The sequence below is a fragment of the Aquarana catesbeiana genome, linkage group LG13, assembly GCF_042186555.1.
Source record: "Aquarana catesbeiana isolate 2022-GZ linkage group LG13, ASM4218655v1, whole genome shotgun sequence".
Classification (NCBI taxonomy): Eukaryota; Metazoa; Chordata; class Amphibia; order Anura; family Ranidae; genus Aquarana; species Aquarana catesbeiana.
The window spans coordinates 1,600,158-1,743,310 of NC_133336.1; the positions used below are offsets into that span (position 1 = coordinate 1,600,158).

Genomic DNA, 143,153 nt, shown 5'->3' on the forward strand with positions numbered 1-143,153 from the left:
ACCGCTGCCTGCATGGAGGAGGAGGAGAGGAGAGCACATCACCGCTGCCTGCATGGAGGAGGAGAGGAGAGCACATCACCGCTGCCTGCATGGAGGAGGAGAGGAGAGTACATCACCGCTACCTGCATGGAGGAGGAGAGGAGAGGAGAGCACATCACCGCTGCCTGCATGGAGGAGGAGGAGAGGAGAGCACATCACCGCTGCCTGCATGGAGGAGGAGGAGAGCACATCGCCGCTGCTTGCATGGAGGAGGAGAGGAGAGCACACCGCCGCTGCCTGCATGGAGGAGGAGGAGGGGAGAGCACATCACCGCTGCCTGCATGGAGGAGGGGAGAGCACATCACCGCTGCCTGCATGGAGGAGGGGAGGAGAGCACATCACCGCTGCCTGCATGGAAGAGGAGGAGAGGAGAGCACATCGCTGCTGTCTGCATGGAGGAGGAGGAGAGGAGAGCACATCACTGCTGCCTGCATGGAGGAGGAGGAAGAAGAGCACGCTGCCTGCATGGAGGAGGAGGAAGGAGAGCACACCGCCACTGCCTGCACTGAACCAGTAGGTGCCGGACCTCCGGGGGGTGTGCTAGCAGCTGTCAGTGCCACGAGCCCCCGGCCACCCCTGATGTGGGGGGAGCATTATTGCTGCGCCACACCACAGGGGGGTGTTAGCGCTGGTTGTTTGCCACCCCCCCAAGAGAAAAGTCCACCAGCCACCACTGAAACATCCAATAGTATATTAATGCGATTTTACTAAATAAGATGGCTGCATACATAAGCTATTTACAGTTACAGGAATAAAATACATACAGAGTGTTACAATATACATACATACACACATGCACACGCTACCTATTCTTTTTTATCAAATTCATTAGTCATTGTGTAATAGGGATTCACTAAATGCCACTTAGCTTCTGTTATAGCTGGCCTGTGATTTCTGTAGCAAACAGGACTCTAGGCACATCAATGGATTGCAGGAGAATGGGTTCTTGGTCTTAGCAATCTCTCTTTAGTAGTGAGGCTTCCAGTGTTGTTCCTTTGGCACAGTCCTCATTTCAGTTTGTGGTTCTGGCCTTGGAAAGTTTGTCAGCTATTCCCACACGGATGTAGTCATTTCAAGTTGGGTTCATACATCAGTTTCTATGAAGGCCACACACACACAACTCATCTGTGCTACAGCGCCCCTCAATGCACAGGCCATATATCCTGGAGCATTTCATCACCAAAAATGCCGTAGGTGTGTTCTTTTCATGTGTTGAGGCGTTCTTGAACCTTACAGACTGAACTCAGTTCTGCCGCAAGGGAAACGACGTAAAGCTCATCCACCTTGGCAGATGCAAATAACAGCTTTCAGACCTAATCACACCAGACAAGATAAAGTCCCGGCTTCTCATCTGCTGGATGGCAGGTTTATTAACAGCTCGAGAGTCGCTGCCAGTCATCAATATGAAGACCTCCAAACCTTCCACCGATGGTAAAGGGTAGATGTGATCACCTCAACACTACGGTTATCAAGAAACATGGGTAGATGGGACTTATAATACAGTCATGGCCGGTCATGTTGGCACCCCAGCATTTCTGGCAGGTTGTTCCAATTACAAATGTTTTGGCATTTCCATGTTCATTTCTTTTGTTTGTATTTGTAGGACACAAAAAGGGGAGAAAAAAAAGACAAATCTGACCTATTCCACACAGAACTCCAAAAATGGACACAATTATTGTCACCCTCAATGTAATATTTGGTTCATTCCTTGAAAAAAAAATAACTGAAATCAATCACTTCCTATAACCATCAATGAGTTTCTTCCACCCCTCTACTGGAGTTGTGGACCGCTCTACTTGTACCAAATGCTCCAAGTCTCTGATTGTTGGAAGGGTTTCTTTTCCCATCTCTCCACAGCTCTATGGGATTTAGATCTGAACTCATTGTTAGCCATGTTTGACCATTCTTCCAGAAGCCCATTTTTGAGGTCAGGCACTGATGTTGGATGAGAAGGCCTGGCTTGCTGTCTCCGCTCTAAGGTGTTCTATCATGTTGAGGTCAGGACTCTGTGCAGGCCAGTCAAGTTCCGCCACCCCAAACTTGCTTATCCATGTCTTTATGGACCTTGCTTTGTGCACTGGTGGGCAGTCATGTTGGAACAGGAAGGGGCCGTCCCCAAACTGTTCCCACAAAGTTGGGAGCATGAAATTGTCCAAAATGTCTTGGTATGCTGACGTCTTAAGAGTTCCCTTCACTGGAACTAAGGGGGCCAAACCCAACCCCTGAAAAACAACCCCACACCATAATCCCCCCTCCCCCCACACCATAATCCCCCCCACACCATAATCCCCCCTCCCCCACACCATAATCCCCCCTCCACCAAATGATTTGGACTGATGCACAAAACAAGGTCCATAAAGACATGGAGGAGCGAGTTTGGGGTGGAGGAACTTGACTGGCCTGCACAGAGTCCTGACCTCAACCCGATAGAACACCTTTGGGATGAATTAGAGCGGAGACTGCAAGCCAGACCTTCTCATCCAACATCAGTGCCTGACCTCACAAATGCTCTTCTGGAAGAAAGATCAAACATTCCCATAGACACCCTCCTAAACCTTGTGGACGGTCTGCAAAGGGCGGAGCCAACTCAATATTGAACCCTCCGGACTAAGACTGGGAGGTCATTAAAGGTCATGTGTGTGTAAAGGCAGGCGTCCCAATACTTCTGGTAATATAGTGTATATAACATATATAGTTATGTGTAATTAATACCTTACTGCATCCACAGTATAATAGTCTAATATGAGTGGAGACCTGCAGGGGGAAGGGTTGGGACATCACAGCAAGGCATTTTTCTGAGAGTAAAAGGATTAGCACTTTAAAAAGTCCCATCTACATGTTTCTTGCTAATATAGTGCCTTGATAAAGTATTCATACCCCTTGAAATGTTCCACATTTTGTCATGTTACAACTATAAAATGTAATGACTACATATCCCATGGTACCGTGCTGATTTCCACCTCATGAAGCACTAAAGGCGGGCTCTATGAAATGTGTGACACAGCAGTGCCTCCTCATAGGGCGTAGTGACTACAAGTCACAGAATTCCAGGAGGTCAATGTGTGGGGTCTTCACAAAGTACAGTGCCTTGAAAAAGTATTCATACCCCTTGACATTCCCCACATTTTGTCATGTTACACCTAAAAACATAAATGTATTTTATTGGGGTTTTATGTGATAGACCAACACAAAGTGTCACATAATTGTGAAGTGGAAGGAAAATGATAAATGATACAAATAAATATGTGAAAAGTGTGGGGGGGGGGACATTTGTATTCAGCCCCCTTTACTCTGATACCCCTAACTAAAATCTAGAGGAACCAATTGCCTTCAGAAGTCACCTAATTAGTAAATAGAGTCCACATGTGTGTCATTTAATCTCAGTATATATACAGCTGTTCTGTGAAGCCCTCAGAGGTTTGTTAGAGAACCTTAGTGAACAAACAGCATCATGAAGGCCAAGGAACACACCAGACAGGTCAGGGATAAAGTTGTGGAGAAGTATAAAGCAGGGTTAGGTTATAAAAAAATCTCCCAAGCTTTGACCATCTCACAGAGCTCTGTTCAATCCATCATCGGAAAATGGAAAGAGTATGGCACAACTGCAAACCTACCAAGACATGGCCGTCCACCTAAACTGACCGGCCGGGCAAGGAGAACATTCATCAGAGAAGAGCCAAGAGGTCCATGGTAACTCTGGAGGAGCTGCAGAGATCCACAGCTCAGGTGGGAGAATCTGTCCACAGGACAACTATTAGTCGTGTTCTCCACAAATCTGCCCTTTATGGAAGAGTGACAAGAAGAAAGACATTGGTGAAAGAAAGTCATAAGAAGTCCTGTTTGTAGTTTGTGAGAAGCCATGTGGAGGACACAGCAAACATGTAGAAGAAGGTGATCTGGTCAGAGGAGACCAAAATTCAACTTTATGGTCTAAAAGTAAAACGCTATGTGTGGGGAAAACTAACACTGCACATCACCCTGAACACACCATCCCCACCGTGAAACATGGTGGTGGCAGCATCATGTGGTGGGGATGCTTTTCTTCAGCAGGGACAGGGAAGCTGGTCAGAGTTGATGGGAAGATGGATGGAGACAAATACAGGACAATCTTAGAAGAAAACCTGTTAGAGTCTACAAAAGACTTGAGACTGGGGCGGAGGTTCACCTTCCAGCAGGACAACGACCCGAAACATCCAGCCAGAGCTACAATGGAATGGTTTAGATCAAAGCATATTCATGTGTTAGAATGGCCCAGTCACAGTCCAGACCTAAATCACATTGAGAATCTGTGACAAGACTTGAAAATTGCTGTTCACAGACGTTCTCCATCCAATCTGACAGAGCTTGAGATATTTTACAAAGAAGAATGGGCAGAAATGTCCTCTCTAGATGTGCAAAGCTGGTAGAGACATCCCCAAAAAGACTTGTAGAGAAAGGGGGTTCTACAAAGTATTGACTCCGGGGGGCGCCATACAAATGCCCCTCCCCCACACTTTTCTCATATTTATTTGTATCATTTATCATTTTCCTTCCACTTCACAATTATGTGACACTTTGTGTTGGTCCATCACATAAAATCCCAATAAAATACATTTATGTTTTTGGTTGTAACAAAATGTGGGGAATTTCAAGGGGTATGAATACTTTTTCCAGGCACTGTATTTGGAGTAGTTTAGTTTCCTTCCATTGATTCTACTTTTATAGGTCTTTACACTTCATTGCCATTGGCCTAACCCTAAAAATAAAACAAACATCGAAAAGATACATTTTCCACTTCTGACTGCTCAGCAACAGCAGCAAAAAAAATAAAATAAAATCCGGGTGTATCTGATGCCGCACTTGTGACGGAGCCGTATACCATAAAACGCGGCGTTCGCACAGCTATGGTGCTTTTAGCCCGAAAGCCGGTAATTACAGCTTTTAATTAAACGTTTAATTATTTGCTTGCAGCGAGATATTTCCGGCGTTCGGTTCGGCATCGCCGGGGAAATATATCAGCTGGTTATTAATCGGCGGCTCTACCAGCAGAAAAACGTCTATTTTCTATAAATGAGAGCTTTATATATATATATATATAGTGTGATTATTATTATTATACATTAAAAATCCACTTCATGTTTTCTAAGATGCTTCCTGAATGACTAACAGCATTGTCGGAGGCGTGCATGCAGGATCAGGAGTATAAAAAAAAAGATCGCTAGTTGAGTTGTTGGAACGATTCCTGGAGAATGGATGGTGGACAGAGGAAGGTGACATCATAGAGACGTCTCCCCAAAACCCGCATGTCTGGGTGCTGCCAACACCCCCCTCATCATCACAACAACAAACCTCCCGGGGGGGGGGGACCAGCCTGCAGGTTCCATTATCTGGGCGTCTCTTTGATCCGACACATCTGCTTCCCCCGTTACACATTGAGACCCAAATCTGGAAGATAAAAGCAGAACTTTGAAAGGAATAATGACCAGAAGCTTCACCCACCCCCGACCCGTCCGGAATTCATAGGAGGAGCAGCCAAGGTGAGTGTGACCGTCGCAGGCTTTGCTGTAGCAGCATGGTGGTTATTATTTATTATTATGATGATTTGTTGTTTTTTTATTGTTATTTTATTTTTATTTTTTTAAGTATTTTTAGTATTATTATATTTCTTGTTATTATATTTTGTTATTACTATTATTTTTATTTATTACTATAAATTTTTATCTTATTATTATTTGTTATGTATTGTTATTATTATTATTATTATAATCAATAATTTAATTTTATTTAATATTATTATTTGTTATTTTTAGTATTGATATATTTGTTATTATTTTGTATTGTTATTATTTATTATTATTATCATCTTCAATCATATTATTTTAATATCATTATTTGTTATTTTTTATTACTTGCACCGATACTGTTTTTTTTACAGGTGAGTACAAGTACCGATACTTTTGGTCAAGTACTTGCCGATACCGAGTACCGATACCTTTGCGCTGTGATTTGAGCCCATACAAAATGAATGGGATCATATTGTACTGCAAAGAATCGAATGTGATTTGAACAGGAATGCGGTGCGATTCCTGTCCGCATCGCATGCGGTTTCGCGCACCGCTCCTGAGTCACTGAAGTTCTGAAGTCACTATGACAAGCCTGGGTTCACACAGGAGCGGTGGGGGAACGCGCATGCGATTCGACAAGGAATCGCAACACATTCCTGTACAAATCGAATGCGATTCTTTGCAGTGCCCATTTATTTTTTATGGGGCTCAAACTGCACCACAAAAGTATCGGTTTCAGGCTTCAGTCTGAGTATTTTTGCAAATGCTTAATATTGGCACTGATACTGATATCGGTGCAACCCTAATTATTTGTTATACTTCATTTTTGTTTGTTATTATTATAATATTTGTTGTATTATTATCATCAATAATAGTCTGTTATTATTATTTTTTATTATTCATTTTTATTTGTTATTATTATTTTTGTTGTTGTTTTATTTTCTACTTTTTATTGTTCAGTTTTTATTTGTAGTTATTTTTATATTTGTTGTTATTCTTTTATATTTGTATTTGTTATTGTTCTTTTTTATTATTATTATTATTAATATTAAATCTCTTTTGGGCAGAATTATTACAAAGGTTTGTGGTTTTGTCTGTAATGTTGTTAGAACCCACCTATCTGCCTGCCTTGGCGCTGAAAATGACTCAATAAAATAAATTCCGTAGCTGATTGCTACAATGCAGATGAAAGTTCTAGAAACAAAGGCATAAAACTGCTCAGCCGATTATATAGAAAACAAAACTGCAGTATGCAGCGGTTGTGGCGGTGTTGGCGGCAGTGCTGGTGGTGGTGGTAGTGGCGGTGGTGGCGGCAGTAGCAGTGGCAGTGCTGGCGGTGGTGGTGGTAGTGGCGGCGGTGGTGGAGGTGATGGTGGCAGTGGCAGCAGTGGTGGTGGTGGCGGCAGTGGCGGCGGAAGTGGTGGCGGCAGGGTGAGCCTTGCCTGGGTGAGAAGAGAATTGAGAGGAGTCGGGATATGAGCAGGAAGGATGGAGCATGCGATTGATAAGGCGATGGATAAGGTGATGGATAAGGTGATGGATAAGACGATGGATAAGGTGATGGATAAGGTGATGGATAAGGCGATGGATAAGGCGATGGATAAGGTGATGGATAAGGTGATGGATAAGGCGATGGATAAGGTGATGGATAAGGTGATGGATAAGGCGATGGATAAGATGATGGATAAGGTGATGGATAAGACGATCGATAAGGCGATGGATAAGGCGATGGATAAGGTGATGGATAAGGTGATGGATAAGGTGATGGATAAGATGATGGATTAGGTGATGGATAAGACGATCGATAAGGCGATGGATAAGATAATGGATAAAGTGGTGGATAAAGTGATGGATAAGGCGATGGATAAGGCCATGGATAAGGCGATGGATAAGGTGATGGATAAGGTGATGGATAAGGTGATGGATAAGACGATCGATAAGGCGATGGATAAGGCGATGGATAAGGCGATGGATAAGGTGATGGATAAGGTGATGGATAAGGTGATGGATAAGATGATGGATAAGGTGATGGATAAGACGATCGATAAGGCGATGGATAAGATAATGGATAAAGTGGTGGATAAAGTGATGGATAAGGCGATGGATAAGGTGATGGATAAGGTGATGGATAAGGTGATGGATAAGGCGATGGATAAGGTGATGGATAAGACGATCGATAAGGCGATGGATAAGGCGATGGATAAGGCGATGGATAAGGTGATGGATAAGACGATGGATAAGGTGATGGATAAGGTGATGGATAAGATGATGGATAAGGCGATGGATAAGGTGATGGGGCGATGGATAAGACGAAGGATAAGGTGATGGATAAGGCGATGGATAAGGTGATGGATAAGGTGATGGATAAGGCGATGGATAAGGTGATGGATAAGGTGATGGATAAGGTGATGGATAAGACGATGGATAAGGTGATGGATAAGATGATGGATAAGGCGATGGATAAGACGATGGATAAGGTGATGGATAAGATGATGGATAAGACGATGGATAAGGTGATGGATAAGGCGATGGATAAGGCGATGGATAAGATGATGGATAAGGTGATGGATAAGGCGATGGATAAGACGATGGATAAGACGAAGGATAAGGTGATGGATAAGGCGATGGATAAGGTGATGGATAAGGTGATGGATAAGGTGATGGATAAGGTGATGGATAAGGTGATGGATAAGACGATGGATAAGGTGATGGATAAGGTGATGGATAAGATGATGGATAAGGCGATGGATAAGACGATGGATAAGACGATGGATAAGATGATGGATAAGGTGATGGATAAGGCGATGGATAAGATGATGGATAAGGTGATGGATAAGGCGATGGATAAGACGATGGATAAGACGATGGATAAGGTGATGGATAAGGCGATGGATAAGGTGATGGGGTGATGGATAAGACGATGGATAAGGCGATGGATAAGATAATGGATAAAGTGATGGATAAGGTGATGGATAAAGTGATGGATAAGGTGATGGATAAGGTGATGGGGCGATGGATAAGATGATGGATAAGACGATGGATAAGGCGATAGATAAGGTGATGGATAAGACAAAGAATAAGGCCATGGATAAGGCGATGGATAAGGCGATGAATAAGGCGATGGATAAGGTGATGGATAAGATGATGGATAAGATGATGGATAAAGTGGTGGATAAGGTGATGGATAAGGTGATGGATAAGGTGATGGGGCGATGGATAAGGTGATGGGGTGATGGATAAGGCGATGGATAAGGTGATGGATAAGGCGATGGGGTGATGGATAAGGCGATGGATAAGGCGATGGATAAGGCGATGGATAAGGCGATGGATAACGTGATGGATAAGGCGATGGATAAGGCGATGGATAAGGCGATGGGGTGATGGATAAGACGATGGATAAGACGATGGTTAAGGCGATGGATAAGGTGATGGGGTGATGGATAAGACGATGGATAAGGCGATGGATAAGGTGATGGATAAGGCGATGGATAAGGTGGTGGATAAAGCGATGGATAAGGCGATGGATAAGATGATGGATAAAGTGGTGGATAAGGTGATGGATAAGGTGATGGGGCGATGGATAAGGCGATGGATAAGGTGATGGGGCGATGGATAAGGCGATGGATAAGGTGATGGATAAGGTGATGGGGCGATGGATAAGGCGATGGGGTGATGGATAAGGCGATGGATAAGGCGATGGGGTGATGGATAAGGCGATGGATAAGGTGATGGATAAGGTGATGGGGCGATTGATAAGGCGATTGATAAGGCGATGGATAAGGCGATGGATAAGACGAAGGATAAGGTGATGGATAAGGCGATGGATAAGGTGATGGATAAGGCGATGGGGTGATGGATAAGACGATGGATAAGGCGATGGATAAGGTGATGGATAAGGCGATGGGGTGATGGATAAGACGATGGATAAGACGATGGATAAGGTGATGGGGTGATGGATAAGGTGATGGATAAGGTGATGGATAAGGTGATGGATAAGGCGATGGATAAGGCGATGGGGTGATGGATAAGACGATGGATAAGGCGATGGGGTGATGGATAAGGCGATGGATAAGACGATGGATAAGGCGATGGATAAGGCGATGGGGTGATGAATAAGGTGATGGATAAGACGATGGATAAGACGATGGATAAGGTGATGGATAAGGCGATGGATGGGGCGATGGATAAGGTGATGGATAAGACGATGGATAAGGCGATGGGGTGATGAATAAGGCGATGGATAAGGCGATTGATAAGGCGATGGATAAGGTGATGGGGTGATGAATAAGGTGATGGATAAGGCGATGGGGTGATGGATAAGGTGATGGATAAGACGATGGATAAGACGATGGATAAGGTGATGGGGCGATGGATAAGGCGAGGGATAAGGCGATGGATAAGGCGATGGATAAGGCGATGGATAAGGCGAGGGATAAGGGGATGGATAAGACGATGGATAAGGTGAGGGATAAGGCGATGATCGATGGATAAAGCGATCTATGGATAAGGTGATGGATAAGGGATACGGTGACCATGTGTGCAGATATAAGGGGGGGGGGGGAGCAGGAGGTGGATCCCATTGTATGCTGGCTGGAAGAGGTGAGTTAGAAGACAGTATTGGAAGGGTGAGTGGATGTTGAAGCTCCAGGGAAGGGGTGAGGGAGAGGAGAAGTCTTGAAGGTGACAGAGGAGATGTAGAATTGCTCCCAGCGGCATAATAACTGCCTTCCTTTTGTCAGTAAGCGGCATGCTATGCCGAGGATTAGAGCTGGGAGGATTACGGCACGTGCATTCTCTTTCAGGGACCCCATGGAAAGGCGAGTGATGGATTTTCCGATGGTCTGGGCTCTGTCATTCATCTTATCGCAGTTCATGGTGTCAGCGACTCAAGGTAAGGGCTGAATAATCTCACTGTGCCTCTATTCATCATCAGTCCATTTCTCACAGTCAGTTATGATTTATAATTGGCCCTTGCTGATGAACTATAAATCCCAGCAGGCATCTAGTGATAGCATTTGGGTCACCAGCATGCCTCAGTCCTCTGCCCTGCAGCTATACTGGGAATATATGGTTCTGGTTGCCTCGTCAGCATTTGGCTGGCTGCAAACTGCAAATTCCAGCATGCCTTGGCACCCTATGGCCCGAGTACTGGTGGGACTATTCTTATAGGATGCTACATCAGGTGTCACCCAGCTGCACTGGAACTACAAGTCTCTTCAAAGCCACCAACCATGGATGGAATTTCAGTTTCCAAGATGCGGTTCTAGATTTTTACTAACTGGTGGAACAACTGTCTTCATTGGCTCCACAAATCTGGACGAACTACGTGCTCCAACAGTTGTGAAGAACTTTTAGTTCTTCAATCCTGTATCAATATTTGGATTCTAGTTGTAATAGAACTACAAGTCCCAGGAGGACTCTGCAAAGGCTGAAGGCATGTAGTCTGTTGGGATGCCAATGGCTTGCAAGGCATGCTGGGACTAACAGTTTCATGCCAGATTTATGGAGCTTGCAGATCCTTTGCAGCCATGGTGATAGAAGATGGCCAAGCTTTTGGCCGGACTTTGGTACCTCTAGCTCAGGGGTCTTCAAAGTTTCTAAGCAAAGGACCAGCCAACTGTCCTTTAGGCTTTTAGGGGGGCTGGAGTGTGGTCAGTGGGTGTAGAAAATGCCCTGGCATCAGCGTCCCATGAATTAATAATGGGATAAGTGCCCCATTGTTGATATTAATAAGAAGAACAGTGCCCCAATGATGGTGTCAGTAAGGGGAAAGGTGCTCCATCATTGGTGTCCATTGGTGGAATAGATCCCCAAGGGCCAGATAAAGGCAAGCAAAGAACCACATCCGGCCCCTGGGCCACAGTTTGGGGACCACTGCTCTAGATCAAGAATTAAGACTTTCAGTGCTTGCTGGGAAATGTAGTTCCTCTGCAGATGGAAGGCGGCCATCTGTCCATTTTAAAATTACATTTCACATTTGTTGTGTATCGTGTTGCATCAAAGAATATTGTCTTTGTTCCTGGCGTTCCTTCAAAATGTCTTCATTCCTGGCTAGTTTTCAGGTCATTCCCAGAGGCATCCAACCCCCACACCGAGATCAGACCAATATTAATATATACTGTATATACTATATTTATATATGGTGATGTTACTATAACTCTTCTCAATGTAAATGGGTCCATAAGTCACATCGTGTGAAAAAATGTATAAAAGAAATGAGCTGATTGGTTGGCACCTGGGAGAAGCACCCTAAGGACTTATCAGCGGGAAGGTTAGTTGGGGAATTGATGGGGGTTACGGGGTTAAGTGATGGGGTCAAACTAAAGAGAAACTGTAAAGGTTTCGGGTTAATTATATTTTTAGTAAAGTCTTGAAATGATTGACTTTTATATCTACAGTCCAGGGAATATGTAAGTACACCCCCCTGGGAATTGTTGACTGTTTCAATAAGTGAACAGACACACGTTTAGATCTTTATCCAGATATGACTTACAGATAAAAGGTGATCTACTGGAACAAAGGACCATAAAACTGACGCTGGGTATTCATCCTTATATTCTAAATTAAGGAAAATGTAGATTTGTTACATAGAAAAAGTGAGTGCACCCCAACATTTCCGACTTCCTCAATCCATGGAATCCGGTGTTCCAGATTATATTATATATAATGTTCCGATATTCCGATGTTCCAGTGATTAGAACCCGTGTAAGGAGTGTGCAGGTGGAACCTGTCTTATTGAACCCTCAGACATCTCAGGTCTTCTCTTTACTATTGACGTATGTGGAGTCATCATGCCAAGATCAATAAAGCTCTCTAAGGCCCTCAGAAAGACATTTGTAGATGTCAACGAGTCTGGCAAAGGATTTAAAAAGATCACCAAAGTATTTGAAGGCAATCATTCCTTGGAATGGAAAATAATCTACAAATGGGGGAGATTTCAAACAACTAATGTGTCCAGGACTGGGCTGTCCAGCAAATTCGACCCAAGAGCTGACCATTGGATGCTAAAAGTCTCCATGAATCCCAGAATTTCATTGCAGGGTGTAAAAGTGGTTGTAAAGGCAGAAGGTGCATTCTATACATTAAGATAAAAAGCCTTCTGTGTGCCCCCCCCCCAATACTTACCTGAGGTCCCTCTCTGTCCACCGATGTTGCACGAAAGCCTCGGCTGGCCGAGACAGCAGCGGGCGCCATTGGCTTCTGCTGCTGCCAATCAAAGTCAGTGAGCCAATGAGGAGAGAGAGGGGTGAGGCCGAGCCATGGCTCCATGTCAGAATGGACATACAGAGCAGCGGCTCGGGTGCCCCCCATAGTAAGCTGCTTTCTGTGGGGACATTTGACAGGAGGGAGGGGCCAGGAGCACCGGCGGGGGACCTGAGAAGAGGAGGATCGGGGCGCTCTGTGCAAAAACCATTAGAGAACAAGTAAGTATAATATGTTTGTAATTTTGTAATTTTTTAAAGAAAAAAAAAAAAAAAGAGACTTTAGTATCACTTTAACCCCTTCAATGCTGGGCACCCCTCCCCCCCTTCCTGCCCAGGCCAATTCTCAGCTTTCAGCGCTGTCACACTTTGAATGACAATTACTCGGTCATACAACACTGTACCCAAACTACATTTTCATCATTTTTTTCACACAAATGGAACTTTCTTTTGGTGGGATTTAATCATCTCTGGGGTTTTATTTTTTGCTAAACAATTGAAAAAGGAACAAAAATTTAGGAAAAAACAAACAAACATTTTTCATAGTTTGTTATAAAATTTTGCAAACAGGACATTTTTCTCCTTCACTGATGGGCACTGATAGGCGGCACTGATAGGCGGCACTGATGACACAAACAAGATATTTGGGGGGCACACCCTCTCATTAAAGCTGGTGCAGCCATAAGACCGTACAGTAGAAGAAAAATATTACAGCGCACACATGCAAAAAAACATTCACCTCCAGCAAGGCTGGTTTAAAAACACCTGAAGATTCTCAAAAAGACATTTTCAAAAATATAGGGATTTGGTCACTCCAAAGTACCCCATGATTAATGGGTCCTACACTATCCATAGATTTGGGAGATCCTGCTTCTCTGAACCATGAGAGCTACACTCTTCTAAATGGGAGAATCTTGAGGTCTCCACCCATGACACAGGTGGACACTAATGAGAGGCACTGATGAGGGGGAGGGGTGCTCCTATCCCAAAAGGATTTGGTCAGAATCCATACAATGCACAAACAAGATATTTGGGGGGCACACCTCATTAAAGCTGGTGCAGCCATAAGACCATACATACTAAGGTGGCACTGATGGGCACTGATAGGTGGCACTGATGGACAGTGATTGGCAGCACCGATGAGAAGACACTGATGGCAGCACTGAAGGGCACTGATAGGCGTCACTGGTGGGAATGCACTGATAATCAGTGCCGATGTCCATTAAACATTAAGGCAGTTATCGTCTTTCTTCTTCTCCTCTCATGCAGTCAGCGTGAGGAAAGAAAAGCCAACAATCGGCTTGTGCTTACATCCTGCGATCAGCTGTCATTGGGTGACAACTGATCACGTGGTAAAGTTCCGCTGTGATTGGCCCTTTACCTCCATCTGTGATCAGCTGAGTCCAAAGGACTCTACTATCACAAAGCGCACCATCCGTGCACCGAAGGGGGTAGTGTGGGCAGCACAAACAGGTGAGGACAACCATGGATACCCTCCTGGCAAACTAAGTCTGCGCTGTAGCCGTCTTTCAGCTATAGCGCAGGTAAGAAGTAGTTTCTTTGCAACAGCTGGGGTCAAAGTGCATCTGCTATTAGAAGGAGACAATGTGCTGAAGACTGATCCACCAAAGACCAGAGCTTCTGGAACAAGGTGCTGAAGACTGATCCACCAAAGACCAGAGCTTCTGGAACAAGGTGCTGAAGACTGATCCACCAAAGACCAGAGCTTCTGGAACAAGGTGCTGAAGACTGATCCACCAAAGACCAGAGCTTCTGGAACAAGGTGCTGAAGACTGATCCACCAAAGACCAGAGCTTCTGGAACAAGGTGCTGAAGACTGATCCATCAAAGACCAGATCTTCTGGACTAAAGTGCTAGTCACTGATCCAAAGACCAGAGTTTCTGGGACAATGTGCTGACTGATCCATCAAGGACCAGATCTTCTGGAACAATGTACTGCAGACTGATCCGTCAAAGACCAGAGCTTCTGGAACAATGTGCTAGAAACTGATTCATCAAAAACCAGATATTCTGCAATAATATTCTGACTGATCCATCAACAATAGAGTTGTTTTGTCACAGTAACAATAGACATGTTTGCCGCAAAACAAAGACAGCATTTTATGAGAAGAATCAACCGTGAAGCATGGTGGTGGAAATGTTATGATATGGAGATGCTTTGCTGCTTTAGGTCTGGGCAGCCTGCAGTCATCAAGTACGCTGTGTATTTTGCATCAGTGGGCTTGATGATGAGAATGTCAGGACATCTGCCAGAGAGTTGAAGCTGAACCCAAAATGAATTTTTCAACATGATAATAACAGAAAAAGTCCCGCTCTAATGTTCCTAGTTCACTGGTATTAGCCAAGAGCTTCTGGAGCCATGTGCTGAAGACTGATCCAACAAAGACCAGAGCTTGTGGAACAATGTGCTGAAGACTGATCCATAAAAGACCAGACCTTCTGCAACAATGATCTGACTGATCCATCAAAGACCAGATCTTCTGGAACAATGTAGTTGAGACTGATCCATCAAAGACCAGATCTTCTGGAACAAAGAGCTAGAAACTGATTCAGCAAAGACCACATATTCTGGAACAATTTGCTGACTGATCCATCAAAGATATTGTTTGGTCCCAGTAACAATAGACATGTTTGCCGCAAAACAAAGACAGCATTTTAGGAGAAGAATCGACTGTGAAGTATGGTGGTGGAAATGTTATGATTTGGAGTTGCTTTGCTGCTTTAGGGTCTGGGCAGCCTGCAGTCATCAAGTAAGCTGTGTATTCTGCATCAGTGGGCTTTGACATCTGCCAGAGAGTTGAAGCTGAACCAGAAATGATTCTTTCAACATGATAAAAACAGAAAAAGTCCCGCTCTAATGTTCCTATCACTGGTATCAGCCAACATGACATGTAATGAACTGGTGCGGATCATATACAACAGCTTGTCAGGCTACAGTATGCTACAGAAAAATGGCAACCGATTGCACACAGTATGCCAACTCACTGTGACCAAAACTAAACCAGTAATGTTAGATGGCTTCAGCTCTGCTCTGCACCCACAGGAGGCCCCTCTAATGCGTTTCGCCCCCAAGTGGGCTTAGTCATTGCTAACCCTAGCCCCTCTTCAGTTAAGCCCACTGGAGGGTGAAACACGTCTGAGGGACCTTTGATGGTGGTGGAGAGCAGAGTTAAAGACATCTTACATTACTAGTTTAGTTTTGGTCACAGTGAGTCGGCGTCCTGTGTGCGATCGGTTAACGTTTTTCTGTAACATTTGGAAGATTCACCTGCTGTGAATGTCAGATCCACTGCTTTTTAAATATAATCCAAAAAGTGTACAAAGGAAAGTTTCGGATAGTTCGAATCCTTGTCAGATGTTCATTGTCACCTGTGCCCCTCCCCATCCAGGTAGACCATTTTCTCAGGAACATTTTTTGAGTTAACACCAGAAGAGGAGGGGAGGGAAAGTCTTCGGAGGGGACACCCAGGCGCCTTTATTTAAGAGGAGAAATCCCTTCACTTTGATTTCTTGTTGCTGCGTCTCCAGGACAGAAAGTGAAAGGAGATCCCAAAAAAGAGACACAGACCGCAAAAAGTAAGCTGGAAAATGTTGTTTATCCTTTAAAAAAGTTTTGCTATTCCTACACTTCAAATGTTTTCACAAGATCCATTTCTTTTTCTAATCAGGTTTAGCTGGAAATACGTGTGAATCTTGGGTAAAAGTTGTGTGAATTGCAAAGGCTTGATTTAATGTCTTTAGCAATGGATTGCTGGGGAAGGTTTTGGGAATTGCACTTCGGTTCCATTTTACATCTCTACCCCGGGGATTTGACAATGCACACCTTCAGCTGTGTAAATTGACGAATTCCCACCTATACAGACGTCCTGACACCAAAGATTGGGTGATGAAACTGGAATGGGGGGGGGGGGGAGAGGTTCCACAACTTTGACACCTCTATTCCTGTTCTTCAGTTCCAGCGAATGTTAGGAAGAGACTCCAACATATATATCCATACAGGGAGCACCAGCACCTTCATCCAATCACCACGGAATGTGTAGATGTTGATTGTCCAAGAAAAGAATGGTAGGTTTGAAAGTTCTGGAACCCAAAGTTCTAGTTCCATCATCCCATCCTTGGTGTCAGATAGCCTGCATACATCTGCGCTTTCCATAGAAATTGGATGAAGGTGTTGGTTTGGATTGGATTAAGGTGTGGGTATAAAAGCTGGGGTATCTTCCTGACACTTGTTAGAAGTAAAGAAGTGGCTTGGAGAAGCCAGTAAACATCTTCAGAATTACAGGTTAGGTCCAGGTGAATGTGACCGGCTACTACAAAGTACACCATGGCCTGGAAACAAGATGATCTACCACTAGATCTGGATACATAAGACTAACTACCACTAGATGGACCATGACCCAGATACATGAAATGATCTACTACTAGATAGTCTCATGTATCCAGATCATGGTGTAACTACCACTAGATACACCATGAGCTAGATACATGAGACCAACTACTACTAGATACACCATGACCCGGAAAAATAAGACTAACTACTACTAGAAACACCATGAGCTGGATACATAAGACTAACTACTACTAGATACACCATGATCTGGATACATGAAACTAACTATTACTAGATACACCATGATCTGGATAAATGAGACCAACTACTACTAGATACACCATGACCAGGAAAAATAAGACTAACTACTACTAGATACACCATGACCCGGAAAAATAAGACTAACTACTACTAGATACACCATGATCCGGATACACAAGACTAACTACTACTGTAGATATACCATTACCTGGAGAATGAGATCCTTCCCATATGATGGGACACTATGGGACGAGGGACATGTGGCAGCTTTGGGGCTTATTTAGGGTTGACCCACAGATCTCACCCTGGGGTACATTTGCCATTTCTATATAAAGCACATTTGCCGAACATTCGCCCGTTCTGAGATCCGACATTCCGATTCTTGCTGTCTGTAAATCTCACCTCTATTTAGAAGTGGAAATGATCTCCGACGTGTCCATCCACAATGGTCACCTGTGACTAGTTGGATCCGAGGATTATAAATGATCGGCATTGGAGATCCTCGTGTACGGCACATTGGATGATTCGCTGATCTTGTAAATGAGATCGGGGGAGGGGGCGTCTTTTATAAATAACCCCGGTGTTTTCAGTTAGCTCGCGGTTTAACCGTCTCTGTATTGCAAACATAATTGGCACTCGCTCAGCGACACCGAAATCAATTATTTACTCGGCACCCCCGCCTGCATACATCTCACTTCATACAAATCACATTTCATGTCGCTCTTATTTATGGGACCCCCGCCGGCTTCCACTAGAAAAATAGAAATTCATTTCAAATCAAACCAACATTAAAGGCCATTGAGGGAGTCCCGTTTACCAATCACTCTGGCGGCGTTCTTCTACGTTCGTTTTCTGATTTCTGTACACAAACAATGAAATCTCACAAATATAAAGGGCCGGGACTCGGAATTGTCACATATACAAAATGTTTTCCAAACCGGAATCAGAGGCTCAAGACTGCACATACACTATACTACCAAAAGTATTGGGACACGGAGGGTTCAATATTGGGTTGGCTCCGCCCTTTGCAGCTATAACAGCTTCACCTCTTCTGGGAAGGACGTACACAAGGTTTAGGAGGGTGTCTATGGGAATGTTTGACCATTCTTCCAGAAGAGCATTTGTGAGGTCAGGCACTGATGTTGGATGAGAAGGTCTGGCTCGCAGTCTCCGCTCTAATTCATCCCAAAGGTGTTCTATTGGGTTGAGGTCAGGACACTGTGCAGGACAGTCAAGTTCCGCCACCCCAAACTCGCTCATCCATGTCTTTATGGACCTTGCTTTGTACACTGGTGGGCAGTCATGTTGGAACAGGAAGTGGCCGTCCCCAAACTCCTCCCACAAAGTTGGGAGCATGAAATTGTCCAAAATGTCTTGGTATGCTGACACCTTAAGAGTTCCCTTCACTGGAACTAAGGGGCCAAACCCAACCCCTGAAAAACAACCCCCACACCATAATCCCCCCTCCACCAAATGATTTGGACCAGTACACGAAGTCTCCTTCCCCCGCAGAGTCTCCTTCCCCGCAGAGTCTCCTTCCCCCGCAGAGTCTCCTTCCCCCGCAGAGTCTCCTTCCCCCGCAGAGTCTCCTTCCCCCGCAGAGTCTCCTTCCCCCCGCAGAGTCTCCTTCCCCCGCAGAGTCTCCTTCCCCCGCAGAGTCTCCTTCCCCGCAGAGTCTCCTTCCCCGCAGAGTCTCCTTCCCCCGCAGAGTCTCCTTCCCCCGCAGAGTCTCCTTCCCCCGCAGAGTCTCCTTCCCCCACAGAGTCTCCTTCCCCGCAGAGTCTCCTTCCCCCGCAGAGTCTCCTTCCCCCGCAGAGTCTCCTTCCCCCGCAGAGTCTCCTTCCCCGCAGAGTCTCCTTCCCCCGCAGAGTCTCCTTCCCCCGCAGAGTCTCCTTCCCCGCAGAGTCTCCTTCCCCGCAGAGTCTCCTTCCCCCGCAGAGTCTCCTTCCCCCGCAGAGTCTCCTTCCCCCGCAGAGTCTCCTTCCCCGCAGAGTCTCCTTCCCCCGCAGAGTCTCCTTCCCCCGCAGAGTCTCCTTCCCCGCAGAGTCTCCTTCCCCGCAGAGTCTCCTCACCACCTCCATCTACACACAGCTGAAAGGCTCTTTTCCTAATTAATCTGCAACTTCTCTTCCCAGGAATCAATAATCTCACCATAGAGAGCTCTTTTCTTTTTTTTTTTGTATTCTTGACATTGTGCAGAAGAATATTTCATATCATTTTAATTTATTCCTCCTTTTTTCCTGTTATTTTCACCTGAGGATCCCGCCAGTAACACACTTCCTGTCCTAAGGTGACAACTATACTGTATCAATGGAGGGAGCCATGACCCCCCCTCCCCCCCAGGCTGGACTTCTAACATATCGATAAAGGAAATCCTCTATAGAAACGGGACTATTACAGCCTACAAACCAGCAAATACTTCTTTTATGTATAAAAATTACAATTTTATTAGTACAAAAGTAATTAATAGACCTTATATATGGAGATGCGGCTCTCTATACATACACTATATGACCAAAAGTATTGGGACGCCTGCCTTTACACACACATGACCTTTAATGACATCCCAGTCTTAGTCCGGAGGGTTCAATATTGAGTTGGCTCCGCCCTTTGCAGCTATAACAGCTTCAACTCTTCTGGGAAGGCCGTCCACAAGGTTTAGGAGGGTGTCTATGGGAATGTTTAACCATTCTGATGTTGGATGAGAAGGCCTGGCTCACAGTCTCCGCTCTAGTTCACCCCAAAGGTGTTCTGTGGGGTTGAGGTCAGGACTCTGTGCAGAACAGTCAAGTTACTGCTAGGTGGAATTATTTATCTTCATATATTTCTTGAGGGATATTGTTCATGAATATTATTGTCTCATTGTACATTTGTATTCACCAAAAAAGTGTCAGAAAGGAATAAAAACAAGAGACAAGTTTTTGACAATTCCTTTTTTTAAAAAAAAACAGTGTCAGTCGATGTAAAACCTTCATCAATCACTCCGCCCCGCCGACCCGAATAATAAAAAAATAAAAAACGCTCCACCTCCTGGGAGGCCGAAAGCCTGCTCTCCACTTTGACATTTCTTATAGAGGTAAGGGGCAGGGCCACCCGGCCATGTCACCCACTGGCACCGCCCCTTTCTGACATCACATGCACCAGTCCATGACGTCAGAAATCACTAAAGCACCCACCCCCACATGTTGAGGTCATGTGGCCTGGTATGGATCGGGGGGGGGGGGGGTGCTGCGCTCGCTCATCCCCTCCCTTTACTGATCTGCCAGGCTGCATGCTCGGATAAGGGTCTGCTATGGATTTTGGGGGGAACACAATGCCGTTTTTTTTCTATTTTGGCGTGGGGTTCCCCTCCAAATCCATACCAGACCCAAGGTCGCCGTTTTTTTATCTTTATTTTTTCACTAGCCGGGAGCCGGCAATTAAAACTGCGAGTTGTTTTAAATGGGATTCAACTCGTTTTTTGTTTTTTTCTTCTTTAGAAATGTCAGTTTTGCTGCAGCAGGTTCTATACATGGTACAGATGCGCCACTTTACAGACAGACGAAGGGGACCCCCCAGGCACGATATTTAAAGGAATTTTTCATTTTTATTGTTGCACTTTAAGCATTATTAAAATCAATGCTTCTGAAAAAAACGATTGTATTAAAAAAAATATTTTTTATTAATACGTCCCCCAGGGCAGTAACCAGACCCCCATACCCCTTTTATAGCCAATCACTTGCATAAAAGCTTTCAAAATGGGGACTTTTTTCCTGTTCGGTTCTCATAGACTTCGATGGGGTTCTCTGTTCGGGTTTGAACATTTCCCCTGTTCGGGAGTTCTGCTGTTCTGCCTATCCTTACATATGGTAAAGGGGTTCCAAAGTCTACCTTATATCCCTGCATTAAGGTAAATACCACCCAACTACATATTCTACCCCTCCCCCATCCCTAAAGACTTTCCCCGACTCCAGCGCTGTCCCAACTCCAGCACCCCCTCCTCCACTTCTGCTGTCAGTCAAATCCTGTGAGGAGGGTGTGGGGGGGGGGGGTCCCCCCGTATTATATAAGGACTGCAAAGGGTTCCCACACACTTTCCACCATTGCCCAGAGGAAGGAAATAAATGAGATCTCCTCTCCGGGACATTAGAAGGGATTTAGGGAGCTTTAAATCCTTCGATCCGCATACATTCCGGTCACTTCCCCGTCCGCTCAAATCACATGATCAGCCCCAATTCCGTACCAAACCATGACAGAATGTCCCAGGGTTGCCATGGTTACTTGGAAACAGTGCCAAGTACCAGATTTTTTTGGGGCAGACAGAAATAGGATGAGAATTATTTACATGAAATGATAAAACTGTTATAGGATATTATATTGTATTATAACAGGATATATATTATATTGTATTATAACAGGATATATTATATTGTATTATTACTGGATATATATTATATCATATTATTACTGGATATATCATATCATATTATTACTGGATATATATTATATCATATTATTACTGGATATATAATGTATCATATTATTACTGGATATAATGTATCATTTCACAAAATGTTGAGTTTCCTTTTAGCAGACAAATAACAAAACTTGCGATGGCCATTATTCCACGCCTGGACTGGTTGGACTGGTCCCCACACCGGTCACCCTGACTGGTCGGTAGGTTTTGCTTTGGATTAATGAAACCATCCGGTGATATCCGTGTAGCGCTACCCTTGTAGGAGCCGCAGGACAGGACGGGTCCTCTGGTCTTTGCTTGGACCTTCTCCAGAACCTCAGCCCCTCTGACACACCAGGCTCTGGTGGTACAAACATACAATATCACAGGAAAACACTGGAAGTTATACTCAGTAACCAATAGTAGCGATATATATCACAGAATACCGACACCAAACCAGGTAGTAAAGGCAAACTTCATATATTGTCACCTGATATGGTTGGTAACAAGGCCAACATAAAATGGATTAACAATGGTGATAGCACAATTCAGCATACAAAGTGATTAGCACTAAGGATTTGGCATAAGATGAAATTTGGCATCCAGATCACCATAAAGTGTATCTCCCCCAGTGCCAAGATGAAGAACTTACCCAGGCAGTTTAATAAAAATCATCTCTCCACTCCTCCTACTGCACAGTGCTTATTGGGATCTGTAGTGTAAGGAGTCCATTAGTCCCATTATATGGCTTCCATCTCAAACTACAACTCCCAGGATTCTCAGTGCTCTGCATAGAAGTCTTTGTCTTGCTTGTCTCTAGCTCCCCCTTGCTGGCCGGAGGAGGATGGTGCAGCATACCATCAGTATATCAGTAAAGGGAGAGAAGAATAAAGGGTAAAGTCTCCTTCTCCACATTGCTGTAGCCCACCACCTGACTACATCCGCTTTTTTTTTTCCAAAATCCTAACAGTCACCACACACTTAAAAATACACTTTTGTTTGATAACCTATTTGAAACAATCACATTTATTCAAAATGATGTGATGCCACCTCTGTGGACTACAGTACACCTCCCAGCTTGGTTATGGAGATCTGGAAGAGGGAAGGTGTTCTTTTGTTTTAACACTTCTTGTCCTAGAGTGACAATGCTGCTCCTCCATAAAGTGTTGTCCCCTAGGAGAGAGCAGAGCAATGGGAGGGGCCCATCAGACCACACCCACTACAGGAGGGGGAGGAGACAAGACCAGTCCCCCTGCACAAGGAGAGAGGGCAGAAGTGGGCGGTCTTTATTACAGGAAGTCTCACAATGGATGACTGCTCAGATCTGGGAGAAGATTCCAGAAGAAGTCACATGACCGATGGATTTATTATCTCGGAGTTCAGATTGAATTCCTCTATTGAAGGGACCTTCATTTCCGATGGAGGTGTTATTGGTGTTGCAGAGATTGAAGTGTTGGAGAATGATATAATTAAACATAAAAAGCTCTTCTCTTTCCTGAGGATTGAACAATAGAGACATTCATCGTATTTCATGTGGCAGGAAGACTCGGATGGTTCAGGAATAATTGAGAGCGGTAGTTGAAGATAATTGGGCGCTCGTTGTAATTTATGATGGGAATATGGGGTCAGATGAAGGAGGTGAAGATGTGGATTAAGTAGAAGAGAACATATATACAATGAACATTGTACGCACTGACAGCAAAGAGCTTTAATCAATACCTATACTCACCAAACGCCGGCTTCACTCTCCAAAATGATACAACTGGAAGAAAACTAAGTTCTGATACCACCGCCGTGATCCAGAAGAAAGCCAAGAAAATCCAGGCAGGCAGCAGACAATTCATCCTGATACTGAAGGAAGGGAATTATAGAATCCTTGCGTGATCCTGTTGTAGAGATTCTGATGAGTTCCGTGGATCAGTGCACAGATGAACCAATTACTGACCTGGATACCATTCCTTCTAAGAGCAACTCCAACCGGTTTTTATGTGATTTTATTCTGCTGACCATGGACACCTCATTTGGCTGGAAATTTCAGCCCGTCCATCAGCAAAGGGATTCCCTCTGAGGGTAGTGAGTAAAGGGATTCCTTCCATGGGTGATGGGTGAAGGGTTTCCTTTTAAGGGTATTGAACAAAGGGTTTTCTTCTAAGGTTAATGGGTGAAGGGTGTCCTTCTAATGCCCCAAACTTGACTTGCATACACACGGTCACACAAATCTTGTCGGAAATTCCGATCGTCAAGAACGACGTACAACACGTACGACGAGCCAAGAAAATTGAAGTTCAATAGCCAGTGTGGTTCTTCTGCTTGATTCCAAGCATGCGTGGAACTTTGTGCGTCGGAATTGTGTACACACTATCAGGATTTACAAAGGACTTTGTTGTCGGAAAATTTGAGATCCAGATCTCAAATTTTGTGTGACGGAAATTCCGATGTAAAATGTCCGATGGAGCCTGCACACGATCGGAATTTCCGACAACAAGCTCCCATCGAACATTTTCCGTCTTAAAATCCAACCGTGTGTACAGGTCATAAGGGTAATGAGCGAAGGGTTTCCTTCTAAGGGTAATGGGTGAAGAGTTACCTTCTAAGGGGAATGGGCAAAGGGTTTCCTTCTTAGGGTAATGAGTAAAGGGTTTCCTTCTAAGGGTAATGGGTGAAGGATTATCTTCTAAGGTTAATGGGCAAAGTGTTTCCTTATAATGTTGATTAGCGAGGAGTTTCCTTCTAAGGGTAATGAGCGAAGAGTTTCCTTCTAAGGGTAATGGGTGAAGAGTTACCTTCTAAGGGGAATGGGCAAAGGGTTTCCTTCTTAGGGTAATGAGTAAAGGGTTTCCTTCTAAGGGTAATGGGTGAAGGATTATCTTCTAAGGTTAATGGGCAAAGTGTTTCCTTATAATGTTGATTAGCGAGGAGTTTCCTTCTAAGGGTAATGGGCGAAGGGTTTCCTTCTAAGGGTATCAAGTAAAGGGGTTCCTTCTAAAGGGTAATGAGCGAAGGGATTCCTTCTAAGGGTAATGGGTCAAGGGTTTCCTTCTAAGGGTAATGGGCAAAGGGTTTCCTTCTTTGGGTAATGGGGAAGGGTATCCTTCTAAGGGTAAAGGGAGAAGGATTTTCCTCTAAGGGTAATGGGTGAAGGGTTTCCTTCAAAAGGTAATAGACAAAGGGTTTCCTTCTAAGGGTAATGGGAGAAGGGTTTCCTTTTAAGGTTGAAGGGTTTCCTTTTAAGGGTAATTGGCGAAGAGTTTCCTTCTAAGGGTAATAAATGAAGAGTTTCCTTCTTTAGGTAATGAGCAAAGGGTTTCCTTCTAAGGGTAATGAGCGAAGGGTTTCCTTCTTTGGTTAAGGGGCGAAGGGTTTCCTTCTAATAGTGATGAGCAAAGGGTTTCTTTCTAAGGGTAATGGGTGAAGGGTTTCCTTCTAAGGGTAATGAGCGAAGAGTTTCCTTCTAAGGGTAAAGAGCAAAGGATTTCCTTTTAAAGGTAAAGGGCGAAGGGTTTCCTTCTAAGGGTAATGAGCGAAGAGTTTCCTTCTAAGGGTAAAGAGCAAAGGATTTCTTTTTAAAGGTAATGAGCGAAGGGTTTCCTTCTAAGGGTAAAGAGCAAAGGATTTCTTTTTAAAGGTAATGGACAAAGGGTTTCCTTCTTAGAGTAATGGGCGAAGTCTTTCCTTGTAAGGGGAATGAGCAAAGAGTTTCCTTCTAAGGGGAATGGGTGAAGAGTTTCCTTCTAAGGGTAATGGGCAAAGAGTTTCCTTCTAAGGGTAATGGGCGAAGGGTTTCCTTCTAAGGGTAATGGGCGAAGAGTTTCCTTCTAAGCGTAATGGGCAAAGAGTTTCCTTCTAAGGGTAATGGGCAAAGAGTTTCCTTCTAAAGGTAATGGGCAAAGAGTTTCCTTCTAAGGGTAATGGGCAAAGAGTTTCCTTCTAAGGGTAATGGGCGAAGGGTTTCCTTCTAAGGGGAAAAATGTGAAGGGTTTCCTTCTAAAGGTAAAAAGTAAAGGGTTTCCTTCTAAGGCTAATGGGTGAAGAGTTTCCTTCTAAGGGTAATGGGCAAAGAGTTTCCTTCTAAGGGTAATGGGCAAAAAGTTTCCTTCTAAGGGTAGTGGGTGAAGGGTTTTCTTCTAAGAGTAATGGGCGAAGGGTTTCCTTCTAAGGCTAATGGGCGAAGGGTTTCCTTCTAAGGGTAATGGACCAAGAGTTTCCTTCTAAGGGTAATGGCAAAGAGTTTCCTTCTAAGGCTAATGGGTGAAGGGTTTCCTTCTAAGACTAATGGGTGAAGAGTTTCCTTCTAAGGGTAATAGGCGAAGGGTTTCCTTCTAAGGGGAAAAATGTGAAGGGTTTCCTTCTAAAGATAAAAAGCAAAGGGCTTCCTTCTAAGGCTAATGGGTGAAGAGTTTCCTTCTAAGGGTAATGGGCGAAGAGTTTCCTTCTAAGGCTAATGGGTGAAGAGTTTCCTTGTAAGGGTAATGGGCAAAGAGTTTCCTTCTAAGGGTAATGGGCGAATGGTTTCCTTCTAAGGCTAATGGATGAAGAGTTTCCTTCTAAGGGTAATGGGTAAAGGGTTTCCTTCTAAGGGTAATGGGTAAAGGGTTTCCTTCTAAAGGTAATGGGCGAAGAGTTTCCTTCTAAGGCTAATGGGTGAAAAGTTTCCTTCTAAGGGTAATGGGCGAAGAGTTTCCTTCTAAGGGTAAATGGTAAAGGGTCACCTTCTAAAGGTAAAGAGCAAAGGGTTTCCTTCTAAGGGTAATGGGCAAAGAGTTTCCTTCTAAGGGTAATGGACGAAGGGTTTCCTACTAAGGGTAATGGACGAAGGGTTTCCTTCTAAGGGCAATGGGTGAAGGGTTTCCTACTAAGGGTAATGGACGAAGGGTTTCCTACTAAGGGTAATGGACGAAGGGTTTCCTTCTGTAGCACTGATCCCCGAAGGAGCTGCTGAGTTATTTGGGCTGTACTCTGATTTATACCCCTTTGAATATCTCAGTCCCCCTGACACAGCTGTGGTGTGATAGTGTAATATACCTGTTTGTAGTTACCTTACCCTCCTCTTGGCTGGCGATGAAGAGTAAAACAACACTCACACAGTTGTTCTTAAATAATAACCGTATTTACTGTTGTTGTATTAGAAGGGTTAAACTACAATGGTTGTACTGTCAGACCAACATAGTCTGATAGACAACTAAACTTTACAAAGGTACAATACAGATGTATAATGTCTGAAGTATAACAAAGTAAATAGGATACCGTCAGAGTGAGTGTATCTCCCTCTAAGCACTGTCCTATTTCCTGCGCGCTTAAGGCTACACTAAATCAAATGTTGACTTGATCAAGTATAATACAACACTAGGGAGCTCCCTCCTTTAATATCACACCGCCCTGATATAGTAAAATAACCCAAGGCCTTATGTGTTACTGAACAGTCCTTCTTTATCTTCTTTTCTTCTGCTAGCAAAGTAATTTTGTAATCCAAGGGTTAATGATTCCTTATCAAAGTATGCTGAAAAGATGAAAGCCAGGCTCTGGTGCCGTGGCACTTTAACTAACTTTGATGCCAAGGACTCAGTACTAATTCCTCTTTAATCTGCTTGTGGGACTATGGGTCCCAGCAACTCTATCTTGTGTAAACTGATGTATGAAAGTGCGTCAAGAAACTTGTGGGCCTCAGCCCTCTCACCCAACCAGGACAATGCTGTCAGGAGACTCCGCTCTGGTGTGCCGGGTTCTTCCTACGCAGTATCTCAGTCCGTTCGCTGTGGCCACACCGCCACGCTATACTACTTCACAGACGACCGGGAGTCCTCGGTTACCTCCTTCAAGGGTCTCTGGATCGATCACTCTGCTGCTCCAGCAAGCTATGATGTAAGGCTGTTCTGCTCCGTACAGGGTGGGCCGCACTGGGCTGGGGACCTCACACAGATCCTCCCAGGCTGGCCATGCGTCTCCAAGAGACTTAAGATGGCCACTTCCAGCCTTTTTATAAGCTTCCCACAATGCAGTTCTGCTACCCAAGGATCATGGGAGTCACTGTGCATTGTGGGCAGGTCAAGTTAATGTCCAGATATAAACAAACAAAAACTTTCAGGTCAACTTGAAAAGCGAAAAGAAAATAAAGATTCAGTCCTTTTGCACTTTGGCCGCTAGATGGCGCCAGAGGATAAGATATAACACTAATGCCCCGTACACACGGTCGGACATTGATCGTACACACGGTCGGACATTGATCGTACACACGGTCGGACATTGATCGTACACACGGTCGGACATTGATCGTACACACGGTCGGACATTGATCAGACACACGATCGGACATTGATCGTACACACGGTCGGACATTGATCGTACACACGGTCGGACATTGATCGTACACACGGTCGGACATTGATCGTACACACGGTCGGACATTGATCGCACATTCCGACAACAAAATCCTAGGATTTTTTCCGACGGATGTTGGCTCAAACTTGTCTTGCATACACACGGTCACACAAAGTTGTCGGAAAATCCGATCATTCTAAACGCGGTGATATAAAACACGTACGCCGGGACTATAAATGGGGCAGTAGCCAATAGCTTTCATCTCTTTATTTATTCTGAGCATGCGTGGCACTTTGTCTGTCGGATTTGTGTACACACGATCGGAATTTCCGACAACGGATTTTGTTGTCGGAAAATTTTATATCCTGCTCTCAAACTTTGTGTGTCGGAAAATTCGATGGAAAATGTGTGATGGAGCCCACACACGGTCGGAATTTCCGACAACAAGGTCCTATCACACATTTTCCGTCGGAAAATCCGACCGTGTGTACGGGGGCATTACATTAGGTTACATCAAAAATGTGTCCCCGCTACACTTCTAAGGGTAATAGGTGAAGGGTTTCCTTCTAAGCCAACATTGTAGCCAATCAAGCTAATTTGCAACAACAAAATTTATTTAATGGAGGGACGGTTCATGCCTTTGTGCAAACTTATCTACGTATTCTTGGGCCCCAACGCCGGCCACCGACAGTTAGTTACCACTGGCCAATGGGAGGGCGATATTGAGGGACTGTGACTAATAGCCCCTGTGCATATAGAGTAGCTCCCATTTTCAGGGTACAGGCTTTGTCCCTTGAGCCCGGTTTTGGGTTTCCTTTATAAGTGGTTCTGATATTATCTTGTATGTGAACTGTGCTATTCATGTAACTGTTATTTTCCTGTGTTTGTCATCGATTGTTATTATTATTGCTGCTTTTTTGTTGTCCAAATAAGGATCTTTTCCTTCAGCCTTGGTGTGTGCAGTATTGCCTGAGGGGGGGGCGTTATCACCGGGAGCAGAGGAACCCAAAAATCAGCCACCCCTCCAAAAAATACCCATTAATCTTGTCCTAAATTCAGAGCTGTCCAGAGTATTTGATATAACATGGAAGAATGCAGAAGACAATCAGCCTTATTATCTTTGGACTACAGAAGAATTAGCCATTAGGTTGGTATTCTGTAGTTTAGCAAAAGACAACTGGGCAGGGCTGACACCATTTATTGCAATAGCAGTCCAGTTGTCAATGATGAGCTTTTCAGGGAGGTCATCCTGTATTTTTCTGTACTTACAGGATCTCTAAAAAGCAGAAAACACAGAGAAACATGGCGTTGCATTTCATTGTGCATCCTCCTCACACCTTATTTTGCCTTAGGCAGCCTATTCATAGAATGCAGATCAACCAATGAAGCATTGTCCTTACTGTTAAATGCGTTGAGACGGGACGAGTTCTGTAGAGAAGCAGATTTTCTGAGGCATATCTTACAAAATGTGGTAGTCAGTTGTAGTGCACAGTATGTATAGACAAGTTCATTTTATGGATGTGCATCCACTGAAGTTTTATTCACTTTATTAATAGTGTTGGACGAACGGTTCGGGCCGAGGAAAAGTTTAAGGCTGTCAACTTCCACATCCCATCGGTAGCATCTGCATCATATTGTGGAAGATTATCTAGGGGTGAAAACAGACATGGATAACTTCCCGGTTGATGATCCACTGGGTTACTGGGTCATGAGAATAGACCACTGGCCAAAACTTGCCCAGTATGCAATTGAACTGCTGGGCTGCCCTGCATCCAGCGTGCTTTCCGAATCGGCGTTCAGTGCTGCCAGAGGCTTTGTGACAGATAAGAAAACCCGTCTGTTCAGAGACTCCGTGGACCGGCTGACATTTGTCAAAATCATTGAGTTCTGGGTTAGCAGCAGCCATCAAGCCCCTGATACCGATGTCACTGATTAACTGCTTTCTGGATCTGGAATCTCTAAAAGAATGTCTTGGCTGCCTAGCTTTGTGGGTGTTGATTTCATCTGGAAGACATTTTTTGGTGTAGGTGTTGGGGTGCCCCCATTGGGGCTGCTAGTAATTGTGGTTTCGTCTCTTACCCTGCACCGCCAGGCACATGTATTCCCAGACATACAGCAGTCAAGAAATAGTCCTTGTACTTGGTTTTTTGTTGTTTTTATTGAGGGGATTCAACTTGGATGGGGATAGGGTACAAATAGTATCTCACAAAAGTAAGTACACCCCTCACATTTGTGTAAATCTTTTCTTCTATCTTTTCATGTGACAACACTGAAGAAATGACACTTGTCTACAATGTAAAGTAGTGAGTGTACAGCTTGTATAACAGTGTAAATTTGCTGTCCCCTCAAAATAACTCAACACACAGCCATTAATGTCTAAACCGCTGGCAACAAAAGTCAGTACACCCCTAAGTGATAATGTCCAAATTGGGCCCAAAGTGTCAATATTTTGTGTGGCCACCATTATTTTCCAGCACTACTTTAACCCTCTTGGGCATGGAGGTCACCAGAGCTTCACAGGTTGTCACTGGAGTCCTCTTCCCCTCCTCCATGATGACATCACGGAGCTGGTGGATGTTAGAGACATTGCGCTCCTCCACCTTCCGTTTGAGGATGTCCCACAGATGATCAATAGGGTTTAGGTCTGGAGACATGCTTGGCCAGTCCATCACCTTTACCCTCAGCTTCTTTAGCAAGGCAGTGGTGGTCTTGGAGGTGTGTTTGGGGTGGTTATCATGTTGGAATACTGCCCTGCGGTCCAGTCTCTGAAGGGAGGGGATCATGCTCTGCTTCAGTATGTCACAGTACATGTTGGCATTCATGGTTCCCTCAATGATCTGTAGCCCCCCAGTGCCGGAAGCACTCATGCAGCCCCAGACCATGACACTCCCACCACCATGCTTGACTGTAGACAAGACACACTTGTCTTTGTCCTCCTCACCTGGTTGCCCCCACACACGCTTGTCACCATCTGAACCAAATACGTTTATCTTGGTCTCATCAGACCACAGGACATGGTTCCAGTAATCCATGTCCTTAGTCTGCTTGTCTTCAGCAAACTGTTTGTGGACTTTCTTGTGCATCATCTTTAGAAGAGGCTTCCTTCTGGGATGACAGCCATGCAGACCAATTTGATGCAGTGTGCGGCGTATGGTCTGAGCACTGACAGGCTGACCCCCCCACCCCTACAACCTCTGCAGCAATGCTGGCAGCACTCATACGTCTATTTCCCAAAGACAACCTCTGGATATGACGCTGAGCACGTGACCTCAACTTCTTTGGTGGACCATGGCGAGGCCTGTTCTGAGGGGAACCTGTCCTGTTATACCGCTGTATGGTCTTGGCCACCGTGCTGCAGCTCAGTTTCAGGGTCTTGGCAATCTTCTTATAGCCTAGGCCATCTTTATGTAGAGCAACAATTCTTTTTTTCAGATCCTCAGAGAGTTCTTTGCCATGAGGTGCCATGTTGAACTTCCAGTGACCAGTATGAGAGAGTGAGAGCGATAACACCAAATTTAACACACCTGCTCCCCATTCACACCTGAGACCTTGTAATACTAACGAGTCACATGACACCGGGGAGGGAAAATGGCTAATTGGGCCCAATTTGGAGATTTTCACTTAGGGGTGTACTGACTTTTGTTGCCAGCGGTTTAGACATTAATGGCTGTGTGTTGAGTTATTTTGAGGGGACAGCAAATTTACACTGTTATACAAGCTGTACACTCACTACTTTACATAGTAGACAAGTGTCATTTCTTCAGTGTTGTCCCATGAAAAGAGAGAAGAAAAGATTTACATAAATGTCACTGAGGGGTGTACTTACTTTTGTCAGACTCTGTATAGTATGCCCATGTGATCAATAGGAATTCTTCAGGGACTTGACTATATACATCCAGTATATACACACCCTTCTCCTCTTCTACCTCCAGCAATTGCCCTTTGCAGGCAGGCCCCTATTGTGTAGCAAAATATGGTAGTCCTAGTGCTAGCTGTTCCACGTGGCCACTGATCCCATTACCACCTCTTCAGGCTCTGCCAGCCCTCCTGGCTGTAGCTGACTTTTTTTCCACTCCATGTGCCACCACAGTCCTCCTTACTGGCTCTGCACCCATCCCAGACTGCTTGCACCCAGTCCTCTCAGGTGTGCTCTCCAGTCCTCCTGACTGTGTGTCGATCACCAGCCTTCTTGGCTACTCCTTGTTGTTCCTCCTGGAGACTTGCCTGGCAGTGTTCTCCTGCTGCCCTCCGTGAAACATGGTGGTGGCAGCATCATGTGGTGGGGATGGTTTTCTTCAGCAGGGACAGGGAAGCTGGTCAGAGTTGATGGGAAGATGGATGGAGACAAATACAGGACAATCTTAGAAGAAAACCTGTTAGAGTCTACAAAAGACTTGAGACCGGGGGGAGGTTCACCTTCCAGCAGGACAACGACCCGAAACATCCAGCCAGAGCTACAATGGAATGGTTTAGATCAAAGCATATTCATGTGTTAGAATGGCCCAGTCACAGTCCAGACCTAAATCACATTGAGAATCTGTGACAAGACTTGAAAATTGCTGTTCACAGACGCTCTCCATCCGATCTGACAGAGCTTGAGATATTTTACAAAGAAGAATGGGCAGAAATGTCCTCTCTAGATGTGCAAAGCTGGTAGAGACACCCCCAAAAAGACTTGTAGAGAAAGGGGGTTCTACAAAGTATTGACTCCGGGGGGCGCCATACAAATGCCCCCCCCCCCACACTTTTCACATATTTATTTGTATCATTTATCATTTTCCTTCCACTTCACAATTATGTGACACTTTGTGTTGGTCTATCACATAAAATCCCAATAAAATACATTTACGTTTTTGGTTGTAACAAAATGTGTAACGTTTCAAGGGGTATGAATACTTTTTCACGGCATTGTATATGTCAGTTTTGCTGCAGCAGGTTCTATACATGGTACAGATGTGCCACTTTACAGGCAGACTAAGGGGACCCCCCCCCCCTCCCAGGCACGATATTTAAGGGAATTTAAAATTCTTATTGTTTCACTTCAATCATCTTTAATTTACTGCTCCTTTAAAAACTATCTTTTTTAAAGTTTGTTCTTGCATTGGTACATGTCCCCCGGGGCAGTACCCGGACCCCCGGACCCTTTCTATGGCCAATTACTTTCATATAAGCCTTCAAAATGGGGACTTTTGGTTTTTGTCATTCAGGTCCCATGGACTTCAATGGGGTTCACCGTTCGGGTCCAAACTTTTGCGATGTTTCGAGAGTTCTGGTGCGAACCGATCCGGGGAGTTTTCAGCCCAACTCTATTTGTTAATAAAACTTTATTCATATTTTATACAGATATTCTGTTTCCTCGGTGTTATATTCTGTTTATAAGAAAAACTCACTGGATGAATGTCACTAACATTCGCCAAACAGTAATACATTCTCCTTGTAATTTGTTTATTAGGTTTATTTCTTCATCAGCTCCATCTAGTGGCCATAATGCAGTATTTTCCTGAATGACCTCAATCAGGAATATACCACATTATGGCCACTAGATGGCGCTGATCATGATTGTAATAGAGGGGGGAAATTTGTTATGAATGGGTGAATGCTTGTGGCAATCGTCCGGCAAATGTCTTTTTGAAATGAACCCATTAAAGCCCCGTCATTCATTTTTTTTATTTATTGTTCTTGGGGATGATGGCGCTGTGGGAATTAAAAATCCGAGTTCAGTCATACTTAGCTGTCTATTAAATCATTGATTGTTGTTAGCTGTAGATTCCTATTCTGGGGATCTGTGAGGTGCTCACTGGTGGGTCAGAAATGATGCTGATTGGTGTATATTTTTCAGGTGTCTGCAGGCCGGGCTGTCATCCTGAAAACGGGTTTTGTGAGAGTCCCGGAGAATGCAGGTAAGTAATGTTCTGTGCACACCTACACTGCCAAAATATTCACAGGGAGGAGGATCAGTGCCCCATCATTGGTATCAGTGGGAGGAATAGTGCCCCATCATTGGTATCAGTGGGAGGAATAGTGTCCCATCATTGATTTCAGTGGGAGGAATAGTGTCCCATCATTGGTGTCAGTGGGAGGAATAGTGTCCCATTATTGGTGTCAGTAAGAGGAATAGTGTCCCATCATTGGTATCAGTGGGAGGAATAGTGTCCCATCATTGGTGTCAGTGGGAGGAATAGTGTCCCATCATTGGTGTCAGTGGGAGGAATAGTGTCCCATCATTGGTATCAGTGGGAGGAATAGTGTCCCGTCATTGGTGTCAGTGGGAGGAATAGTGTCCCGTCATTGGTGTCAGTGGGAGGAATAGTGTCCCATCATTGGTGTCAGTGGGAGGAATAGTGTCCCATCATTGGTGTCAGTAAGAGGAATAGTGTCCCATCATTGGTATCAGTGGGAGGAATAGTGCCCCATCATTGGTGTCAGTGGGAGGAATAGTGCCCCATCATTGGTGTCAGTGTGAGGAATAGTGCCCCATCATTGGTATCAGTGGGAGGAATAGTGCCCCATCATTGGTATCAGTGGGAGGAATAGTGCCCCATCATTGGTATCAGTGGGAGGAATAGTGCCCCATCATTGGTGTCAGTGGGAGGAATAGTGCCCCATCATTGGTGTCAGTGGGAGGAATAGTGTCCCGTCATTGGTATCAGTGGGAGGAATAGTGCCCCATCATTGGTGTCAGTAAGAGGAATAGTGTCCCATCATTGGTGTCAGTGGGAGGAATAGTGCCCCATCATTGGTATCAGTGGGAGGAATAGTGCCCCATCATTGGTATCAGTAGTAGGAATAGTGCCCCATCATTGGTATCAGTGGGAGGAATAGTGCCCCATCATTGGTGTCAGTAAGAGGAATAGTGTCCCATCATTGGTGTCAGTGGGAGGAATAGTGCCCCATCATTGGTATCAGTGGGAGGAATAGTGCCCCATCATTGGTGTCAGTAAGAGGAATAGTGTCCCATCATTGGTGTCAGTGGGAGGAATAGTGCCCCATCATTGGTATCAGTGGGAGGAATAGTGTCCCATCATTGGTGTCAGTAAGAGGAATAGTGTCCCATCATTGGTGTCAGTGGGAGGAATAGTGCCCCATCATTGGTGTCAGTGGGAGGAATAGTGTCCCATCATTGGTGTCAGTGGGAGGAATAGTGCCCCATCATTGGTGTCAGTGGGAGGAATAGTGCCCCATCATTGGTATCAGTGGGAGGAATAGTGCCCCATCATTGGTGTCAGTGGGAGGAATAGTGCCCCATCATTGGTATCAGTGGAAGGAATAGTGTCCCATCATTGGTGTCAGTGGGAGGAATAGTGTCCCATCATTGGTGTCAGTGGGAGGAATAGTGCCCCATCATTGGTGTCAGTGGGAGGAATAGTGTCCCATCATTGATATCAGTGGGAGGAATAGTGTCCCATCATTGGTGTCAGTGGGAGGAATAGTGTCCCATCATTGGTATCAGTGGGAGGAATAGTGTCCCATCATTGGTGTCAGTGGGAGGAATAGTGCCCCATCATTGGTGTCAGTGGGAGGAATAGTGTCCCATCATTGGTGTCAGTGGGAGGAATAGTGCCCCATCATTGGTGTCAGTGGGAGGAATAGTGTCCCATCATTGATATCAGTGGGAGGAATAGTGTCCCATCATTGGTGTCAGTGGGAGGAATAGTGTCCCATCATTGGTATCAGTGGGAGGAATAGTGTCCCATCATTGGTATCAGTGGGAGGAATAGTGTCCCATCATTGATATCAGTGGGAGGAATAGTGTCCCATCATTGGTGTCAGTGGGAGGAATATTGTCCCATCATTGGTATCAGTGGGAGGAATAGTGTCCCATCATTGGTATCAGTGGGAGGAATAGTGTCCCATCATTGGTGTCAGTGGGAGGAATAGTGTCCCATCATTGGTATCAGTAGGAGGAATAGTGTCCCATCATTGGTATCAGTGGGAGGAATAGTGCCCCATCATTGGTGTCAGTGGGAGGAATAGTGCCCCATCATTGGTGTCAGTGGGAGGAATAGTGTTCCATCATTGGTGTCAGTGGGAGGAATAGTGTCCCATCATTGGTATCAGTGGGAGGAATAGTGCCCCATCATTGGTGTCAGTGGGAGGAATAGTGTCCCATCATTGGTGTCAGTGGGAGGAATAGTGCCCCATCATTGGTATCAGTGGGAGGAATAGTGCCCCATCATTGGTATCAGTGGGAGGAATAGTGTCCCATCATTAATGAAATGGTGAATGGAGGGGGGGAGGGGAGAATGACCATCCTGGTTATGTCACTGCAGTAATTGGCTGTTATAATGAAAATATTTTACATCAGAATTTATAAAGAAATGACTAGAAAAGGAAAACGTTTGTCCTGTCATTCTGTCTCTCTGTAGGTGTCGCCCCGGGTGGAGGGGGCAGTTCTGCGATCGATGTGTCCCGTTCTCGGGGTGTCTTCATGGTGGTTGCACCAAACCCTGGCAATGTATCTGTGAGGACGGATGGGTGGGCAGCCGCTGCAACATCGGTACGTATCGGCGATCGCTGGCCCAGCTCCGCACATTAACCCTTCCACTGCCGGGGCAATTATTTCATTTTTTACACAGATGCCAAAAAAACACAAAATCTTCTCCATTGTCTGACAGCGAAGGATCGATAGAAAGAACGTTCTGCACAAAGTTATCATTGAATCTTTATTTTTATGTTAGAACTTTCATTTCTCATTCATTTTTGGGCCTCAGATAATAAAATCTCCAAATTTCCTGTAAGAGATAAAAGACACGGCCGATCGATACTAAATCTCTCCAGACTTACAAAGTGCAATACCCAGAACTTACCATGGATGGCGCTATAAACCCCTCTCCAGCGTGACTGAGATCCAAATCTTACCTTTCCTACGGATCCGAGCCGTACCCTCACTACCGATCCGAGCCGTACCCTCACTACCGATCCGAGCCGTACCCTCACCACCGATCCGAGCCGTACCCTCACCACCGATCCGAGCCGTACCCTCACTACCGATCCGAGCCGTACCCTCACCACCGATCCGAGCCGTACCCTCACCACCGATCCGAGCCGTACCCTCACCACCGATCCGAGCCGTACCCTCACCACCGATCCGAGCCATTCCCTCACCACCGATCCGAGCCGTACCCTCACTACCGATCCGAGCCGTACCCTCACTACCGATCCGAGCCGTACCCTCACTACCGATCCGAGCCGTACCTTCACTACCGATCCGAGCCATACCCTCACCACCGATCCGAGCCATACCCTCACCACCGATCCGAGCCGTACCCTCACCACCGATCCGAGCCGTACCCTCACTACCGATCCGAGCCGTACCCTCACCACCGATCCGAGCCGTACCCTCACCACCGATCCGAGCCGTACCCTCACCACCGATCCGAGCCGTACCCTCACCACCGATCCGAGCCGTACCCTCACCACCGATCCGAGCCGTACCCTCACTACCGATCCGAGCCGTACCCTCACTACCGATCCGAGCCGTACCCTCACTACCGATCCGAGCCGTACCTTCACTACCGATCCGAGCCATACCCTCACCACCGATCCGAGCCATACCCTCACCACCGATCCGAGCCGTACCCTCACCACCGATCCGAGCCATACCCTCACCACCGATCCGAGCCGTACCCTCACCACCAATCCGAGCCGTACCCTCACCACTGATCTGATCTGTAACCTCACCACCGATCCTAGCCGTGCCCTCACTAACGATCCGAGCCGTGCCCTCACTACCGATCCGAACCGTACCCTCACCACCGATCCGAGCTGTACCCTCACTAACGATCCGAGCCGTACCCACACCACCGATCCGAACCGTACCCTCACCACCGATCCGAGCCATACCCTCACCATCGATCCGAGCCGTGCCCTCACCACCGATCCGAGCCGTGCCCTCACCACCGGTCCGAGCCGTACCCTCACCACCGATCTGAGCCGTACCCTCACTACCGATCCGAACTGTACCCTCACTACCGATCCGAACCGTACCCTCACCACCGATTCGAACCGTACCCTCACCACCGATCCGAACCGAACCCTCACCACCGATCCGAGCCGTACCCTCACCACCATTCCGAGCCGTACCCTCACCACCGATCCGAGCCGTACCCTCACCACCGATCCGAGCCGTACCCTCACCACCGATCCGAGCCGTACCCTCACCACCGATCTGAGCCGTACCCTCACCACCGATCCGAGCCGTACCCTCACTACCGATCCGAGCCGTACCCTCACTACCGATCCGAACCCTCTCTACCTATCCGAGCCGTACCCTCACCACCGATCCGAGCCGTACCCTCACCACCCATCCGAGCCGTACCCTCACCACCGATCCAAACCGTACCCTCACCACCGATCCGAGCCGTACCCTCACCACCGATCCGAGCCGTACCCTCACCACCGATCCGAGCCGTACCCTCACCACCGATCCGAGCCGTACCCTCACTACCGATCCGAGCCGTACCCTCACTACCGATCCGAACCCTCTCTACCTATCCGAGCCGTACCCTCACCACCGATCCGAGCTGTACCCTCACCACCGATCCGAGCCGTACCCTCACTACCGATCCGAGCCGTACCCTCACCACCGATCCAAGCCGTACCCTCACCACCGATCCGAGCCGTACCCTCACCACCGATCCGAGCCGTGCCCTCACCACCGATCCGAGCCATATCCTCACCACCGATCCTAGCCGTGCCCTCACCACCGATCCGAGCCGTGCCCTCACCACCAATCCGAGCCATGCCCTCACCACCGGTCCGAGCCGTACCCTCACCACCGATCCGAGCCGTACCCTCACTACCGATCCGAACCGTACCCTCACTACCGATCCGAACCGTACCCTCACCACCGATCCGAACCGTACCCTCACCACCGATCCGAACCGAACCCTCACCACCGATCCGAGCCGTACCCTCACCACCGATCCGAGCCGTACCCTCACTACCGATCCGAGCCGTACCCTCACTACCGATCCGAACCCTCTCTACCTATCCGAGCCGTACCCTCACCACCGATCCGAGCCGTACCCTCACCACCGATCCGAGCCGTACCCTCACCACCGATCCGAGCCGTACCCTCACCACCGATCCGAGCCGTACCCTCACTACCGATCCGAGCCGTACCCTCACTACCGATCCGAACCCTCTCTACCTATCCGAGCCGTACCCTCACCACCGATCCGAGCCGTACCCTCACCACCGATCCGAGCCGTACCCTCACTACCGATCCGAGCCGTACCCTCACCACCGATCCGAGCCGTACCCTCACCACCGATCCGAGCCGTACCCTTACCACCGATCCGAGCCGTGCCCTCACCACCGATCCGAGCCATATCCTCACCACCGATCCTAGCCGTGCCCTCACCACCGATCCGAGCCGTACCCTCACCACCAATCCGAGCCATGCCCTCACCACCGGTCCGAGCCGTACCCTCACCACCGATCCGAGCCGTACCCTCACTACCGATCCGAACCGTACCCTCACTACCGATCCGAACCGTACCCTCACCACCGATCCGAACCGTACCCTCACCACCGATCCGAACCGAACCCTCACCACCGATCCGAGCCGTACCCTCACCATCGATCCGAGCCGTACCCTCACCACCGATCCGAGCCGTACCCTCACCACCGATCCAAGCCGTACCCTCACCACCGATCCGAGCCGTACCCTCACCACCGATCCGAGCCGTACCCTCAACACCGATCCTAGCCGTGCCCTCACCACCGATCCGAGCCGTGCCCTCACCACCAATCCGAGCCGTACCCTCACCACCGATCCGAGCCATATCCTCACCACCGATCTTAGCCGTGCCCTCACCACCGATCCAAGCCGTGCCCTCACTACCGATCCGAACCCTCTCTACCTATCCAAGCCGTACCCTCACCATCGATCCGAGCCTACCCTCACCATGGATCCGAGCCGTACCCTCACTACCGATCCGAACCGTACCCTCACTACCGATCCGAGCTGTTCCCTCACTACCGATCCGAGCCGTTCCCTCACTATCGATCCGAGCCCTTCCCTCACTATCGATCCGAGCCGTTCCCTCACTAGCGATCCAAGCCGTACCCTCACTACCGATCCGAGCCGTTCCCTCACTACCGATCCGAGCCGTACCCTCACTACCCATCTGAGTCGTACCTTCACTACCAATTCGAGCTGTACCCTCACTACTGATCTGAGCCGTACCCTCACTACCGATCCGAGCCGTACCCTCACTACCGATCCGAGCCGTACCCTCACTACCAATCCGAGCCATACCCTCACCACCGATCCGAGCTGTACCCTCACTACCGATCCGAGCCGTACCCTCACCACCGATCCGAGCCGTACCCTCACCACCGATCCGAGCCGTACCCTCACCACCCATCCGAGCCGTACCCTCACCACCGATCCGAGCCGTACCCTCACCACCGATCCGAGCCGTACCCTCACCACCGATCCGAGCCGTACCCTCACCACCGATCCGAGCCGTACCCTCACCACCGATCCGAGCCGTACCCTCACTACCGATCCGAGCCGTACCCTCACTACCGATCCGAACCCTCTCTACCTATCCGAGCCATACCCTCACCACCGATCCGAGCCGTACCCTCACCACCGATCCGAGCCGTACCCTCACTACCGATCCGAGCCGTACCCTCACCACCGATCCGAGCCGTACCCTCACTACCGATCCTAGCCGTGCCCTCACCACCGATCCGAGCCGTACCCTCACCACCAATCCGAGCCATGCCCTCACCACCGGTCCGAGCCGTACCCTCACCACCGATCCGAGCCGTACCCTCACTACCGATCCGAACCGTACCCTCACTACCGATCCGAACCGTACCCTCACCACCGATCCGAACCGTACCCTCACCACTAGGGCTGAAACAACTAATCGATTAATCGACAACTAATCGATTATGAAATTAATCGATTATTATTTTCATAATCGATTAATCGGCCAGCTGCCTGCATACAGAATGCATTATTTGTGTACATATCAGGAAATACAGTGCAGCACACATACAGCACACATGTCAGTAAGTGCCTGAGAACTTGTGAATGTGTGAGGAGCAATGCCCCATGGGACTTGTAGTCCTGGGCAGGAAGTGAGTGGTTCTAAAGGCAGAAGTTTTCTTTACCTTGTTATTGGGGCACTCTATACTGTACTTAACGCACAGCAAAAAGCAGTGTAGAAACAGATCAAAAGCAAACTGCATAGGCATGTACTGAGCCTTATGCTGGCCACACGGATCAATTTTCAGATGAGAATATTCATATGAAAAATCTTTGTACATTTGCTGAATGAAAGAATGTTGTTTGAAATTTTCACTTGCTTTTAACATTCTGTTTTAAAATGAATGCAATTTCTGAACGAAAACCACATACACTGTCTGAAAAATTCCTTTGACCAAGAAATTTTCTATTATTTCTAAATTTTTCTGTCACTGTGGTTGAAAACGAACGTCGATTTGACCCCACTAATGATTCGAAAATCGAACGAACGTTCTTAAAATGAAATTTTTTTGAGGGAAGACATTGTTTTTGTATGGCCAGCATATAATATATTACAGTACTGTTTGAAAATCTGCAAAACAGTCTTTTTTTTTTTCTTTAAAAAAAGATCCTAGTGTGATGATATTTACCAGATTCAACCTCTAATAGTATATACAGTATATATCTCCTCTAATAGTATATATAGTATATCTCTTCTAATAGTATATACAGAATATCTCCTCTAATAGTATATACAGTATATCTCTTCTAATAGTATATACAGTATATATCTCTTCTGTCTGTTATTCTCAGAGTGGATAAGAGATTTTGCTCTTTGCCTTTTTTTTAAACTTTACATTTAACTAAATCATACGCCCAACTTTTTTTAAGGTTATTAACCGATTATTCGATTAATCGAAACAATAATCGGCCAACTAATCGATTATGAAAATAATCGTTAGTTGCAGCCCTACTCACCACCGATCCGAACCGAACCCTCACCACCGATCCGAGCCGTACCCTCACCACTGATCCGAGCCGTACCCTCACCACCGATCCGAGCCGTACCCTCACCACCGATCCAAGCCATACCCTCACCACCGATCCGAGCCGTACCCTCACCACCGATCCGAGCCGTACCCTCAACACCGATCCTAGCCGTGCCCTCACCACCGATCCGAGCCGTACCCTCACCACCGATCCGAGCCGTACCCTCACCACCGATCCGAGCCGTACCCTCAACACCGATCCTAGCCGTGCCCTCACCACCGATCCGAGCCGTGCCCTCACCACCAATCTGAGCCGTACCCTCACCACCGATCCGAGCCATATCCTCACCACCGATCCTAGCCGTGCCCTCACCACCGATCCGAGCCGTGCCCTCACCACCAATCCGAGCCGTACCGTCACCACCGATCCGAGCCGTACCCTCACCACCGATCCGAGCCGTACCCTCACTACCGATCCGAGCCGTACCCTCACTACCGATCCGAACCCTCTCTACCTATCCGAGCCGTACCCTCACCACCGATCCGAGCCGTACCCTCACCACCCATCCGAGCCGTACCCTCACCACCCATCCGAGCCGTACCCTCACCACCGATCCGAGCCGTACCCTCACCACCGATCCGAGCCGTACCCTCACCACCGATCCAAGCCGTACCCTCACCACCGATCCGAACCCTCTCTACCTATCCAAGCCATACCCTCACCATGGATCCGAGCCGTACCCTCACCATGGATCCGAGCCGTACCCTCACTACCGATCCGAACCGTACCCTCACTACCGATCCGAGCTGTTCCCTCACTACCGATCCGAGCCGTTCCCTCACTATCGATCCGAGCCCTTCCCTCACTATCGATCCGAGCAGTTCCCTCACTATCGATCCGAGCCGTTCCCTCACTAGCGATCCAAGCCGTACCCTCACTACCGATCCGAGCCGTACCCTCACTACCCATCTGAGCCGTACCTTCACTACCAATTCGAGCTGTACCCTCACTACTGATCCGAGCCGTACCCTCACTACCGATCCGAGCCGTACCCTCACTACCAATCCGAGCCATACCCTCACCACCGATCCGAGCTGTACCCTCACTACCGATCCAAGCCGTACCCTCACTACCGATCCAAGCCGTACCTTCACCACCGATCCGAGCCATGCCCTCACTACCGATCCGAGCCGTACCCTCACCACCGATCCGAGCCGTACCTTCACCACCGATCCGAGCCGTACCCTCACCACCGATCCGAGCCGTACCCTCACTACCGATCCAAGCCGTACCCTCACTACCGATCCGAGCCGTACCCTCACTACCGATCCAAGCCGTACCCTCACTACCGATCCGAGCCGTACCCTCACTACCGATCCGAGCTGTTCCCTCACTACCAATCCGAGCCATACCCTCACCACCGATCTGAGCCGTTCCCTCACTAACGATCCGAGCCGTGCCCTCACTACCGGTCCGAGCCGTACCCTCACTACCGATCCGAGCCGTACCCTCACCACCGATCCGAGCCGTACCCTCACCACCGATCCGAGCCGTACCCTCACCAGCGATCCGAGCCGTACCCTCACCACCGATCCGAGCCGTACCCTCACCACCGATCCGAGCCGTACCATCACTACCGATCCTAGCCGTGCCCTCACCACCGATCCGAGCCGTGCCCTCACCACCAATCCGAGCCATGCCCTCACCACCAATCCGAGCCATGCCCTCACCACCGGTCCGAGCCGTACCCTCACCACCGATCCGAGCCGTACCCTCACTACCGATCCGAACCGTACCCTCACTACCGATCCGAACCGTACCCTCACCACCGATCCGAACCGTACCCTCACCACCGATCCGAACCGAACCCTCACCACCGATCCGAGCCGTACCCTCACCACCGATCCGAGCCGTACCCTCACCACCGATCCGAGCCGTACCCTCACCACCGATCCGAGCCGTACCCTCACCACCGATCCGAGCCGTACCCTCACCACCGATCCGAGCCGTACCCTCAACACCGATCCGAGCCGTACCCTCACTACCGATCCGAACCCTCTCTACCTATCCAAGCCGTACCCTCACCATCGATCCGAGCCGTACCCTCACCACCGATCCGAGCCGTACCCTCACTACCGATCCGAGCCGTTCCCTCACTACCGATCCGAGCCGTACCCTCACTACCCATCTGAGCCGTACCTTCACTACCAATTCGAGCTGTACCCTCACTACTGATCCGAGCCGTACCCTCACTACCGATCCGAGCCGTACCCTCACTACCGATCCGAGCCGTACCCACACTACCGATCCGAGCCGTACCCTCACCACCGATCCGAGCCGTACCCTCACTACCCATCTGAGCCGTACCTTCACTACCAATTCGAGCTGTACCCTCACTACTGATCCGAGCCGTACCCCCACTACCGATCCGAGCCGTACCCTCACTACCGATCCGAGCCGTACCCTCACTACCGATCCGAGCCGTACCCTCACTACCAATCCGAGCCATACCCTCACCACCGATCCGAGCTGTACCCTCACTACCGATCCGAGCCGTTCCCTCACTACCGATCCAAGCCGTACCCTCACTACCGATCCGAACCGTACCCTCACCACCGATCCGAGCCGTACCTTCACCACCGATCCGAGCCGTACCCTCACCACCGATCCGAGCCGTACCCTCACCACCGATCCGAGCCGTACCCTCACCACTGATCCGAGCCGTACCCTCAACACCGATCCTAGCCGTGCCCTCACCACCGATCCGAGCCGTACCCTCACCACCGATCCGAGCCGTACCCTCACCACCGATCCGAGCCGTACCCTCAACACCGATCCTAGCCGTGCCCTCACCACCGATCCGAGCCGTGCCCTCACCACCAATCCGAGCCGTACCCTCACCACCGATCCGAGCCATATCCTCACCACCGATCCTAGCCGTGCCCTCACCACCGATCCGAGCCGTGCCCTCACCACCAATCCGAGCCGTACCGTCACCACCGATCCGAGCCGTACCCTCACCACCGATCCGAGCCGTACCCTCACTACCGATCCGAGCCGTACCCTCACTACCGATCCGAACCCTCTCTACCTATCCGAGCCGTACCCTCACCACCGATCCGAGCCGTACCCTCACCACCCATCCGAGCCGTACCCTCACCACCCATCCGAGCCGTACCCTCACCACCGATCCGAGCCGTACCCTCACCACCGATCCGAGCCGTACCCTCACCACCGATCCAAGCCGTACCCTCACCACCGATCCGAACCCTCTCTACCTATCCAAGCCATACCCTCACCATGGATCCGAGCCGTACCCTCACCATGGATCCGAGCCGTACCCTCACTACCGATCCGAACCGTACCCTCACTACCGATCCGAGCTGTTCCCTCACTACCGATCCGAGCCGTTCCCTCACTATCTATCCGAGCCCTTCCCTCACTATCGGTCCGAGCCGTTCCCTCACTATCGATCCGAGCCGTTCCCTCACTAGCGATCCAAGCCGTACCCTCACTACCGATCCGAGCCGTACCCTCACTACCCATCTGAGCCGTACCTTCACTACCAATTCGAGCTGTACCCTCACTACTGATCCGAGCCGTACCCTCACTACCGATCCGAGCCGTACCCTCACTACCAATCCGAGCCATACCCTCACCACCGATCCGAGCTGTACCCTCACTACCGATCCAAGCCGTACCCTCACTACCGATCCAAGCCGTACCTTCACCACCGATCCGAGCCATGCCCTCACTACCGATCCGAGCCGTACCCTCACCACCGATCCGAGCCGTACCTTCACCACCGATCCGAGCCGTACCCTCACCACCGATCCGAGCCGTACCCTCACTACCGATCCAAGCCGTACCCTCACTACCGATCCGAGCCGTACCCTCACTACCGATCCGAGCCGTACCCTCACCACCGATCCGAGCCGTACCCTCACCAGCGATCCGAGCCGTACCCTCACCACCGATCCGAGCCGTACCCTCACCACCGATCCGAGCCGTACCATCACTACCGATCCTAGCCGTGCCCTCACCACCGATCCGAGCCGTGCCCTTACCACCAATCCGAGCCATGCCCTCACCACCAATCCGAGCCATGCCCTCACCACCGGTCCGAGCCGTACCCTCACCACCGATCCGAGCCGTACCCTCACTACCGATCCGAACCGTACCCTCACTACCGATCCGAACCGTACCCTCACCACCGATCCGAACCGTACCCTCACCACCGATCCGAACCGAACCCTCACCACCGATCCGAGCTGTACCCTCACTACCGATCCGAGCCGTTCCCTCACTACCGATCCAAGCCGTACCCTCACTACCGATCCGAACCGTACCCTCACCACCGATCCGAGCCGTACCTTCACCACCGATCCGAGCCGTACCCTCACCACCGATCCGAGCCGTACCCTCACCACCGATCCGAGCCGTACCCTCACCACTGATCCGAGCCGTACCCTCAACACCGATCCTAGCCGTGCCCTCACCACCGATCCGAGCCGTACCCTCACCACCGATCCGAGCCGTACCCTCACCACCGATCCGAGCCGTACCCTCAACACCGATCCTAGCCGTGCCCTCACCACCGATCCGAGCCGTGCCCTCACCACCAATCCGAGCCGTACCCTCACCACCGATCCGAGCCATATCCTCACCACCGATCCTAGCCGTGCCCTCACCACCGATCCGAGCCGTGCCCTCACCACCAATCCGAGCCGTACCGTCACCACCGATCCGAGCCGTACCCTCACCACCGATCCGAGCCGTACCCTCACTACCGATCCGAGCCGTACCCTCACTACCGATCCGAACCCTCTCTACCTATCCGAGCCGTACCCTCACCACCGATCCGAGCCGTACCCTCACCACCCATCCGAGCCGTACCCTCACCACCCATCCGAGCCGTACCCTCACCACCGATCCGAGCCGTACCCTCACCACCGATCCGAGCCGTACCCTCACCACCGATCCAAGCCGTACCCTCACCACCGATCCGAACCCTCTCTACCTATCCAAGCCATACCCTCACCATGGATCCGAGCCGTACCCTCACCATGGATCCGAGCCGTACCCTCACTACCGATCCGAACCGTACCCTCACTACCGATCCGAGCTGTTCCCTCACTACCGATCCGAGCCGTTCCCTCACTATCTATCCGAGCCCTTCCCTCACTATCGGTCCGAGCCGTTCCCTCACTATCGATCCGAGCCGTTCCCTCACTAGCGATCCAAGCCGTACCCTCACTACCGATCCGAGCCGTACCCTCACTACCCATCTGAGCCGTACCTTCACTACCAATTCGAGCTGTACCCTCACTACTGATCCGAGCCGTACCCTCACTACCGATCCGAGCCGTACCCTCACTACCAATCCGAGCCATACCCTCACCACCGATCCGAGCTGTACCCTCACTACCGATCCAAGCCGTACCCTCACTACCGATCCAAGCCGTACCTTCACCACCGATCCGAGCCATGCCCTCACTACCGATCCGAGCCGTACCCTCACCACCGATCCGAGCCGTACCTTCACCACCGATCCGAGCCGTACCCTCACCACCGATCCGAGCCGTACCCTCACTACCGATCCAAGCCGTACCCTCACTACCGATCCGAGCCGTACCCTCACTACCGATCCGAGCCGTACCCTCACCACCGATCCGAGCCGTACCCTCACCAGCGATCCGAGCCGTACCCTCACCACCGATCCGAGCCGTACCCTCACCACCGATCCGAGCCGTACCATCACTACCGATCCTAGCCGTGCCCTCACCACCGATCCGAGCCGTGCCCTTACCACCAATCCGAGCCATGCCCTCACCACCAATCCGAGCCATGCCCTCACCACCGGTCCGAGCCGTACCCTCACCACCGATCCGAGCCGTACCCTCACTACCGATCCGAACCGTACCCTCACTACCGATCCGAACCGTACCCTCACCACCGATCCGAACCGTACCCTCACCACCGATCCGAACCGAACCCTCACCACCGATCCGAGCCGTACCCTCACCACCGATCCGAGCCGTACCCTCACCACCGATCCGAGCCGTACCCTCACCACCGATCCGAGCCGTACCCTCACCACCGATCCGAGCCGTACCCTCACCACCGATCCGAGCCGTACCCTCACCACCGATCCGAGCCGTACCCTCAACACCGATCCGAGCCGTACCCTCACTACCGATCCGAACCCTCTCTACCTATCCAAGCCGTACCCTCACCATCGATCCGAGCCGTACCCTCACCACCGATCCGAGCCGTACCCTCACTACCGATCCGAGCCGTTCCCTCACTACCGATCCGAGCCGTACCCTCACTACCCATCTGAGCCGTACCTTCACTACCAATTCGAGCTGTACCCTCACTACTGATCCGAGCCGTACCCTCACTACCGATCCGAGCCGTACCCTCACTACCGATCCGAGCCGTACCCACACTACCGATCCGAGCCGTACCCTCACCACCGATCCGAGCCGTACCCTCACTACCCATCTGAGCCGTACCTTCACTACCAATTCGAGCTGTACCCTTACTACTGATCCGAGCCGTACCCCCACTACCGATCCGAGCCGTACCCTCACTACCGATCCGAGCCGTACCCTCACTACCGATCGGAGCCGTACCCTCACTACCAATCCGAGCCATACCCTCACCACCGATCCGAGCTGTACCCTCACTACCGATCCGAGCCGTTCCCTCACTACCGATCCAAGCCGTACCCTCACTACCGATCCGAACCGTACCCTCACCACCGATCCGAGCCGTACCTTCACCACCGATCCGAGCCGTACCCTCACCACCGATCCGAGCCGTACCCTCACTACCGATCCAAGCCGTACCCTCACCACCGATCCGAGCCGTACCCTCACCACCGATCCAAGCCGTACCCTCACCACCGATCCGAACCGTACCCTCACCACCGATCCGAGCCGTACCCTCACCACCGATCCGAGCCGTACCCTCACTACCGATCCGAACCCTCTCTACCTATCCAAGCCGTACCCTCACCATCGATCCGAGCCGTACCCTCACCACGGATCCGAGCCGTACCCTCACTACCGATCCGAACCGTACCCTCACTACCGATCCGAGCCGTTCCCTCACTACTGATCCGAGCCGTTCCCTCACTATCGATCCGAGCCCTTCCCTCACTATCGATCCGAGCCGTTCCCTCACTATCGATCCGAGCCGTTCCCTCACTAGCGATCCAAGCCGTACCCTCACTACCGATCCGAGCCGTTCCCTCACTACCGATCCGAGCCGTACCCTCACTACCCATCTGAGCCGTACCTTCACTACCAATTCGAGCTGTACCCTCACTACTGATCTGAGCCGTACCCTCACTACCGATCCGAGCCGTACCCTCACTACCGATCCGAGCCGTACCCTCACTACCGATCTGAGCCGTACCCTCACTACCAATCCGAGCCATACCCTCACCACCGATCCGAGCTGTACCCTCACTACCGATCCGAGCTGTTCCCTCACTACCGATCCAAGCCGTACCCTCACTACCGATCCAAGCCGTACCTTCACCACCGATCCGAGCCATGCCCTCACTACCGATCCGAGCCGTACCCTCACCACCAATCCGAGCCGTACCCTCACCACCGATCCGAGCCGTACCTTCACCACCGATCCGAGCCGTACCCTCACCACCGATCCAAGCCGTACCCTCACTACCGATCCGAGCCGTACCCTCACTACCGATCCGAGCCGTACCCTCACTACCGATCCGAGCTGTTCCCTCACTACCAATCCGAGCCATACCCTCACCACCGATCTGAGCCGTTCCCTCACTAACGATCTGAGCCGTGCCCTCACTACCGGTCCGAGCCGTACCCTCACTACCCATCCGAGCCGTACCCTCACTACCGATCCGAACCGTACCCTCACTACCGATCCGAACCGTACCCTCATCACCGATCCGAACCGTACCCTCACCACTGATCCGAGCCGTACCCTCACCACCGATCCGAGCCGTACCCTCACCACCGATCCGAGCCGTACCCTCACCACCGATCCGAGCTGTACCCTCACCACCGATCCGAACCGTACCCTCACCACCGATCCGAGCTGTACCCTCACCACCGATCCAAGCCGTGCCCTCACCACCGATCCGAGCCATACCCTCACCACCGATCCTAGCCTGCCCTAACCACCGATCTGAGCCGTGCCCTCACCACCGATCCGAGCCGTGCCCTCACCACCGGTCCGAGCCGTACCCTCACCACCGGTCCGAGCCGTACCCTCACCACCGATCCGAACCGTACCCTCACTACCGATCCGAACCGTACCCTCACCACCGATCCGAACCGAACCCTCACCACCGATCCGAGCCGTGCCCTCACCACCGGTCCGAGCCGTACCCTCACTACCGATCCGAGCCGTACCCTAACTACCGATCCGAACCGTACCCTCACTACCGATCCGAACCGTACCCTCACCACCGATCCGAACCGTACCCTCACCACCGATCCAAACCGAACCCTCACCACCGATCCGAGCCGTACCCTCACCACCGATCCGAGCCGTACTCTCACCACCGATCCGAACCCTCTCTACCTATCCAAGCCGTACCCTCACCACCGATCCGAGCCGTACCCTCACCACCGATCCGAGCCGTACCCTCACCACCGATCCGAGCCGTACCCTCACTACCGATCCGAACCGTACCCTCACTACCGATCCGAACCGTACCCTCACTACCGATCTGAGCCGTTCCCTCACTACCAATCCGAGCCATACCCTCACCACCAATCCGAGCCATACCCTCACTACCGATCCGAGCCGTTACCTCACTACTAATCCGAGCCATACCCTCACTACCGATCCGAGCCATACCCTCACTACCGATCAGAGCCGTTCCCTCACTACCAACCCGAGCCATACCCTCACTACCAATCCGAGCCGTACCCTCACTACCGATCCGAGCCGTTCCCTCACTACCAATCCGAGCCATACCCTCACTACCGATCCGAGCCGTACCCTCACCACCGATCCGAGCCGTACCCTCACTACCGATCCGAGCCGTACCCTCACTACCAATCCGAGCCATACCCTCACTACCGATCCGAGCCATACCCTCACTACCGATCTGAGCCGTTCCCTCACTACTGATCCAAGCCGTACCCTCACTACCGATCCGAGCTGTACCCTCACCACCGATCCGAGCCGTACCTTCACCACCGATCCGAGCCGTACCCTCACCACCGATCCGAGCCGTACCCTCACTACCGATCCGAGCCGTACCCTCACTACCGATCCGAGCCGTACCCTCACTACCGATCCGAGCTGTTCCCTCACTACCAATCCGAGCCATACCCTCACCACCGATCCGAGCCGTTCCCTCACTACCGATCCGAGCCATTCCCTCACTATCGATCTGAGCCGTTCCCTCACTAACGATCCGAGCCGTGCCCTCACTACCGGTCCGAGCCGTACCCTCACTACCGATCCGAACCGTACCCTCACTACCGATCCGAATCGTACCCTCATCACCGATCCGAACCGTACCCTCACCACTGATCCGAGCCGTACCCTCACCACCGATCCGAGCCGTACCCTCACCACCGATCCGAGCCGTACCCTCACCACCAATCCGAACCGTACCCTCACCACCGATCCGAGCCGTACCCTCACCACCGATCCAAGCCGTGCCCTCACCACCGATCCGAGCCGTACCCTCACCACCGATCCTAGCCGTGCCCTAACCACCGATCCGAGCCGTGCCCTCACCACCGATCCGAGCCGTGCCCTCACCACCGGTCCGAGCCGTACCCTCCCCACCGGTCCGAGCCGTACCCTCACCACCGATCCGAACCGTACCCTCACTACCGATCCGAACCGTACCCTCACCACCGATCCGAACCGAACCCTCACCACCGATCCGAGCCGTGCCCTCACCACCGGTCCGAGCCGTACCCTCACTACCGATCCGAGCCGTACCCTAACTACCGATCCGAACTGTACCCTCACTACCGATCCGAACCGTACCCTCACCACCAATCCGAACCGTACCCTCACCACCGATCCAAACCGAACCCTCACCACCGATCCGAGCCGTACCCTCACCACCGATCCGAGCCGTACCCTCACCACCGATCCGAACCCTCTCTACCTATCCAAGCCGTACCCTCACCACCGATCCGAGCCGTACCCTCACCACCGATCCGAGCCGTACCCTCACTACCGATCCGAACCGTACCCTCACTACCGATCCGAACCGTACCCTCACTACCGATCTGAGCCGTTCCCTCACTACCAATCCGAGCCATACCCTCACCACCAATCCGAGCCATACCCTCACTACCGATCCGAGCCGTTACCTCACTACTAATCCGAGCCATACCCTCACTACCGATCCGAGCCATACCCTCACTACCGATCAGAGCCGTTCCCTCACTACCAACCCGAGCCATACCCTCACTACCAATCCGAGCCGTACCCTCACTACCGATCCGAGCCGTTCCCTCACTACCAATCCGAGCCATACCCTCACTACCGATCCGAGCCGTACCCTCACCACCGATCCGAGCCGTACCCTCACTACCGATCCGAGCCGTACCCTCACTACCAATCCGAGCCATACCCTCACTACCGATCCGAGCCATACCCTCACTACCGATCCGAGCCGTTCCCTCACTACTGATCCAAGCCGTACCCTCACTACCGATCCAAGCTGTACCCTCACCACCGATCCGAGCCGTACCTTCACCACCGATCCGAGCCGTACCCTCACCACCGATCCGAGCCGTACCCTCACTACCGATCCGAGCCGTACCCTCACTACCGATCCGAGCCGTACCCTCATCACCGATCCGAACCGTACCCTCACCACTGATCCGAGCCGTACCCTCACCACCGATCCGAGCCGTACCCTCACCACCGATCCGAGCCGTACCCTCACCACCAATCCGAACCGTACCCTCACCACCGATCCGAGCCGTACCCTCACCACCGATCCAAGCCGTGCCCTCACCACCGATCCGAGCCGTACCCTCACCACCGATCCTAGCCGTGCCCTAACCACCGATCCGAGCCGTGCCCTCACCACCGATCCGAGCCGTGCCCTCACCACCGGTCCGAGCCGTACCCTCCCCACCGGTCCGAGCCGTACCCTCACCACCGATCCGAACCATACCCTCACTACCGATCCGAACCGTACCCTCACCACCGATCCGAACCGAACCCTCACCACCGATCCGAGCCGTGCCCTCACCACCGGTCCGAGCCGTACCCTCACTACCGATCCGAGCCGTACCCTCACTACCGATCCGAACCGTACCCTCACTACCGATCTGAACCGTACCCTCACCACCGATCCGAACCGTACCCTCACCACCGATCCAAACCGAACCCTCACCACCGATCCGAGCCGTACCCTCACCACCGATCCGAGCCGTACCCTCACCACCGATCCGAACCCTCTCTACCTATCCAAGCCGTACCCTCACCACCGATCCGAGCCGTTCCCTCACTACCAACCCGAGCCATACCCTCACTACCAATCCGAGCCGTACCCTCACTACCGATCCGAGCCGTTCCCTCACTACCAATCCGAGCCATACCCTCACTACCGATCCGAGCCGTACCCTCACCACCGATCCGAGCCGTACCCTCACTACCGATCCGAGCCGTACCCTCACTACCAATCCGAGCCATACCCTCACTACCGATCCGAGCCATACCCTCACTACCGATCCGAGCCGTTCCCTCACTACTGATCCAAGCCGTACCCTCACTACCGATCCGAGCTGTACCCTCACCACCGATCCGAGCCGTACCTTCACCACCGATCCGAGCTGTACCCTCACCACCGATCCGAGCCGTACCCTCACTACCGATCCGAGCCGTACCCTCACTACCGATCCGAGCCGTACCCTCACTACCGATCCGAGCTGTTCCCTCACTACCAATCCGAGCCATACCCTCACCACCGATCCGAGCCGTTCCTCACTACCGATCCGAGCCATTCCCTCACTATCGATCTGAGCCGTTCCCTCACTAACGATCCGAGCCGTGCCCTCACTTCCGGTCCGAGCCGTACCCTCACTACCCATCCGAGCTGTACCCTCACTACCGATCCGAACCGTACCCTCACTACCGATCCGAATCGTACCCTCATCACCGATCCGAACCGTACCCTCACCACTGATCCGAGCCGTACCCTCACCACCGATCCGAGCCGTACCCTCACCACCGATCCGAGCCGTACCCTCACCACCAATCCGAACCGTACCCTCACCACCGATCCGAGCCGTACCCTCACCACCGATCCAAGCCGTGCCCTCACCACCGATCCGAGCCGTACCCTCACCACCGATCCTAGCCGTGCCCTAACCACCGATCCGAGCCGTGCCCTCACCACCGATCCGAGCCGTGCCCTCACCACCGGTCCGAGCCGTACCCTCCCCACCGGTCCGAGCCGTACCCTCACCACCGATCCGAACCGTATCCTCACTACCGATCCGAACCGTACCCTCACCACCGATCCGAACCGAACCCTCACCACCGATCCGAGCCGTGCCCTCACCACCGGTCCGAGCCGTACCCTCACTACCGATCCGAGCCGTACTCTCACTACCGATCCGAACCGTACCCTCACTACCGATCCGAACCGTACCCTCACCACCGATCCGAACCGTACCCTCACCACCGATCCAAACCGAACCCTCACCACCGATCCGAGCCGTACCCTCACCACCGATCCGAGCCGTACCCTCACCACCGATCCGAACCCTCTCTACCTATCCAAGCCGTACCCTCACCACCGATCCGAGCCGTACCCTCACCACCGATCCGAGCCGTACCCTCACTACCGATCCGAACCGTACCCTCACTACCGATCCGAACCGTACCCTCACTACCGATCCGAGCCGTTCCCTTACTACCAATCCGAGCCATACCCTCACCACCAATCCGAGCCATACCCTCACCACCGATCCGAGCCGTACCCTCACTACCGATCCGAGCCGTTCCCTCACTACTAATCCGAGCCATACCCTCACTACCGATCCGAGCCATACCCTCACTACCGATCAGAGCCGTTCCCTCACTACCAATCCGAGCCATACCCTCACTACCAATCCGAGCCGTACCCTCACTACCGATCCGAGCCGTTCCCTCACTACCAATCCGAGCCATACCCTCACTACCGATCCGAGCCGTACCCTCACCACCGATCCGAGCCGTACCCTCACTACCGATCCGAGCCGTACCCTCACTACCAATCCGAGCCATACCCTCACTACCGATCTGAGCCATACCCTCACTACCGATCCGAGCCGTTCCCTCACTACTGATCCAAGCCGTACCCTCACTACCGATCCGAGCTGTACCCACCACCACAGATCCGAGCCGTACCTTCACCACCGATCCGAGCCGTACCCTCACCGCCGATCTGAGCCGTACCCTCACTACCGATCCGAGCCGTACCCTCACTACCGATCCGAGCCGTACCCTCACTACCGATCCGAGCTGTTCCCTCACTACCAATCCGAGCCATACCCTCACCACCGATCCGAGCCGTTCCCTCACTACCGATCCGAGCCATTCCCTCACTATCGATCCGAGCCGTACCCTCACCACCGATCCGAGCCGTACCCTCACTACTGATCTGAGCCGTTCCCTCACTACCGATCCGAGCCATTCCCTCACTATCGATCCGAGCCGTACCCTCACCACCGATCCGAGCCTTACCCTCACCACCGATCCGAGCCATTCCCTCACTACCGATCCGAGCCGTTCCTTCACTATCGATCCGAGCCGTATCCTCCCTACTGATCTGAGTTGTGCCTTCTCTACGATCGGAGACGTTCCTTTGCTATTGATCTGAGCCGTAGCTTCACTACCGATCTGAGGTGCAGAACTGGTCAGGGTAGTTGATGAATACTGTCAGGGAAATTCTAAGCTTCTCCCTTTCAGCATATCATTTCTTTACACTTAGAAGCACAAATACGGCTCTCTTATGTAATGCGGGGAAAGCTCGTTTATCTCTCCCAGTAACACAAACAGATGCTGGCATCACCTCGAGCTCAGTATAATCCTGAAGAGAAATAGCCAGGCTGCTTTTATTTATACTAAATACATGAATAACAAGAGGGTGCTGACTTCAGCCAATCAGACACTTGTATTCATTCAAAAGATCCAATCACACACATGTATATATTCAAATAGAAATGCAGTAGTGACATGTGCAAACGTTCGTGTGCAAAACCATGCAGCGAGTACACGGTTCCAAACACGATCGTGTGCACATTCCCACCACTACCAACCATGTGAGCCGTACTCTATCATGGCTCAGTGGGCCATCACTCTGTATGGTTATACTATGGTTCCCATGTACGCAGATCTGCTTACTTAGGAGTTTAAATGCGATCGCCATGAGGTGGCCAGTCCCTTGGTGAGGCATAAACGATCATCCCTAAAAGAGCAAACAGAACCGCCGTGTCCACGGGGAGGTTTCCGCAGCCAATGGTCTTCCGCCAACTTCCGTATGTGTGATTTGAATACCCTCACATGAGCGCATTACAGCAAAACTGACACTAGGGGGAGTCTGACAACATACATTAATAAAAATCTCTACAACAATACTAATATTACCCAACAATAGAGCGCCTCATTACTGACCTGCCACGCCTCATTACTGACCTGCCACGCCCCATTACTGACCCGCCACGCCTCATTACTGACCCGCCACGCCTCATTTCTGACCCGCCACGCATTGGACCTCCTTCACCGAATTGTTCCATGCACCCGTGTGCAGGCAATCCTATTCATGTGAATTGGGATGGAGAAGCTGCACAGACATGGAGCCGGGTGGGTGCGAGTGCCTGGCCCTGAAGGCAGACTTATGGCCCCACACCCGACTTATGTAGCAATTATATATGATATATTTTATTTTTTGTGTTATTTTTGTTTTTCCACAAAAGTAGAGTTCCCCTTTAATGTTGAGTGTTTTGTGGCCCTGAGCTCAGAAGTAAACTGGGCCCTTAGTTTGGAGCATATATAATACATTTAAAGAGAGGCGATCGCTTTACTCCTTTTAATTTCATTGACTCCTATAACAAAAGAATGACAACAGCTCCCCCCGGTGTACAGACAGGATAATACATTGACTTTCACAGTTCCTTATTATCGCTCTTCTCCAGTGATAATCCCGCTGTCAGGATTGGTCCCCGGAGTTCTGGAAATGTTCTTGTTCTTCCTGATATGAATCGATTGTCTTGTCTTATCTTTGTCTTCTGATTCTCTGAGGTGCAATTCTCAGCCTGTGCTTGTTGGTTGTGAACTTGTTATAAATTTGGGTATAAAACGTATCGCTGCCGCGCAAAACATTTTATCATTTACTGATATTAAAAAAAATTTACTTTTTTAAATCTTCCATTATTTTCTTAATCTGACCCTCCCCCGTTACTGTAATTATTTCACCTCCTCTTCCCAGAATCTGCAGAATTTGAGGATCCCGCACAAAGATGAACGAAGGCGGCCCGCTGATTACATTAGGCCCCAACCCCGCCGGCCATCAACCCACATAAAACCAGGAATAAAAAATGCTTCTTTCATTCGGAATGTATGACGACACTCATTGCTGCCTCTGCTGTACCAGCCCTGCCTGGCTTCTCCCCTGCTGGACCACAGAACACCTCCCCCTCTCCTCATCTCTATTATGTAGCTCTCAGTCCCGCAGGAGACCACAGTTTAAGGTCCCTAGAGTCTTTTCTTGTAGTTGCACCCACAGCCAGGGACACAGTCACTCCCTTGGCTCAGTCTAGGAGTTTGCTTTTCTGATGCTTTATTGCAGAATTTGGATAGGAGTTGGGTAACTGTGGTGGGAGACCCTGGTAACTCTAGTAGCAACTTGAGGACACCAATATTCCTCCTATTATTGTGAGGAGAGTCCTTGCAAAAGCAGTTAGTGGACTGAGCTCTACCAGGACAATGTGCTCTATGAGCAATGCTTCCTCTATGAGGGATAACAGAATCACACAGTCTCGGGGATCTCTGAATCCACTCACAGATGTCCTCAGGTAGACGGACACCTCCTTCCAGACACTTCTCCTGTGATACCAGACCAGATCCCCAGACAAAGGTCCCTCAGTCAACCACAGCATCTTTTAGCAGAATAGACCCCTCAGCTAACCTAGCTGGGACCTCCATGGACAGAAGACACATGGCAAGCCTGCCCAGGAGGGGTAGAATTTCCTCCTCTAGGACAAGAACCCATCTGCTCCCCATCTCAGAGTATTTATGCTCCTTTCCAGCCACCATCTGGGCACTTCCCCCCAGGGATTGGCTGTAGAAATATTCAGCTGCTGATTTGACTTTCCTAGCCTACTATCTTCCAGAATATTTATGGAAAAACAGGAGGAGGCAGTTATTCCCGCAGCCAGTGAAACAGAACAACCACAAGCAGCTCCGCCGATTACAGTGAACTAGCAACTACATTTACCTAACCTAAGCACCTACCCTACAGTGCCTTGAAAAAGTATTCATACCCCTTGAAATTCTCCACATTTTGTTACAACCAAAAACATAAATGTATTTTATTGGGATTTTATGTGATAGACCAACACAAAGTGTCACATAATTGTGAAGTGGAAGGAAAATGATAAATGATACAAATAAATATGTGAAAAGTGTGGGGGGGGTACATTTGTATGGCGCCCCCCGGAGTCAATACTTTGTAGAACCCCCTTTCTCTACAAGTCTTTTTGGGGATGTCTCTACCAGCTTTGCACATCTAGAGAGGACATTTCTGCCCATTCTTCTTTGTAAAATATCTCAAGCTCTGTCAGATTGGATGGAGAACGTCTGTGAACAGCAATTTTCAAGTCTTGCCACAGATTCTCAATGTGATTTAGGTCTGGACTGTGACTGGGCCATTCTAACACATGAATATGCTTTGATCTAAACCATTCCATTGTAGCTCTGGCTGGATGTTTCGGGTCGTTGTCCTGCTGGAAGGTGAACCTCCGCCCCAGTCTCAAGTCTTTTGTAGACTCTAACAGGTTTTCTTCTAAGATTGTCCTGTATTTGTCTCCATCCATCTTCCCATCAACTCTGACCAGCTTCCCTGTCCCTGCTGAAGAAAACCATCCCCACCACATGATGCTGCCACCACCATGTTTCACGGTGGGGATGGTGTGTTCAGGGTGATGTGCAGTGTTAGTTTTCCCCACACATAGCGTTTTACTTTTAGGCCATAAAGTTGAATTTTGGTCTCCTCTGACCAGATCACCTACTTCCACATGTTTGCTGTGTCCTCCACATGGCTTCTCACAAACAGGACTTCTTATGACTTTCTTTCACCAATGTCTTTCTTCTTGTCACTCTTCCATAAAGGGCAGATTTGTGGAGAACACGACTAATAGTTGTCCTGTGGACAGATTCTCCCACCTGAGCTGTGGATCTCTGCAGCTCCTCCAGAGTTACCATGGACCTCTTGGCTCTTCTCTGATGAATGTTCTCCTTGCCCGGCCGGTCAGTTTAGGTGGACGGCCGTGTCTTGGTAGGTTTGCAGTTGTGTCATACTCTTTCCATTTTCTGATGATGGATTGAACAGATCTCCGTGAGATGTTCAAAGCTTGGGAGATCTTTTTATAACCTAACCCTGCTTTATACTTCCCCAGAACTTTATCCCTGACCTGTCTGGTGTGTTCCTTGGCCTTCATGATGCTGTTTGTTCACTAAAGGTTCTCTAACAAACCTCTGAGGGCTTCACAGAACAGCTGTATTTATACTGAGATTAAATGACACACAGGTGGACTCTATTTACTAATTAGATGACTTCTGAAGACAATTGGTTCCTCTAGATTTTAGTTAGGGGTATCAGAGTAAAGGGGGCTGAATACAACCCCTCCCCCCCCACACTTTTCACATATTTATTTGTATCATTTATCATTTTCCTTCCACTTCACAATTATGTGACACTTTGTGTTGGTCTATCACACAAAATCCAAATAAAATACATTTATGTTTTTGGTTGTAAAATGACAAAATGTGGGGAATGTCAAGGGGTATGAATACTTTTTCAAGTCACTGTATCTAGAAGGGTTCTACAATTACATAAGGGAAGGATGACTGTAGTCCAGCAAAGAAGAGTCAGGCAGGGCTGACACCACTGCTTGGAATTTTAGTGCAGCAGAGGATGTGATGTCAACCCACATCAAAAAGGTTTCCCGCATGCCTTACCATTCATTGTTATAATGGCACCCCAAACACAGCATGCGGAAAAATGCACGACAAATGCACCAAAACGCGTGAAGCTCCACACTTGAGAAGCTACACGATCTACTTTGATGCGTTTGTCGCACATCGGGCAGTCTATTGAATTCAATGCACGTGTCCAAAGAATGCATACCCAAAGGCGGAAAAATGTGGCGCGATTTGGGGTGCATTCACAAAATTCCGAGGTGTGAATAAAGCCTTAAGGATGTTAGAAGCTCGCTGGATTTCTGGCAGGATCAACAGGAATAGTTCTGACTACAGACAGGGGGGAATATATTACAGAGACATACTGAATAATAATATTCTTTATTTTGAATACAAGTGTGCGTTGTATCTCCACAGACGTCCACCCGTGTGCGGCTTACCCATGTTCCAGCAACTCCACCTGCATTGAGACGGGTGACGGCGGATATATTTGTCTCTGCGCTCCAGGCTTCACCGGGAAAAACTGTCTGGTTAAAATTGGGCCCTGCATCACAAATGGGTAATGAGCTTCTTGACTTCATTCTTGGTCAGATCCGGTGGGATTGATTGGCACAAGCATTCACCCAGCCGTGACAAAATGTTCTCCGTATTTTTGTTTAACAGGTCTATTTCCTGTGATCATTGGTGCCATCTAGTGGCCATAACATGGTATATTTCCTGATTGAGGCATTTCAGGAGAATTCGGCATTGTGGCCACTAGATGGTGCTGACAATTGACAAAATATAGAGAAATCTAGTCATGGCTGGGCAAATACTTGTGACATTCGTCCAGCAATTTTTTTTTCTAAATGGACCGATATAAGTGATTGTATAGTATATGTATGATTTATTTAAAGCCTATACTTCTTTTTTTAAGTTTAGATTGGGTTCAACGCCAGTTTATGATTGGCTGTCTCTGCCCTTTTACTTTTCTTGCCCCAGAGATGTAACAGGAAGTGCGAAAGAGGAAATCTCTGCAAAGTTGTGTTTTTTTCATCCTCCATTCATTCATCACAGAAATTCTAAAATAATTATGGCTCCATTGGAAAATGATTTAACATTTTATCTGGAATAATCTATGATGTCTCCTCATAATGAGACTTATAATGCCCTATTCCTGCCTGCCTTTTCTTGCCACCCTCCTCCTTGTGGCTTGATGCCCAAGGTGTGCACACTCCAATCCGCTTATATGGGGCCCCATAGCATAACGTGGCTAGGTTAGGCCATAAAACACAGTGTACACCGTCCCCACCACTTTCAAGTAGTTGCAGTCATTCATTTTGGCTACATATCACTAAACCCAGAAAACATAAGAATATCATTTCTATTCCACTGAAGCATGGCCTGATGGCTCCACTAATTCCCTACCTTCTGTCCATGAGGCCAGAGTTTCCTTGGCTTGATGACTTCACCAATTCCCTTACTCCCGTCTATGAGGCTGAAGTTTCCTTGGCTTGATAGCTCCACCAACCCCCTTCCTCCTGTCCATGAGGCCATATTTTCTTGGCTTGATGGCTCCACTAACTCCCTTCCTCCTGTATACCATGCTGGAGTTTCCTTGGCTTAAAGGCTTCACCAATTCCCTTCCTTCCGTCCATGAGGCCAGAGTTCCTTGGCTTGATGGCTGCACCAGTTCTCTTCCACCTGCCCATGAGGCCGAAGTTTATTTGGCTTAATGGCTTCACCAACTCCCTTCCTCCTGTCCATGAGGCCAGAGTTTCCTTGGCTTGATGACTTCACCAATTCCCTTACTCCCATCATGAGGCTGAAGTTTCCTTGGCTTTATGTCTCCACCAACTCCCTTTCTCCTGTCCAAGAGGCCAGAGTTTCCTTGGCTTGATGGCTCCACCAACTCCCTTCCTCCTGTCAATGAGGTCAGAGTTTCTTGGCTTGATGGCTCCACAAATTCCCTTCCTCCTGTCTATAAGGCTGGAGTTTCCTTGGCTTGATGTCTTCACCAATTCCCTTCCTTCCGTCCGTGAAGCTGATGTTTCCTTGGCCTTATGGTTCTACCAGCTCCCTTCCTCCTGTCCATGAGGCCAGAGTTTCCTTGGTTTAATGGCTCTGCCAAGTTCCTTAGGCCAGAGTTCCTTGGCTTAATGGCTGTACCAATTCTCTTTCACCTGTCCATGAGGCTGAAGTTCCCTTTGCTTGATCGATGGCTCCACAAGCTCCCTTCCTCCTGTTCACAAGGCTGGAGTTTCCTTGGCTTGATGGCTTCACCAATTCTTATCCTCCTGTTCATGAGGCCAGATTTTGTTTGGCTTAATAGCTCCACCAACTCTCTTCCTCCTGTCCACGAGGCTCGAGTCTCCTTGGCTTGATATCGCTTTCAACTCCCTTCCTCCTGTCCATGAGGCCATGAGAGTCTCAATATTGGAGCATATATATTTGTGAATAAGTTAAGGGCAGGTATGACTGGAGGTAACCCATTCCTTCTTAAAGGTCCTAGTAGGAAAGTGAAAACAAATCAGAGAGGGGTACAGAAAATGCTTCCTTGTACTTAAGTGTGTTCCACATGCTGTGCATTTAGCCATGTGCTAAATAAGTTGTTTCAAAAGTGACCAATCTTTCTCACATTTTTGTATTGTTCTTCAAATATCACTGCAGGTCTCCATGCCGGAATGGAGGGACATGTGTGGACAACAATGGCTTTTCTGGCCATGCCTCATGCCGGTGTCTTGATGGTTTCGCAGGTGACTACTGTGAAATAGACAAGGATGACTGCAGCTCCAACCCTTGCATTAATGGAGGAAACTGCACAGACATTGGCCCAGGCTTTCGCTGCCATTGTCCAACTGGGTTTGGTGGTCGTTCTTGCTCTGAACTTCTTTCATGGTGTAACAGTAACCCTTGTTCCAATGGTGGGACATGTTATGAGAAGCTGGATGGGTTCAAATGCTCCTGTCCATCAGAATACTCAGGAGCCACCTGTGCTTTTTCTACAAAAAGTAAGAGCTTATCTACCAATGAGCACAGCTATAACTTCCCGCCACATCAAAAGTGGTTCCAACACCCAGCCCACGAGGTCCTGAAGATCACCATGAAGGAGACCATCCACAACAATGACCCTCTACTCAACCGAAGTCAAATCATCTGCTTCATCGTCCTCGGCCTCCTCACTTGTCTTATCGTCCTCATCACCACCGGGATTATCTTCTTCTCTAAATGTGAAACGTGGTTGGCCAATGCAAAGTACAGGCACTTAATTCGCAAGAAGAAAGATTTTTACATGAAAGCGAGCCGAGAGAACGGAAATGACGTCAAAATAATTTTTCCTGAAAAGGTGAAAATAGCAAACTACAGCAGGAGTTACACTACGATATAGGAGGGAACGTGGAACTGTCTTTGTTACTTGATGTTTTCATGTTTTCATCTTCATCTCTTTGACTGCCGGACTTTGTACGTGGAACAATATTAGTGTATTGGGGGAAGGGCGAGGTCGGCCAAAATGGATATTTTCAGATGATAGTGGTGTGTGACCAGTTAATACCTTCTTCAATGTTTTTTATTTTTTCATTGTGGATAGAGTGGAGAATGACACAAGGACACTGAATTTCAAAAGAGACAACTTCCCTAAACTACGAACCTTGCTAGAAGGCATGAATTGGGATAAAATCTTAGAAACAAAGAACATGGAGGAGAGATGGGTTTGCTTTAAGAGCATATTAAATAAGGGCATTAGCCAACGCATCTCACTGGGAAATAAATTTAAAAGAGCAAACAAAAGTCCAGGATGGCTTAACTCCAATGTAAAAATGCATAAAAAGCAAAGGAGAAGGCCTTCAAAAAAATAGGTTCAGGGATCATCATCAGCTTTCAGACTTTACAAAGAATGCAACAAGATATGTAAGGGTGCAATTAGGGCAGCTAAGATAGAACATGAAAGACACATAGCGGAGGAAAGCAAAAACATTCTTTAAGTATATAAACAGTAAAAAAAGGGAGGACAGACCATATTGGCCCCATAAAGAATGAGGAAGGACATCTGGTTACAAAGGATGGGGAGATGGCAAAGGTATTGAATTTATTCTTCTCCTCAGTCTTCACGAGTGAATCAGGGGGCTTCAGTAACCAAAACTGCCGTGTTTATCCTCATGACACAACACAGGAAGCACTTACATGGTTAACAGAGGATGGAATTAAAATTAGACTTGAGAAACTTAACATTAATAAATCACCGGGACCAGATGGCTTGCATCCGAGGGTACTTAGGGAACTCAGTCAGGTGATTGTCAGACCGTTGTTCCTAATTTTTACTGACTGGAATGGTACCAGCTGATTGGAGAAAATGTAGCACCAATATTTAAAAAGGGCCCAAAATACATCCCTGGGAATTACAGACCAGTTAGCCTAACATCAATAGTATGTAAACTCTTGGAGGGGATGATAAGGGACTATATACAAGATTTTAGTAATAAGAACGATATCATTAGCAGTAATCAGCATGGATTCATGAAGAATCGTTCTTGCCAAACCAATCTATTAACCTTCTATGAGGAGGTGAGTTGCCATCTAGATAAAGGAAGGCCCGTAGACGTGGTGTATCTGGATTTTACAAAAGCATTTGACACAGTTCCCCATAAACGTTTACTGTACAAAATAAGGTGCGTTGGCATGGACCATAGGGTGAGTACATGGATTGAAAACTGGCTACAAGGGTGAGTTCAGAGGGTGGTGATAAATGGGGAGTACTCAGAATGGTCAGGGGTGGGTAGTGGGGTCCCCCAGGGTTCTGTGCTGGGACCAATCCTATTTAATTTGTTTATAAACGATCTGGAGGATGGGATAAACAGTTCAATCTCTGTATTTGCAGACAATACTAAGCTAAGCAGGGCAATAACTTCTCCGCAGGATGTGGAAATCTTGCAAGAAGATCTGAACAAATTAATGGGGGAGGGGCGACTACATGGCAAATGAGGTTCAATGTAGAAAAATGTAAAATAATGAATTTGGGTGGTAAAAATCTGAATGCAATCTATAGACTGGGGGGAGAACCTCTGGGGGAATCTAGGATGGAAAAGGACCTGGGGGTCCTAGTAGATGATAGGCTCAGCAATGACATGCAATGCCAAGCTGCTGCTAACAAAGCAAACAGAATATTGGCATTAAAAAGGGGATCAACTCCAGAGATAAAACGATAATTCTCCCGCTCTACAAGACTCTGGTCCGGCCGCACCTGGAGTATGCTGTCCAGTTCTGGGCACCAGTCCTCAGGAAGGATGTACTGGAAATGGAGCGAGTACAAAGAAGGGCAACAAAGCTAATAAAGGGTCTGGAGGATCTTAGTTATGAGGAAAGGTTGTGAGCTCTGAACTTATTCTCTCTGGAGAAGAGACGCTTGAGAGGGGATATGATTTCATTATATAAATACCGGACTGGTGACCCCACAATATATAAATACCGGACTGATGACCCCACAATATATAAATACCGGACTGGTGACCCCACAATATACAAATACCAGACTGGTGACCCCACAATATATAAATACCGGACTGGTGACCCCACAATATACAAATACCGGACTGGTGACCCCACAATATACAAATACCGGACTGGTGACCCCACAATATATAAATACCGGACTGGTGACCCCACAATATACAAATACCGGACTGGTGACCCCACAATATATAAATACCGGACTGGTGACCCCACAATATATAAATACCGGACTGGTGACCCCACAATATACAAATACCGGACTGGTGACCCCACAATATATAAATACCGGACTGGTGACCCCACAATATATAAATACCGGACTGGTGACCCCACAATATATAAATACCGGACTGGTGACCCCACAATATACAAATACCAGACTGGTGACCCCACAATATATAAATACTGGACTGGTGACCCCACAATATACAAATACCGGACTGGTGACCCCACAATATATAAATACCGGACTGGTGACCCCACAATATACAAATACCGGACTGGTGACCCCACAATAGGGTTAAAACTTTATCACATAGGAGAGTTTAATAAGACTCATGGCCACTCATTACAATTAGAAGAAAAGAGGTTTAACCTTAAACTACGTAGAGGGTTCTTTACTGTAAGAGCGGCAAGGATGTGGAATTCCCTTCCACAGGCGGTGGTCTCAGCGGGGAGCATTGATAGCTTCAAGAAACTATTAGATAATCACCTGAATGACCGCAATATACAGGGATATACAATGTAATACTGACATATAATCACACACATACTTTGGACTTGAGTCTTTTTTCAACCCCCACCTGCTATGTAACTACGATTAGAGCCTCTGACAACTTTTAGTTGCCACCTGTAACCCTATTGAGGAAATTTCCCTTGACTTCCAGTCAGAACAAAAAGGAAATGATGGAAAATCTCTCCAATGAGGAGACTAACAAAAACTCAATTAGGGTAGAGAATGGGGAAGAGTTACAACTCCTGACAATGTGTTTATTGCCCTCTGTGCTTTCCTGTCCCGGTGACCACCGTTACCCCAGAGCACCCAATTATCTCTAATTTGAAGGGACTGCCCTTCTTTGGTACCAAATCCCTCTGTTTCCCTTTCCTTCTCAGTTGTCCCTCTTATGGTCAGTATGGATTTATACATCTACTGTTTCAAAAAAAAAATTATATTACACTAAACCACCTGAAGGAACCATTGATGGATAGGTTTACCGATCCAGGATGACAATGACCCTTCCGGTAATGCCACACCCTCTGACACACCAAGGCTGAGGAAGGAGGATTTATTTGGGATAAACACCCTTTGAGGTAACAATAGGAAAAGAACTGCGGCAGCAATAAATGATAAGAGATAAAGTAACCTTTACAACACCCCAACAATGGGAGGACCAAGTATCTCCGCACCTGAACCCTGGATCTGGGGGAGGGTGGAAGCTGAAAGGTCCTTCAGTCTCTCCAACCCCCTTCCTAAGGCCAGTGTAGTCTTAATTGTTCAGGCTCATAGTTCGTGTATTAAAAAACTCTCAGAATCCCATAATACATGGTGCAAGTTCCCAAACTGTATCCAAAGGTAAAGTGACACTGTCCCTGGGAAGTGGGTAATGAGTTGTGGTCAAGGCCTCTCACCACTATGCAGTCTGTAATTAAACCTTCTCCTGGTCACTGGAGTCCAGAACTGATGGTGTTGGTGGCGTCTTTGGACCCAGTAATGAACCAGTAACCTTCATGCAAATGTGGCAGCCCAGTCTCCTTCCAGTGAACAGCCACAGCAGGCAGTGCCTCTAACTCAGCAACACCCTACACTCATCAACTCTTACTTTCCAGGTGAGACTGCCCCAAACCCCAGTCTTCTCTTTCCTTTTCCTCCTTTGCAGCACCCTCTCTTCCTGGGACTTGTAGTCCCATCCAGGACTTGGCTTCATAGGGACTGTCTCCTGCGGACCACATCCCCCCTAGTTCCATGTGGCTCCCAGAAGTCTTTGTCCCTCTCCTTGCCCAGCCACCCTGTGACCATTCACTGGTCTCCTCTGTACTCAGATAGTGGGTGGACTGCAAACACAGCTCTGCCAAAACATCCTGTGGCCCTCTTCCTCCCCTCCTCTTCACCCTACATGGTTGTTCCTGCACTTGTGGGTGGCTGCAACGTGGTGCAGTGGCAATAACAAACACTCAATCTAGATGCAGTTGAAAGGACTTGTATTGAAGTCCAAGTAAAACAGTTCACAACAAGTGGAAGGAAGCCTAACCAGGAACCCTCCCAGATGACAGCAGCATGTAGTGGAACAGGTTTCAGCCCAGCTGACAGCGTCTATCTTGAGGGGCAGAATGTGGCCTGGCCAGTCCAAGCCCAAGTGGGGAGGTTTCCAGAAAGTGTGGCGGATCCCTATGCCTTCCCTACTCATCTGGAACCTTTCCCTGCTGCTAATATTGTCCCTGACAGATGGGTAACCTGTCCCTACACTATCCACAAACTAAATGCATGCCAAACCCAGGAGCCAGGGTCTTAAGTAGACTTTGGCTAGCCCAGGATGACCGCTAGGGTCACATGGGCTGTCAACATCCAACTGGATCGCTGCCCCAGGGACCTAGGAAACCATAGATGAACCATGTTCCTCTTGACTTTCTCACCCTCTGCACTGCTGATGTGGTTGAGCGCCACCTGCAGTGAAGAAAACAGACTGCACCTGTCTACACGCCCACTGGAGTCCTGGGAGAAGAGAAGAAGCTGTGCGGGTGGCCTGGTCAACACCGGTGACATAACAAAACAATAGCGTGGCGCTAAATCGTGATTAGATGAAAAACATACATTGATCAAAAAATAATGAAAAAAAAACAACCAGTATGCCGGAAAGCAACAGTGAAAAATATGGAGTGAAAAAATGAATCAACCAGATAATATCAAAAGTCTATCTTAGAAATGAAATAAATATGTGAAAGTCCTTTTTGTTCAACTTGGTTCTTAAAGGTGCCATTAAAGTGATAAGGTTGTCACGTTTACCAGACCCGGCATGTACCATACAACATGTGGGTCAAACAGGCAGACTCAGCGGATCCCACCGCAACAGGAACAACCCTTGGACAAGGAACCCCACCAGATATTGAGCACAGTGTTTCAAGCATCAAGGAAACAAACTTCAAAGTGTGCGATAAATCGCGTTAGATGTTGTAGTAATCCATGGTGATATGCATGAAAAACAGATAACCGCACATAGTGTGACTCTGTATAATAAGTTTATCAATAAAAGGGGGGTTTACACTTACAGCAAATCCAATAAAAACAAGCTTGTTAATAAAATGTAGGCAATTGCAACGATTCACCCAACGCGTTTCGTCCTATTAGAGAGCATATGAGGTGTGAGGATCGTGTGTAATTGTTGCGGTATATATAGATGTATCCTTCTACAGATACAATGTCTTTTCCACCAGTGACAGCCCAGTCCGTTTGACTGTTCCAATGCTGGTGCTGTGGACCGGGGCTACACTCCCATCCAACGTCTAAATGATTGCATTTAGTTTTACTTACAAAGGAAAAGTAGATGTAAAAAAAACACTTTAGCTAATTATTCAAGACCTTCGTAATTGGGGGTGTGGTAAGGGTGTGTCTTCATCCTGTATATTTTGTGCTGGAAGTTGTCCCTCTTTCCTATCAGAACATTGAGAGGTAAGTGCCCCCCATTTCTTCACAAGGACAAGAAGTCAGAAAGATTCTCTCCAATGGGGGTCACAAGCAGAAAAAAAACAACAACATATGGAATTTGTAACTCTCCTCCATTCTATCCAAACCAACAAAAATGTAACCTAAGCTGGAGTTGACTGTAAAAGAATGGTCGGACATGACCTAAACCTGCAGCCATCGATCGGTACCCCCACTCTGACACAAACACAAAGTAGTGTATAGGTTCTTCTGAATGGATTGGGGTGGGAGGATGGGGGAGGGGGGAGACACCTCCCAGTTTCAGTCCATTTTGTAGATGAGCCATTTGTGTCAGACATAGAATGTTATCCACACGGACAGGACCCTAAAATGTGATGTCTCCTCTGCACTGCCTTCCTCTCCTATGGTGTTGCTGCATAAAAAGGTCCTAAGAGTTGTAAGAAGAGGGGAGCTTCTAGTCTTAAACTGGGCCACTGAAGAGTAAATCATAATTAATAATAATCTGAATGAAAGTTCAATCAAAGGGTCAGTCTGCTCGTGTAAGCTCTGGGTGAAGTCTGGTATTCGGGGGTCACCAACAGTCTCCATTCAGCTCTTGGAGACCGCGGCTGTCACAGTTCTTGGCTCATGTTGAAGACCCAAATCTCCTTCAACAAGAGTACTCGTGGGTGTCCCCACCCTGGATCAATGGTGTCTGGTGGTAGAGAATGATCACTGATAGGGCTTGGTGTGGGACTGGCATATCCTGACTGCTTAAGGTTGCCAACTCTCAAAATTGCTTATTGGTGTTTGCAGGTCATTGTGCTCTACACTGGAATGGGCACTGATCTACAGAGCCAGACCATGGCAGCCACCTTCTAGGGTTGCCACCTGTCCAGGATTCACTCAGACAGTCCAGGTTATGAATCATGTGTCCGGGTTTCAGTGTGTCGGAAACCCAGACACATTATTCAGACTGGGCTGTGGCTCCCCAAGTAAGCCAAGATAGTCACACACAAATCTGTTGCAGTGTGGGAGCTGCAGGCGGCTGTCTGGGGCCAGGTTTGGCATCACTAAAGGGTGGGGCGATGATGTCAGCAAGAGCATTTTGGCCACACCCACTGTTTGCCGCATTACTACTTTCCTTGGGGCACCCAAATATGTCCCAGGTCTTTATAATCAATCAATGTTTGGGTTTGGCTTGAAGAAAAGGTGACAACCCCACTTCCTTCAATGGTCCGGGTCCTGACTATAACCCATAAAATCTGAACCCCCCCAAGCAGCACATGGTGACCTTCTTTCTCTTTACTTCCTCACCATTCCAATCAGCCAATGGGAGAGAATGGAAATGCTTGGTACTTCTGGGTTAAGGAAACAGGAGTCTCTCCGCTCCTTCTCCCAGGTGACAGTCCTGGTGATTGGCCGCTCAGTGCTGTCACATGGGGAGGAGGGTCTTCAGCTCTGTAAGTCATGTCTGTCTTTCTTTCTTTCTTTCTTTCTTTCTTTCTTTCTTTCTTTCTTTCTTTCTTTCTTTCTTTCTTTCTTTCTTTTCTTTTCTTTCTCTCTTTTCTTTCTTTCTCAGTAGGTTGGCCCTTTGTCTTTGCACATGGCTGTAGAAAGGTCAATGTATTGATCTGTAGAGCACAGGCATGCATCCGGATGTGTCAACTTCTATAAAATTCTTCTTCTCTTCCTTTTTTTTAGCCAAGGATTACATTTACAAATGAAGGTATATATATATGTGTGTGTACACGTGTATAGATACTTACATGTGAACACAGAATTTTCCTGTTTTGGGTTTACAGATCTGATCATGGCACATTGTATTTTTAAGAATCAATACACACAATGTGCGAAGATCAGAAAAATATTATTATTACTACAGGTACTTATATAGCGCTGTCAATTTTATGTAGCATATTACATACAGTATCTGACAAAAGTAAGTACACCCCTCAGTGACATTTGTGTAAATCTTTTCTTCTATCTTTTCATGTGACAACACTGAAGAAATGACACTTGTCTACAATGTAAAGTAGTGAGTGTACAGCTTGTATAACAGTGTAAATTTGCTGTCCCCTCAAAATAACTCAACACACAGCCATTAATGTCTAAACCGCTGGCAACAAAAGTCAGTACACCTCTAAGTGAAAATCTCCAAATTGGGCCCAATTAGCCATTTTCCCTCCCCGGTGTCATGTGACTCGTTAGTGTTACAAGGTCTCAGGTGTGAATGGGGAGCAGGTGTGTTAAATTTGGTGTTATCACTCTCACTCTCTCATACTGGTCACTGGAAGTACAACATGGCACCTCATGGCAAAGAACTCTCTGAGGATCTGAAAAAAAGAATTGTTGCTCAACATAAAGATGGTCTAGGCTATACAGAGAGGTAACACTCAGGGGACAATCCCCCCTCCCTTTGCATTCAGGGCGGGGTAAACTTTCAGTAACAATAGACACACAGGTCAGGTGTATTCAATCTTCTCATCAGTAGACCTTTGGAAGGGGCTGCTGGAGAAATCCCCACCCCCCTCTTACAGCTAATCCACATAGACATACATCCCATAATAGGTTGCTCCTAAGGCAGACACAAACAATAGAACAATGGGATACAGGCACTTAACAAACACATAACAACCCCCACCCCACTTCAAACTATCTAGCAATGGTCTGTGAAATACTCCTACAAGAGTCTAGCAGTCTTAAAGGTGAAATCATCCATCTTCATACATTTCTTGAAGGGTATTGCTCACAAACATTAATGTCCCAAGTGAAAAGAGCTCCCTCTTTCCTTCAACACAAACCACACATACAGAACCCAGGACAACAGTGTCAAAATGAAATGCTGAGTCCGGTGTGGTTGTACGGTGAGTTGGGTTAAGCAGACCAACTGCAACTGGGGTTCACGGTCACTCTGTGCCCCTAATAACACAGGGAGACTTACACATGGGGGGGCCGGGGGAGCTGGACAAGGAGCTTCCAGAGCTCTCCAAGGTAAGCTGGGTTCCACAAGCCCCCCACCCAAATCGACTCCTGTCACAATGGCCGCACAAAGTATTAACACTTTGGAGATTTTCACTTAGGGGTGTACTGACTTTTGTTGCCAGCGGTTTAGACATTAATGGCTGTGTGTTGAGTTATTTTGAGGGGACAGTAAATTTACACTGTTATACAAGCTGTACACTCACTACTTTACATTGTAGACAAGTGTCATTTCTTCAGTGTTGTCACATGAAAAGATAGAAGAAAAGATTTACACAAATGTCACTGAGGGGTGTACTTACTTTTGTCAGATACTGTACACTATGTTCATATGTAAATGTAATACTTGGCCAAAAAAAAAAAGGAACAGAAGAAGAATTTTATAGAAATAGACACATCTGGAGATTTTCAGGTCTATATGAGTGGAAACACAGGCGCTGTGAAGACCCCCCCCCCCCCCCCCTCCCCCCGTACAAAGACCTGCAAATGATCTGTGACCCCCCAATACCTCCTACAAATACAAAAATATTCCAACAGATCTCCATCCCCCCATAGAAGAGGAGATCCGACATTCACATAACTCGTCTGTCTCCCCATCCATCACAACTTCATTAGAAGGTCCCGGATGTCCGACATTTATTCATCAATATTAATAAATATTATTTTAAATAAATCCTCCGGTGTTTATTGGGCTATTTGTGACAGAGAGGTGCTAAAATATTGACATTTGGGAAATGAGGAAATAATACGTTCCGAAGGGTCAGAAAACACTCAGAAGAACCATCAATAGAAACAATTCCGAAACTTTGTGACATCAGAATTGTATAAATTGTATCAAACACTATTCAACAGTTTAACCACTTAAGGACCACGCCTATTATTCAAACTCGCTGTTTACAAGTTAAAATCATTTTTGTTTTGCTAGAAAATTACTTAGAATCCCCAAACATTATATATATATATATATATATATATATATATATATATATAGACACCCTAGAGAATAAAATGGCGGTCTTTGCAATACTTTATGTTACACCGTATTTGCGCAGCGGTCTTACAAGCGCACTTTTTTTGGAAAAAATACACTTTTTTAAATAAAAAAATAAGACAACAGTAAAGTTAGCCAATTTTTTTACTGTATATTGTGAAAGATAATGTCATGCCGAGTAAATTGATACCCAACATGTCACGTTTCAAAATTGCGCCCGCTCCTGGAATGGCGACAAACTTTGACCTTTAAAAATCTCCTGGGGCGATGTTTAAAAATTTCTACAGGTTACAGATCTAGGGCTAGAATTATTGCTCTCGGTCTCACGATCGTGGCGATACTTCACATGTTTTCATAGGCGGGCGCGACTTACGTATGCATTCGTTCGCTTCTGCGCACGAGCTCGGCAGGACGGGCAGCTTTAAATTTTTTTTTTTTTATTATTATTTATTTTACTTTTTATTTTTTACACTGTCCTTTTAAAAAAAAAAAATTGGGTCACTTTTATTCCTATTACAAGGAAAGTAAACATCCAATGTAATGCCCCGTACACACGGTCGGATTTTCCGACAGTAAATGTGTGATAGGACCTTGTTGTCGGAAATTCCGACCGTGTGTGGGCTCCATCACACATTTTCCATCGGATTTTCCGACACACAAAGTTGGAGAGCAGGATATAAAATTTTCCGACAACAAAATCCGTTGTCGGAATTTCCGATCGTGTGTACACAAATCCGACGGACAAAGTGCCACGCATGCTCAGAATAAATAAAGAGATGAAAGCTATTGGCCACTGCCCCGTTTATACTCCCGACGTACGTGTTTTGCATCACCGCGTTCAGAACGATCGGATTTTCCAACAACTTTGTGTGACCGCGTGTATGCAAGACAAGTTTGAGCCAACATCCGTCGGAAAAAATCCTAGGATTTTGTTGTCGGAATGTCCGATCAATGTCCAACCGTGTGTCCGATCAATGTCCGATCAATGTCCGATCAATGTCCGACCGTGTGTACGGGGCATAATAGAAAAAAGAATAGCAAAATTGGTAGCCTGATCCCCAACTAGGCTGCCACAAATACATGGGGACAATTGGACTATCACGGCACAGTAGAAGCAATACAATAATTAAATAATATGACAGAAATATAAAAATTACAAAAGATTTTATTGATGCCAAAAAACAATTCATCATTTACAGATAAAAACATGGTAGTGGTACAAATATATCATCAGTGAAAAAAGTTAACCCCAGAAGGGGAGAGTCACAATAGGACGATAGATGACAGATGTCATTTTCCTCGACTAGTTTCGCCGACAATGGCCGCTTCATCAGGAGGGTATCTATGATAGGATCAAAGAGACAATATAATAGTCGAAGGACATAAAAGTAAAGACTTGTGATGCAGCATCATGATTGAAAGGAGTATTGATGGGGATAAGAAGGGGGAAGGAGCAAAGCGTCTTATCCGTTTCCCAGCAGCCACCAAGTGCAGAGCGCCGCCATCAAAAGATGGTCTCCTGCGGCGACTCGGGGGAGCCACAAATTAAAGCGGGGGTCCACCTATCTATCGTTTTGTTTTTTTTTTAGTTCATTCACAAACTTTTCTTCTCAGCATTACATACTCACATATTGTGTGTAATATGTCCGCCTGTGTCAGATTTCGTCGGAAAGAATAACTTATATTATTCACTGCAGGCGGTTTCCATCTTCATTGTGGGCATTTGAAGCCCACAAGCATTTATTTCCTGGATGTGGTGAATGCTGTGCTCCCAGCATTCACCGCTCATTCCCGCACATGCTCAGTGGCATCCTGGGAAGCCCAGGAGACACTGGGGAGTCTGGGAGAGGCTAGAAACACGCCTACTCCCACGGGAGGAGAACCAGGAAGTGCAAAGAAGAATAGACAAATAAAAGGTAATTACGGCGATTTAAATTTTTTTAAATGGCATGTCAGCATCTAGGCAAGGAAGAGAATACATACAGATATTGTTCAAAATTTGGGTGGAACTCCGCTTTAAGACGACCGGAATCTGGGTAAAATGAGGTAAAAGGCATGGGTATGCTATGGGCTTGCCAAGTCAAAATTGTGGGCCAGTGAAGAGGTGAATGAGATGTGTGACATGAAGGTGAAAGTGATGAAATAATGGTGGAATGTGCAGAGTGTACATTTAAACAACGTGAAAGAAAAGCAACAAAAAATGGTGGCGGCGCCCTCTGCTTGGTGGCTGCTGGGACACGGATAAGACGCTTTGCTCCTTCCCCCTTCTTATCCCCATCAATACTCCTTTCAATCATGATGCTGCATCACAAGTCTTTACTTTTATGTCCTTTGAATATTATATTATATTGTATCTATTGATCCTATCATAGATACCCTCCTGATGAAGCGACCATTGTCGGCGAAACTAGTCGAGGAAAATGACATCCGTCATCTATCGTCCTATTGTGACTCTCCCCTTCTGGGGTTAACTTTTTTCACTGACGATATATTTGTACCACTACCATGTTTTTATCTGTAAATGATGAATTGTTTTTTGGCATCAATAAAATCTTTTGTAATTTTTATATTTCTGTCATATTATTTATTGTATTGCTTCTACTGTACTGCGATAGTCCAATTGTCCCCATGTATTTGTGGCAGCCTAGTTGGGGATCAGGCTACCAATTTTGCTGTTCAATTATTCCTGGATGATGGTACAAGTCCCTACTAATCCCTATTTTGATAGCCCACCATAGAGGCCATATTCATTTTCCGTAATAGAAAAAAGCATGACAGGTCCTCTTATATATGAGATCTGGGGGGGCCAAAAAGAACTCACATCTCATATTTACACTAAAATGCAAAAAAAAAAAAAAAAGTCCTTAAAAAAATTAAAAAAAAAAAAAATTCCCCTTTAAGAGCATTGGGCGGAAGTGACGTTTGACATGGCGTCCATCATCCAATGATATGGAGCCGAGCGGGGGGGGCATCCTCTCCTCACTCAGCTCCATGTCTCCGAGGGGAGAGAACCCGATCAGCTCCGGTAAGCGGCGGAGACAACTGGAACATGGCCCTCCCCCGATAAAGGTGATCTTGCAGCGAATCCGTCTCAGAGACCACTTTTATCAGATAGAGGACCGCCCACCGTTTTAGAATATTCTCGCTATCTGCTACCATAACGACGGTATTCTACGTTGATCCGGATGTGGTTAAAGGGGATGTCCATCCTGAGCTCGTTTGGCCGGACTTCTCCTCCGGATCACAGAAGTGGAATGCGTTTTGCGCTCCTGTGACCCGTTTTCAGCAGAGATTGGTCTGAAGTCACACAAGTCAGTCCCGGCACCGTGTCATCCCGACAATAAAGTCTGGATCCGCCAGCTGCCTGGACTGACCCCCGTCTCCGCCTCTCAGCGAGCCACTCCCCTCCACAGCTCAGCCCACCAATGAGCAGAGAGGAATGACTGACAGTCCGCGGCTCTCTGCTCAGGGATCTGTGAGGACCAAGCGATCGAGATGTTTGATCGCTCGGTTCTCCATGTTCGAGGCGCCGGGGGACAGATTCAGCATCCACCTAGGAAAGTATGATGGAGGAAACCCCCCCAAACCCCCACACTAAGCTGCTTGTCCCCCGCAGTACCTCTTCCCTGTCACAAGATGTCGCCAGTCTTCTCCCACCATGGAAGAAAAAAATGTGTTTGACCCCCTGTGTGATTTTCATGATCAGGTTTTCCGATGTTGGTCGCGGTTCACAGCGAATGCGGCTTTAAAATCAGATGACTTCAACGCGATTTCAAAGCTGCTGGTCAGTGCGATTTTATTCACAGATGTCACTGGAAGTCGCACATGAAATCACCGAAGAATAGTGCAGGAATCTTCTATCAATCCCCTGCGAGTCGGAGTCGCCCCGATGTGAACGGTTCTATAGAGTCGGAGTCGCCCCGATGTGAACGGTTCTATAGAGTCGGAGTCGCCCCGATGTGAACGGTTCTATAGAGTCGGAGTCGCCCCGATGTGAAGGGTTCTATAGAGTCTGAGTCGCCCCGATGTGAAGGGTTCTATAGAGTCGAAGTCGCCCCGATGTGAAGGGTTCTATAGAGTCGAAGTCGCCCCGATGTGAAGGGTTCTATAGAGTCGAAGTCGCCCCGATGTGAACGGTTCTATAGAGTCGGAGTCGCCCCGATGTGAACGGTTCTATAGAGTCGGAGTCGCCCCGATGTGAACGGTTCTATAGAGTCGGAGTCGCCCAGATGTGAAGGGTTCTATAGAGTCGAAGTCGCCCCGATGTGAAGGGTTCTATAGAGTCGAAGTCGCCCCGATGTGAACGGTTCTATAGAGTCGGAGTCGCCCCGATGTGAAGGGTTCTATAGAGTCGAAGTCGCCCCGATGTGAAGGGTTCTATAGAGTCGGAGTCGCCCCGATGTGAAGGGTTCTATAGAGTCGGAGTCGCCCCGATGTGAACGGTTCTATAGAGTCGGAGTCGCCACGATGTGAAGGGTTCTATAGAGTCGGAGTCACCCCGATGTGAAGGGTTCTATAGAGTCGGAGTCGCCCCGATGTGAAGGGTTCTATAGAGTCGAAGTCGCCCCGATGTGAAGGGTTCTATAGAGTCGGAGTCGCCCCGATGTGAAGGGTTCTATAGAGTCAGAGTCGCCCCGATGTGAATGGTTCTATAGAGTCGGAGTCGCCCCGATGTGAACGGTTCTATAGAGTCGGAGTCCCCCGATGTGAACGGTTCTATAGAGTCGGAGTCGCCCCGTTGTGAAGGGTTCTATAGAGTCGAAGTCGCCCAGATGTGAAGGGTTCTACAGAGTCGGAGTCGCCCCGATGTGAAGGGTTCTATAGAGTCGGAGTCGCCCCGATGTGAAGGGTTCTATAGAGTCGAAGTCGCCAAGATGTGAAGGGTTCTATAGAGTCGGAGTCGCCCCGATGTGAACGGTTCTATAGAGTCAGAGTCGCCCCGATGTGAACGGTTCTATAGAGTCGAAGTCGCCCAGATGTGAAGGGTTCTATAGAGTCGGAGTCGCCCCAATGTGAATGGTTCTATAGAGTCGGAGTCGCCCCGATGTGAACGGTTCTATAGAGTCAGAGTCGCCCAAATGTGAACGGTTCTATAGAGTCGAAGTCGCCCAGATGTGAAGGGTTCTATAGAGTCGAAGTCGCCCCGATGTGAACGGTTCTATAGAGTCGGAGTCGCCCCGATGTGAAGGGTTCTATAGAGTTGGAGTCGCCCCGATGTGAACAGTTCTATAGAGTCGGAGTCGCCCCGATGTGAACGGTTCTATAGAGTCGGAGTCGCCCCGATGTGAACGGTTCTATAGAGTCGGAGTCGCCCCGATGTGAACGGTTCTATAGAGTCGGAGTCGCCCCGATGTGAACGGTTCTATAGAGTCGGAGTCGCCCCGATGTGAAGGGTTCTATAGAGTCGAAGTCGCCCCGATGTGAAGGGTTCTATAGAGTCGGAGTCGCCCCGATGTGAAGGGTTCTATAGAGTCGGAGTCGCCCTGATGGGAACGGTTCTATAGAGTCGGAGTCGCCCCGATGTGAACGGTTCTATAGAGTCGGAGTCGCCCCGATGTGAACGGTTCTATAGAGTCGGAGTCGCCCCGATGTGAAGGGTTCTATAGAGTCGGAGTCGCCCCGATGTGAACGGTTCTATAGAGTCGGAGTCGCCCCGATGTGAACGGTTCTATAGAGTTGGAGTCGCCCTGATGTGAACGGTTCTATAGAGTCGGAGTCGCCCCGATGTGAACGGTTCTATAGAGTCGGAGTCGCCCCGATGTGAAGGGTTCTATAGAGTCGATGTCGCCCCGATGTGAACGGTTCTATAGAGTCGGAGTCGCCCCGATGTGAACGGTTTTATTGAGTCGGAGTCGCCCCGATGTGAACGGTTCTATAGAGTCGGAGTCGCCCCGATGTGAACGGTTCTATTGAGTCGGAGTCGACCCGATGTGAACGGTTCTATAGAGTCGGAGTCGCCCCGATGTGAAGGGTTCTATAGAGTCGGAGTCGCCCCGATGTGAACGGTTCTATAGAGTCGGAGTCGCCCCGATGTGAACGGTTCTATAGAGTCGGAGTCGCCCCGATGTGAACGGTTCTATAGAGTCGGAGTCGCCCAGATGTGAACGGTTCTATAGAGTCGAAGTCACCCCGATGTGAAGGGTTCTATAGAGTCGAAGTCGCCCCGATGTGAAGGGTTCTATAGAGTCGGAGTCGCCCCGATGTGAAGGGTTCTATAGAGTCAGAGTCGCCCCGATGTGAACGGTTCTATAGAGTAGGAGTCGCCCAGATGTGAAGGGTTCTATAGAGTCAAAGTCGCCCCGATGTGAAGGGTTCTATAGAGTCGAAGTCGCCCCGATGTGAACGGTTCTATAGAGTCGGAGTCGCCCCGATGTGAAGGGTTCTATAGAGTCGAAGTCGCCCCGATGTGAAGGGTTCTATAGAGTCGGAGTCGCCCCGATGTGAACGGTTCTATAGAGTCGGAGTCGCCCTGATGTGAAGGGTTCTATAGAGTCGGAGTTGCCCCGATGTGAACGGTTCTATAGAGTCGGAGTCGCCCCGATGTGAAGGGTTCTATAGAGTCAGAGTAGCCCCGATGTGAATGGTTCTATAGAGTCGGAGTCGCCCCGATGTGAATGGTTCTATAGAGTCGGAGTCCCCCGATGTGAACGGTTCTATAGAGTCGTAGTCGCCCCGATGTGAAGGGTTCTATAGAGTCGAAGTCGCCCAGATGTGAAGGGTTCTACAGAGTCGGAGTCGCCCCGATGTGAAGGGTTCTATAGAGTCGGAGTCGCCCCGATGTGAAGGGTTCTATAGAGTCGAAGTCGCCAAGATGTGAAGGGTTCTATAGAGTCGGAGTCGCCCCGATGTGAACGGTTCTATAGAGTCAGAGTCGCCCCGATGTGAACGGTTCTATAGAGTCGGAGTCGCCCCGATGTGAAAGGTTCTATAGAGTCGAAGTCGCCCAGATGTGAAGGGTTCTATAGAGTCGGAGTCGCCCCGATGTGAATGGTTCTATAGAGTCGAAGTCGCCCCGATGTGAAGGGTTCTATAGAGTCGGAGTCGCCCCGATGTGAACGGTTCTATAGAGTCGAAGTCGCCCCGATGTGAACGGTTCTATAGAGTCGGAGTCGCCCCGATGTGAAGGGTTCTATAGAGTCGGAGTCGCCCCGATGTGAACAGTTCTATAGAGTCGGAGTCGCCCCGATGTGAACGGTTCTATAGAGTCGGAGTCGCCCCGATGTGAACGGTTCTATAGAGTCGGAGTCGCCCCGATGTGAACGGTTCTATAGAGTCGGAGTCGCCCCGATGTGAAGGGTTCTATAGAGTCGAAGTCGCCCCGATGTGAAGGGTTCTATAGAGTCGGAGTCGCCCCGATGTGAAGGGTTCTATAGAGTCGGAGTCGCCCCGATGGGAACGGTTCTATAGAGTCGGAGTCGCCCCGATGTGAACGGTTCTATAGAGTCGGAGTCGCCCCGATGTGAACGGTTTTATAGAGTCGGAGTCGCCCCGATGTGAAGGGTTCTATAGAGTCGGAGTCGCCCCGATGTGAACGGTTCTATAGAGTCGGAGTCGCCCCGATGTGAACGGTTCTATAGAGTCGGAGTCGCCCCGATGTGAAGGGTTCTATAGAGTCGAAGTCGCCCCGATGTGAAGGGTTCTATAGAGTCGGAGTCGCCCCGATGTGAAGGGTTCTATAGAGTCGGAGTCGCCCCGATGTGAACGGTTCTATAGAGTCGGAGTCGCCCCGATGTGAACGGTTCTATAGAGTCGGAGTCGCCCCGATGTGAAGGGTTCTATAGAGTCGAAGTCGCCCCGATATGAAGGGTTCTATAGAGTCGGAGTCACCCCGCTGTGAACGGTTCTATAGAGTTGGAGTCGCCCTGATGTGAACGGTTCTATAGAGTCGGAGTCGCCCCGATGTGAACGGTTCTATAGAGTCGGAGTCGCCCCGATGTGAAGGGTTCTATAGAGTCGATGTCGCCCCGATGTGAACGGTTCTATAGAGTCGGAGTCGCCCCGATGTGAACGGTTTTATTGAGTCGGAGTCGCCCCGATGTGAACGGTTCTATAGAGTCGGAGTCGCCCCGATGTGAACGGTTCTATTGAGTCGGAGTCGACCCGATGTGAACGGTTCTATAGAGTCGGAGTCGCCCCGATGTGAACGGTTCTATAGAGTCGGAGTCGCCCCGATGTGAAGGGTTCTATAGAGTTGGAGTCGCCCCGATGTGAACGGTTCTATAGAGTCGGAGTCGCCCCGATGTGAACGGTTCTATAGAGTCGGAGTCGCCCAGATGTGAAGGGTTCTATAGAGTCGAAGTCGCCCCGATGTGAAGGGTTCTATAGAGTCGAAGTCGCCCCGATGTGAAGGGTTCTATAGAGTCGGAGTCGCCCCGATGTGAAGGGTTCTATAGAGTCGGAGTCGCCCCGATGTGAACGGTTCTATAGAGTCGGAGTCGCCCAGATGTGAAGGGTTCTATAGAGTCGGAGTTGCCCCGATGTGAACGGTTCTATAGAGTCAAAGTCGCCCCGATGTGAAGGGTTCTATAGAGTCGAAGTCGCCCCGATGTGAACGGTTCTATAGAGTCGGAGTCGCCCCGATGTGAAGGGTTCTATAGAGTCGAAGTCGCCCCGATGTGAAGGGTTCTATAGAGTCGGAGTCGCCCCGATGTGAAGGGTTCTATAGAGTCGGAGTCGCCCCGATGTGAACGGTTCTATAGAGTCGGAGTCGCCCCGATGTGAAGGGTTCTATAGAGTCGGAGTTGCCCCGATGTGAACGGTTCTATAGAGTCGGAGTCGCCCCGATGTGAAGGGTTCTATAGAGTCAGAGTCGCCCCGATGTGAATGGTTCTATAGAGTCGGAGTCGCCCCAATGTGAATGGTTCTATAGAGTCGGAGTCCCCCGATGTGAACGGTTCTATAGAGTCGGAGTCGCCCCGTTGTGAAGGGTTCTATAGAGTCGAAGTCGCCCAGATGTGAAGGGTTCTACAGAGTCGGAGTCGCCCCGATGTGAAGGGTTCTATAGAGTCGGAGTCGCCCCGATGTGAAGGGTTCTATAGAGTCGAAGTCGCCAAGATGTGAAGGGTTCTATAGAGTCGGAGTCGCCCCGATGTGAACGGTTCTATAGAGTCAGAGTCGGCCCGATGTGAAGGGTTCTATAGAGTCGAAGTCGCCCCGATGTGAACGGTTCTATAGAGTCGGAGTCGCCCCGATGTGAACAGTTCTATAGAGTCGGAGTCGCCCCGATGTGAAGGGTTCTATAGAGTCGAAGTCGCCCCGATGTGAACGGTTCTATAGAGTCGGAGTCGCCCCGATGTGAAGGGTTCTATAGAGTCGGAGTCGCCCCGATGTGAACGGTTCTATAGAGTCGGAGTCGCCCCGATGTGAAGGGTTCTATAGAGTCGGAGTCGCCCCGATGTGAACAGTTCTATAGAGTCGGAGTCGCCCCGATGTGAAGGGTTCTATAGAGTCGGAGTCGCCCCGATGTGAACGGTTCTATAGAGTCGGAGTCGCCCCGATGTGAACGGTTCTATAGAGTCGAAGTCGCCCCGATGTGAACGGTTCTATAGAGTCGGAGTCGCCCCGATGTGAAGGGTTCTATAGAGTCGGAGTCGCCCCGATGTGAACAGTTCTATAGAGTCGGAGTCGCCCCGATGTGAAGGGTTCTATAGAGTCGGAGTCGCCCCGATGTGAACGGTTCTATAGAGTCGGAGTCGCCCCGATGTGAACGGTTCTATAGAGTCGGAGTCGCCCCGATGTGAAGGGTTCTATAGAGTCGAAGTCGCCCCGATGTGAAGGGTTCTATAGAGTCGGAGTCGCCCCGATGTGAAGGGTTCTATAGAGTCGGAGTCGCCCCGATGGGAACGGTTCTATAGAGTCGGAGTCGCCCCGATGTGAACGGTTCTATAGAGTCGGAGTCGCCCCGATGTGAACGGTTTTATAGAGTCGGAGTCGCCCCGATGTGAAGGGTTCTATAGAGTCGGAGTCGCCCCGATGTGAAAGGTTCTATAGAGTCGGAGTCGCCCAGATGTGAAGGGTTCTATAGAGTCGAAGTCGCCCCGATGTGAAGGGTTCTATAGAGTCGGAGTCGCCCCGATGTGAACGGTTCTATAGAGTCGGAGTCGCCCCGATGTGAACGGTTCTATAGAGTCGGAGTCGCCCCGATGTGAACGGTTCTATAGAGACGGAGTCGCCCCGATGTGAAGGGTTCTATAGAGTTGGAGTCGCCCCGATGTGAACGGTTCTATAGAGTCGGAGTCGCCCCGATGTGAACGGTTCTATAGAGTCGGAGTCGCCCAGATGTGAAGGGTTCTATAGAGTCGAAGTCGCCCCGATGTGAAGGGTTCTATAGAGTCGAAGTCGCCCCGATGTGAAGGGTTCTATAGAGTCGGAGTCGCCCCGATGTGAAGGGTTCTATAGAGTCGGAGTCGCCCCGATGTGAACGGTTCTATAGAGTCGGAGTCGCCCAGATGTGAAGGGTTCTATAGAGTCGGAGTTGCCCCGATGTGAACGGTTCTATAGAGTCAAAGTCGCCCCGATGTGAAGGGTTCTATAGAGTCGAAGTCGCCCCGATGTGAACGGTTCTATAGAGTCGGAGTCGCCCCGATGTGAAGGGTTCTATAGAGTCGAAGTCGCCCCGATGTGAAGGGTTCTATAGAGTCGGAGTCGCCCCGATGTGAAGGGTTCTATAGAGTCGGAGTCGCCCCGATGTGAACGGTTCTATAGAGTCGGAGTCGCCCCGATGTGAAGGGTTCTATAGAGTCGGAGTTGCCCCGATGTGAACGGTTCTATAGAGTCGGAGTCGCCCCGATGTGAAGGGTTCTATAGAGTCAGAGTCGCCCCGATGTGAATGGTTCTATAGAGTCGGAGTCGCCCCAATGTGAATGGTTCTATAGAGTCGGAGTCCCCCGATGTGAACGGTTCTATAGAGTCGGAGTCGCCCCGTTGTGAAGGGTTCTATAGAGTCGAAGTCGCCCAGATGTGAAGGGTTCTACAGAGTCGGAGTCGCCCCGATGTGAAGGGTTCTATAGAGTCGGAGTCGCCCCGATGTGAAGGGTTCTATAGAGTCGAAGTCGCCAAGATGTGAAGGGTTCTATAGAGTCGGAGTCGCCCCGATGTGAACGGTTCTATAGAGTCAGAGTCGGCCCGATGTGAAGGGTTCTATAGAGTCGAAGTCGCCCCGATGTGAACGGTTCTATAGAGTCGGAGTCGCCCCGATGTGAACAGTTCTATAGAGTCGGAGTCGCCCCGATGTGAAGGGTTCTATAGAGTCGAAGTCGCCCCGATGTGAACGGTTCTATAGAGTCGGAGTCGCCCCGATGTGAAGGGTTCTATAGAGTCGGAGTCGCCCCGATGTGAACGGTTCTATAGAGTCGGAGTCGCCCCGATGTGAAGGGTTCTATAGAGTCGGAGTCGCCCCGATGTGAACAGTTCTATAGAGTCGGAGTCGCCCCGATGTGAAGGGTTCTATAGAGTCGGAGTCGCCCCGATGTGAACGGTTCTATAGAGTCGGAGTCGCCCCGATGTGAACGGTTCTATAGAGTCGAAGTCGCCCCGATGTGAACGGTTCTATAGAGTCGGAGTCGCCCCGATGTGAAGGGTTCTATAGAGTCGGAGTCGCCCCGATGTGAACAGTTCTATAGAGTCGGAGTCGCCCCGATGTGAAGGGTTCTATAGAGTCGGAGTCGCCCCGATGTGAACGGTTCTATAGAGTCGGAGTCGCCCCGATGTGAACGGTTCTATAGAGTCGGAGTCGCCCCGATGTGAAGGGTTCTATAGAGTCGAAGTCGCCCCGATGTGAAGGGTTCTATAGAGTCGGAGTCGCCCCGATGTGAAGGGTTCTATAGAGTCGGAGTCGCCCCGATGGGAACGGTTCTATAGAGTCGGAGTCGCCCCGATGTGAACGGTTCTATAGAGTCGGAGTCGCCCCGATGTGAACGGTTTTATAGAGTCGGAGTCGCCCCGATGTGAAGGGTTCTATAGAGTCGGAGTCGCCCCGATGTGAAAGGTTCTATAGAGTCGGAGTCGCCCAGATGTGAAGGGTTCTATGGAGTCGAAGTCGCCCCGATGTGAAGGGTTCTATAGAGTCGGAGTCGCCCCGATGTGAACGGTTCTATAGAGTCGGAGTCGCCCCGATGTGAACGGTTCTATAGAGTCGGAGTCGCCCCGATGTGAACGGTTCTATAGAGACGGAGTCGCCCCGATGTGAAGGGTTCTATAGAGTCGAAGTCGCCCCGATATGAAGGGTTCTATAGAGTCGGAGTCGCCCCGATGTGAACGGTTCTATAGAGTCGGAGTCGCCCCGATGTGAAGGGTTCTATAGAGACGGAGTCGCCCTGATGTGAACGGTTCTATAGAGTTGGAGTCGCCCCGATGTGAAGGGTTCTATAGAGTCGGAGTCGCCCCGCTGTGAAGGGTTCTATAGAGTCGGAGTCACCCCGCTGTGAACGGTTCTATAGAGTCGAAGTCGCCCCGATGTGAAGGGTTCTATAGAGTCGGAGTCACCCCGATGTGAAGGGTTCTATAGAGTCGGAGTCGCCCCGATGTGAACGGTTCTATAGAGTCGGAGTCGCCCCAATGTGAACGGTTCTATAGAGTCGGAGTCGCCCCGATGTGAAGGGTTCTATAGAGTCGAAGTCACCCCGATGTGAACGGTTCTATAGAGTCGGAGTCGCCCCGATGTGAAGGGTTCTATAGAGTCGAAGTCGCCCCGATGTGAACGGTTCTATAGAGTCGGAGTCGCCCCGATGTGAACGGTTCTATAGAGTCGGAGTCGCCCGATGTGAAGGGTTCTATAGAGTCGGAGTCGCCCCGATGTGAACGGTTCTATAGAGTCGAAGTCGCCCCGATGTGAAGGGTTCTATAGAGTTGGAGTCGCCCCGATGTGAACGGTTCTATAGAGTCAGAGTCGCCCCGATGTGAAGGGTTCTATAGAGTCGGAGTCGCCCCGATGTGAAGGGTTCTATAGAGTCGGAGTCGCCCCGATGTGAACGGTTCTATAGAGTCGGAGTCGCCCCGATGTGAAGGGTTCTATAGAGTCGAAGTCGCCCCGATGTGAACGGTTCTATAGAGTCGAAGTCGCCCCGATGTGAACGGTTCTATAGAGTCGAAGTCGCCCCGATGTGAACGGTTCTATAGAGTCGGAGTCGCCCCGATGTGAACGGTTCTATAGAGTCTGAGTCGCCCCGATGTGAACGGTTCTATAGAGTCGAAGTCGCCCCGATATGAAGGGTTCTATAGAGTCGAAGTCGCCCCGATGTGAACGGTTCTATAGAGTCGAAGTCGCCCCGATGTGAACGGTTCTATAGAGTCGGAGTCGCCCCGATGTGAAGGGTTCTATAGAGTCGAAGTCGCCCCGATGTGAAGGGTTCTATAGAGTCGGAGTCGCCCCGATGTGAACGGTTCTATAGAGTCGGAGTCGCCCCGATGTGAACGGTTCTATAGAGTCGGAGTCGCCCCGATGTGAACGGTTCTATAGAGTCGGAGTCGCCCCGATGTGAAGGGTTCTATAGAGTCGGAGTCGCCCCGATGTGAACGGTTCTATAGAGTCGAAGTCGCCCCGATGTGAACGGTTCTATAGAGTCGAAGTCGCCCCGATGTGAACGGTTCTATAGAGTCGGAGTCGCCCCGATGTGAAGGGTTCTATAGAGTCGGAGTCGCCCCGATGTGAATGTTTCTATGGAGTCGGAGTCGCCCCGATGTGAACGGTTCTATAGAGTCGAAGTCGCCCCGATGTGAAGGGTTCTATAGAGTCGGAGTCGCCCCGATGTGAACGTTTCTATGGAGTCGGAGTCGCCCCGATGTGAAGGGTTCTATAGAGTCGGAGTCGCCCCGATGTGAACGGTTCTATAGAGTCGAAGTCGCCCCGATGTGAACGGTTCTATAGAGTCGAAGTCGCCCCGATGTGAAGGGTTCTATAGAGTCGGAGTCGCCCCGATGTGAACGTTTCTATGGAGTCGGAGTCGCCCCGATGTGAACGGTTCTATAGACACAAATAGGGTGCGAACTGTCATGTGATCTTCAACTGTCAAATTACAAGTCGCACTGTTGTGAATGGAGGTGAAATCCCTTCCCATCCTCCACCAGCCGCCCTTTAGCCCCCCCATTCCCACTGGTGCGACTTCTTCCAAATTACACGACAAGTCGCACCCCATTACCGTTCAGAGAAAGCTTCCCGCACGACTTTTCACTGATTTGATTGCGACTTACATTGACTTCTATTAAATTAAGTTATAATAAAATCGGCAGAGCCAATCGCACTGAAGTAGCAAAATTTCAGAGCCTCACCGGTGTGAACCGGAACTAAACTGTATTCTAATGTGGGACCGCCTCCCCCTGCGATCACAGTGATTGGCTGTCAAAGTGGCCCAATCTGCTGGCTCCCCATTACAGAGGCTGGGAACTGTCATGATTATAGAGGCTGGGAACTGTCGGTGTGATTACAGAGGCTGGGAACTGTCGGTGTGATTACAGAGGCTGGGAACTGTCGGTGTGATTATAGAGGCTGGGAACTGTCGGTGCGATTACAGAGGCTGGGAACTGTCAGTGTGATTACAGAGGCTGGGAACTGTCGGTGAGATTACAGAGGCTGGGAACTGTCGGTGCGATTACAGAGGCTGGGAACTGTCGGTGAGATTACAGAGGCTGAGAACTGTCGGTGTGAATACAGAGGCTGGGAACTGTTGGTGAGATTACAGAGGCTGGGAACTGTCGGTGTGAATACAGAGGCTGGGAACTGTCGGTGTGAATACAGAGGGTGGGAACTGTCGGTGAGATTACAGAGGCTGGGAACTGTCGGTGTGAATACAGAGGCTGGGAACTGTCGGTGGGATTACAGAGGCTGGGAACTGTCGGTGGTATTACAGAGGCTGGGAACTGTCAGTGTGAATACAGAGGCTGGGAACTGTCGGTGAGATTACAGAGGCTGGGAACTGTCGGTGTGAATACAGAGGCTGGGAACTGTTGGTGAGATTACAGAGGCTGGGAACTGTCGGTGTGAATACAGAGGCTGGGAACTGTCGGTGTGAATACAGAGGCTGGGAACTGTCGGTGGGATTACAGAGGCTGGGAACTGTCGGTGGTATTACAGAGGCTGGGAACTGTCAGTGTGAATACAGAGGCTGGGAACTGTCGGTGAGATTACAGAGGCAGGGAACTGTCGGTGTGATTATAGAGGCTGGGAACTGTCGGTGTGATTACAGAGGCTGGGAACTGTCGGTGTGAATACAGAGGCTGGGAACTGTCAGTGGGATTACAGAGGCTGAGAACTGTCATGATTATAGAGGCTGGGAACTGTCAGTGTGAATACAGAGGCTGGGAACTGTCGTGATTATAGAGGCTGGGAACTGTCGGTGTGACTACAGAGGCTGGGAACTGTCGGTGTGATTACAGAGGCTGGGAACTGTCGGTGAGATTACAGAGGCTGGGAACTGTCGGTGCGATTACAGAGGCTGGGAACTCTCAGTGTGATTACAGAGGCTGGGAATTGTCGTGATTACAGAGGTTGGGAACTGTCGGTGTGAATACAGAGGATGGGAACTGTTGTGATTACAGAGGTTGGGAACTGTCGGTGTGATTACAAGGGCTGGGAACTGTCGGTGTGAATACAGAGGCTGGGAACTGTCAGTGTGATTACAGAGGCTGGGAACTGTCGGTGAGATTACAGAGGCTGGGAACTGTCGGTGAGATTACAGAGGCTGGGAACTGTCGGTGTGATTACAGAGGATGGGAACTGTTGGTGAGATTACAGAGGCTGAGAACTGTCGGTGTGATTACAGAGGCTGGGAACTGTCGGTGAGATTACAGAGGATGGGAACTGTTGGTGCGATTACAGAGGCTGGGAACTGACGGTGTGAATACAGAGGCTGGGAACTGTCGGTGAGATTACAGAGGCTGAGAACTGTCAGTGTGATTACAGAGGCTGGGAACTGTCGGTGTGATTACAGAGGCTGGGAACTGTCGGTGTGATTACAGAGGCTGGGAACTGTCGGTGAGATTACAGAGGCTGGGAACTGTCGGTGAGATTACAGAGGCTGAGAACTGTCGGTGAGATTACAGAGGCTGGGAACTGTCGGTGTGATTACAGAGGCTGGGAACTGTCGGTGAGATTACAGAGGCTGGGAACTGTCGGTGTGATTACAGAGGCTGGGAACTGTCGGTGGGATTACAGAGGCTGGGAACTGTCGGTGAGATTACAGAGGCTGGGAACTGTCGGTGCGATTACGGAGGCTGGGAACTGTCGGTGAGATTATAGAGGCTGGGAACTGTCAGTGAGATTACAGAGGCTGGGAATTGTCGTGATTACAGAGGCTGGGAACTGTCGGTGTGATTACAGAGGCTGGGAACTGTCAGTGTGATTACAGAGGCTGGGAATTGTCGTGATTACAGAGGCTGGGAACTGTCGGTGTGATTACAGAGGCTGGGAACTGTCGGTGCGATTACAGAGGCTGGGAACTGTCGGTGTGAATACAGAGGCTAGAACTGTCAGTGGGATTACAGAGGCTGGGAACTGTCGGTGAGATTACAGAGGCTGGGAACTGTCGGTGAGATTACAGAGGCTGGGAACTGTCAGTGTGATTACAGAGGCTGGGAACTGTCGTTGTGATTACAGAGGCTGGGAACTGTCGGTGGGATTACAGAGGTTGGGAACTATCGGTGAGATTACAGAGGATGGGAACTGTTGGTGCGATTACAGAGGCTGGGAACTGTCGGTGTGAATACAGAGGCTGGGAACTGTCGGTGAGATTACAGAGGCTGAGAACTGTTGGTGTGATTACAGAGGCTGGGAACTGTCGGTGCGAATACAGAGGCTGGGAACTGTCGGTGAGATTACAGAGGCTGGGAACTGTCGATGTGATTACAGAGGCTGGGAACTGTCGTTGTGAATACAGAGGCTGGGAACTGTCGGTGTGATTACAGAGGCTGGGAATTGTCGGTGTGATTACAGAGGCTGGGAACTGTCGGTGCGATTACAGAGGCTGGGAACTGTCGGTGAGATTACAGAGGCTGGGAACTGTCGGTGAGATTACAGAGGCTGGGAACTGTTGGTGAGATTACAGAGGCTGGGAACTGTCGGTGAGATTACAGAGGCTGGGAACTGTCGGTGAGATTACAGAGGCTGGGAACTGTCATTGTGAATACAGAGACTGGGAACTGTCGGTGAGATTACAGAGGCTGGGAACTGTCATTGTGATTACAGAGGCTGGGAACTGTCGGTGAGATTACAGAGGCTGGGAACTGTCATTGCGAATACAGAGACTGGGAACTGTCGTTGTGAATACAGAGGCTGGGAACTGTCGGTGCAATTACAGAGGCTGGGAACTGTTGGTGAGATTACAGAGGCTGGGAACTGTCGGTGAGATTACAGAGGCTGGGAACTGTCGGTGAGATTACAGAGGCTGGGAACTGTCGGTGAGATTACAGAGGCTGGGAACTGTCGGTGTGAATACAGAGGCTGGGAACTGTCGGTGTGATTACAGAGGCTGGGAACTTGGGAACTGTCGGTGAGATTGCAGAGGCTGGGAACTGTCGGTGAGATTACAGAGGCTGGGAACTGTCGGTGTGAATACAGAGGCTGGGAACTGTCGGTGTGAATACAGAGGCTGGGAACTGTTGGTGCGATTACAGAGGCAGGGAACTGTCGGTGAGATTACAGAGGCTGGAAGTGTCGGTGAGATTACAGAGGCTGGAAACTGTCGGTGTGAATACAGAGGCTGGGAACTGTCAGTGTGAATACAGAGGCTAGAAGTGTCGGTTAGAATACAGAGGCTGGGAACTGTCGTGTGATTACAGAGGCTGGGAACTGTCGGTGTGATTACAGAGACTGGGAACTGTCGGTGTGAATACAGAGGCTGGGAACTGTCGGTGTGAATACAGAGGCTGGGAACTGTTGGTGTGATTACAGAGGCTGGGAACTGTCGGTGAGATTACAGAGGCTGGGAACTGTCAGTGTGAATACAGCGGCTGGGAACTGTCGTGATTATAGAGGCTGGGAACTGTCGGTGTGAATACAGAGGCTGGGAACTGTCGGTGGGATTACAGAGGCTGAGAACTGTCGGTGTGATTATAGAGGCTGGGAACTGTCGGTGTGATTACAGAGGCTGGGAACTGTCGGTGTGAATACAGAGGCTGGGAACTGTCAGTGTGATTACAGAGGCTGGGAACTGTCGGTGGGATTACAGAGGCTGAGAACTGTCATGATTATAGAGGCTGGGAACTGTCAGTGTGAATACAGAGGCTGGGAACTGTCGTGATTATAGAGGCTGGGAACTGTCGGTGTGAATACAGAGGCTGGGAACTGTCGGTGTGATTACAGAGGCTGGGAACTGTCGGTGTGATTACAGAGGCTGGGAACTGTCGGTGGGATTACAGAGGCTGGGAACTGTCGGTGAGATTACAGAGGCTGGGAACTGTTGGTGCGATTACAGAGGCTGGGAACTGTCGGAGAGATTATAGAGGCTGGGAACTGTCAGTGTGATTACAGAGGCTGGGAATTGTCGTGATTACAGAGGCTGGGAACTGTCGGTGCGATTACAAGGGCTGGGAACTGTCGGTGTGATTACAGAGGCTGGGAACTGTCAGTGTGATTACAAGGGCTGGGAACTGTCAGTGTGATTACAGAGGCTGGTAACTGTCGGTGGGATTACAGAGGCTGGGAACTGTCGGTGAGATTACAGAGGATGGGAACTGTTGGTGCGATTACAGAAGCTGGGAACTGTCGGTGTGAATACAGAGGCTGGGAACTGTCGGTGAGATTACAGAGGCTGAGAACTGTCGGTGTGATTACAGAGGCTGGGAACTGTCAGTGCGAATACAGAGGCTGGGAACTGTCGGTGAGATTACAGAGGCTGAGAACTGTCGGTGTGATTACAGAGGCTGGGAACTGTCGGTGCGAATACAGAGGCTGGGAACTGTCGGTGAGATTACAGAGGCTGGGAACTGTCGGTGTGATTACAGAGGCTTGGAACTGTCGGTGTGATTACAGAGGCTGGGAACTGTCGGTGTGATTACAGAGGCTGGGAACTGTCGGTGTGAATACAGAGGCTGGGAACTGTCAGTGTGATTACAGAGGCTGGGAACTGTCGGTGTGAATACAGAGGCTGGGAACTGTCGGTGTGATTACAGAGGCTGGGAACTGTCGGTGAGATTACAGAGGCTGGGAACTGTCGGTGAGATTACAGAGGCTGAGAACTGTCGGTGAGATTACAGAGGCTTGGAACTGTCGGTGAGATTACAGAGGCTGAGAACTGTCGGTGAGATTACAGAGGCTGGGAACTGTCGGTGAGATTACAGAGGCTGGGAACTGTCGGTGTGAATACAGAGGCTGGGAACTGTCGGTGCGATTACAGAGGCTGGGAACTGTTGGTGAGATTACAGAGGCTGGGAACTGTTGGTGAGATTACAGAGGCTGGGAACTGTCATTGTGAATACAGAGGCTGGGAACTGTCGGTGTGATTACAGAGGCTGGGAATTGTCGGTGTGATTACAGAGGCTGGGAACTGTCGGTGAGATTACAGAGGCTGGGAACTGTCGGTGCAATTACAGAGGCTGGGAACTGTCGGTGAGATTACAGAGGCTGGGAACTGTTGGTGAGATTACAGAGGCTGGGAACTGTCGGTGAGATTACAGAGGCTGGGAACTGTCGGTGCAATTACAGAGGCTGGGAACTGTCGGTGAGATTACAGAGGCTGGGAACTGTTGGTGAGATTACAGAGGCTGGGAACTGTCGGTGCAATTACAGAGGCTGGGAACTGTCGGTGAGATTACAGAGGCTGGGAACTGTTGGTGAGATTACAGAGGCTGGGAACTGTCGGTGTGAATACAGAGGCTGGGAACTGTCAGTGAGATTATAGAGGCTGGGAACTGTCGGTGTGAATACAGAGGCTGGGAACTGTCGGTGAGATTACAGAGGCTGGGAACTGTCGGTGAGATTACAGAGGCTGGGAACTGTCGGTGTGAATACAGAGGCTGGGAACTGTCGGTGTGATTACAGAGGCTGGGAACTGTCGGTGAGATTACAGAGGCTGGGAACTGTCGGTGAGATTATAGAGGCTGGGAACTGTCGGTGTGAATACAGAGGCTGGGAACTGTCGGTGGGATTACAGAGGCTGGGAACTGTCGGTGAGATTACAGAGGCTGGGAACTGTCGGTGCGATTACGGAGGCTGGGAACTGATCTGTGAGATTATAGAGGCTGGGAACTGTCAGTGAGATTACAGAGGCTGGGAACTGTCGGTGTGATTACAGAGGCTGGGAACTGTCAGTGTGATTACAGAGGCTGGGAATTGTCGGTGTGAATACAGAGGATGGGAACTGTTGTGATTACAGAGGTTGGGAACTGTCGGTGTGATTACAGAGGCTGGGAACTGTCGGTGCGATTACAGAGGCTGGGAACTGTCGGTGTGAATACAGAGGCTAGAACTGTCAGTGGGATTACAGAGGCTGGGAACTGTCGGTGAGATTACAGAGGCTGGGAACTGTCGGTGAGATTACAGAGGCTGGGAACTGTCGGTGAGATTACAGAGGCTGGGAACTGTTGGTGAGATTACAGAGGCTGGGAACTGTCATTGTGAATACAGAGACTGGGAACTGTCGTTGTGAATACAGAGGCTGGGAACTGTCGGTGTGATTACAGAGGCTGGGAATTGTCGGTGTGATTACAGAGGCTGGGAACTGTCGGTGCGATTACAGAGGCTGGGAACTGTCGGTGAGATTACAGAGGCTGGGAACTGTTGGTGAGATTACAGAGGCTGGGAACTGTCGGTGAGATTACAGAGGCTGGGAACTGTCGGTGAGATTACAGAGGCTGGGAACTGTTGGTGAGATTACAGAGGCTGGGAACTGTCGGTGAGATTACAGAGGCTGGGAACTGTCGGTGAGATTACAGAGGCTGGGAACTGTCATTGTGAATACAGAGACTGGGAACTGTCGTTGTGAATACAGAGGCTGGGAACTGTCGGTGCAATTACAGAGGCTGGGAACTGTTGGTGAGATTACAGAGGCTGGGAACTGTCGGTGAGATTACAGAGGCTGGGAACTGTCGGTGAGATTACAGAGGCTGGGAACTGTCGGTGAGATTACAGAGGCTGGGAACTGTCGGTGTGAATACAGAGGCTGGGAACTGTCGGTGTGATTACAGAGGCTGGGAACTGTCGGTGTGACTGCAGAGGCTGGGAACTGTCGGTGAGATTACAGAGGCTGGGAACTGTCGGTGTGACTACAGAGGCTGGGAACTGTCGGTGAGATTACAGAGGCTGGGAACTGTCGGTGAGATTACAGAGGCTGGGAACTGTCGGTGAGATTACAGAGGCTTGGAACTGTCGGTGAGATTACAGAGGCTGAGAACTGTCGGTGAGATTACAGAGGCTGGGAACTGTCGGTGAGATTACAGAGGCTGGGAACTGTTGGTGAGATTACAGAGGCTGGGAACTGTCGGTGAGATTACAGAGGCTGGGAACTGTCGGTGTGAATACAGAGGCTGGGAACTGTCGGTGTGATTACAGAGGCTGGGAACTGTTGGTGAGATTACAGAGGCTGGGAACTGTCGGTGAGATTACAGAGGCTGGGAATTGTCGGTGAGATTACAGAGGCTGGGAACTGTCGGTGAGATTACAGAGGCTGGGAACTGTCGGTGTGAATACAGAGGCTGGGAACTGTCGGTGTGAATACAGAGGCTGGGAACTGTTGGTGCGATTACAGAGGCAGGGAACTGTCGGTCAGATTACAGAGGCTGGAAGTGTCGGTGAGATTACAAAGGCTGGAAACTGTCGGTGTGAATACAGAGGCTGGGAACTGTCAGTGTGAATACAGAGGCTAGAAGTGTCGGTTAGAATACAGAGGCTGGAAACTGTCGGTGTGAATACAGAGGCTGGGAACTGTCGCTGTGATTACAGAGACTGGGAACTGTCGGTGTGAATACAGAGGCTGGGAACTCTCGGTGTGAATACAGAGGCTGGGAACTGTTGGTGTGATTACAGAGGCTGGGAACTGTCGGTGAGATTACAGAGGCTGGGAACTGTCGGTGTGATTACAGAGGCTGGGAACTGTCGTGATTATAGAGGCTGGGAACTGTCGTTATTATAGAGGCTGGGAACTGTCAGTGTGATTACAGAGGCTGGGAACTGTCGGTGAGATTACAGAGGCTGGGAACTGTCGGTGAGATTACAGAAGCTGGGAACTGTCGGTGAGATTACAGAGGCTGGGAACTGTCGGTGAGATTACAGAGGCTGGGAACTGTCGGTGTGAATACAGAGGCTGGGAACTGTCGGTGTGATTACAGAGGCTGGGAACTGTCGGTGTGAATACAGAGGCTAGAAGTGTCGGTTAGATTACAGAGGCTGGGAACTGTCGGTGTGATTACAGAGGCTGGGAACTGTCGGTGTGAATACAGAGGCTGGGAACTGTCGGTGTGATTACAGAGGCTGGGAATTGTCGGTGTGATTACAGAGGCTGGGAACTGTCGGTGAGATTACAGAGGCTGGGAACTGTCGGTGCAATTACAGAGGCTGGGAACTGTCGGTGAGATTACAGAGGCTGGGAACTGTTGGTGAGATTACAGAGGCTGGGAACTGTCATGATTATAGAGGCTGGGAACTGTCGGTGCAATTACAGAGGCTGGGAACTGTCGGTGAGATTACAGAGGCTGGGAACTGTCGGTGAGATTACAGAGGCTGGGAACTGTCGGTGCAATTACAGAGGCTGGGAACTGTCGGTGAGATTACAGAGGCTGGGAACTGTTGGTGAGATTACAGAGGCTGGGAACTGTTGGTGAGATTACAGAGGCTGGGAACTGTCGGTGAGATTACAGAGGCTGGGAACTGTCGGTGTGAATACAGAGGCTGGGAACTGTCAGTGAGATTATAGAGGCTGGGAACTGTCGGTGTGAATACAGAGGCTGGGAACTGTCGGTGAGATTACAGAGGCTGGGAACTGTCGGTGAGATTACAGAGGCTGGGAACTGTCGGTGTGAATACAGAGGCTGGGAACTGTCGGTGTGATTACAGAGGCTGGGAACTGTCGGTGTGATTACAGAGGCTGGGAACTGTCGGTGAGATTACAGAGGCTGGGAACTGTCGGTGAGATTATAGAGGCTGGGAACTGTCGGTGTGAATACAGAGGCTGGGAACTGTCGGTGGGATTACAGAGGCTGGAAACTGTCGGTGAGATTACAGAGGCTGGGAACTGTCGGTGCGATTACGGAGGCTGGGAACTGTCGGTGAGATTATAGAGGCTGGGAACTGTCAGTGAGATTACAGAGGCTGGGAACTGTCGGTGTGATTACAGAGGCTGGGAACTGTCAGTGTGATTACAGAGGCTGGGAATTGTCGTGATTACAGAGGTTGGGAACTGTCGGTGAGATTACAGAGGCTGGGAACTGTCGGTGAGATTACAGAGGCTGGGAACTGTCGGTGAGATTACAGAGGCTAGAACTGTCAGTGGGATTACAGAGGCTGGGAACTGTCGGTGAGATTACAGAGGCTGGGAACTGTCGGTGAGATTACAGAGGCTGGGAACTGTCAGTGTGATTACAGAGGCTGGGAACTGTCGTTGTGATTACAGAGGCTGGGAACTGTCGGTGGGATTACAGAGGTTGGGAACTGTCGGTGAGATTACAGAGGATGGGAACTGTTGGTGCGATTACAGAGGCTGGGAACTGTCGGTGTGAATACAGAGGCTGGGAACTGTCGGTGAGATTACAGAGGCTGAGAACTGTCGGTGTGATTACAGAGGCTGGGAACTGTCAGTGCGGATACAGAGGCTGGGAACTGTCGGTGAGATTACAGAGGCTGAGAACTGTCGGTGTGATTAAAGAGGCTGGGAACTGTCGGTGCGAATACAGAGGCTGGGAACTGTCGGTGAGATTACAGAGGCTGGGAACTGTCGATGTGATTACAGAGGCTGGGAACTGTCGGTGAGATTACAGAGGCTGGGAACTGTCGATGTGATTACAGAGGCTGGGAACTGTCGGTGTGACTACAGAGGCTGGGAACTGTCGGTGAGATTACAGAGGCTGGGAACTGTTGGTGAGATTACAGAGGCTGGGAACTGTCATTGTGAATACAGAGACTGGGAACTGTCGTTGTGAATACAGAGGCTGGGAACTGTCGGTGTGATTACAGAGGCTGGGAACTGTCGGTGAGATTACAGAGGCTGGGAACTGTCGGTGAGATTACAGAGGCTGGGAACTGTCGGTGAGATTACAGAGGCTGGGAACTGTCGGTGTGAATACAGAGGCTGGGAACTGTCGGTGTGATTACAGAGGCTGGGAACTTGGGAACTGTCGGTGAGATTGCAGAGGCTGGGAACTGTCGGTGAGATTACAGAGGCTGGGAACTGTCGGTGTGAATACAGAGGCTGGGAACTGTTGGTGCGATTACAGAGGCAGGGAACTGTCGGTGAGATTACAGAGGCTGGAAGTGTCGGTGAGATTACAGAATCTGGAAACTGTCGGTGTGAATACAGAGGCTGGGAACTGTCAGTGTGAATACAGAGGCTAGAAGTGTCGGTTAGAATACAGAGGCTGGGAACTGTCGGTGTGATTACAGAGGCTGGGAACTGTCGGTGTGATTACAGAGACTGGGAACTGTCGGTGTGAATACAGAGGCTGGGAACTGTCGGTGTGAATACAGAGGCTGGGAACTGTTGGTGTGATTACAGAGGCTGGGAACTGTCGGTGAGATTACAGAGGCTGGGAACTGTCGGTGAGATTACAGAGACTGGGAACTGTCGGTGAGATTACAGAGGCTGGGAACTGTCGGTGTGATTACAGAGGCTGGGAACTGTCAGTGGGATTACAGAGGCTGGGAACTGTCGGTGAGATTACAGAGGCTGGGAACTGTCGGTGCGATTACAGAGGCTGGGAACTGTTGGTGCAATTACAGAGGCTGGGAACTGTCGGTGAGATTACAGAGGCTGGGAACTGTCGGTGCGATTACAGAGGCTGGGAACTGTCATGATTATAGAGGCTGGGAACTGTCAGTGTGAATACAGAGGCTGGGAACTGTCGTGATTACAGAGGCTGGGAACTGTCGTTATTATAGAGGCTGGGAACTGTCAGTGTGATTACAGAGGCTGGGAACTGTCGGTGAGATTACAGAGGCTGGGAACTGTCGGTGAGATTACAGAAGCTGGGAACTGTCGGTGAGATTACAGAGGCTGGGAACTGTCGGTGTGAATACAGAGGCTGGGAACTGTCGGTGTGATTACAGAGGCTGGGAACTGTCGGTGAGATTACAGAGGCTGGGAACTGTCGGTGTGATTACAGAGGCTGGGAACTGTCAGTGGGATTACAGAGGCTGGGAACTGTCGGTAAGATTACAGAGGCTGGAAACTGTCGGTGCGATTACAGAGGCTGGGAACTGTCGGTGCAATTACAGAGGCTGGGAACTGTCGGTGAGATTACAGAGGCTGGGAACTGTCGGTGCGATTACAGAGGCTGGGAACTGTCGGTGGGATTACAGAGGCTGGGAACTGTCGGTGTGATTACAGAGGCTGGGAACTGTCGGTGAGATTACAGAGGATGGGAACTGTTGGTGCGATTACAGAAGCTGGGAACTGTCGGTGTGAATACAGAGGCTGGGAACTGTCGGTGAGATTACAGAGGCTGAGAACTGTCGGTGTGATTACAGAGGCTGGGAACTGTCAGTGCGAATACAGAGGCTGGGAACTGTCGGTGTGATTACAGAGGCTGGGAACTGTCGGTGCGAATACAGAGGCTGGGAACTGTCGGTGAGATTACAGAGGCTGGGAACTGTCGGTGTGATTACAGAGGCTGGGAACTGTCGGTGTGATTACAGAGGCTGGGAACTGTCGGTGTGAATACAGAATCTGGGAACTGTCAGTGTGATTACAGAGGCTGGGAACTGTCGGTGTGAATACAGAGGCTGGGAACTGTCGGTGTGAATACAGAGGCTGGGAACTGTCGGTGTGATTACAGAGGCTGGGAACTGTCGGTGAGATTACAGAGGCTGGGAACTTTCGGTGAGATTACAGAGGCTGGGAACTGTCGGTGAGATTACAGAGGCTTGGAACTGTCGGTGAGATTACAGAGGCTGAGAACTGTCGGTGAGATTACAGAGGCTTGGAACTGTCGGTGAGATTACAGAGGCTGGGAACTGTCGGTGAGATTACAGAGGCTGGGAACTGTCGGTGAGATTACAGAGGCTGGGAACTGTCGGTGAGATTACAGAGGCTGGGAACTGTCGGTGTGAATACAGAGGCTGGGAACTGTCGGTGCGATTACAGAGGCTGGGAACTGTTGGTGAGATTACAGAGGCTGGGAACTGTTGGTGAGATTACAGAGGCTGGGAACTGTCATTGTGAATACAGAGGCTGGGAACTGTCGGTGTGATTACAGAGGCTGGGAATTGTCGGTGTGATTACAGAGGCTGGGAACTGTCGGTGAGATTACAGAGGCTGGGAACTGTCGGTGCAATTACAGAGGCTGGGAACTGTCGGTGAGATTACAGAGGCTGGGAACTGTTGGTGAGATTACAGAGGCTGGGAACTGTCGGTGAGATTACAGAGGCTGGGAACTGTCGGTGCAATTACAGAGGCTGGGAACTGTCGGTGAGATTACAGAGGCTGGGAACTGTTGGTGAGATTACAGAGGCTGGGAACTGTTGGTGAGATTACAGAGGCTGGGAACTGTCGGTGAGATTACAGAGGCTGGGAACTGTCGGTGTGAATACAGAGGCAGGGAACTGTCAGTGAGATTATAGAGGCTGGGAACTGTCGGTGTGAATACAGAGGCTGGGAATTGTCGGTGAGATTACAGAGGCTGGGAACTGTCGGTGAGATTACAGAGGCTGGGAACTGTCGGTGTGAATACAGAGGCTGGGAACTGTCGGTGTGATTACAGAGGCTGGGAACTGTCGGTGTGATTACAGAGGCTGGGAACTGTCGGTGAGATTACAGAGGCTGGGAACTGTCGGTGAGATTATAGAGGCTGGGAACTGTCGGTGTGAATACAGAGGCTGGGAACTGTCGGTGAGATTACAGAGGCTGGGAACTGTGGGTGAGATTACAGAGGCTGGGACCTGTCGGTGTGAATACAGAGGCTGGGAACTGTCGGTGTGAATACAGAGGCTGGGAACTGTCAGTGTGATTACAGAGGCTGGGAACTGTCGGTGTGATTACAGAGGCTGGGAATTGTCGGTGAGATTACAGAGGCTGGGAACTGTCAGTGTGATTACAGAGGCTGGGAACTGTCGGTGTGATTACAGAGGCTGGGAATTGTCAGTGTGATTACAGAGGCTGGGAACTGTCGGTGTGATTACAGAGGCTGGGAATTGTCGGTGTGAATACAGAGGCTGGGAACTGTCAGTGTGAATACAGAGGCTGGGAACTGTTGTGAGATTACAGAGGGTGGGAACTGTCGGTGTGATTAGAGAGGCTGGGAACTTGGGAACTGTCGGTGAGATTACAGAGGCTGGGAACTGTCGGTGTGAATACAGAGGCTGGGAACTGTCGGTGTGATTACAGAGGCTGGGAACTGTCGGTGCGATTACAGAGGCTGGGAACTGTCGGTGAGATTACAGAGGCTGGAAGTGTCAGTGAGATTACAGAGGCTGGGAACTGTCGGTGAGATTACAGAGGCTGGGAACTGTCGGTGAGATTACAGAGGCTGGGAACTGTCGGTGTGAATACAGAGGCTGGGAACTGTCGGTGGGATTACAGAGGCTGGGAACTGTCGGTGTGATTACAGAGGCTGGGTACTGTCGGTGCGATTACAGAGGCTGGGAACTGTCGGTGTGATTACAGAGGCTGGGTACTGTCGGTGCGATTACAGAGGCTGGGAACTGTCGGTGAGATTACAGAGGCTGGGAACTGTCGGTGGGATTACAGAGGCTGGGAACTGTCGGTGTGATTACAGAGGCTGGGTACTGTCGGTGCGATTACAGAGGCTGGGAACTGTCGGTGAGATTACAGAGGCTGGGAACTGTCGTGATTATAGAGGCTGGGAACTGTCGGTGGGAATACAGAGGCTGGGAACTGTTGTGAGATTACAGAGGGTGGGAACTGTTGGTGTGATTACAGAGGCTGGGAACTTGGGAACTGTCGGTGAGATTGCAGAGGCTGGGAACTGTCGGTGAGATTACAGAGGCTGGGAACTGTCGGTGTGAATACAGAGGCTTGGAACTGTCGGTGTGAATACAGAGGCTGGGAACTGTCGGTGAGATTACAGAGGCTGGAAGTGTCGGTGAGATTACAGAGGCTGGAAACTGTCGGTGTGAATACAGAGGCTGGGAACTGTTGGTGCGATTACAGAGGCTGGAAGTGTCGGTGAGATTACAGAGGCTGGTAACTGTCGGTGTGATTACAGAGACTGGGAACTGTCGGTGTGAATACAGAGGCTGGGAACTGTCGGTGTGAATACAGAGGCTGGGAACTGTTGGTGTGATTACAGAGGCTGGGAACTGTCGGTGAGATTACAGAGGCTGGGAACTGTCGTGATTATAGAGGCTGGGAACTGTCGTGGGATTACAGAGGCTGGAAACTGTCGTTATTATAGAGGCTGGGAACTGTCGTGATTATAGAGGCTGGGAACTGTCGTGGGATTACAGAGGCTGGAAACTGTCGTTATTACAGAGGCTGGAAACTGTCGTTATTACAGAGCCTGGGAACTGTCGGTGTGATTACAGAGGCTGGGAACTGTCGGTGAGATTACAGAGGCTGGGAACTGTCAGTGAGATTACAGAGGCTGGGAACTGTCGGTGTGAATACAGAGGCTAGAAGTGTCGGTTAGATTACAGAGGCTGGGAACTGTCAGTGGGATTACAGAGGCTGGGAACTGTCGGTGAGATTACAGAGGCTGGGAACTGTCGGTGCGATTACAGAGGCTGGGAACTGTCGGTGCAATTACAGAGGCTGGGAACTGTCGGTGCAATTACAGAGGCTGGGAACTGTCGGTGAGATTACAGAGGCTGGGAACTGTCGGTGAGATTACAGAGGCTGGGAACTGTCGGTGAGATTACAGAGGCTGGGAACTGTCGGTGTGAATAGAGAGGCTAGAAGTGTCGGTGAGATTACAGAGGCTGGGAACTGTCGGTGTGATTACAGAGGCTGGGAACTGTCGGTGTGATTACAGAGGCTGGGAACTGTCGGTGTGATTACAGAGGCTGGGAACTGTCGGTGCGATTACAGAGGCTGGGAACTGTCGTGATTATAGAGGCTGGGAACTGTCGGTGGGAATACAGAGGCTGGGAACTGTTGTGAGATTACAGAGGGTGGGAACTGTCGGTGTGATTACAGAGGCTGGGAACTTGGGAACTGTCGGTGAGATTACAGAGGCTGGGAACTGTCGGTGTGAATACAGAGGCTGGGAACTGTCGGTGTGAATACAGAGGCTGGGAACTGTCGGTGCGATTACAGAGGCTGGGAACTGTCGGTGTGAATACAGAGGCTGGGAACTGTCAGTGTGAATACAGAGGCTAGAAGTGTCGGTTAGAATACAGAGGCTGGGAACTGTCGGTGTGAATACAGAGGCTGGGAACTGTCGGTGTGAATACAGAGGCTGGGAACTGTCGGTGAGATTACAGAGGCTGGGAACTGTCGGTGTGAATACAGAGGCTGGGAACTGTCGGTGTGAATACAGAGGCTAGGAACTGTTGGTGTGATTACAGAGGCTGGGAACTGTCTGTGAGATTACAGAGGCTGGGAACTGTCGGTGTGAATACAGAGGCTGGGAACTGTCGGTGAGATTACAGAGGCTGGGAACTGTCGGTGTGATTACAGAGGCTGGGAACTGTCTGTGTGAATACAGAGGCTGGGAACTGTCGGTGAGATTACAGAGGCTGGGAACTGTCAGTGTGAATTCAGAGGCTAGAAGTGTCGGTTAGAATACAGAGGCTGGGAACTGTCGGTGTGATTACAGAGGCTGGGAACTGTCGGTGTGAATACAGAGGCTGGGAACTGTCGGTGTGAATACAGAGGCTAGGAACTGTTGGTGTGATTACAGAGGCTGGGAACTGTCGGTGAGATTACAGAGGCTGGGAACTGTCGGTGTGATTACAGAGGCTGGGAACTGTCGGTGAGATTACAGAGGCTGGGAACTGTCGGTGAGATTACAGAGGCTGGGAACTGTCTGTGTGAATACAGAGGCTGGGAACTGTCGGTGAGATTACAGAGGCTGGGAACTGTCGGTGTGATTACAGAGGCTGGGAACTGTCGTGATTATAGAGGCTGGGAACTGTCGTGGGATTACAGAGGCTGGGAACTGTCGTTATTATAGAGGCTGGGAACTGTCGGTGTGATTACAGAGGCTGGGAACTGTCGGTGTGAATACAGAGGCTAGAAGTGTCGGTTAGATTACAGAGGCTGGGAACTGTCGGTGTGATTACAGAGGCTGGGAACTGTCAGTGGGATTACAGAGGCTGGGAACTGTCGGTGAGATTACAGAGGCTGGGAACTGTCGGTGCGATTACAGAGGCTGGGATCTGTCGGTGAGATTACAGAGGCTGGGAACTGTCATGATTATAGAGGCTGGGAACTGTCGTGATTATAGAGGCTGGGAACTGTCGGTGTGAATACAGAGACTGGGAACTGTCGGTGTGATTACAGAGGCTGGGAACTGTCGGTGAGATTACAGAGGCTGGGAACTGTCGGTGCGATTACAGAGGCTGGGAACTGTCAGTGTGAATACAGAGGCTGGGAACTGTCGTGATTATAAAGGCTGGGAACTGTCGGTGTGAATACAGAGACTGGGAACTGTCGTTGTGATTACAGAGGCTGGGAACTGTCGGTGGGATTACAGAGGCTGGGAACTGTCGGTGAGATTACAGAGGCTGGGAACTGTCGGTGCGATTACAGAGGCTTTGAACTGTCGGTGCGATTACAGAGGCTGGGAACTGTCGGTGAGATTACAGAGGCTGGGAACTGTCGGTGTGATTACAGAGGCTGGGAACTGTCATGATTACAGAGGTTGGGAACTGTCTGTGTGATTACAGAGGCTGGGAACTGTCGGTGTGAATATAGAGGTTGGGAACTGTCGGTGCAATTACAGAGGCTGGGAAATGTCGGTGAGATTACAGAGGCTGGGAACTGTCGGTGAGATTACAGAGGCTGGGAACTGTCGGTGTGATTACAAGGGCTGGGAACTGTCGGTGAGATTACAGAGGCTGGGAACTGTCAGTGTGATTACAGAGGCTGGGAACTGTTGGTGTGATTACAGAGGCTGGGAACTGTCGGTGGGATTACAGAGGCTGGGAACTGTCGGTGGGATTACAGAGGCTGGGAACTGTCGGTGAGATTAGAGAGGCTGGGAACTGTTGGTGCGATTACAGAGGCTGGGAACTGTCGATGTGAATACAGAGGCTGGGAACTGTCGGTGAGAATACAGAGGCTGGGAACTGTCGGTGAGATTACAGAGGCTGGGAACTGTCGATGTGAATACAGAGGCTGGGAACTGTCGGTGAGATTACAGAGGCTGGGAACCGTCGGTGAGATTACAGAGGCTGAGAACTGTCGGTGTGATTACAGAGGCTGGGAACTGTCGGTGCGAATACAGAGGCTGGGAACTGTCGGTGAGATTACAGAGGCTGGGAACTGTCGTGAGATTACAGAGGCTGGGAACTGTCGGTGTGATTACAGAGGCTGGGAACTGTCGTTGAGATTACAGAGGCTGGGAACTGTCATTGTGAATACAGAGGCTGGGAACTGTCGGTGTGAATACAGAGGTTGGGAACTGTCGGTGTGATTACAGAGGCTAGGAACTGTCGTTGTGAATTCAGAGGCTGGGAACTGTCGGTGAGATTACAGAGGCTGGGAACTGTCGGTGTGATTACAAGGGCTGGGAACTGTCGGTGTGATTACAGAGGCTGGGAACTGTCGGTGTGAATACAGAGGCTGGGAACTGTCGGTGGGATTACAGAGGCTGGGAACTGTCAGTGGGATTACAGAGGCTGGGAACTGTCGGTGGGATTACAGAGGCTGGGAACTGTCGGTGAGATTAGAGAGGCTGGGAACTGTTGGTGCGATTACAGAGGATGGGAACTGTCGGTGAGAATACAGAGGCTGAGAACTGTCGGTGTGATTACAGAGGCTGGGAACTGTCGGTGTGATTACAGAGGCTGGGAACTGTCTTTGCGAATACAGAGGCTGGGAACTGTCGGTGAGATTACAGAGGCTGAGAACTGTCGGTGTGATTACAGAGGCTGGGAACTGTCGGTGCGAATACAGAGGCTGGGAACTGTCGGTGAGATTACAGAGGCTGGGAACTGTCGGTGAGATTACAGAGGCTGGGAACTGTCGGTGCGATTACAGAGGCTGGGAACTGTTGGTGAGATTACAGAGGCTGGGAACTGTTGGTGAGATTACAGAGGCTGGGAACTGTCGGTGAGATTACAGAGGCTGGGAACTGTTGGTGAGATTACAGAGGCTGGGAACTGTCAGTGACAGCTCGGTCACTGTGCTGGGAGCGTGCACTGAGTTTGCTGACCGAGACAATAGATGTCACGGCCCACCCTCCCCCCTCTGCATACATGCCATCAAGAGGTTAATTATCCACCTATCCGCATCATATACCCCTTCCCCACAGGCGCATGTAACCCCCTCCCAGTGCAGTATATTTGTGTCTGAGGAGCCAATCACCAAGTTCCAGTGCTGTCACATGGGGGAGGGCCCTCCAACGAGATAGACTTGAAGCTTACACTAGGAGGAGTCAGGGGAGGATGAGAAGAGCGCCCCCTGGTGGGAGTACAGTCCTATGTACCCCCCTAGAAATCACACAGCATTTTCTTTAGTCAGAAAACAGTCTAGGGGTTCTTTTTAGGGTTTTTATTGGGAACGATGAGCTGGGAGGGGGGAGTATGGGATACCCCAAAACCTGCAGAACTGGATAACCTGAAGACTCAATTCTTGGCTGCACATACTGAATGTCCCCCGGGGATTTCTATGCTGGTCATGACCTGAACTCCCCCCGGAGATAACGCCACACAGTCTCTGTACTTCAGTACTGGGGGGGTCACCGGCTGCCTCCTGCCAATATCCCCCAGGCCCCCCCTAGTGAGGGAGATGGAGACTCCCAACACCATAGTACAGATGGTCTCCTTCCCACTGTGCTTCCTCCTGACCCAAAACTGATCCCTGAACACGGATCTGCGAATACGCCCCCCAACTAAGCCTAGCTGGGACCTCGGTGTCTTCCTCATGCCTTCCTCTAGGATCCTTCACCAGGGGGGGCTGAGCCCCATTCACAGGGGTCTCCTTCTGCAAGATTGGACCCAGGAAAATTGCACCCTGATGCTCAGGCCTCCGACTATTTATGGGCTTTCCAACCACCTTCTGGGCAAACCTCCCCAGGGATTGCCTGGAGTTCCATAATTATTCAGGCTGTCTGATCTGCTCTCCCTCTAACTATACTTCTAGAATCCTCTAGAAGACAGGGGGAAGTAACAGAACAGCAGCCTGTGAAACACTGAGCAGGCCTAAATAATCAACCCCCACTCCTCTGATTACAGGGGACCCAGACTAAATGTACCTAGCAGCCTGCTCTATACTAGGAGGTGCTGCACAAGGTTTGGAGGGGTGGCACTGGAGGTGGATGGACACTTCTACCAGCACATGAACAGGTCCTGGACCAATGACAGTACAAGGAAGATGATGTCAGCAACAAGATCAGTCAGAATCTAATATAGTTACATAGAAGGTGAGGCTGAAAAAAGACACAAGTCCATCAAGTCCAACCTATGTGTGTGATTATATGTCAGTATTACATTGTATATCCCTGTATGTTGTGTGATTATATGTCATATTACATTATATATCTCTGTATGTTGTGTGATTATATGTCATATTACATTATATATCCTGTATGTTGTGTGATTATATGTCATATTACATTATATATCTCTGTATGTTGTGTGATTATATGTCATATTACATTATATATCTCTGTATGTTGTGTGATTATATGTCATATTACATTATATATCCTGTATGTTGTGTGATTATATGTCATATTACATTATATATCTCTGTATGTTGTGTGATTATATGTCATATTACATTATATATCTCTGTATGTTGTGTGATTATATGTCATATTACATTATATATCCCTGTATGTTGTGTGATTATATGTCATATTACATTATATATCTCTGTATGTTGTGTGATTATATGTCATATTACATTATATATCTCTGTATGTTGTGTGATTATATGTCATATTACATTATATATCTCTGTATGTTGTGTGATTATATGTCATATTACATTATATATCTCTGTATGTTGTGTGATTATATGTCATATTACATTATATATCCTGTATGTTGTGTGATTATATGTCATATTACATTATATATCTCTGTATGTTGTGTGATTATATGTCATATTACATTATATATCCTGTATGTTGTGTGATTATATGTCATATTACATTATATATCTCTGTATGTTGTGTGATTATATGTCATATTACATTATATATCTCTGTATGTTGTGTGATTATATGTCATATTACATTATATATCCCTGTATGTTGTGTGATTATATGTCATATTACATTATATATCTCTGTATGTTGTGTGATTATATGTCATATTACATTATATATCTCTGTATGTTGTGTGATTATATGTCATATTACATTATATATCTCTGTATGTTGTGTGATTATATGTCATATTACATTATATATCTCTGTATGTTGTGTGATTATATGTCATATTACATTATATATCCTGTATGTTGTGTGATTATATGTCATATTACATTATATATCTCTGTATGTTGTGTGATTATATGTCATATTACATTATATATCCTGTATGTTGTGTGATTATATGTCATATTACATTATATATCTCTGTATGTTGTGTGATTATATGTCATATTACATTATATATCTCTGTATGTTGTGTGATTATATGTCATATTACATTATATATCTCTGTATGTTGTGTGATTATATGTCATATTACATTATATATCCCTGTATGTTGTGTGATTATATGTCATATTACATTATATATCCTGTATGTTGTGTGATTATATGTCATATTACATTATATATCCTGTATGTTGTGTGATTATATGTCATATTACATTATATATCCTGTATGTTGTGTGATTATATGTCATATTACATTATATATCTCTGTATGTTGTGTGATTATATGTCATATTACATTATATATCTCTGTATGTTGTGTGATTATATGTCATATTACATTATATATCCTGTATGTTGTGTGATTATATGTCATATTACATTATATATCTCTGTATGTTGTGTGATTATATGTCATATTACATTGTATATCTCTGTATGTTGTGTGATTATATGTCATATTACATTATATATCTCTGTATGTTGTGTGATTATATGTCATATTACATTATATATCCTGTATGTTGTGTGATTATATGTCATATTACATTATATATCCTGTATGTTGTGTGATTATATGTCATATTACATTATATATCTCTGTATGTTGTGTGATTATATGTCATATTACATTATATATCTCTGTATGTTGTGTGATTATATGTCATATTACATTATATATCTCTGTATGTTGTGTGATTATATGTCATATTACATTATATATCCTGTATGTTGTGTGATTATATGTCATATTACATTATATATCTCTGTATGTTGTGTGATTATATGTCATATTACATTATATATCTCTGTATGTTGTGTGATTATATGTCATATTACATTATATATCCTGTATGTTGTGTGATTATATGTCATATTACATTATATATCCTGTATGTTGTGTGATTATATGTCATATTACATTATATATCTCTGTATGTTGGGTGATTATATGTCATATTACATTATATATCTCTGTATGTTGTGTGATTATATGTCATATTACATTATATATCTCTGTATGTTGTGTGATTATATGTCAGTATTACATTATATATCTCTGTATGTTGGGTGATTATATGTCATATTACATTATATATCTCTGTATGTTGTGTGATTATATGTCAGTATTACATTATATATCTCTGTATGTTGTGTGATTATATGTCATATTACATTATATATCTCTGTATGTTGGGTGATTATATGTCATATTACATTATATATCTCTGTATGTTGTGTGATTATATGTCATATTACATTATATATCTCTGTATGTTGGGTGATTATATGTCATATTACATTATATATCTCTGTATGTTGGGTGATTATATGTCATATTACATTATATATCCTGTATGTTGTGTGATTATATGTCATATTACATTATATATCTCTGTATGTTGTGTGATTATATGTCATATTACATTATATATCTCTGTATGTTGTGTGATTATATGTCATATTACATTATATATCTCTGTATGTTGTGTGATTATATGTCATATTACATTATATATCCTGTATGTTGTGTGATTATATGTCATATTACATTATATATCCTGTATGTTGTGTGATTATATGTCATATTACATTATATATCTCTGTATGTTGGGTGATTATATGTCATATTACATTATATATCTCTGTATGTTGTGTGATTATATGTCATATTACATTATATATCTCTGTATGTTGTGTGATTATATGTCATATTACATTATATATCTCTGTATGTTGTGTGATTATATGTCATATTACATTATATATCCTGTATGTTGTGTGATTATATGTCATATTACATTATATATCTCTGTATGTTGTGTGATTATATGTCATATTACATTATATATCTCTGTATGTTGTGTGATTATATGTCAGTATTACATTATATATCTCTGTATGTTGTGTGATTATATGTCATATTACATTATATATCTCTGTATGTTGTGTGATTATATGTCATATTACATTATATATCTCTGTATGTTGTGTGATTATATGTCATATTACATTATATATCCCTGTATGTTGTGTGATTATATGTCATATTATATTATATATCTCTGTATGTTGGATGATTATATGTCATATTACATTATATATCTCTGTATGTTGTGTGATTATATGTCATATTACATTATATATCTCTGTATGTTGTGTGATTATATGTCAGTATTACATTATATATCTCTGTATGTTGTGTGATTATATGTCAGTATTACATTATATATCTCTGTATGTTGGGTGATTATATGTCATATTACATTATATATCTCTGTATGTTGTGTGATTATATGTCATATTACATTATATATCTCTGTATGTTGTGTGATTATATGTCATATTACATTATATATCTCTGTATGTTGTGTGATTATATGTCATATTACATTATATATCTCTGTATGTTGTGTGATTATATGTCAGTATTACATTATATATCTCTGTATGTTGTGTGATTATATGTCAGTATTACATTATATATCTCTGTATGTTGGGTGATTATATGTCATATTACATTATATATCTCTGTATGTTGGGTGATTATATGTCATATTACATTATATATCTCTGTATGTTGTGTGATTATATGTCAGTATTACATTATATATCTCTGTATGTTGGGTGATTATATGTCATATTACATTATATATCTCTGTATGTTGTGTGATTATATGTCATATTACATTATATATCTCTGTATGCTGTGTGATTATATGTCATATTACATTATATATCTCTGTATGTTGTGTGATTATATGTCATATTACATTATATATCTCTGTATGTTGTGTGATTATATGTCATATTACATTATATATCTCTGTATGTTGTGTGATTATATGTCATATTACATTATATATCTCTGTATGTTGTGTGATTATATGTCATATTACATTATATATCCTGTATGTTGTGTGATTATATGTCATATTACATTATATATCTCTGTATGTTGTGTGATTATATGTCATATTACATTATATATCCTGTATGTTGTGTGATTATATGTCATATTACATTATATATCTCTGTATGTTGTGTGATTATATGTCATATTACATTATATATCTCTGTATGTTGTGTGATTATATGTCATATTACATTATACATCCTGTATGTTGTGTGATTATATGTCATATTACATTATATATCTCTGTATGTTGTGTGATTATATGTCATATTACATTATATATCCTGTATGTTGTGTGATTATATGTCATATTACATTATATATCCTGTATGTTGTGTGATTATATGTCATATTACATTATATATCTCTGTATGTTGTGTGATTTTATGTCATATTACATTGTATATCTCTGTATGTTGTGTGATTATATGTCATATTACATTATATATCTCTGTATGTTGTGTGATTATATGTCATATTACATTATATATCCCTGTATGTTGTGTGATTATATGTCATATTACATTATATATCCTGTATGTTGTGTGATTATATGTCATATTACATTATATATCTCTGTATGTTGTGTGATTATATGTCATATTACATTATATATCTCTGTATGTTGTGTGATTATATGTCATATTACATTATATATCTCTGTATGTTGTGTGATTATGTCATATTACATTATATATCCTGTATGTTGTGTGATTATATGTCATATTACATTATATATCCTGTATGTTGTGTGATTATATGTCATATTACATTATATATCTCTGTATGTTGGGTGATTATATGTCATATTACATTATATATCTCTGTATGTTGTGTGATTATATGTCATATTACATTATATATCTCTGTATGTTGTGTGATTATATGTCATATTACATTATATATCTCTGTATGTTGTGTGATTATATGTCAGTATTACATTATATATCTCTGTATGTTGGGTGATTATATGTCATATTACATTATATATCTCTGTATGTTGTGTGATTATATGTCAGTATTACATTATATATCTCTGTATGTTGTGTGATTATATGTCATATTACATTATATATCTCTGTATGTTGGGTGATTATATGTCATATTACATTATATATCTCTGTATGTTGTGTGATTATATGTCATATTACATTATATATCTCTGTATGTTGTGTGATTATATGTCATATTACATTATATATCTCTGTATGCTGTGTGATTATATGTCATATTACATTATATATCTCTGTATGTTGGGTGATTATATGTCATATTACATTATATATCTCTGTATGTTGTGTGATTATATGTCATATTACATTATATATCTCTGTATGTTGTGTGATTATATGTCATATTACATTATATATCTCTGTATGTTGTGTGATTATATGTCATATTACATTATATATCCTGTATGTTGTGTGATTATATGTCATATTACATTATATATCTCTGTATGTTGTGTGATTATATGTCATATTACATTATATATCTCTGTATGTTGTGTGATTATATGTCATATTACATTATATATCTCTGTATGTTGTGTGATTATATGTCATATTACATTATATATCCTGTATGTTGTGTGATTATATGTCATATTACATTATATATCCTGTATGTTGTGTGATTATATGTCATATTACATTATATATCTCTGTATGTTGGGTGATTATATGTCATATTACATTATATATCTCTGTATGTTGTGTGATTATATGTCATATTACATTATATATCTCTGTATGTTGTGTGATTATATGTCATATTACATTATATATCTCTGTATGTTGTGTGATTATATGTCATATTACATTATATATCTCTGTATGTTGTGTGATTATATGTCAGTATTACATTATATATCTCTGTATGTTGTGTGATTATATGTCAGTATTACATTATATATCTCTGTATGTTGTGTGATTATATGTCATATTACATTATATATCTCTGTATGTTGTGTGATTATATGTCATATTACATTATATATCTCTGTATGTTGTGTGATTATATGTCATATTACATTATATATCTCTGTATGTTGTGTGATTATATGTCATATTACATTATATATCCCTGTATGTTGTGTGATTATATGTCATATTACATTATATATCCTGTATGTTGTGTGATTATATGTCATATTACATTATATATCTCTGTATGTTGTGTGATTATATGTCATATTACATTATATATCTCTGTATGTTGTGTGATTATATGTCATATTACATTATATATCTCTGTATGTTGTGTGATTATGTCATATTACATTATATATCCTGTATGTTGTGTGATTATATGTCATATTACATTATATATCCTGTATGTTGTGTGATTATATGTCATATTACATTATATATCTCTGTATGTTGGGTGATTATATGTCATATTACATTATATATCTCTGTATGTTGTGTGATTATATGTCATATTACATTATATATCTCTGTATGTTGTGTGATTATATGTCATATTACATTATATATCTCTGTATGTTGTGTGATTATATGTCAGTATTACATTATATATCTCTGTATGTTGGGTGATTATATGTCATATTACATTATATATCTCTGTATGTTGTGTGATTATATGTCAGTATTACATTATATATCTCTGTATGTTGTGTGATTATATGTCATATTACATTATATATCTCTGTATGTTGGGTGATTATATGTCATATTACATTATATATCTCTGTATGTTGTGTGATTATATGTCATATTACATTATATATCTCTGTATGTTGTGTGATTATATGTCATATTACATTATATATCTCTGTATGCTGTGTGATTATATGTCATATTACATTATATATCTCTGTATGTTGGGTGATTATATGTCATATTACATTATATATCTCTGTATGTTGTGTGATTATATGTCATATTACATTATATATCCTGTATGTTGTGTGATTATATGTCATATTACATTATATATCTCTGTATGTTGGGTGATTATATGTCATATTACATTATATATCTCTGTATGTTGTGTGATTATATGTCATATTACATTATATATCTCTGTATGTTGTGTGATTATATGTCATATTACATTATATATCTCTGTATGTTGTGTGATTATATGTCATATTACATTATATATCTCTGTATGTTGTGTGATTATATGTCAGTATTACATTATATATCTCTGTATGTTGTGTGATTATATGTCAGTATTACATTATATATCTCTGTATGTTGTGTGATTATATGTCATATTACATTATATATCTCTGTATGTTGTGTGATTATATGTCATATTACATTATATATCTCTGTATGTTGTGTGATTATATGTCATATTACATTATATATCTCTGTATGTTGTGTGATTATATGTCATATTACATTATATATCTCTGTATGTTGTGTGATTATATGTCATATTACAATATATATCTCTGTATGTTGTGTGATTATATGTCATATTACATTATATATCTCTGTATGTTGTGTGATTATATGTCATATTACATTATATATCTCTGTATGCTGTGTGATTATATGTCATATTACATTATATATCCTGTGTGTTGTGTGATTATATGTCATATTACATTATATATCTCTGTATGCTGTGTGATTATATGTCATATTACATTATATATCTCTGTATGCTGTGTGATTATATGTCATATTACATTATATATCTCTGTATGTTGTGTGATTATATGTCATATTACATTATATATCTCTGTATGTTGTGTGATTATATGTCATATTACATTATATATCTCTGTATGTTGTGTGATTATATGTCATATTACATTATATATCTCTGTATGTTGCGGTCATTCAGGTGATTATCTAATAGTTTCTTGAAGCTATCAATGCTCCCCGCTGAGACCACCACCTGTGGAAGGGAATTCCACATCCTTGCCGCTCTTACAGTAAAGAACCCTCTACGTAGTTTAAGGTTAAACCTCTTTGCTTCTAATTTTAGTGAGTAGCCACGAGTCTTATTAAAAGTATTCTCCCTATTGTGGGGTCACCAGTCCGGTATTTATATATTGTGGGGTCACCAGTCCGGTATTTGTATATTGTGGGGTCACCAGTCCGGTATTTATATATTGTGGGGTCACCAGTCCGGTATTTGTATATTGTGGGGTCACCAGTCCGGTATTTATATATTGGGGGGTCACCAGTCCGGTATTTATATATTGTGGGGTCACCAGTCCGGTATTTATATATTGTGGGGTCACCAGTCCGGTATTTATATATTGTGGGGTCACCAGTCCGGTATTTGTATATTGTGGGGTCACCAGTCCGGTATTTATATATTGTGGGGTCACCAGTCCGGTATTTATATATTGTGGGGTCACCAGTCTGGTATTTGTATATTGTGGGGTCACCAGTCCGGTATTTATATATTGTGGGGTCACCAGTCCGGTATTTGTATATTGTGGGGTCACCAGTCCGGTATTTCTCTATTGTGGGGTCACCAGTCCGGTATATATATATATTGTGGGGTCACCAGTCCGGTATTTCTCTATTGTGGGGTCACCAGTCCGGTATTTATATATTGTGGGGTCACCAGTCCGGTATTTGTATATTGTGGGGTCACCAGTCCGGTATTTATATATTGTGGGGTCACCAGTCCAGTATTTATATATTGTGGGGTCATCAGTCCGGTATTTATATATTGTGGGGTCACCAGTCCGGTATTTTCTCTATTGTGGGGTCACCAGTCCGGTATTTATATATTATGGGGTCACCAGTCCGGTATTTATATATTGTGGGGTCACCAGTCCGGTATTTATATATTGTGGGATCACCAGTCCGGTATTTTCTCTATTGTGGGGTCACCAGTCTGGTATTTGTATATTGTGGGGTCACCAGTCCAGTATTTATATATTGTGGGGTCACCAGTCCGGTATTTATATATTGTGGGGTCACCAGTCCGGTATTTATATATTGTGAGGTCACCAGTCCGGTATTTGTATATTGTGGGGTCACCAGTCCGGTATTTGTATATTGTGGGGTCACCAGTCCGGTATTTATATATTGTGGGGTCACCAGTCCGGTATTTATATACTGTGGGGTCACCAGTCCGGTATTTATATATTGTGGGGTCACCAGTCTGGTATTTATATATTGTAGGGTCACCAGTCCGGTATTTCTCTATTGTGTGGTCACCAGTCCGGTATTTATATATTGTGGGGTCACCAGTCCGGTATTTATATATTGTGGGGTCACCAGTCCGGTATTTGTATATTGTGGGGTCACCAGTCCGGTATTTATATATTGTGGGGTCACCAGTCCGGTATTTGTATATTGTGGGGTCACCAGTCCGGTATTTATATATTGTGGGGTCACCAGTCCGGTATTTATATATTGTGAGGTCACCAGTCCGGTATTTGTATATTGTGGGGTCACCAGTCCGGTATTTGTATATTGTGGGGTCACCAGTCCGGTATTTATATATTGTGGGGTCACCAGTCCGGTATTTCTATATTGTGTGGTCACCAGTCCGGTATTTATATATTGTGGGGTCACCAGTCCGGTATTTATATATTGTGGGGTCACCAGTCCGGTATTTATATATTGTGGGGTCACCAGTCCGGTATTTGTATATTGTGGGGTCACCAGTCCGGTATTTATATATTGTGGGGTCACCAGTCCGGTATTTATATATTGTGGGGTCACCAGTCCGGTATTTATATATTGTGGGGTCACCAGTCCGGTATTTGTATATTGTGGGGTCACCAGTCCGATATTATTTATATTGTGGGGTCACCAGTCCGGTATTTATATATTGTGGGGTCACCAGTCCGGTATTTATATATTGTGGGGTCACCAGTCCGGTATTTATATATTGTGGGGTCACCAGTCTGGTATTTATATATTGTGGGGTCACCAGTCCGGTATTTATATATATTGTGGGGTCACCAGTCCGGTATTTATATATTGTGGGGTCACCAGTCCGGTATTTATATATTGTGGGGTCACCAGTCCGGTATTTGTATATTGTGGGGTCACCAGTCTGGTATTTATATATTGTGGGGTCACCAGTCCGGTATTTATATATTGTGGGGTCACCAGTCCGGTATTTATATATTATAGTGTCACCAGTCCGGTATTTGTATATTGTGGGGTCACCAGTCCGGTATTTGTATATTGTGGGGTCACCAGTCCGGTATTTGTATATTGTGGGGTCACCAGTCCGGTATTTATATATTGTGGGGTCACCAGTCCGGTATTTATATATTGTGGGGTCACCAGTCCGGTATTTATATATTGTGGGGTCACCAGTCCGGTATTTATATATTGTGGGGTCACCAGTCCGGTATTTATATATATTGTGGGGTCACCAGTCCGGTATTTATATATTGTGGGGTCACCAGTCCGGTATTTATATATTGTGGGGTCACCAGTCCGGTATTTGTATATTGTGGGGTCACCAGTCTGGTATTTATATATTGTGGGGTCACCAGTCCGGTATTTATATATTGTGGGGTCACCAGTCCGGTATTTATATATTATAGTGTCACCAGTCCGGTATTTGTATATTGTGGGGTCACCAGTCCGGTATTTGTATATTGTGGGGTCACCAGTCCGGTATTTGTATATTGTGGGGTCACCAGTACGGTATTTATATATTGTGGGGTCACCAGTCCGGTATTTATATATTGTGGGGTCACCAGTCCGGTATTTGTATATTGTGGGGTCACCAGTCCGGTATTTATATATTGTGGGGTCACCAGTCCGGTATTTATATATTGTGGGGTCACCAGTCCGGTATTTATATATTGTGGGGTCACCAGTCCGGTATTTATATATTGTGGGGTCACCAGTCCGGTATTTATATATTGTGGGGTCACCAGTCCGGTATTTATATATTGTGGGGTCACCAGTCCGGTATTTATATATTGTGGGGTCACCAGTCCGGTATTTGTATATTGTGGGGTCACCAGTCCGGTATTTGTATATTGTGGGGTCACCAGTCCGGTATTTATATATTGTGGGGTCACCAGTCCGCTATTTATATATTGTGGGGTCACCAGTCCGGTATTTGTATATTGTGGGGTCACCAGTCCGGTATTTATATATTGTGGGGTCACCAGTCCGGTATTTGTATATTGTGGGGTCACCAGTCCGGTATTTGTATATTGTGGGGTCACCAGTCCGGTATTTATATATTGTGGGGTCACCAGTCCGCTATTTATATAATGTGGGGTCACCAGTCCGGTATTTATATATTGTGGGGTCACCAGTACAGTATTTGTAAATTGAAATCATATCCCCTCTCAAGCGTCTCTTCTCCAGAGAGAATAAGTTCAGAGCTCACAACCTTTCCTCATAACTAAGATCCTCCAGACCCTTTATTAGCTTTGTTGCCCTTCTTTGTAGTCGCTCCATTTCCAGTACATCCTTCCTGAGGACTGGTGCCCAGAACTGGACAGCATACTCCAGGTGCGGCCGGACCAGAGTCTTGTAGAGCGGGAGAATTATCGTTTTATCTCTGGAGTTGATCCCTTTTTAATGCCAATATTCTGTTTGCTTTGTTAGCAGCAGCTTGGCATTGCATGTCATTGCTGAGCCTATCATCTACTAGGACCCCCAGGTCCTTTTCCATCCTAGATTCCCCCAGAGGTTCTCCCCCCAGTCTATAGATTGACTTCAGATTTTTGCCACCCAAATGACACATAAGTGGCTTTTGGCAGACTGGTCACAACCAGACCCGCGTAGGAAGAGAATAATGGAATCTGCATATTACCTTAATAGCTACTCTGTTACCCAACCCAGTAGACAAAACCAGCATTAGAGACCTCATCAACAGTTTGGATCTGATCCTTCTCCAGCAGGATGGGACGATCCCTTATCAGTGGGGAAGGGGTGATCCTTCTTCAGCGTGATAGGGGCAGTCCTTCTTTAGGGGAATAGGGGTGATCCTTCTTCAGTGAGGTAGGAGTGCTCCATCTTTAGGGGGTGATCCTTCTTTAGGGGAGGTAGGGGTGATCCATCTTTAAGGGGTAGAGGCGATCCGTCTTTGGGGAGGTAGGGGTGACCCTTCTTCAGTGGGGTAGGGGTGATCCTTCTTTAGGGGAGTAGGGCCGATCCTTCTTCATTGGGGTAGGGGTGATCCTTCCTTAGCATGGTAGGGTTGATCCTTCTTCAGCGGGGTAGGGTTGATCCTTCCTTCTTCAGTGGGGTAGAGGTGATCCTTATTCAGTGGGGTAGGGGTGACTCTTCTTTAGCGGGGTAGGGATGTCCTTCTTCAGTGGGGTAGGGGCGTCCTTCTTCAGTGGGGTTGGGGTGTCCTTCTTCAGTGGGGTGGGGGCGATCCTTCTTTAGCAAGGTAGGGGTATTCCATCTTTAGCGGGTTAGGGGTGATCCTTCTTTTGCGGGGTAGGGGTGATCCTTCTTCAGGGGGTAGGGGCAATCCATCTTTAGCGGGTTAGGGGTGATCCTTCTTCAGGGGGTAGGGGTGATCCTTCTTCAGGGGGTAGGGGCAATCCATCTTTAGCGGATTAGGGGTGATCCTTCTTCAGGGGATAGGGGTGATCCTTCTTCAGGGGGTAGGGGCAATCCATCTTTAGCGGGTTAGGGGTGATCCTTCTTCAGGGGGTAGGGGTGATCCTTCTTCAGGGGGTAGGGGTGATCCTTCTTCAGGGGGTAGGGGCAATCCATCTATAGCGGGTTAGGGTTGATCCTTTCTTTTTTATATAATTTGTTTCCTGCTCGGGGTTCCTCTTTAAGATGTAGAATAAAATAAAATCCAGAAAACCAGAATTTTTGAAAGATATCAGCAAATTGTTTCATTCTCCCTTCCCATGGCGGTTTTCTTTCATTGTTGGGGGAGGGGGGGCATCATACGTCAGTTTCATCGCCTGCACGCAATCTATAGGCTTAGAGCAATAAACACGGAGCATATGTTCCGCTCCCACATTGTATGGATGTTGAAAGAAAGTCATTAACTTTTCGGCGTGATGTTGGAGGGTGTCGCAAGACTCGGCGAGCCTAGGGAAGATTTTTCCGTCTGCGGAGCCGCGCATTCCAAGCTCTGAGGCAATAAACAAAAAGCTGGCGTTTACACTGAATCAACACAAATATATTCGGCCCCCAAACTGCGCTCATAAATCACCGCCAGAAGCTGGTGGAGTGCGCCGGGTATGGGGACTGTCCAGGTGGTGCACATGTATAGGTTCTGTACCTGAGCCATGAGCACGCCGCGGCGCCATTGTCACTTCCTTTCTCTACGTATAGAAGAACACGCACTGCACCGGGAATATGGCGAGATGTCCGTTATGTTCAATGCATTTTAGGGCTCATTCACACGAGCTCTGCTGAGCCGCATCACCCAACGTAGTCCCAACGCACACAGAACGCACACACAAGGCGATTTGTCACATTTCTTCCATTCACAGCAATGCGCTGAGTGTACGCTAGAGAAAAGGGCAGACCGAGGACGCCATGCGTTTTTACATGTGTTTTACTTTTTCTTTTCTTTAACAAACTGAATAGCTCGAGTGGGCCGGGACATCAGAAGGAGGCAGACCAACAATGTCACAAGGGGACAGACCGACGAGGTCACAAGGGGGCAGACCGAGGACATCACAAGGGGGCAGACCGACGAGGTCACAAGGGGGCAGACCGACGACGTCTCAAGGGGGCGGACCGATGACGTCTCAAGGGGGCAGACCGACGAGGTCACAAGGGGGCAGACCAAGGACATCACAAGGGGACAGACCATCGACGTCACAAGGGGGCAAACCGACGAGGTCACAAGGGGACAGACCATCGACGTCACAAGGGGGCAAACCGACGAGGTCACAAGGGGACAGACCGACGACGTCTCAAGGGGGCAAACCGACAAGGTCACAAGGGGACAGACCATCGACGTCACAAGGGGGCAAACCGACGAGGTCACAAGGGGACAGACCATCGACGTCTCAAGGGGGCGGACCGATGACGTCTCAAGGGGGCGGACCGATGACGTCTCAAGGGGACAGACCAACGACGTCACAAGGGGGCAAACCGACGAGGTCACAAGGGGACAGACCAACGACGTCTCAAGGGGACAGACCATCGACGTCTCAAGGGGGAGGACCGATGACGTCACAAGGGGACAGACCATCGACGTCACAAGGGGGCAAACCGATGAGGTCACAAGGGGACAGACCGATGACGTCACGAGGAGGCAGACCGACGACGTCACAAGGGGACAGACCGACAACGTCACAAGGGGGCAGACCGACGACATCACAAGGGGACAGACAGACGATGTCACAAGGCAACAGACCGACGACATCACAAGGGGACAGACAGACGATGTCACAAGGCAACAGACCGACGACATCACAAGGGGGCAGACAGACGATGTCACAAGGGGGCAGACCGACGACATCACAAGGGGACAGACAGACGATGTCACAAGGCAACAGACCGACGACATCACAAGGGGGCAGACAGACGATGTCACAAGGCAACAGACCGACGACATCACAAGGGGACAGACAGACGATGTCACAAGGCAACAGACCGACGACTTCACAAGGGGACAGACAGACGATGTCACAAGGGGGCAGACAGACAATGTCACAAGGGGGCAGACCGACGACATCACAAGGGGGCAGACAGACGATGTCACAAGGCAACAGACCGACGACATCACAAGGGGACAGACCGACGACATCACAAGGGGGCAGACAGACGATGTCACAACCATGGCTCAGCGGCCTGTTGTTACCACCCACCTGGGTAAATTAGGTATTTCTGTACCAGACAACATTTACCAGGACTAATAGAGAGAATTAATTACCTCAGTGGGGACACAGACAACAAAAAAAACCTGACAGTGCTAATCCTTCAATCTGCTATTAAAAAGAAACAAGTTTTGGTTTCACACACACTTTAATATATTGCGAGCGGAATATTTCCTTTCAATGTTCTTTATCATAAACCTCCACTGGGTGGCAGCATCTCTACACAGAATGGAATGTGGCCCCGGCGATCACAGCCTGGCGCTGTCTATGAAGAATATCTGTAATGAGGTGAATGTGACTTTCACCAAACTTTCTCCGGTAGTGACTTATAATCTATGCATCTGGAAGATTCACCTGCAGTGAATGTAATGGGAAGGGTCAATGGGGCCCCTGTACCATTATAGGAGAGCATGGTGGGGCCCCTGTACCATTATAGGGGGGCAGCGTGAGGCCCCTGTACCATTATAGGGGAGCAGCGTGGGGCCCCTGCACCATTATAGGAGAGCAGCGTGGGGCCCCTGTACCATTATAGGAGAGCAGCGTGGGGCCCCTGTACCATTATAGGGGAGCAGCGTGGGGCCCCTGTACCATTATAGGGGAGCAGCGTGGGGCCCCTGTACCATTATAGGGGAGCAGCGTGGGGCCCCTGTACCATTATAGGGGAGCAGCGTGGGGCCCCTGTACCATTATAGGGGAGCAGCGTGGGGCCCCTGTACCATTATAGGGGAGCAGCGTGGGGCCTCTGTACCATTATAGGAGAGCAGCATAGGGCCTCTGTACCATTATAGGAGAGCAGCGTGGGGCCCCTGTACCATTATTGGGGAGCATGGAGGGCCCCTGTACCATTATAGGAGAGCAGCATGGGGCCCCTGTACCATTATAGGGGCGCATGGGGGGCCCCTGTACCATTATAGGAGAGCAGCATGGGGCCCCTGTACCATTATAGGGGCGCATGGTGGGGCCCCTGTACCATTATAGGAGAGCAGCGTGAGGCCCCTGTACCATTATAGGAGAGCAGCGTGAGGCCCCTGTACCATTATAGGGGAGCAGCGTGGGGCCCCTGTACCATTATAGGGGAGCAGCGTGGGGCCCCTGTACCATTATAGGGGAGCAGCGTGGGGCCCCTGTACCATTATAGGAGAGCAGCGTGGGGCCCCTGTACCATTATAGGAGAGCAGCGTGAGGCCCCTGTACCATTATAGGGGAGCAGCGTGGGGCCCCTGTACCATTATAGGGGAGCAGCGTGGGGCCCCTGTACCATTATAGGGGAGCAGCGTGGGGCCCCTGTACCATTATAGGGGAGCAGCGTGGGGCCCCTGTACCATTATAGGAGAGCAGCATGGGGCCCCTGTACCATTATAGGTGCGCATGGGGGGCCCCTGTACCATTATAGGAGAGCAGTGTGGGGCCCCTGTACCATTATAGGGGAGCAGCATGGGGCCCCTGTACCATTATAGGTGCGCATGGGGGGCCCCTGTACCATTATAGGAGAGCAGTGTGGGGCCCCTGTACCATTATAGGGGAGCATGGGGGGCTCAGTCAAGAATCTTCCATGAATGGTTCTGAGATCACTAATTTCCAGGAAGTTCCTCTAATTGGAGGTTGTTGGGTGGGGGGAGGGGTGCAGGGCTCCCCCAAGGTGACTCAGTGGGCGGGTGAGTCAGAGGTGTTTATAGACGGGGGGTGGGGAGGGGCTTATCACCAGACCAGATGTGAGCCTGCGGGACACTCCTCCCCCCCCATTCAGAACTTACCGGAAAACATGTTCTCCCCGTTTCCCACCATCCCCCCCCCCCCCACACCTCCCAATCCCTCTTTACTGTAAATCCACTCACACCTCTGGATGAACGCGGGGCGCACCTCCTGCTGGGGGGGGGGGGTGTTCCTCATTCAATTCAAATCCCTATCAGAGAAGTGCAGCTGATCGATCAATTATCAATACATTTCACATGGAGTTTAATAGGATTTTCTAGAAGAAGAAAAAAATGATCATCCTGAAACTTCGAAAGAATGTTTAAAAATTCTCTGAGCCTACAAAAATAAAAATAATAATATAAATAATAATAATAATAATAATAATAATAATAATAATAATAATGATATAAATAATAATAATAATGATAATAATAATAATAATAATAATAATAATAATAATAATAATAATATAAATAATAATAATAATGATATAAATAATAATAATAATGATAATAATAATAATAATAATAATAATAATAATAATAATAATAATAATAAAAATAATAATATAAATAATAATAATAATAATAATAATAATAATAATGATAATAATAATAATGATATAAATAATAATGATAATAATAATAATAATATAAATAATAATAATAATAATGATAATAATAATGATAATAATAATAATGATATAAATAATAATGATAATAATAATAATGATATGATAAAATAAGATAACAAATAATATTAATAATACATTAATAATGATGATAATAATAGTAATATAACTAATATTCATAGATTATTATCACCCGGTGATCCTGACGGTAACACATTTCCTGTCCTTGGGTGACAACACTCACTGTAGTGTATCTTTGGAGGAGACATGGTTGTCACTGCCGTAGGACAGGACATGTGTTGGGAGCACAGAGCCCCTCCTCCTCTCCTCATCTCCATAACATGGGGGGAGGTGTTCTGTAGTTCTTAGTTGGGTGATGAGAACTCTCTTCTGGAAGGGGATCTTGGAAAGAAATGCACACATTAGAGCAGATCTGTGAAGACAGAAGGAGTGGATACTGTGCTCAGTGTTTAGTAGAAGCCCCTTTTGATGAGTCTTTTTGGGAAAGATACAACAAATTTTTCACACCTGGATTTGGGGATCCTCTGCCATTCCTCCTTGCAGATCCTCTCCAGTTCTGTCAGGGGGGATGGTAAACGTTGGTGGACAGCCATTTTTAGGTCTCTCCAGAGATGCTCCATTGGGTTTAAGTCAGGGCTCTGGCTGGGCCATTCAGGAACAGTCACGGAGTTGTTGTGAAGCCACTCCTTCGTTATTTTAGCTGTGTGCTTAGGGTCATTGTCTTGTTGGAAGGTAAACCTTCGGCCCAGTCTGAGGTCCTGAGCACTCTGGAGAAGGTTTTCATCCAGGATATCCCTGTACTTGGCCACATTCATCTTTCCTTCGATTGCAACCAGTCGTCCTGTCCCTGCAGCTGAAAAACACCCCCACAGCATGATGCTGCCACCACCATGCTTCACTGTTGGGACTGTATTGGACAGGTGATGAGCAGTGCCTGGTTTTCTCCACACATACCGCTTAGAATTAAGACCAAAAAGTTCTATCTTGGTCTCATCAGACCAAAGAATCTTATTTCTCACCATCTTGGAGCCCTTCAGGTGTTTTTAGTAAACTCCATGCGGCTTTCATGTGTCTTGCACTGAGGAGAGGCTTCCGTTGGGCCACTCTGCCATAAAGCCCCGACTGGTGGAGGGCTGCAGTGATGGTTGACTTTCTACAACTTTCTCCCATCCCCCGACTGCATCTCTGGAGCTCAGCCACAGTGATCTTTGGGTTCTTCTTTACCTCTCTCACCAAGGCTCTTCTCCCCCGATAGCTCAGTTTGGCCGGACGGCCAGCTATAGGAAGGGTTCTGGTCGTCCCAAACGTCTTCCATTTAAGGATTATGGAGGCCACTGTGCTCTTAGGAACCTTAAGTGCAGCAGAAATGTTTTGTAACCTTGGCCAGATCTGTGCCTTGCCACAATTCTGTCTCTGAGCTCTGTGCCTTGCCACAATTCTGTCTCTGAGCTCTGTGCCTTGCCACAATTCTGTCTCTGAGCTCTTCAGGCAGTTCCTTTGACCTCATGATTCTCATTTGCTCTGACATGCACTGTGAGCTGTAAGGTCTTATATAGACAGGTGTGTGGCTTTCCTAATCAAGTCCAATCAGTATAATCAAACACAGCTGGACTCAAATGAAGGTGTAGAACCATCTCAAGGATGATCGGAAGAAATGGACAGCACCTGAGTTATATATATGAGTGTCACAGAAAAGGGTCTGAATACTTAGGAGCATGTGAGATTTCAGGTTTTCTTTTTTAATAAATCTGCAAAAAATGTCAACAATTCTGTGTTTTTCTGTCAATATGGGGTGCTGTGTGTACAATATGGGGTGCTGTGTGTACAATATGGGGTGCTGTGTGTACAATATGGGGGGCTGTGTGTACAATATGGGGTGCTGTGTGTACAATATGGGGTGCTGTGTGTACAATATGGGGGGCTGTGTGTACAATATGGAGTGCTGTGTGTACAATATGGGGGGCTGTGTGTACAATATGGAGTGCTGTGTGTACAATATGGAGTGCTGTGTGTACAATATGAGGTGATGTGTATACAATATGGGGTGCTGTGTGTACAATATGGGGGGCTGTGTGTACAATATGGGGTGCTGTGTGTACAATATGGGGTGCTGTGTGTACAATATGGAGTGCTGTGTGTACAATATGAGGTGCTGTGTGTACAATATGGGGTGCTGTGTGTACAATATGGAGTGTTGTGTGTACAATATGAAGTGCTGTGTGTACAATATGGGGTGCTGTGTGTACAATATGAAGTGCTGTGTGTACAATATGGGGGGCTGTGTGTACAATATGGGGGGCTGTGTGTACAATATGGAGTGCTGTGTGTACAATATGGGGTGCTGTGTGTACAATATGAGGTGATGTGTGTACAATATGGGGTGCTGTGTGTACAATATGAGGTGCTGTGTGTACAATATGGGGTGCTGTGTGTACAATATGAGGTGATGTGTATACAATATGGAGTGCTGTGTGTACAATATGGGGGGCTGTGTGTACAATATGGGGTGCTGTGTGTACAATATGGGGTGCTGTGTGTACAATATGAGGTGATGTGTGTACAATATGGGGTGCTGTGTGTACAATATGAGGTGATGTGTATACAATATGGAGTGCTGTGTGTACAATATGGGGTGCTGTGTGTACAATATGGGGTGCTGTGTGTACAATATGGGGTGCTGTGTGTACAATATGAGGTGATGTGTATACAATATGGAGTGCTGTGTGTACAATATGGGGTGCTGTGTGTACAATATGGGGTGCTGTGTGTACAATATGAGGTGTTGTGTGTACAATATGGGGAGCTGTGTGTACAATATGAGGTGCTCTGTGTACAATATGGGGTGCTGTGTGTACAATATGAGGTGTTGTGTGTACAATATGGGGAGCTGTGTGTACAATATGGGGTGCTGTGTGTACAATATGGGGTGCTGTGTGTACAATATGGAGTGCTGTGTGTACAATATGGGGTGCTGTGTGTACAATATAAGGTGCTGTGTGTACAATATGGGGGGCTGTGTGTACAATATGGGGGGCTGTGTGTACAATATGGAGTGCTGTGTGTACAATATGGGGGGCTGTGTGTACAATATGAGGTGCTGTGTGTACAATATGGGGTGCTGTGTGTACAATATGGGGTGATGTGTGTACAATATGGGGTGCTGTGTGTACAATATGGGGTGATGTGTGTACAATATGGGGTGCTGTGTGTACAATATGGGGTGATGTGTGTACAATATGGGGGGCTGTGTGTACAATATGGGGTGCTGTGTGTACAATATGGGGGGCTGTGTGTACAATATGGGGGGCTGTGTGTACAATATGGGGTGCTGTGTGTACAATATGGGGGGCTGTGTGTACAATATGAGGTGCTGTGTGTACAATATGGGGTGTTGTGTGTACAATATGAGGTGCTGTGTGTACAATATGGGGGGCTGTGTGTACAATATGGGGTGCTGTGTGTACAATATGAGGTGCTGTGTGTACAATATGGGGGGCTGTGTGTACAATATGGGGGGCTGTGTGTACAATATGGGGTGCTGTGTGTACAATATGGGGAGCTGTGTGTACAATATGGGGTGCTGTGTGTACAATATGGGGTGCTGTGTGTACAATATGAGGTGCTGTGTGTACAATATGGGGGGCTGTGTGTACAATATGGGGTGCTGTGTGTACAATATGGGGGGCTGTGTGTACAATATGGGGAGCTGTGTGTACAATATGGAGTGCTGTGTGTACAATATGGGGTGCTGTGTGTACAATATGAGGTGCTGTGTGTACAATATGGGGGGCTGTGTGTACAATATGGGGTGCTGTGTGTACAATATGGGGGGCTGTGTGTACAATATGGAGTGCTGTGTGTACAATATGGGGGGCTGTGTGTACAATATGAGGTGCTGTGTGTACAATATGGGGTGCTGTGTGTACAATATGGGGTGATGTGTGTACAATATGAGGGGCTGTGTGTATAATATGGGGGGCTGTGTGTACAATATGGGGTGTTGTGTGTACAATATGGGGTGCTGTGTGTACAATATGGGGTGCTGTGTGTACAATATGGGGGGCTGTGTGTACAATATGGAGTGCTGTGTGTACAATATGGGGGGCTGTGTGTACAATATGGGGGGCTGTGTGTACAATATGGGGGGCTGTGTGTATAATATGGGGTGCTGTGTGTACAATATGGGGGGCTGTGTGTACAATATGGGGAGCTGTGTGTACAATATGGAGTGCTGTGTGTACAATATGAGGTGATGTGTGTACAATATGGGGGGCTGTGTGTACAATATGGGGGGCTGTGTGTACAATATGGAGTGCTGTGTGTACAATATGGGGGGCTGTGTGTACAATATGGAGTGCTGTGTGTACAATATGAGGTGTTGTGTGTACAATATGGAGTGCTGTGTGTACAATATGGGGGGCTGTGTGTACAATATGGGGGGCTGTGTGTATAATATGGGGTGCTGTGTGTACAATATGGGGTGCTGTGTGTACAATATGGAGTGCTGTGTGTACAATATGAGGTGATGTGTATACAATATGGGGTGCTGTGTGTACAATATGGAGTGCTGTGTGTACAATATGAGGTGCTGTGTGTACAATATGGGGTGCTGTGTGTACAATATGGAGTGTTGTGTGTACAATATGAAGTGCTGTGTGTACAATATGGGGGGCTGTGTGTACAATATGGAGTGCTGTGTGTACAATATGGGGGGGCTGTGTGTACAATATGGGGTGCTGTGTGTACAATATGAAGTGCTGTGTGTACAATATGGGGGGCTGTGTGTACAATATGGAGTGCTGTGTGTACAATATGGAGTGCTGTGTGTACAATATGGGGTGCTGTGTGTACAATATGAAGTGCTGTGTGTACAATATGGGGGGCTGTGTGTACAATATGGAGTGCTGTGTGTACAATATGGGGTGCTGTGTGTACAATATGAGGTGATGTGTATACAATATGGAGTGCTGTGTGTACAATATGGGGTGCTGTGTGTACAATATGGGGTGCTGTGTGTACAATATGAGGTGATGTGTATACAATATGGAGTGCTGTGTGTACAATATGGGGTGCTGTGTGTACAATATGAGGTGTTGTGTGTACAATATGGGGAGCTGTGTGTACAATATGAGGTGCTCTGTGTACAATATGGGGTGCTGTGTGTACAATATGAGGTGTTGTGTGTACAATATGGGGAGCTGTGTGTACAATATGGGGTGCTGTGTGTACAATATGGGGTGCTGTGTGTACAATATGGAGTGCTGTGTGTACAATATGGGGTGCTGTGTGTACAATATGGGGTGCTGTGTGTACAATATGGGGTGTTGTGTGTACAATATGGGGGGCTGTGTGTACAATATGAGGTGCTGTGTGTACAATATGGGGGGCTGTGTGTACAATATGGGGTGCTGTGTGTACAATATGGGGGGCTGTGTGTACAATATGGGGAGCTGTGTGTACAATATGGAGTGCTGTGTGTACAATATGGGGTGCTGTGTGTACAATATAAGGTGCTGTGTGTACAATATGGGGGGCTGTGTGTACAATATGGGGTGCTGTGTGTACAATATGGGGGGCTGTGTGTACAATATGGAGTGCTGTGTGTACAATATGGGGGGCTGTGTGTACAATATGAGGTGCTGTGTGTACAATATGGGGTGCTGTGTGTACAATATGGGGTGCTGTGTGTACAATATGGGGTGATGTGTGTACAATATGGGGTGCTGTGTGTACAATATGGGGTGATGTGTGTACAATATGGGGGGCTGTGTGTACAATATGGGGGGCTGTGTGTACAATATGGGGTGCTGTGTGTACAATATGGGGGGCTGTGTGTACAATATGGGGTGCTGTGTGTACAATATGGGGGGCTGTGTGTACAATATGGGGGGCTGTGTGTACAATATGGGGTGCTGTGTGTACAATATGGGGGGCTGTGTGTACAATATGAGGTGCTGTGTGTACAATATGGGGTGTTGTGTGTACAATATGAGGTGCTGTGTGTACAATATGGGGTGTTGTGTGTACAATATGAGGTGCTGTGTGTACAATATGGGGTTCTGTGTGTACAATATGGGGTGCTGTGTGTACAATATGGAGTGCTGTGTGTACAATATGGGGTGCTGTGTGTACAATATGAGGTGCTGTGTGTACAATATGGGGGGCTGTGTGTACAATATGGGGGGCTGTGTGTACAATATGGGGTGCTGTGTGTACAATATGGGGAGCTGTGTGTACAATATGGGGTGCTGTGTGTACAATATGGGGTGCTGTGTGTACAATATGAGGTGCTGTGTGTACAATATGGGGGGCTGTGTGTACAATATGGGGTGCTGTGTGTACAATATGGGGGGCTGTGTGTACAATATGGGGAGCTGTGTGTACAATATGGAGTGCTGTGTGTACAATATGGGGTGCTGTGTGTACAATATGAGGTGCTGTGTGTACAATATGGGGGGCTGTGTGTACAATATGGGGTGCTGTGTGTACAATATGGGGGGCTGTGTGTACAATATGGAGTGCTGTGTGTACAATATGGGGGGCTGTGTGTACAATATGAGGTGCTGTGTGTACAATATGGGGTGCTGTGTGTACAATATGGGGTGATGTGTGTACAATATGAGGGGCTGTGTGTATAATATGGGGGGCTGTGTGTACAATATGGGGTGCTGTGTGTACAATATGGGGTGTTGTGTGTACAATATGGGGTGCTGTGTGTACAATATGGGGTGCTGTGTGTACAATATGGGGGGCTGTGTGTACAATATGGAGTGCTGTGTGTACAATATGGGGGGCTGTGTGTACAATATGGGGGGCTGTGTGTACAATATGGGGGGCTGTGTGTATAATATGGGGTGCTGTGTGTACAATATGGGGGGCTGTGTGTACAATATGGGGGGCTGTGTGTACAATATGGGGAGCTGTGTGTACAATATGGAGTGCTGTGTGTGCAATATGAGGTGATGTGTGTACAATATGGGGGGCTGTGTGTACAATATGGGGGGCTGTGTGTACAATATGGAGTGCTGTGTGTACAATATGGGGGGCTGTGTGTACAATATGGAGTGCTGTGTGTACAATATGGGGTGCTGTGTGTACAATATGAGGTGTTGTGTGTACAATATGGAGTGCTGTGTGTACAATATGGGGGGCTGTGTGTACAATATGGGGGGCTGTGTGTATAATATGGGGTGCTGTGTGTACAATATGGGGGGCTGTGTGTACAATATGGAGTGCTGTGTGTACAATATGGAGTGCTGTGTGTACAATATGGGGGGCTGTGTATACAATATGGGGTGCTGTGTGTACAATATGGGGGGCTGTGTGTACAATATGGAGTGCTGTGTGTACAATATGGAGTGCTGTGTGTACAATATGGGGTGCTGTGTATACAATATGGGGTGCTGTGTGTACAATATGGAGTGCTGTGTGTACAATATGGGGGGCTGTGTGTACAATATGGAGTGCTGTGTGTACAATATGGAGTGCTGTGTGTACAATATGGGGTGCTGTGTGTACAATATGGGGGGCTGTGTGTACAATATGGAGTGCTGTGTGTACAATATGGAGTGCTGTGTGTACAATATGGGGTGCTGTGTATACAATATGGGGTGCTGTGTGTACAATATGGGGTGCTGTGTGTACAATATGAGGTGCTGTGTGTACAATATGGGGTGCTGTGTGTACAATATGGGGTGTTGTGTGTACAATATGGGGTGCTGTGTGTACAATATGGGGGGCTGTGTGTACAATATGGGGTGATGTGTGTACAATATGGAGTGCTGTGTGTACAATATGGGGTGATGTGTGTACAATATGGAGTGCTGTGTGTACAATATGGAGTGCTGTGTGTACAATATGGGGTGCTGTGTGTACAATATGGGGTGCTGTGTGTACAATATGGGGTGCTGTGTGTACAATATGGGGTGATGTGTGTACAATATGGGGTGTTGTGTGTACAATATGGGGTGCTGTGTCTACAATATGGGGGGCTGTGTGTACAATATGGGGTGCTGTGTGTACAATATGAGGTGATGTGTGTACAATATGGGGTGCTGTGTGTACAATATGGGGTGATGTGTGTACAATATGGGGTGTTGTGTGTACAATATGGGGTGTTGTGTGTACAATATGGGGTGCTGTGTGTACAATATGGAGTGCTGTGTGTATAATATGAGGTGCTGTGTGTACAATATGGGGTGCTGTGTGTACAATATGAGGTGCTGTGTGTACAATATGGGGTGTTGTGTGTACAATATGGGGTGCTGTGTGTACAATATGAGGTGCTGTGTGTGTACAATATGGGGTGATGTGTGTACAATATGAGGTGCTGTGTGTACAATATGGGGGGCTGTGTGTACAATATGGGGTGCTGTGTGTACAATATGAGGTGCTGTGTGTACAATATGGAGTGCTGTGTGTACAATATGGGGTGCTGTGTGTATAATATGGGGTGCTGTGTGTACAATATGGGGTGCTGTGTGTACAATATGAGGTGCTGTGTGTACAATATGGGGTGCTGTGTGTACAATATGGGGTGTTGTGTGTACAATATGGGGGGCTGTGTGTACAATATGGGGTGCTGTGTGTACAATATGGGGGGCTGTGTGTACAATATGGGGGGCTGTGTGTATAATATGGGGTGCTGTGTGTACAATATGGGGAGCTGTGTGTACAATATGGGGGGCTGTGTGTACAATATGGGGTGCTGTGTGTACAATATGGGGTGCTGTGTGTACAATATGAGGTGCTGTGTGTACAATATGGGGTGATGTGTGTACAATATGGGGGCTGTGTGTACAATATGGGATGCCGTGTGTACAATATGGGGGGCTGTGTGTACAATATGGGGTGCTGTGTATACAATATTGGGTGCTGTGTGTACAATATGGGGTGATGTGTGTACAATATGGGGGCTGTGTGTACAATATGAGGTGCTGTGTGTACAATATGAGGTGCTGTGTGTACAATATGGGGTGATGTGTGTACAATATGGGGGGCTGTGTGTACAATATGGGGTGCCGTGTGTACAATATGGGAGGATGTGTGTACAATATGGGGTGTTGTGTGTACAATATGGGGTGCTGTGTGTACAATATGGGGTGCCGTGTGTACAATATGGGAGGATGTGTGTACAATATGGGGTGCTGTGTGTACAATATGGGGTGCCGTGTGTACAATATGGGATGCCGTGTGTACAATATGGGAGGATGTGTGTACAATATGGGGTGCTGTGTGTACAATATGGGGTGCTGTGTGTACAATATGAGGTGCTGTGTGTACAATATGGGGTGATGTGTGTACAATATGGGGGCTGTGTGTACAATATGGGATGCCGTGTGTACAATATGGGGGGCTGTGTGTACAATATGGGGTGCTGTGTATACAATATTGGGTGCTGTGTGTACAATATGGGGTGATGTGTGTACAATATGGGGGCTGTGTGTACAATATGAGGTGCTGTGTGTACAATATGAGGTGCTGTGTGTACAATATGGGGTGATGTGTGTACAATATGGGGGGCTGTGTGTACAATATGGGGTGCCGTGTGTACAATATGGGAGGATGTGTGTACAATATGGGGTGTTGTGTGTACAATATGGGGTGCTGTGTGTACAATATGGGATGCCGTGTGTACAATATGGGGTGCTGTGTGTACAATATGGGGTGCTGTGTGTACAATATGGGGTGATGTGTGTACAATATGGGGTGCTGTGTGTACAATATGGGGTGCTGTGTGTACAATATGGGGTGATGTGTGTACAATATGGGGTGATGTGTGTACAATATGGGATGCCGTGTGTACAATATGGGGTGCTGTGTGTACAATATGGGGTGCTGTGTGTACAATATGGGGTGATGTGTGTACAATATGGGGGGCTGTGTGTACAATATGGGGTGATGTGTGTATAATATGGGGGGCTGTGTGTACAATATGAGGTGCCGTGTGTACAATATGGGGTGCCGTGTGTACAATATGGGGTGATGTGTGTACAATATGGGGTGATGTGTGTACAATATGGGGTGCTGTGTGTACAATATGGGGTGCTGTGTGTACAATATGGAGTGCTGTGTGTACAATATGAGGTGCTGTGTGTACAATATGGGGCGCTGTGTGTACAATATGGGGGGCTGTGTGTACAATATGGGGGGGCTGTGTGTACAATATGGGGTGCTGTGTGTACAATATGAGGTGCTGTGTGTACAATATGGGGCGCTGTGTGTACAATATGAGGTGCTGTGTGTACAATATGGGGCGCTGTGTGTACAATATGAGGTGCTGTGTGTACAATATGGGGCGCTGTGTGTACAATATGGGGGGGCTGTGTGTACAATATGGGGTGCTGTGTGTACATTAATGGAGGAAAAAAAAGAACTTAAATGATTTTAGCAAATGGCTGCAATACAACAAAGAGTGAAAAATTTAAGGGGTCTGAATACTTTCCCTCCCACTGTATATGTGGTTTGTGTAGAAAGAATGAAGGGGCTCTTTCACTTGGGACATTAATATTTCTGAACAATATCCCTCAAGAAATATGTGAAGATAAATGAATTCCACATTTCCGACTGCTGGAATATTGTATTAGCTTGGTCTCATAAACTGTTGTAGACTTTTTACTAGATCGTTTGAGGTGTGGCTGTATCCCATTGTTCTATTGTTTCTGTCTGTCTTGGGAGAAATCTATTATGGGATGTATATGTGTTTCTAGCATGTAGACCGGGGGCAGGGTGGAGGGAGGGGGGAATTTCTCCAACAGCTCTCCCTACTGATAAAACTGTCTACTGCTGGAAAGTTGAATACACCTGTGTGTCTTTTGTTACTGAATGTAGTTTACCCCTCCCTGTGTCATTATGCAAAGCAGGGGGGTTGTCCCTTGAGTGTATATCTCTTTGAACCTGTGTTTGAGAAACAGTCTTATGCTTTCCAACCTACACTAATGTCTCGACAAGTGACTGGGTGGGCTAAGGTGTCTTGGATTGTCCTGGTACTGGGCAAAGGAAGCCTATATGGCGGAAAGACTCTTCTTGAGTATAGGGGTTCATCACAGATACATTGGAGCAGATCTGTGAAGATGGAAGGAATGGATATATTGGAGCAGATCTGTGAAGATGGAAGGAATGGATACATTGGAGCAGATCTGTGAAGATGGAAGGAATGGATATATAGGAGGAGATCTGTGAAGATGGAAGGAATGGATATATTGGAGCAGATCTGTGAAGATGGAAGGAATGGATACATTGGAGCAGATCTGTGAAGATGGAAGGAATGGATATATTGGAGCAGATCTATGAAGATGGAAGGAATGGATATATTGGAGCAGATCTGTGAAGATGGAAGGAATGGATATATTGGAGCAGATCTGTGAAGATGGAAGGAATGGATACATTGGAGCAGATCTATGAAGATGGAAGGAATGGATACATTGGAGCAGATCTATGAAGATGGAAGGAATGGATACATTGGAGCAGATCTATGAAGATGGAAGGAATGGATATATTGGAGTAGATCTGTGAAGATGGAAGGAATGGATATATTGGAGCAGATCTGTGAAGACGGAAGGAATGGATATATTGGAGCAGATCTGTGAAGATGGAAGGAATGGATACATTGGAGCAGATCTATGAAGATGGAAGGAATGGATATATTGGAGCAGATCTATGAAGATGGAAGGAATGGATATATTGGAGCAGATCTGTGAAGATGGAAGGAATGGATACATTGGAGCAGATCTGTGAAGATGGAAGGAATGGATACATTGGAGCAGATCTATGAAGATGGAAGGAATGGATACATTGGAGCAGATCTGTGAAGATGGAAGGAATGGATATATTGGAGCAGATCTATGAAGATGGAAGGAATGGATATATTGGAGCAGATCTGTGAAGATGGAAGGAATGGATACATTGGAGCAGATCTGTGAAGATGGAAGGAATGGATACATTGGAGCAGATCTATGAAGATGGAAGGAATGGATACATTGGAGCAGATCTGTGAAGATGGAAGGAATGGATATATTGGAGTAGATCTGTGAAGATGGAAGGAATGGATACATTGGAGCAGATCTATGAAGATGGAAGGAATGGATATATTGGAGTAGATCTGTGAAGATGGAAGGAATGGATATATTGGAGCAGATCTGTGAAGACGGAAGGAATGGATATATTGGAGCAGATCTGTGAAGATGGAAGGAATGGATACATTGGAGCAGATCTGTGAAGATGGAAGGAATGGACACATTGGAGGAGATCTGTGAAGATGGAAGGAATGGATATATTGGAGTAGATCTGTGAAGACGGAAGGAATGGATATATTGGAGCAGATCTGTGAAGATGGAAGGAATGGATACATTGGAGGAGATCTGTGAAGATGGAAGGAATGGATACATTGGAGCAGATCTGTGAAGATGGAAGGAATGGATACATTGGAGCAGATCTGTGAAGATGGAAGGAATGGATACATTGGAGCAGATCTGTGAAGATGGAAGGAATGGACACATTGGAGCAGATCTGTGAAGATGGAAGGAATGGACACATTGGAGGAGATCTGTGAAGATGGAAGGAATGGATACATTGGAGCAGATCTGTGAAGATGGAAGGAATGGATATATTGGAGCAGATCTGTCAGGGGCATATCAGTAGCCGTCGGGCAAATATGCGTGCATGCAGGTGCACGAAGGGCCTTTCCAGGGCAGTTCTGCTTAACTCTCCACCAGGGGGCGCCGGAGCGCTCCCGCATGTGCCCGTACGCACGTTCGCGCGTGCGCACGCCCGTTCGCGCTAGCGCTGGTTTGGCACCAAGGGTCCTTTAAAAGAATGTCAGATGGTTCTGTCAGGTGCTGTTCGTCTGCAGCTCTGCACCTGAGTTCCTGTATCCTGCCTGTTGTTGTATTGCTAGTGACCCGGCTCCGTCTGACCATTCTCCAGTCTCCTATCCGACCCAGCCTGCCTGACCTTGCTTATATCTTGTGACCCGTTGCCGAACTCCTGCCTGCCTGACTATTCTTGGATCATCCCTCTTGCTATATACTTGCCTGATCTCCTGCCAAACGGACTGTCTGACCTTGCTTTGCCTGTGTCCTGTGACGCTGCTTCCAGCCTGCTCTGCCAAGCTTCAGATCCTGCTGCTGCCTTATCATCCACCTGCCTGCCTACTGGCCTGCATCAGTCTACCTGCATCCGCAGCTCAGCCATCCCTGAGGGACGTCCTTCCAGTTCCAGTGCCTGCTTCTGCTGGAACCTGCATCAGGCCCTCCTACCCACTGTGCTCAAGAGACCACTGTTCCCACTTCCAGTGGCTCCTGAACCAGCGTTTAAGAGAGGTCTCCTTCTACCAGTCGGGCTCAACTACCAGGTACCTAACAGTACGAACAGCCATGACTGAGCCTGCAGGAGAGACCTCTCCCATCAAGGAGATCTGTACGCACCTAGCGGCACTCACCCAGGCAGTAAAGACTTTACAAGACAGTTACAACAGACTGGAGGGTCAAGTGCTAAACCTTAGTGGTCCTGGTGGTGTGGCCCCTGCTTCCGCAGCTGCTCCAGCACAGGCTGCTGCACCACCCTCTGTGGTCATGCTTCCACCTGAGCCAAGGGTCCCTATCCCTGAGAAGTTTTCTGGTGACCGAACCAAGTTTCTGGCCTTCCGCAGCGCCTGTCAACTTTACTTCGCCCTACAGCCACTGACTTTTTCCTTGGAGGCTACTAAAGTGGGATTTGTCATATCCCTTCTCCAGGGGGAATCCCAGACCTGGGCCCACCGCCTGCTTGAAACCAACTCTGTACAGATCCAGTCCTTGCCAGCCTTTTTTGAAGCCATGGCCCAGTTGTTCGAGGACCCTCAGTGGACTGCCACCGCTGAGGCAGCTTTGTTCGCGCTCCAGCAAGGCCGCAGGCCGTCTGAGGACTATGTTACGGACTTTCGACGCTGGAGCGCGCGCGGACACTCAATGGAACAACGCAGCTTTACGTCATCAGTTCCGCATGGGGCTTAAGGACGAGCTTGCCCGGGTAGGGATGCCTGATACCCTTGAAGAGCTCATTACTCTTACCATCCAGATTGACCAACACCTTCGTGAGCGCCGGTCTGAACGTTCTTCCCAACAAACGCGCCCTATGTGGATGACTGCAAGAGTTCCAGTTCCTGCCTCCCGGTACCTACCTCCTGCCTGCCCAAGCACAGTGACCCAAACACCTGATGCTCCCGAGCCTATGCAACTGGGACTTATGCGTTCTACCCTGCCCCCAGAAGAACGGGCGCGCAGACGCCAGCTAAATCTCTGTCTCTACTGTGGTGGGGCGGGCCACTACGTGAACAACTGTCCAGTAAAGACTCGTAAGTGCCTTTCTTCTACCCCGACCAGTTTATCCGATTTAACCGCCAATACAACTCAACTTGCTCTCCCTCTCTCATTACAGCTCCAGGGAAGAACAATCCAGGTCAACGCCATTATTGATTCTGGGGCATGTAGCTGCTTTGTTGACTCTACTTTCGCTACCCAACAAAACCTTCCCTTAAAGAACAAGACACACAGACTCTCAGTTTTTTTGGCCAATGGGTCCCACATAAAAACAGGACAAGTCTCTCAAGAAACCCTTCCTTTGTCTGCCACCTGTTTATCTCAACACAAAGAGATCCTAACTCTGGACGTTATTTCGTCTCCATTATTTCCAATCATTTTGGGCATGCCCTGGCTCCAGGCCCATGAGCCTCATGTTAACTGGGTCACGGGCGAGATCAAGTTCCAGTCACCCTACTGCCAAAGACATTGCCTTCCTGAACCCTCTAAATCTGCTGCTACTTTACTTTGTATGGACATTGACCAAGACCTGCTTCAAACCATACCAGAGGCCTATCGGGAATTTGCAGATGTGTTCAGCAAGAAGGGAGCAGACTCCCTGCCACCCCATCGTCCCTATGATTGCCCAATTGAGCTGCTCCCTGGGGCTGAAATTCCTTTTGGGCGCATTTTTCCGCTGTCTGAAAAAGAGCAAGAGGCACTTAGGGTATACATAAATGAAAACCTCGAAAAGGGCTTTATCCGACCTTCTACTTCACCAGCTGGTGCCGGAATATTTTTAGTCTCCAAAAAAGATCAGACTCTTCGTCCTTGTGTGGATTATCGGGAGTTAAACAAGGTTACGGTCAAAAACCGCTACCCGTTGCCCCTGATACCTGAACTGTTCCAGAAGTTGAGGTCTGCCATTATCTTCACCAAGCTGGATCTGAGAGGGGCCTACAATCTGGTCCGCATTCGGGCCGGAGATGAATGGAAGACGGCTTTCCGGACTCGTTTCGGACACTATGAGTATCTGGTCATGCCCTTCGGCCTATGCAATGCTCCTGCCACGTTCCAGCATCTGGTCAACGATGTGTTTAGAGATTTCCTGGACATCTTTGTAATCGTCTATTTGGATGACATCTTGATCTTCTCCAGTTCACTTGATCAACATAGGGAACATGTCCGTAGAGTTCTGGACCGACTTCGTTTGCACAGACTGTATGCTAAGGCGGAGAAGTGCGAATTTGAACAGGAGGAGATTCAGTTTCTGGGGTTAGTGATCTCCCCAACCGGTATCAAAATGGACCCTCAGAAGGTGTCTGCTGTGTTAGATTGGCCAGCTCCCCTGGACAAGAAGGGCGTGCAACGCTTCATTGGGTTTGCAAATTTTTATAGAAAGTTCATTAGGGGGTTTTCTGCCATCATCTCCCCCATCACGCAGCTAACCAAGCAGAACTCTCGTTTCCACTGGAACCTGGAGGCTCAGGGGGCCTTTGAAGAATTAAAAAGACGTTTCACGTCAGCTCCGATCCTTAGCCATCCTGACCCATCCTTACCTTTTGTCCTGGAGGTTGATGCTTCCGAAGTGGCCGTGGGTGCTGTCATTTCTCAACGACAGGGCAACAAGGACCTGATGCATCCCGTAGGGTTCTTTTCTAGAAAACTTTCACCGGCTGAGCGGAACTATGATGTGGGGGACAGGGAGCTACTGGCTATCAAGACAGCTTTGGAAGAATGGAGGTACTTGTTAGAGGGTGCAGTCCATCCGGTACTGATATATACTGATCACAAAAACCTCGAATATTTAAGATCTGCTAAGAGACTAAAACCCAGACAGGCCCGATGGGCTCTATTCTTTACACGGTTCTGTTTCCACATTACCTACCGGCCTGGATCTAAAAACGTAAAACCAGACGCGCTGTCGCGCATGTTTGACAATCCTAAAGACTTTTCTGTACCTGACACTATTCTGCCGGCAAATAGCTTCCTTCTTCTTCAAACGGATCTCCTGTCCATGATCAGAGAAGCATCTCCAGAACCTTCAAGTCTCCAAGGATCCTCTTTAACAGCTCGAGATGGATTATTGTGGAGAGGAAGTCAAATTTTCATACCAGAGAGCGCCCGAGTCAAGGTACTGACATTATTGCATGATCACCCACTTGCAGGACATTTTGGGGTCCGCCAGACCCTTGAGCTGGTGCAACGCACTTTCTGGTAGCCTAACCTGAAGGAATTCTGCAGGAAGTATGTGAACTCTTGTTTCGTCTGCATTCAGAATAAGACTCCCAGGAACAGAGCTTGGGGACTACTGAGACCGTTGCCTATACCAGATAGACCCTGGAGGATGATAGCAATGGACTTTATAGTTGAATTACCATGCTCTGAAGGATGTTCGGTGATCTTTGTGGTCGTCGACCGGCTGTCTAAAATGGCCCACTTTGTACCCCTAAAAGGAACACCTTCTGCTGTTGAAACGGCCTGTGTGTTCATCAAGGAGATTGTTAGGCTGCACGGAGTCCCCGCAAATATAGTGTCCGATAGGGGGGTGCAGTTTACCTCACACTTCTGGAGAGCCTTATGTGAAATCTTGAAAATTTAACTAGCCCTGTCCTCAGCATATCACCCCCAAACGAATGGGCAAACTGAAAGGACAAACCAGACACTGGAGCAATACATTAGGTGTTTCACATCTTTTGTGCAAGATGATTGGGTGTCCCTGCTGCCCCTAGCGGAATTCGCTTATAACAATGCCAGCCACTCTGCCACCGGTCAATCCCCTTTCTTTGCCAATTATGGTTTTCATGTATCTTTTTTACCAGATTTTCTTTCAGAATCCTCAGTTCCAGTGGTCCAGGACACAGTGCAGTTCCTCAGTCATAATAACCGGATGATACGGGAAGCGGTATCCAAGGCACAAGCGGACAGCAAGAGGTTCTTCGATCAGAAAAGAAAAGGAGATCTAAACCTTCAGCTTGGCGACAAGGTATGGCTGTCTACCGATAATATTAGGTTGACTTGTCCTTCCAAAAAGCTTGCTCCTAAATTTATTGGGCCTTTCCCTGTGAAAAGGAAAATCAACGAGGTATCCTATGAACTGTGTTTACCTGACTCACTTAAAATCCACCCTGTGTTTCATGTATCACTTTTGAAGCCTGCTGTAGATGATCCTTTTCCTGATAGGGGCACCAGGGTCCCTGAACCGGTTTTGGTGGATGGTAATGAGGAGTATGAAGTGGAGGCCATCCTTCATTGCAGAAAAAGATCTGGGCAAGTACAGTTTTTGATTAAGTGGAAGGGGTATGGTCCGGAAAATAACTCATGGGAACCTGACAGTAATATTCATGCCAAACGTTTGATTCATGCCTATTTCTCTGCTCATCCTGAAAAAAAAAGTTATTTGGGCATCCAGAGGCTGCCCATTGGGAGGGGGCAATGTCAGGGGCATATCAGTGGCCGTCGGGCAAATATGCGTGCACGCAGGTGCACGAAGGGCCTTTCCAGGGCAGTTCTGCTTAACTCTCCACCAGGGGGCGCCGGAGCGCTCCCGCGTGTGCCCGTAAGCAAGTGCGCGAGCCCGTTCGCGCTAGCGCTGGTTTGGCGCCAAGGGTCCTTTAAAAGAATGTCAGATGCTTCTGTCAGGTGCTGTTCGTTTGCAGCTCCGCACCTAAGTTCCTGTATCCTGCCTGTTGTTGTATTGCTAGTGACCCGGCTCCGTCTGACCATTCTCCAGTCTCCTATCCGACCCGGCCTGCCTGACCTTACTTATATCTTGTGACCCGTTGCCGAACTCCTGCCTGCCTGACTATTCTTGGATCATCCCTCTTGCTATATACTTGCCTGATCTCCTGCCAAACGGACTGTCTGACCCTGTTTTGCCTGTGTCCTGTGATGCTGCTTCCAGCCTGCTCTGCCAAGCTTCAGATCCTGCTGCTGCCTTATCATCCACCTGCCTGCCTACTGGCCTGCATCAGTCTACCTGCATCCGCAGCTCAGCCATCCCTGAGGGACGTCCTTCCAGTTCCAGTGCCTGCTTCTGCTGGAACCTGCATCAGGCCCTCCTACCCACTGTGCTCAAGAGACCACTGTTCCCACTTTCAGTGGCTCCTGAACCAGCGTTTAAGAGAGGTCTCCTTCTACCAGTCGGGCTCAACTACCAGGTACCTAACAAGATCTGTGAAGATGGAAGGAATAGATATATTGGAGCAGATCTGTGAAGATGGAAGGAATGGATATATTGGAGCAGATCTGTGAAGATGGAAGGAATGGATACATTGGAGCAGATCTGTGAAGATAGAAGGAATGGATACATTGGAGCAGATCTGTGAAGATGGAAGGAATGGATATATTGGAGCAGATCTGTGAAGATGGAAGGAATGGATATATTGGAGTAGATCTGTGAAGATGAAAAGAATGGATACTGTGACAGGTTTCACTTTGGGCGGGGGACTTGTGGAACCCAGCTTACCTTAGAGAGCTCTGGAAACCCATTTTCCAGCTCCCCCGGCCCCTTTTATGTGTAAGTTACCCTGTGTCTATAAGGGGCACAGGGTGACCGAGAAGCCCAGTCAGGTCTGCACTAAACAGACTCACCCTACAACCACACCGGACTCAGCATTTAGTGTTACCATTTATCCAGGGTTCTATATGTGTGGTTTGTGTTGAAAGAATGAAGGGGCT

The 143,153-nt window shown here is 47.8% G+C and overlaps 1 protein-coding gene across 2 annotated transcripts; it reads left to right on the plus strand.

Annotated features, from left to right (window-relative positions):
* Positions 1-5,099: 5,099 nt before the first annotated feature.
* On the plus strand, positions 5,100-64,045 carry DLK1 (delta like non-canonical Notch ligand 1). 2 transcript variants are annotated; one of them, XM_073610270.1, is made up of 6 exons: positions 5,100-5,555; positions 10,385-10,473; positions 33,986-34,046; positions 36,513-36,643; positions 60,713-60,854; positions 62,945-64,045. In XM_073610270.1, exons 2-6 carry the CDS (start codon positions 10,392-10,394, stop codon positions 63,660-63,662), a joined length of 1,134 nt encoding a protein of 377 aa, XP_073466371.1. In that variant the 5' UTR covers positions 5,100-5,555; positions 10,385-10,391; the 3' UTR covers positions 63,663-64,045. The 2 variants fall into 2 exon arrangements, with proteins under 2 accessions (XP_073466371.1, XP_073466370.1); XM_073610269.1 differs by lacking the exon at positions 5,100-5,555 and having other exon boundaries at positions 10,190-10,473.
* Positions 64,046-143,153: the final 79,108 nt, after the last annotated feature.

Coding starts and splice junctions, on each gene's coding strand:
- DLK1 (XM_073610269.1), top strand. CDS start 10,335: ATGCCGAGGATTAGAGCTGGGAGGATTACGGCACGTGCATTCTCTTTC. Junction 10,474..33,985: donor CATGGTGTCAGCGACTCAAG/GTAAGGGCTGAA, acceptor TATATTTTTCAG/GTGTCTGCAGGCCGGGCTGT. Junction 60,855..62,944: donor GGGCCCTGCATCACAAATGG/GTAATGAGCTTC, acceptor ATATCACTGCAG/GTCTCCATGCCGGAATGGAG.